This window comes from Schistocerca nitens, chromosome 5, assembly GCF_023898315.1.
Source record: "Schistocerca nitens isolate TAMUIC-IGC-003100 chromosome 5, iqSchNite1.1, whole genome shotgun sequence".
Taxonomy (NCBI): Eukaryota; Metazoa; Arthropoda; class Insecta; order Orthoptera; family Acrididae; genus Schistocerca; species Schistocerca nitens.
In genome coordinates this window covers 2,552-146,730 of record NC_064618.1, presented here as the reverse complement: position 1 = coordinate 146,730, position 144,179 = coordinate 2,552, and positions in this window count along the sequence as shown.

Here is a 144,179-nt window from a genome sequence, read left to right as displayed (position 1 = left end):
CTGCAGAGGTGCATCGGAATGTAAAACTGGTGACACACGAAACGCTCAAAGCATAGACAGTTGGATGACTTGGTCTTCCTGTACTTAAGACGACATTGTGTCTCTTATATTTAATTCCGATGCAATTTCTGTGTTTCACCGTCAATGGGAAGGTCCAAGGGATACAGTTACCCTGCAGAGGTGCATCCGAATGTAAAACTGGTGACACAGGAGACGCTCAAATCATAGACAGTAGGAAGACTCATTCTTCCTGTACTTAAGGCGGCATTGTGTCTCTTATATTTAATTCCGAAGCAATTTCTGTGTTTCATCGTCAATGGGAAAATCCAATGGATACAGTAAACCTGCAGAGGTGCATCGGAATGTAAAACTTGTGACACAGGAAACGCTCAAACATTGACAGTAGGAAGACTCATTCTTCCTGTACTTAAGTCGGCATTGTGTCTCTTATATTTAATTCCGATGCAATTTCTGTGTTTCATCGTTAATGGGAAGGTCCAAGGGATACAGTAAACCTGCAGATGTGCTTCGGAATGTAACACTGGTGACACAGGAAACGCTCAAAACATAGACAGTAGGAAGACTCAATGTTCCTGTACTTAAGTCGGCATTGTGTCTCTTATATTTAATTCCGATGCAATTTCTGTGGTTCATCGTTAATGGGAAGATCCAAGGGATACAGTAAACCTGCAGAGGTGCAACGGAATGTAAAACTGGTGACACAGGAGACGCTCAAAACATAGACAGTAGGAAGACACAGCCTTCCTGTACTTAAGTCGGCGTTGTGTCTCTTATATTTAATTCCGATGCTATTTCTGTGTTTCATCGTGAATGGGAAGGTCCAATGGATACAGTAAATCTGCAGAGGTGCATTGGAATGTAAAATTATTGACGCAGGAAACGCTCAGAACATACACAGTAGGAAGACTCAATCTTCCTGTACTTAAGTCGGCATTGTGTCTCTTATATTTAATTCCGATGCAATTTCTGTGTTTCATCGTCAATGGGAAGGTCCAAGGGATACAGTAACCCTGCACAGGTGCATCGGAATGTAAAACTGGTGACACAGGAACGCTCATAACATAGTCCCTAAGAAGACTCAGTTTTCTTGTCCTTAAGTCGGCATTGTGTCTTTTATATTTCATTCCGATGCAATTTCTGTGTTTCATCGTCACTGTGAAGGTCCAAGGGATACAGTAAACCTGCAGAGGTGCATCGGAATGTAAAACTGGTGACACAGGACACGCTCAAAACATAGACAGTAGGAAGACTCAATCTTCCTGTACCTAAGTCAGCATTGTGTCTCTTATATTTAATTCCGATGCAATTTCTGTGTTTCATCGCCCATGGGAAGGTCCAATGGATACAGTAAACCTGCAGAGGTGCATCGGAATGTAAAACTGGTGACACTATAAACGCTCAAAACATAGACCGTAAGAAGACTCAGTTTTCTTGTACTTAAGTCAACGTTGTGTCTCTTATATTTAATTCCAATGTAATTTCTGTGTTTCATCGTCAACAGGAATGTCCAGTGGATACAGTAAACCTGCAGAGGTGCATCGAAATGTAAAACTGGTGACGCAGGAAACGCTCAAAACATAGAGAGTAGGAAGACTCAGTTTTCCTGTACTTAAGTCGGCATTGTGTCTCTTATATTTAATTCCGATGCAATTTCTGTGATTCATCGTCAATGGGAAGGTCCAAGGGATACAGTAAACCTGCAGAGGTGCATCGGAATGTAAAACTGGTGACAGAGGAAACGCTCAAGCATAGACAGTAGGAAGACTCAGTCTTCCTGTACCTAAGTCGGCATTGTGTCTCTTATATTTAATTCCGATGCTATTTCTGTGATTCATCGTCAATGGGAAGATCCAAGAGATACAGTAAACCTGCAGAGGTGCATCGGAATGTAAAACTGGTGACACAGGAAACGCTCAAAACGTAGAAATTAGGAATACTCATTCCCCCTGTACTTAAGTCGGCATTGTGTCTCTTATATTTAAATCGGATGTAATTTCTGTGTTTCGTCGTCAATGGGAAGGTCAAAGGGATACAGTAAACCTGCAGAGGTGGATCGGAATGTAAAACTGGTGACACGGGAAACGCTCAAAACATAGACAGTAGGAACACTCATTCTTCCTGTACTTAAGTCGGCATTGTGTCTCATATATTTAATCCCTATGCATTTTCAGTGTTTCATCGTCAATGGGAAGGTCCATTGGATACAGTAAACCTGCAGAGGTGCATCGGAATGTAAAACTGGTGACACAGGAAACGCTCAAACATAGACAGTAGGAAGACTCAGTTTTCCTGTACTTAAGTCGGCATTGTGTCTCTTATATTTAATTCCGATGCAATTTCTGTGATTCATCGTCAATGGGAAGGTCCAAGGGATACAGTAAACCTGCAGAGGTGCATCGGAATGTAAAACTGGTGACAGAGGAAACGCTCAAGCATAGACAGTAGGAAGACTCAGTCTTCCTGTACCTAAGTCGGCATTGTGTCTCTTATATTTAATTCCGATGCTATTTCTGTGTTTTTTCATCAATGGGAAGGTCCAAGGGATACAGTAAACCTGCAGAGGTAAATTGGAATGTAAAACTGGTGACTCCGGAAACGCTCAAATCAAAGACCATAAGAAGACTCAGTTATCTTGTACTTAAGTCGTCGCTGTGTCTCTTATATTTAATTGCGATGCAATTTCTGTGTTTCCACGTCAATGGGAAGGTCCAATGGATACAGTAAACCCCCAGAGGTGCATCGGAATGTAAAACTGGTGACACAGGAAACGCTCAATACATAGACAATTGAATGACACACTCCTCCTGTACTTAAGTCGCATTGTGTCTCTTATATTTCATTCCGATGCAATTTCTGTGTCTCATCGTCACTGTGCAAGTCCAATGGATACAGTAAACATGCAGAGGTGCATCGGAATGTAAAACTGATGACACAGGGAACGCTCAAAACATATACAGTAGGAAGACTCAGTCTTTCTGTACTTAAGTCGGCATTGTGTCTCATATATTTAATTCCGATGCAATTTCTGTGTTTCATCGTCCGTGGGAAGGTCCAATGGATACAGTAAACCTGCAGAGGTGCATCGGAATGTAAAACTGGTGACACTGGAAACGCTCAAGACATAGACCGTAAGAAGACAGTTTTCTTGTACTTAAGTCAACGTTGTGTCTCTTATATTTAATTCCGATGTAATTTCTGTGTTTCATCGTCAATGGGAAGGTCCAAAGGATACAGTAAACCTGCAGAGGTGCATCGGAATGTAAAACTGGTGACACAGGAAACGCTCAAAACATAGACAGTAGGAAGACTCAGTCTTCCTGTACTTAAGTCGGCATTGTGTCTCTTATATTTAATTCCGATACAATTTCTGTGATTCATCGTCAATGGGAAGATCCAAGAGAAACAGTAAACCTGCAGAGGTGCATCGGAATGTAAAACTGGTGACACAGGAAACTTTCAAAGCATAGACATTAGGAATACTTAGTCTCCCTGCACTTAAATCGGCATTGTGTCTCTTATATTTAAATCCGATGCAATTTCTGTGTTTCGTCGTCAATGGGAAGGTCAAAGGGATACAGTAAACCTGCAGAGGTGTGTCGGTATGTGAAACTGGTGAAACAGGAAGCGTTCAAAACATAGACCCTACAAAGACTCAGTGTTCTTGTACTTAAGTCGGCGTGGTGTATCTTATATTTCATTCCGATGCAATTTCTGTGATTCATCGTCAATGGGAAGATCCAAGGGATACAGTAAACCTGCAGAGGTGCATCGCAATGTAAAACTGGAGACACAGGAAACGCTCAAAAAATAGATAGTAGGAATACTCAGTCTTCCTGTACTTAAGTCGGCATTGTGTCTCTTATATTTAAATCCGATGCAATTTCTGTGTTTCGTCGTCAATGGGAAGGTGAAAGGGATACAGCAAACCTGCAGAGGTGCATCGGAATGTAAAACTGGTGACACAGGAAACGCTCAAAACATAGACAGTTGGATGTCTTTGTCTTCCTGTACTTAAGACGACATTGTGTCTCTTATATTTAATTCCGATGCAATTTCTGTGTTTCATCGTCAATGGGAAGGTCCAAGGGATACAGTAACCCTGCAGAGGTGCATCCGAATGTAAAACTGGTGACACAGGAGACGCTCAAAACATAGACAGTAGGAAGACTCAATGTTCCTGTACTTAAGTCGGCATTGTGTCTCTTATATTTAATTCCGATGCAATTTCTGTGGTTCATCGTCAATGGGAAGATCCAAGGGATACAGTAAACCTGCAGAGGTGCATCAGAATGTAAAACTGGTGACACAAGGAGACGCTCAAAACATAGACAGTACGAAGACTCAGCCTTCCTGTTCTTAAGTCGGCGTTGTGTCTCTTATATTTAATTCCGAAGCAATTTCTGTGTTTCATCGTCAATGGGAAGGTCCAATGGATACAGTAAATCTGCAGAGGTGCATCGGATTGTAAAATTGGTGACGCAGGAAACGCTCAAAGCATACACAGTAGGAAGACTCAATCTTCCTGTACTTAAGTCGGCATTGTGTCTCTTATATTTAATTCCGATGCAATTTCTGTGTTTCTTCGTCAATGGGAAAATCCAAGGGATACAGTAAACCTGCAGAGGTGCATCGGAATGTAAACCTGGTGACTCAGGAAACGCTGGAAACATAACCAGTAGGCTGACTCAGTCATTCTTTACTTAAGTCGGCATTGTGTCTCTTATATGTAATTCCGATGCAATTTCTGTGTTTCATCGTCACTGTGAAGGTCCAAGGGATACAGTAAACCTGCAGAGGTGCATCGGAGTGTAAAACTGGTGACACAGGACACGCTCAAAACATAGACAGTAGGAAGATTCAGTCTTCCTGTACCTAAGTCAGCATTGTGTCTCTTATATTTAATTCCGATGCAATTTCTGTGTTTCATCGTCCATGGGAAGGTCCAATGGATACAGTAAACCTGCAGAGGTGCATCGGAATGTAAAACTGGTGACTCTGGAAGCGCTCAAAACATAGACCGTAAGAAGACTCATTTTTCTTGTACTTAAGTCAACGTTGTGTCTCATATATTTAATTCCGATGTAATTTATGTGCTTCATCGTCAATAGGAAGGTCCAATGGATACAGTAAACCTGCAGAGGTGCATCGGAATGTAAAACTGGTGACACAGGAAACGCTCAAAGCATAGACAGTAGGAAGACTCAGCCTTCCTGTACTTAAGTCGGCATTGTATCTCTTATATTTAATTCCGATGCAATTTCTGTGATTCATCGTCAATGGGAAGATCCAAGAGATACAGTCAACCTGCAGAGGTGCATCGGAATGTAAAACTGGTGACACAGGAAACGCTCAAATCATAGACATTAGGAATACCCAGTCTCCCTGTACTTAAATCGGCATTGTGTCTCTTATATTTAAATCCAATGCAATTTCTGTGTTTCGTTGTCAATGGGAAGGTCAAAGGGATACAGTAAACCTGCAGAGGTGCATCGGAATGTAAAATTGGTGACACAGGAAACGCTCAAAGCATAGACAGTAGGAATACTCAGTTTTCCTGTACTTAAGTCGGCATTCTGTCTCTTATATTTAAATCCGATGCATTTTCTGTGTTTAGTCGTTAATGGGAAGGTGAAAGGGATACAGCAAACCTGCAGAGGTGCATCGGAATGTAAAACTGGTGACACAGGAAACGCTCAAAACATAGACAGTAGGAAGACTCAGTCGTCCTGTACTTAAGTCGGCATTGTGTCTGTTATATTTCATTCCAATGCAATTTCTGTGTTTCAACGTCACTGTGAAGGTCCAATGGATATAGTAAACCTGCAGAGGTGCATCGGACTGTAAAACTGATGACACAGGAAACGCTCTAAACATTGACAGTAGGAAGACTCAGTCTTCCTGTACTTATGTCGGCATTGTGTCTCTTATATTTATTTCCGATGTAATTTCTGTGTTTCATCGTCAATGGGAAAGTCGAAGGGAAACAGTATGCCTGCAGAGGTGCATTGAAATGTAAAACTGGTGACTCGGGAAACGCTCAAATCAAAGACCATAAGAGGACTCAGTTCTCTTGTACTTAAGTCGTCGTTGTGTCTCTTATATTTAATTGCGATGCAATTTCTGTGTTTCCACGTCAATGGGAAGGTCCAATGGATACAGTAAACCCCCAGAGGTGTATTGGAATGTAAAACTGGTGACACAGGAAACGCTCAAAACATAGACAATTGAATGACACACTCCTCCTGTACTTAAGTCGCATTGTGTCTCTTATATTTCATTCCGATGCAATTTCTGTGTCTCATCGTCACTGTGCAAGTCCAATGGATACAGTAAACATGCAGAGGTGCATCGGAATGTAAAACTGATGACACAGGGAACGCTCAAAACATATACAGTAGGAAGACTCAGTCTTTCTGTACTTAAGTCGGCATTGTGTCTCTTATATTTAATTCCGATGCAATTTCTGTGTTTCATCGTCAATGGGAAGGTCCAAGGGATGCAGTAACCCTGCAGAGGTGCATCGGAATGTAAAACTGGTGACACAGGAAGCGCTCATAACATAGACCCTAAGAAGACTCAATTTTCTTGTACTTAAGTCGGCATTGTGTCTTTTATATTTAATTCCGATGCAATTTCTGTGTTTTGTGGTCCATGGGAAGGTCCAAGGGATACTGTAAACCTGCAGAGGTGCATCGGAATGTAAAACTGGTGACACAGGACACGCTCAAATCATAGACATTTGGATGACTTTGTCTTCCTGTACTTAAGACGACATTGTGTCTCTTATATTTAATTCCGATGCAATTTCTGTGTTTCATCGTCAATGGGAAGGTGCAAGGGATACAGTAACCCTGCAGAGGTGCATCCGAATGTAAAACTGGTGACACAGGAGACGCTCAAAACATAGACAGTAGGAAGACTCAATGTTCCTGTACTTAAGTCGGCATTGTGTCTCTTATATTTAATTCCGATGCAATTTCTGTGGTTCATCGTCAATGGGAAGATCCAAGGGATACAGTAAACCTCCAGAGGTGCATCGGAATGTAAAACTGGTGACACTAGGAGACGCTCAAAACATAGACAGTACGAAGACTCAGCCTTCCTGTTCTTAAGTCGGCGTTGTGTCTCTTATATTTAATTCCGAAGCAATTTCTGTGTTTCATGGTCAATGGGAAGGTCCAATGGATACAGTAAATCTGCAGAGGTGCATCGGATTGTAAAATTGGTGACGCAGGAAACGCTCAAAGCATACACAGTAGGAAGACTCAATCTTCCTGTACTTATCTCGGCATTGTGTCTCTTATATTTAATTCCGGTGCAATTTCTGTGTTTCATCGTCAATGGGAAGATCCAAGGGATACAGTAAACCTGCAGAGGTGCATCGGAGTGTAAAACTGGTGACACAGGACACGCTCAAAACATAGACAGTAGGAAGATTCAGTCTTCCTGTACCTAAGTCAGCATTGTGTCTCTTATATTTAATTCCGATGCAATTTCTGTGTTTCATCGTCCATGGGAAGGTCCAAAGGATACAGTAAACCTGCAGAGGTGCATCGGAATGTAAAACTGGTGACTCTGGAACGCTCAAAACATAGACCGTAAGAAGACTCAGTTTTCTTGTACTTAAGTCAACGTTGTGTCTCATATATTTAATTCCGATGTAATTTATGTGCTTCATCGTCAATAGGAAGGTCCAATGGATACAGTAAACCTGCAGAGGTGCATCGGAATGTAAAACTGGTGACACAGGAAGCGCTCATAACATAGACCCTAAGAAGACTCAATTTTCTTGTACTTAAGTCGGCATTGTGTCTTTTATATTTAATTCCGATGCAATTTCTGTGTTTCGTGGTCCATGGGAAGGTCCAAGGGATACTGTAAACCTGCAGAGGTGCATCGGAATGTAAAACTGGTGACACAGGACACGCTCAAATCATAGACAGTAGGAACACTCAGTCTTCCTGTACCTAAGTCAGCATTGTGTCTCTTATATTTAATTCCGATGCAATTTCTGTGTTTCATCGTCCATGGGAAGGGCTAATGGATACAGTAAACCTGCAGAGGTGCATCGGAATGTAAAACAGGTGACACTGGAAACGCTCAAAACATAGACCGTAAGAAGACTCACTTTTCTTGTACTTAAGTCAACGTTGTGTCTCTTATATTTAATTCCGATGTAATTTCTGTGTTTCATCGTCAATGGGAAGGTCCAAGGGATACAGTAAACCTGCAGAGGTACATCGGAATGTAAAACTGGTGACACAGGAAACGCTCAAAACATAGACAGTAGGAAGACTCAGTCTTCCTGTACTTAAGTCGGCATTGTGTCTCTTATATTTAATTTCGATACAATTTCTGTGATTCATCGTCAATGGGAAGATCCAAGAGAAACAGTAAACCTGCAGAGGTGCATCGGAATGTCAAACTGGTGACACAGGAAACTCTCAAAGCATAGACATTAGGAATACTTAGTCTCCCTGCACTTAAGTCGGCATTGTGTCTCTTATATTTAAATCCGATGCAATTTCTGTGTTTCGTCGTCAATGGGAGGGTCAAAGGGATACAGTAAACCTGCAGAGGTGCATCGGTATGTAAAACTGGTGTCACAGGAAGCGTTCAAAACATAGACCCTACAAAGACTCAGTGTTCTTGTACTTAAGTCGGCGTGGTGTCTCTTATATTTCATTCCGATGCAATTTCTGTGTTTCATCGTCACTGTGAAGGTCCAAGGGATACAGTAAACCTGCAGAGGTGCATCGGAGTGTAAAACTGGTGACACAGGACACGCTCAAAACATAGACAGTAGGAAGATTCAGTCTTCCTGTACCTAAGTCAGCATTGTGTCTCTTATATTTAATTCCGATGCAATTTCTGTGTTTCATCGTCCATGGGAAGGTCCAAAGGATACAGTAAACCTGCAGAGGTGCATCGGAATGTAAAACTGGTGATTCTGGAAACGCTCAAAACATAGACCGTAAGAAGACTCAGTTTTCTTGTACTTAAGTCAACGTTGTGTCTCATATATTTAATTCCGATGTAATTTATGTGCTTCATCGTCAATAGGAAGGTCCAATGGATACAGTAAACCTGCAGAGGTGCATCGGAATGTAAAACTGGTGACACAGGAAACGCTCAAAGCATAGACAGTAGGAAGACTCAGCCTTCCTGTACTTAAGTCGGCATTGTGTCTCTTATATTTAATTCCGATGCAAATTCTGTGATTCATCGTCAATGGGAAGATCCAAGAGATACAGCAAACCTGCAGAGGTGCAACGGAATGTAAAACTGGTGACACAGGAATCGCTCAAAACATAGACATTTGGATGACTTTGTCTTCCTGTACTTAAGACGACATTGTGTCTCTTATATTTAATTCCGATGCAATTTCTGTGTTTCATCGTCAATGGGAAGGTCCAAGGGATACAGTAACCCTGCAGAGGTGCATCCGAATGTAAAACTGGTGACACAGGAGACGCTCAAAACATAGACAGTAGGAAGACTCAATGTTCCTGAACTTAAGTCGGCATTGTGTCTCTTATATTTAATTCCGATGCAATTTCTGTGGTTCATCGTCAATGGGAAGATCCAAGGGATACAGTAAACCTGCAGAGGTGCATCGGAATGTAAAACTGGTGACTCTGGAACGCTCAAAACATAGACCGTAAGAAGACTCAATTTTCTTGTACTTAAGTCAACGTTGTGTCTCATATATTTAATTCCGATGTAATTTATGTGCTTCATTGTCAATAGGAAGGTCCAATGGATACAGTAAACCTGCAGAGGTGCATCGGAATGTAAAACTGGTGACACAGGAAACGCTCAAAGCATAGACAGTAGGAAGACTCAGCCTTCCTATACTTAAGTCGGCATTGTGTCTCTTATATTTAATTCCGATGCAATTTCTGTGATTCATCGTCAATGGGAAGATCCAAGAGATACAGTCAACCTGCAGAGGTGCATCGGAATGTAAAATTGGTGACACAGGAAACGCTCAAAGCATAGACAGTAGGAATACTCAGTTTTCCTGTACTTAAGTCGGCATTCTGTCTCTTATATTTAAATCCGATGCAATTTCTGTGTTTCATCGTCACTGTGAAGGTCCAAGGAATGCAGTAAACCTGCATAGGTGCATCAAAATGTAAAACTGATAACACAGGAAACGCTCAAGCATAGACAGTAGGAAGACTCAGTCTTCCTGTACCTAAGTCGGCATTGTGTCTCTTATATTTAATTCCGATGCTATTTCTGTGTTTTTTCATCAATGGGAAGGTCCAAGGGATACAGTAAACCTGCAGAGGTGAATTGGAATGTAAAACTGGTGACTCGGGAAACGCTCAAATCAAAGACCATAAGAAGACTCAGTTCTCTTGTACTTAAGTCAGCGTTGTGTCTCTTATATTTAACTGCGATGCAATTTCTGTGTTTCCACGTCAATGGGAAGGTCCAATGGATACAGTAAACCCCCAGAGGTGCATCGGAATGTAAAACTGGTGACACAGGAAACGCTCCAAACATAGACAATTGAAAGACACACTCCTCCTGTACTTTAGTGGCATTGTGTCTCTTATATTTCATTCCGATGCAATTTCTGCATCTCATCGTCACTGTGCAAGTCCAATGGATACAGTAAACATGCAGAGGTGCATCGGAATGTAAAACTGATGACACAGGGAACGCTCAAAACATATACAGTAGGAAGACTCAGTCTTTCTGTACTTAAGTCGGCATTGAGTCTCTTATATTTAAATCCGATGCAATTTCTGTGTTTCGTCGTCAATGGGAAGGTGAAAGGGATACAGCAAACCTGCAGAGGTGCATCGGAATGTAAAACTGGTGACACAGGAAACGCTCAAAACATAGACAGTTGGATGTCTTTGTCTTCCTGTACTTAAGACGACATTGTGTCACTTATATTTAATTCCGATGCAATTTCTGTGTTTCATCGTCAATGGGAAGGTCCAAGGGATACAGTAACCCTGCAGAGGTGCATCCGAATGTAAAACTGGTGACACAGGAGACGCTCAAAACATAGACAGTAGGAAGACTCATTCTTCCTGTACTTAAGTCGGCATTGTGTCTCTTATATTTAATTCCTATGCAATTTCTGTGGTTCATCGTCAATGGGAAGATCCAAGGGATACAGTAAACCTGCAGATGTGCATGAGAATGTAAAACTGGTGACACAAGGAGACGCTCAAAACATAGACAGTACGAAGACTCAGCCTTCCTGTTCTTAAGTCGGCGTTGTGTCTCTTATATTTAATTCCGAAGCAATTTCTGTGTTTCATCGTCAATGGGAAGGTCCAATGGATACAGTAAATCTGCAGAGGTGCATCGGATTGTAAAATTGGTGACGCAGGAAACGCTCAAAGCATACACAGTAGGAAGACTCAATCTTCCTGTACTTAAGTCGGCATTGTGTCTCTTATATTTAATTCCGATGCAATTTCTGTGTTTCTTCGTCAATGGGAAAATCCAAGGGATACAGTAAACCTGCAGAGGTGCATCGGAATGTAAACCTGGTGACTCAGGAAACGCTGGAAACATAACCAGTAGGCTGACTCAGTCATTCATTACTTAAGTCGGCATTGTGTCTCTTATATTTAATTCCGATGAAATTTCTGTATTTCATCGTCACTGTGAAGGTCCAAGGGATACAGTAAACCTGCAGAGGTGCATCGGAGTGTAAAACTGGTGACACAGGACACGCTCAAAACATAGACAGTAGGAAGATTCAGTCTTCCTGTACCTAAGTCAGCATTGTGTCTCTTATATTTAATTCCGATGCAATTTCTGTGTTTCATCGTCCATGGGAAGGTCCAATCGATACAGTAAACCTGCAGAGGTGCATCGGAATGTAAAACTGGTGACTCTGGAAGCGCTCAAAACATAGACCGTAAGAAGACTCAGTTTTCTTGTACTTAAGTCAACGTTGTGTCTCATATATTTAATTCCGATGTAATTTATATGCTTCATCGTCAATAGGAAGGTCCAATGGATACAGTAAACCTGCAGAGGTGCATCGGAATGTAAAACTGGTGACACAGGAAACGCTCAAAGCATAGACAGTAGGAAGACTCAGCCTTCCTGTACTTAAGTCGGCATTGTGTCTCTTATATTTAATTCCGATGCAATTTCTGTGATTCATCGTCAATGGGAAGATCCAAGAGATACAGTCAACCTGCAGAGGTGCATCGGAATGTAAAACTGGTGACACAGGAAACGCTCAAATCATAGACATTAGGAATACTCAGTCTCCCTGTACTAAAATCGGCATTGTGTCTCTTATATTTAAATCCAATGTAATTTCTGTGTTTCGTCGTCAATGGGAAGGTCAAAGGGATACAGTAAACCAGCAGAGGTGCATCGGAATGTAAAATTGGTGACACAGGAAACGCTCAAAGCATAGACAGTAGGCATACTCAGTTTTCCTGTACTTAAGTCGGCATTCTGTCTCTTATATTTAAATCCGATGCATTTTCTGTGTTTAGTCGTTAATGGGAAGGTGAAAGGGATACAGCAAACCTGCAGAGGTGCATCGGAATGTAAAACTGGTGACACAGGAAACGCTCAAAACATAGACAGTAGGAAGACTCAGTCGTCCTGTACTTAAGTCGGCTTTGTGTCTGTTATAGTTCATTAAAACGCAATTTCTGTGTCTCATCGTCACTGTGCAAGTCCAATGGATACAGTAAACATGCAGAGGTGCATCGGAATGTAAAACTGATGACACAGGGAACGCTCAAAACATATACAGTAGGAAGACTCAGTCTTTCTGTACTTAAGTCGGCATTGTGTCTCTTATATTTAATTCCGATGCAATTTCTGTGTTTCATCGTCAATGGGAAGGTCCAAGGGATACTGTAACCCTGCAGAGGTGCATCGGAATGTAAAACTGGTGACACAGGAAGCGCTCATAACATAGACCCTAAGAAGACTCAATTTTCTTGTACTTAAGTCGGCATTGTGTCTTTTATATTTAATTCCGATGCAATTTCTGTGTTTCATGGTCCATGGGAAGGTCCAAGGGATACTGTAAACCTGCAGAGGTGCATCGAAATGTAAAACTGGTGACACAGGACACGCTCAAGTCATAGACAGTAGGAACACTCAGTCTTCCTGTACCTAAGTCAGCATTGTGTCTCTTATATTTAATTCCGATGCAATTTCTGTGTTTCATCGTCCATGGGAAGGGCTAATGGATACAGTAAACCTGCAGAGGTGTATCGGAATGTAAAACAGGTGACACTGGAAACGCTCAAAACATAGACCGTAAGAAGACTCAGTTTTCTTGTACTTAAGTCAACGTTGTGTCTCTTATATTTAATTCCGATGTAATTTCTGTGTTTCATCGTCAATGGAAAGGTCCAAGGGATACAGTAAACCTGCAGAGGTGCATCGGAATGTAAAACTGGTGACACAGGAAACGCTCAAAACATAGACAGTAGGAACACTCAGTCGTCCTGTACTTAAGTCGGCATTGTGTCAGTTATATTTCATTCCAACGCAATTTCTGTGTTTCAACGTCACTGTGAAGGTCCAATGGATATAGTAAACCTGCAGAGGTGCATCGGACTGTAAAACTGATGACACAGGAAACGCTCTAAACATTGACAGTAGGAAGACTCAGTCTTCCTGTACTTATGTCGGCATTGTGTCTCTTATATTTATTTCCGATGCAATTTCTGTGTTTCATCGTCAATGGGAAAGTCGAAGGGAAACAGTATGCCTGCAGAGGTGCATTGAAATGTAAAACTGGTGACTCGGGAAACGCTCAAATCAAAGACCATAAGAAGACTCAGTTCTCTTGTACTTAAGTCGTCGTTGTGTCTCTTATATTTAATTGCGATGCAATTTCTGTGTTTCCACGTCAATGGGAAGGTCCAATGGATACAGTAATCCCCCTGAGGTGCATTGGAATGTAAAACTGGTGACACAGGAAACGCTCAAAACATAGACAATTGAATGACACACTCCTCCTGTACTTAAGTCGCATTGTGTCTCTTATATTTCATTCCGATGCAATTTCTGTGTCTCATCGTCACTGTGCAAGTCCAATGGATACAGTAAACATGCAGAGGTGCATCGGAATGTAAAACTGATGACACAGGGAACGCTCAAAACATATACAGTAGGAAGACTCAGTCTTTCTGTACTTAAGTCGGCATTGTGTCTCTTATATTTAATTCCGATGCAATTTCTGTGTTTCATCGTCAATGGGAAGGTCCAAGGGATACAGTAACCCTGCAGAGGTGCATCGGAATGTAAAACTGGTGACACAGGAAGCGCTCATAACATAGACCCTAAGAAGACTCAATTTTCTTGTACTTAAGTCGGCATTGTGTCTTTTATATTTAATTCCGATGCAATTTCTGTGTTTCATGGTCCATGGGAAGGTCCAAGGGATACTGTAAACCTGCAGAGGTGCATCGGAATGTAAAACTGGTGACACAGGACACGCTCAAGTCATAGACAGTAGGAACACTCAGTCTTCCTGTACCTAAGTCAGCATTGTGTCTCTTATATTTAATTCCGATGCAATTTCTGTGTTTCATCGTCCATGGGAAGGGCTAATGGATACAGTAAACCTGCAGAGGTGCATCGGAATGTAAAACAGGTGACACTGGAAACGCTCAAAACATAGACCGTAAGAAGACTCAGTTTTCTTGTACTTAAGTCAACGTTGTGTCTCTTATATTTAATTCCGATGTAATTTCTGTGTTTCATCGTCAATGGGAAGGTCCAAGGGATACAGTAAACCTGCAGAGGTGCATCGGAATGTAAAACTGGTGACACAGGAAACGCTCAAAACATAGACAGTAGGAAGACTCAGTCTTCCTGTACTTAAGTCGGCATTGTGTCACTTATATTTAATTTCGATACAATTTCTGTGATTCATCGTCAATGGGAAGATCCAAGAGAAACAGTAAACCTGCAGAGGTGCATCGGAATGTCAAACTGGTGACACAGGAAACTCTCAAAGCATAGACATTAGGAATACTTAGTCTCCCTGCACTTAAGTCGGCATTGTGTCTCTTATATTTAAATCCGATGCAATTTCTGTGTTTCGTCGTCAATGGGAAGGTCAAAGGGATACAGTAAACCTGCAGAGGTGCATCGGTATGTAAAACTGGTGTCACAGGAAGCGTTCAAAACATAGACCCTACAAAGACTCAGTGTTCTTGTACTTAAGTCGGCGTGGTGTCTCTTATATTTAATTTCGATACAATTTCTGTGATTCATCGTCAATGGGAAGATCCAAGAGAAACAGTAAACCTGCAGAGGTGCATCGGAATGTCAAACTGGTGACACAGGAAACTCTCAAAGCATAGACATTAGGAATACTTAGTCTCCCTGCACTTAAGTCGGCATTGTGTCTCGGAATGTAAAACAGGTGACACTGGAAACGCTCAAAACATAGACAGTAGGAAGACTCAGTCTTCCTGTACTTAAGTCGGCATTGTGTCACTTATATTTAATTTCGATGCAATTTCTGTGTTTCGTCGTCAATGGGAAGGTCAAAGGGATACAGTAAACCTGCAGAGGTGCATCGGAATGTAAAACTGGTGACACAGGAAACGCTCAAAACATAGACAGTAGGAAGACTCAGTCTTCCTGTACTTAACTCGGCATTGTGTCACTTATATTTAATTTCGATACAATTTCTGTGATTCATCGTCAATGGGAAGATCCAAGAGAAACAGTAAACCTGCAGAGGTGCATCGGAATGTCAAACTGGTGACACAGGAAACTCTCAAAGCATAGACATTAGGAATACTTAGTCTCCCTGCACTTAAGTCGGCATTGTGTCTCTTATATTTAATTCCGATGCAATTTCTGTGTTTCATCGTCAATGGGAAGGTCCAAGGGATACAGTAACCCTGCAGAGGTGCATCGGTATGTAAAACTGGTGACACAGGACACGCTCAAAACATAGACAGTAGGAAGATTCAGTCTTCCTGTACCTAAGTCAGCATTGTGTCTCTTATATTTAATTCCGATGCAATTTCTGTGTTTAATCGTCCATGGGAAGGTCCAAAGGATACAGTAAACCTGCAGAGGTGCATCAGAATGTAAAACTGGTGATTCTGGAAACGCTCAAAACATAGACCGTAAGAAGACTCAGTTTTCTTGTACTTAAGTCAACGTTGTGTCTCATATATTTAATTCCGATGTAATTTATGTGCTTCATCGTCAATAGGAAGGTCCAATGGATACAGTAAACCTGCAGAGGTGCATCGGAATGTAAAACTGGTGACACAGGAAACGCTCAAAGCATAGACAGCAGGAAGACTCAGCCTTCCTGTACTTAAGTCGGCATTGTGTCTCTTATATTTAATTCCGATGCAATTTCTGTGATTCATCGTCAATGGGAAGATCCAAGAGATACAGCAAACCTGCAGAGGTGCATCGGAATGTAAAACTGGTGACACAGGAATCGCTCAAAACATAGACATTTGGATGACTTTGTCTTCCTGTACTTAAGACGACATTGTGTCTCTTATATTTAATTCCGATGCAATTTCTGTGTTTCATCGTCAATGGGAACTTCCAAGGGATACAGTAACCCTGCAGAGGTGCATCCGAATGTAAAACTGGTGACACAGGAGACGCTCAAAACATAGACAGTAGGAAGACTCAATGTTCCTGTACTTAAGTCGGCATTGTGTCTCTTATATTTAATTCCGATGCAATTTCTGTGGTTCATCGTCAATGGGAAGATCCAAGGGATACAGTAAACCTCCAGAGGTGCATCGGAATGTAAAACTGGTGACACAAGGAGACGCTCAAAACATAGACAGTACGAAGACTCAGCCTTCCTGTTCTTAAGTCGGCGTTGTGTCTCTTATATTTAATTCCGAAGCAATTTCTGTGTTTCATCGTCAATGGGAAGGTCCAATGGATACAGTAAATCTGCAGAGGTGCATCGGATTGTAAAATTGGTGACGCAGGAAACGCTCAAAGCATACACAGTAGGAAGACTAAATCTTCCTGTACTTATCTCGGCATTGTGTCTCTTATATTTAATTCCGATGCAATTTCTGTGTTTCATCGTCAATGGGAAAATCCAAGGGATACAGTAAACCTGCAGAGGTGCATCGGAATGTAAACCTGGTGACTCAGGAAACGCTGGAAACATAGACAGTAGGAAGACTCAGTCATTCTTTACTTAAGTCGGCATTGTGTCTCTTATATTTAATTCCGATACAATTTCTGTGTTTCATCGTCACTGTGAAGGTCCAAGGGATACAGTAAACCTGCAGAGGTGCATCGGAGTGTAAAACTGGTGACACAGGACACGCTCAAAACATAGACAGTAGGAAGATTCAGTCTTCCTGTACCTAAGTCAGCATTGTGTCTCTTATATTTAATTCCGATGCAATTTCTGTGTTTCATCGTCCATGGGAAGGTCCAAAGGATACAGTAAACCTGCAGAGGTGCATCGGAATGTAAAACTGGTGACTCTGGAAACGCTCAAAACATAGACCGTAAGAAGACTCAGTTTTCTTGTACTTAAGTCAACGTTGTGTCTCATATATTTAATTCCGATGTAATTTATGTGCTTCATCGTCAATAGGAAGGTCCAATGGATACAGTAAACCTGCAGAGGTGCATCGGAATGTAAAACTGGTGACACAGGAAACGCTCAAAGCATAGACAGTAGGAAGACTCAGCCTTCCTGTACTTAAGTCGGCATTGTGTCTCTTATATTTAATTCCGATGCAATTTCTGTGATTCATCGTCAATGGGAAGATCCAAGAGATACAGTCAACCTGCAGAGGTGCATCGGAATGTAAAACTGGTGACACAGGAAACGCTCAAAGCATAAACAGTAGGAATACTCAGTTTTCCTGTACTTAAGTCGGCATTCTGTCTCTTATATTTAAATCCGATGCAATTTCTGTGTTTAGTCGTCAATGGGAAGGTGAAAGGGATACAGGAAACCTGCAGAGGTGCATCGGAATGTAAAACTGTTGACACAGGAAACGCTCAAAACATAGACATTTGGATGACTTTGTCTTCCTGTACTTAAGACGACATTGTGTCTTATATTTAATTCCGATGCAATTTCTGTGTTTCATCGTTAATGGGAAGATCCAAGGGATACAGTAAACCTGCAGAGGTGCATCGGAATGTAAAACTGGTGACACAGGAAACGCTCAAAACATAGACGGTAGGAAGACTCAGTCGTCCTGTACTTAAGTCGGCATTGTGTCTGTTATATTTAATTCCAATGCAATTTCTGTGTTTCATCGTCACCGTGAAGGTCCAATGGATATAGTAACCCTGCAGAGGTGCATCTGACTGTAAAACTGATGACACAGGAAACGCTCTAAACATAGACAGTAGGAAGACTCAGTCTTCCTGTACTTATGTCGGCATTGTGTCTCTTATATTTATTTCCGATGCAATTTCTGTGTTTCATCGTCAATGTGAAAGTCGAAGGGAAACAGTATGCAAGCAGAGGTGCATTGAAATGTAAAACTGGTGACACAGGAAACGCTCAAAACACAGACAGTAGGAAGACTCAGTCTTCCTTTTCTTAAGTCGGCATTGTGTCTCTTATATTTAATTCCGATGCAATTTCTGTGTTTCATCGTCACTGTGAAGGTCCAAGGAATACAGTAAACCTGCAGAGGTGCATCAAAATGTAAAACTGATGACACAGGAAACGCTCAGAACATAGACAGTAGTAAGACTCAGTCTTCCTGTACTTAAGTCGGCATTCTGTCTGTTACATTTAATTCCGATGTAATTTCTGTTTTTCATTGTCAATGGGATGGTGCAAGGGATACAGCAAACCTGCAGAGGTGCATCGGAATGTAAAACTGGTGACACAGGACACGCTCAAAACATAGAGAGTAGGAAGACTCAATCTTTCTGTACTTAAGTCGACATTGTGTCTCTTATATTTAATTCCGATGCAATTTCTGTGTTTCATCGTCACTATGAAGGTCCAAGGGATACTGTAGACCTGCGTAGGTGCACGGAATGTAAAACTGGTGACACAGGAAACGCTCAAAACATAGAAAGTAGGAAGACTCAGTCCTACTATACTTAAGTCGGCATTGTGTCTCTTATATTTAATTCCGATGCAATTTCTGTGTTTCATCGTCAATGGGAAGGTCCATGGGATACAGTAACCCTCCAGAGGTGCATCGGAATGTAAAACTGCTGACACAGGAGACGCTCAAAGCATAGACAGTAGGAAGACTCAGTCTTCCTGTACTTAAGTCGTCATTGTGACTCTTATATTTAATTCCGATGCAATTTCTGTGTTTCTTCGTCACTGTGAAGGTCCAAGGGATACAGTAAACCTGCAGAGGTGCATTGGAATGTAAAACTGGTGACAGAGGAAACGCTCAAAACACAGACAGTAGGAAGACTCAGTCTTCCTGTACTGAAGTCGGCATGATGTCTCTTATATTTAATTCCGATGCAATTTCTGTGTTTCATCGTCACTGTGAAGGTCCAAGGAATGCAGTAAACCTGCATAGGTGCATCAAAATGTAAAACTGATGACACAGGAAACGCTCAAGCATAGACAGTAGGAAGACTCAGTCTTCCTGTACCTAAGTCGGCATTGTGACTCTTATATTTAATTCCGATGCTATTTCTGTGTTTTTTCATCAATGGGAAGGTCCAAGGGATACAGTAAACCTGCAGAGGTGAATTGGAATGTAAAACTGGTGACTCGGGAAACGCTCAAATCAAAGACCATAAGAAGACTCAGTTCTCTTGTACTTAAGTCGGCGTTGTGTCTCTTATATTTAACTGCGATGCAATTTCTGTGTTTCCACGTCAATGGGAAGGTCCAATGGATACAGTAAACCCCCAGATGTGCATCGGAATGTAAAACTGGTGACACAGGAAGCGCTCATAACATAGACCCTAAGAAGACTCAATTTTCTTGTACTTAAGTCGGCATTGTGTCTTTTATATTTAATTCCGATGCAATTTCTGTGTTTCATCGTCCATGGGAAGGTCCAAGGGATACAGTAAACCTGCAGAGGTGCATCGGAATGTAAAACTGGTGACACAGGACACGCTCAAATCATAGACAGTAGGAACACTCAGTCTTCCTGTACTTAAGTCAGCATTGTGTCTCTTATATTTAATTCCGATGCAATTTCTGTGTTTCATCGTCAATGGGAAGGTCCAAAGGATACAGTAAACCTGCAGAGGTGCATCGGAATGTAAAACTGGTGACTCTGGAAACGCTCAAAACATAGACCGTAAGAAGACTCAGTTTTCTTGTACTTAAGTCAACGTTGTGTCTCATATATTTAATTCCGATGTAATTTATGTGCTTCATCGTCAATAGGAAGGTCCAATGGATACAGTAAACCTGCAGAGGTGCATCGGAATGTAAAACTGGTGACACAGGAAACGCTCAAAGCATAGACAGTAGGAAGACTCAGCCTTCCTGTACTTAAGTCGGCATTGTGTCTCTTATATTTAATTCCGATGCAATTTCTGTGATTCATCGTCAATGGGAAGATCCAAGAGATACAGTCAACCTGCAGAGGTGCATCGGAATGTAAAACTGGTGACACAGGAAACGCTCAAAGCATAAACAGTAGGAATACTCAGTTTTCCTGTACTTAAGTCGGCATTCTGTCTCTTATATTTAAATCCGATGCAATTTCTGTGTTTAGTCGTCAATGGGAAGGTGAAAGGGATACAGGAAACCTGCAGAGGTGCATCGGAATGTAAAACTGGTGACACAGGAAACGCTCAAAACATAGACATTTGGATGACTTTGTCTTCCTGTACTTAAGACGACATTGTGTCTTATATTTAATTCCGATGCAATTTCTGTGTTTCATCGTTAATGGGAAGATCCAAGGGATACAGTAAACCTGCAGAGGTGCATCGGAATGTAAAACTGGTGACACAGGAAACGCTCAAAACATAGACGGTAGGAAGACTCAGTCGTCCTGTACTTAAGTCGGCATTGTGTCTGTTATATTTCATTCCAATGCAATTTCTGTGTTTCATCGTCACCGTGAAGGTCCAATGGATATAGTAACCCTGCAGAGGTGCATCGGACTGTAAAACTGATGACACAGGAAACGCTCTAAACATAGACAGTAGGAAGACTCAGTCTTCCTGTACTTATGTCGGCATTGTGTCTCTTATATTTATTTCCGATGCAATTTCTGTGTTTCATCGTCAATGGGAAAGTCGAAGGGAAACAGTATGCAAGCAGAGGTGCATTGAAATGTAAAACTGGTGACACAGGAAACGCTCAAAACACAGACAGTAGGAAGACTCAGTCTTCCTTTTCTTAAGTCGGCATTGTGTCTCTTATATTTAATTCCGATGCAATTTCTGTGTTTCATCGTCACTGTGAAGGTCCAAGAAATACAGTAAACCTGCAGAGGTGCATCAAAATGTAAAACTGATGACACAGGAAACGCTCAGAACATAGACAGTAGTAAGACTCAGTCTTCCTGTACTTAAGTCGGCATTCTGTCTGTTACATTTAATTCCGATGTAATTTCTGTTTTTCATTGTCAATGGGATGGTGCAAGGGATACAGCAAACCTGCAGAGGTGCATCGGAATGTAAAACTGGTGACACAGGACACGCTCAAAACATAGAGAGTAGGAAGACTCAATCTTTCTGTACTTAAGTCGACATTGTGTCTCTTATATTTAATTCCGATGCAATTTCTGTGTTTCATCGTCACTATGAAGGTCCAAGGGATACTGTAGACCTGCGTAGGTGCACGGAATGTAAAACTGGTGACACAGGAAACGCTCAAAACATAGAAAGTAGGAAGACTCAGTCCTACTATACTTAAGTCGGCATTGTGTCTCTTATATTTAATTCCGATGCAATTTCTGTGTTTCATCGTCAATGGGAAGGTCCAAGGGATACAGTAACCCTCCAGAGGTGCATCGGAATGTAAAACTGCTGACACAGGAGACGCTCAAAGCATAGACAGTAGGAAGACTCAGTCTTCCTGTACTTAAGTCGTCATTGTGACTCTTATATTTAATTCCGATGCAATTTCTGTGTTTCTTCGTCACTGTGAAGGTCCAAGGGATACAGTAAACCTGCAGAGGTGCATCGGAATGTAAAACTGGTGACAGAGGAAACGCTCAAAACACAGACAGTAGGAAGACTCAGTCTTCCTGTACTGAAGTCGGCATGATGTCTCTTATATTTAATTCCGATGCAATTTCTGTGTTTCATCGTCACTGTGAAGGTCCAAGGAATGCAGTAAACCTGCATAGGTGCATCAAAATGTAAAACTGATGACACAGGAAACGCTCAAGCATAGACAGTAGGAAGACTCAGTCTTCCTGTACCTAAGTCGGCATTGTGACTCTTATATTTAATTCCGATGCTATTTCTGTGTTTTTTCATCAATGGGAAGGTCCAAGGGATACAGTAAACCTGCAGAGGTGAATTGGAATGTAAAACTGGTGACTCGGGAAACGCTCAAATCAAAGACCATAAGAAGACTCAGTTCTCTTGTACTTAAGTCGGCGTTGTGTCTCTTATTTTTAACTGCGATGCAATTTCTGTGTTTCCACGTCAATGGGAAGGTCCAATGGATACAGTAAACCCCCAGATGTGCATCGGAATGTAAAACTGGTGACACAGGAAGCGCTCATAACATAGACCCTAAGAAGACTCAATTTTCTTGTACTTAAGTCGGCATTGTGTCTTTTATATTTAATTCCGATGCAAATTCTGTGTTTCATCGTCCATGGGAAGGTCCAAGGGATACAGTAAACCTGCAGAGGTGCATCGGAATGTAGCACTGGTGACACAGGAAACGCTCAAAACATAGACAGTAGGAAGACTCAGTCTTCCTGTACTTAAGTCGGCATTGTGTCTCTTATATTTAATTCCGATACAATTTCTGTGATTCATCGTCAATGGGAAGATCCAAGAGAAACAGTAAACCTGCAGAGGTGCATCGGAATGTAAAACTGGTGACACAGGAAACTCTCAAAACATAGACATTAGGAATACTTAGTCTCCCTGCACTTTAGTCGGCATTGTGTCTCTTATATTTAAATCCGATGCAATTTCTGTGTTTCGTCGTCAATGGGAAGGTCAAAGGGATACAGTAAACCTGCAGAGGTGCATCGGTATGTAAAACTGGTGACACAGGAAGCGTTCAAACATAGACCCTTTAAAGACTCAGTGTTCTTGTACTTAAGTCGGCGTGGTGTCTCTTACATTTCATTCCGATGCAATTTCTGTGATTCATCGTCAATGGGAAGATCCAAGGGATACAGTAAACCTGCAGAGGTGCATCGCAATGTAAAACTGGAGACACAGGAAACGCTCAAAAAATAGATAGTAGGAATACTCTGTCTTCCTGTACTTAAGTCGGCATTGTGTCTCTTATATTTAAATCCGATGCAATTTCTGTGTTTCGTCGTCAATGGGAAGGTGAAAGGGATACAGCAAACCTGCAGGGGTGCATCGGAATGTAAAACTGGTGACACAGGAAACGCTCAAAACATAGACAGTTGGATGACTTTGTCTTCCTGTACTTAAGACGACATTGTGTCTCTTATATTTAATTCCGATGCAATTTCTGTGTTTCATCGTCAATGGGAAGGTCCGAGGGATACAGCAACGCTGCAGAGGTGCATCCGAATGTAAAACTGGTGACACAGGAGACGCTCAAAACATATACAGTATCAAGACTCAATGTTCCTGTACTTAAGTCGGCATTGTGTCTCTTATATTTAATTCCGATGCAATTTCTGTGGTTCATCGTCAATGGGAAGGTCCAAGGGATACAGTAACCCTCCAGAGGTGCATCGGAATGTAAAACTGCTGACACAGGAGACGCTCAAAGCATAGACAGTAGGAAGACTCAGTCTTCCTGTACTTAAGTCGGCATTGTGACTCTTATATTTAATTCCGATGCAATTTCTGTGTTTCTTCGTCACTGTGAAGGTCCAAGGGATACAGTAACCCTGCAGAGGTGAATTGGAATGTAAAACTGGTGACTCGGGAAACGCTCAAATCAAAGACCATAAGAAGAGTCAGTTCTCTTGTACTTAAGTCGGCGTTGTGTCTCTTATATTTAACTGCGATGCAATTTCTGTGTTTCCACGTCAATGGAAAGGTCCAATAGATACAGTAAACCCCCAGAGGTGCATCGGAATGTAAAACTGGTGACACAGGAAACGCTCAAAACATAGACAATTGAAAGACACACTCCTCCTGTACTTAAGTCACATTGTGTCTCTTATATTTCATTCCGATGCAATTTCTGTGTCTCATCGTCACTGTGCAAGTCCAATGGATACTGTAAACCTGCAGAGGTGCATCCGAATGTAAAACTGATGACACAGGGAACGCTCAAAACATATACAGTAGGAAGACTCAGTCTTTCTGTACTTAAGTCGGCATTGTGTCTCTTATATTTGATTCCGATGCAATTTCTGTGTTTCATCGTCAATGTGAAGGTCCAAGGGATACAGTAACCCTGCAGAGGTGCATCGAAATGTAAAACTGGTGACACAGCAAGCGCTCATAACATAGACCCTAAGAAGACTCAATTTTCTTGTACTTAAGTCGGCATTGTGTCTTTTATATTTAATTCCGATGCAATTTCTGTGTTTCATCGTCCATGGGAAGGTCCAAGGGATACAGTAAACCTGCAGGGGTGCATCGGAATGTAAAACTGGTGACACAGGACACGCTCAAATCATAGACAGTAGGAACACTCAGTCTTCCTGTACCTAAGTCAGCATTGTGTCTCTTATATTTAATTCCGATGCAATTTCTGTGTTTCATCGTCAATGGGAAGGTCCAAAGGATACAGTAAACCTGCAGAGGTGCATCGGAATGTAAAACTGGTGACACAGGAAACGCTCAAAACATAGACAGTAGGAAGACTCAGTCTTCCAGTACTTAAGTCGGCATTGTGTCTCTTATATTTAATTCCGATACAATTTCTGTGATTCATCGTCAATGGGAAGATCCAAGAGAAACAGTAAACCTGCAGAGGTGCATCGGAATGTAAAACTGGTGACACAGGAAACTCTCAAATCATAGACATTAGGAATACTTAGTCTCCCTGCACTTTAGTCGGCATTGTGTCTCTTATATTTAAATCCGATGCAATTTCTGTGTTTCGTCGTCAATGGGAAGGTCAAAGGGATACAGTAAACCTGCAGAGGTGCATCGGTATGTAAAACTGGTGACACAGGAAGCGTTCAAACATAGACCCTTTAAAGACTCAGTGTTCTTGTACTTAAGTCGGCGTGGTGTCTCTTACATTTCATTCCGATGCAATTTCTGTGATTCATCGTCAATGGGAAGATCCAAGGGATACAGTAAACCTGCAGAGGTGCATCGCAATGTAAAACTGGAGACACAGGAAACGCTCAAAAAATAGATAGTAGGAATACTCTGTCTTCCTGTACTCAAGTCGGCATTGTGTCTCTTATATTTAAATCCGATGCAATTTCTGTGTTTCGTCGTCAATGGGAAGGTGAAAGGGATACAGCAAACCTGCAGGGGTGCATCGGAATGTAAAACTGGTGACACAGGAAACGCTCAAAACATAGACAGTTGGATGACTTTGTCTTCCTGTACTTAAGACGACATTGTGTCTCTTATATTTAATTCCGATGCAATTTCTGGGTTTCATCGTCAATGGGAAGGTCCGAGGGATACAGCAACGCTGCAGAGGTGCATCCGAATGTAAAACTGGTGACACAGGAGACGCTCAAAACATATACAGTATCAAGACTCAATGTTCCTGTACTTAAGTCGGCATTGTGGCTCTTATATTTAATTCCGATGCAATTTCTGTGGTTCATCGTCAATGGGAAGGTCCAAGGGATACAGTAACCCTCCAGAGGTGCATCGGAATGTAAAACTGCTGACACAGGAGACGCTCAAAGCATAGACAGTAGGAAGACTCAGTCTTCCTGTACTTAAGTCGGCATTGTGACTCTTATATTTAATTCCGATGCAATTTCTGTGTTTCTTCGTCACTGTGAAGGTCCAAGGGATACAGTAACCCTGCAGAGGTGAATTGGAATGTAAAACTGGTGACTCGGGAAACGCTCAAATCAAAGACCATAAGAAGACTCAGTTCTCTTGTACTTCAGTCGGCGTTGTGTCTCTTATATTTAACTGCGATGCAATTTCTGTGTTTCCACGTCAATGGGAAGGTCCAATAGATACAGTAAACCCCCAGAGGTGCATCGGAATGTAAAACTGGTGACACAGGAAACGCTCAAAACATAGACAATTTAAAGACACACTCCTCCTGTACTTAAGTCACATTGTGTCTCTTATATTTCATTCCGATGCAATTTCTGTGTCTCATCGTCACTGTGCAAGTCCAATGGATACAGTAAACCTGCAGAGGTGCATCGGAATGTAAAACTGGTGACACAGGAAGCGCTCATAACATAGACCCTAAGAAGACTCAATTTTCTTGTACTTAAGTCGGCATTGTGTCTTTCATATTTAATTCCGATGCAATTTCTGTGTTTCATCGTCAATGGGAAGGTCCAAGGGATACAGTAAACCTGCAGAGGTGCATCGGAATGTAAAACTGGTGACACAGGACACGCTCAAATCATAGACAGTAGGAACACTCAGTCTTCCTGTACCTAAGTCAGCATTGTGTCTCTTATATTTAATTCCGATGCAATTTCTGTGTTTCATCGTCAATGGGAAGGTCCAAAGGATACAGTAAACCTGCAGAGGTGCATCGGAATGTAAAACTGGTGACACAGGAAACGCTCAAAACATAGACAGTAGGAACACTCAGTCTTCCTGTACCTATGTCAGCATTGTGTCTCTTATATTTAATTCCGATGCAATTTCTGTGTTTCATCGTCAATGGGAAGATCCAAGAGAAACAGTAAACCTGCAGAGGTGCATCGGAATGTAAAACTGGTGACACAGGAAACTCTCAAAACATAGACATTAGGAATACTTGGTCTCCCTGCACTTTAGTCGGCATTGTGTCTCTTATATTTAAATCCGATGCAATTTCTGTGTTTCGTCGTCAATGGGAAGGTCAAAGGGATACAGTAAACCTGCAGAGGTGCATCGGTATGTAAAACTGGTGACACCGGAAGCGTTCAAACATAGACCCTTTAAAGACTCAGTGTTCTTGTACTTAAGTCGGCGTGGTGTCTCTTATATTTCATTCCGATGCAATTTCTGTGATTCATCGTCAATGGGAAGATCCAAGGGATACAGTAAACCTGCAGAGGTGCATCGCAATGTAAAACTGGAGACACAGGAAACGCTCAAAAAATAGATAGTAGGAATACTCAGTCTTCCTGTACCTAAGTCGGCATTGTGACTCTTATATTTAATTCCGATGCTATTTCTGTGTTTTTTCATCAATGGGAAGGTCCAAGGGATACAGTAAACCTGCAGAGGTGAATTGGAATGTAAAACTGGTGACTCGGGAAACGCTCAAATCAAAGACCATAAGAAGACTCAGTTCTCTTGTACTTAAGTCGGCGTTGTGTCTCTTATATTTAACTGCGATGCAATTTCTGTGTTTCCACGTCAATGGGAAGGTCCAATGGATACAGTAAACCCCCAGATGTGCATCGGAATGTAAAACTGGTGACACAGGAAGCGCTCATAACATAGACCCTAAGAAGACTCAATTTTCTTGTACTTAAGTCGGCATTGTGTCTTTTATATTTAATTCCGATGCAAATTCTGTGTTTCATCGTCCATGGGAAGGTCCAAGGGATACAGTAAACCTGCAGAGGTGCATCGGAATGTAAAACTGGTGACACAGGAAACGCTCAAAACATAGACAGTAGGAAGACTCAGTCTTTCTGTACTTAAGTCGGCATTGTGTCTCTTATATTTAATTCCGATACAATTTCTGTGATTCATCGTCAATGGGAAGATCCAAGAGAAACAGTAAACCTGCAGAGGTGCATCGGAATGTAAAACTGGTGACACAGGAAACTCTCAAAACATAGACATTAGGAATACTTAGTCTCCCTGCACTTTAGTCGGCATTGTGTCTCTTATATTTAAATCCGATGCAATTTCTGTGTTTCGTCGTCAATGGGAAGGTCAAAGGGATACAGTAAACCTGCAGAGGTGCATCGGTATGTAAAACTGGTGACACAGGAAGCGTTCAAACATAGACCCTTTAAAGACTCAGTGTTCTTGTACTTAAGTCGGCGTGGTGTCTCTTACATTTCATTCCGATGCAATTTCTGTGATTCATCGTCAATGGGAGGATCCAAGGGATACAGTAAACCTGCAGAGGTGCATCGCAATGTAAAACTGGAGACACAGGAAACGCTCAAAAAATAGATAGTAGGAATACTCAGTCTTCCTGTACTTAAGTCGGCATTGTGTCTCTTATATTTAAATCCGATGCAATTTCTGTGTTTCGTCGTCAATGGGAAGGTGAAAGGGATACAGCAAACCTGCAGGGGTGCATCGGAATGTAAAACTGGTGACACAGGAAACGCTCAAAACATAGACAGTTGGATGACTTTGTCTTCCTGTACTTAAGACGACATTGTGTCTCTTATATTTAATTCCGATGCAATTTCTGTGTTTCATCGTCAATGGGAAGGTCCGAGGGATACAGCAACGCTGCAGAGGTGCATCCGAATGTAAAACTGGTGACACAGGAGACGCTCAAAACATATACAGTATCAAGACTCAATGTTCCTGTACTTAAGTCGGCATTGTGTCTCTTATATTTAATTCCGATGCAATTTCTGTGGTTCATCGTCAATGGGAAGGTCCAAGGGATACAGTAACCCTCCAGAGGTGCATCGGAATGTAAAACTGCTGACACAGGAGACGCTCAAAGCATAGACAGTAGGAAGACTCAGTCTTCCTGTACTTAAGTCGGCATTGTGACTCTTATATTTAATTCCGATGCAATTTCTGTGTTTCTTCGTCACTGTGAAGGTCCAAGGGATACAGTAACCCTGCAGAGGTGAATTGGAATGTAAAACTGGTGACTCGGGAAACGCTCAAATCAAAGACCATAAGAAGAGTCAGTTCTCTTGTACTTAAGTCGGCGTTGTGTCTCTTATATTTAACTGCGATGCAATTTCTGTGTTTCCACGTCAATGGAAAGGTCCAATAGATACAGTAAACCCCCAGAGGTGCATCGGAATGTAAAACTGGTGACACAGGAAACGCTCAAAACATAGACAATTGAAAGACACACTCCTCCTGTACTTAAGTCACATTGTGTCTCTTATATTTCATTCCGATGCAATTTCTGTGTCTCATCGTCACTGTGCAAGTCCAATGGATACTGTAAACCTGCAGAGGTGCATCCGAATGTAAAACTGATGACACAGGGAACGCTCAAAACATATACAGTAGGAAGACTCAGTCTTTCTGTACTTAAGTCGGCATTGTGTCTCTTATATTTGATTCCGATGCAATTTCTGTGTTTCATCGTCAATGTGAAGGTCCAAGGGATACAGTAACCCTGCAGAGGTGCATCGAAATGTAAAACTGGTGACACAGGAAACGCTCAAAACATAGACAGTAGGAAGACTCAGTCTTCCTGTACTTAAGTCGGCATTGTGTCTCTTATATTTAATTCCGATACAATTTCTGTGATTCATCGTCCATGGGAAGGTCCAAGGGATACAGTAAACCTGCAGGGGTGCATCGGAATGTAAAACTGGTGACACAGGACACGCTCAAATCATAGACAGTAGGAACACTCAGTCTTCCTGTACCTAAGTCAGCATTGTGTCTCTTATATTTAATTCCGATGCAATTTCTGTGTTTCATCGTCAATGGGAAGGTCCAAAGGATACAGTAAACCTGCAGAGGTGCATCGGAATGTAAAACTGGTGACACAGGAAACGCTCAAAACATAGACAGTAGGAAGACTCAGTCTTCCTGTACTTAAGTCGGCATTGTGTCTCTTATATTTAATTCCGATACAATTTCTGTGATTCATCGTCAATGGGAAGATCCAAGAGAAACAGTAAACCTGCAGAGGTGCATCGGAATGTAAAACTGGTGACACAGGAAACTCTCAAATCATAGACATTAGGAATACTTAGTCTCCCTGCACTTTAGTCGGCATTGTGTCTCTTATATTTAAATCCGATGCAATTTCTGTGTTTCGTCGTCAATGGGAAGGTCAAAGGGATACAGTAAACCTGCAGAGGTGCATCGGTATGTAAAACTGGTGACACAGGAAGCGTTCAAACATAGACCCTTTAAAGACTCAGTGTTCTTGTACTTAAGTCGGCGTGGTGTCTCTTACATTTCATTCCGATGCAATTTCTGTGATTCATCGTCAATGGGAAGATCCAAGGGATACAGTAAACCTGCAGAGGTGCATCGCAATGTAAAACTGGAGACACAGGAAACGCTCAAAAAATAGATAGTAGGAATACTCTGTCTTCCTGTACTTAAGTCGGCATTGTGTCTCTTATATTTAAATCCGATGCAATTTCTGTGTTTCGTCGTCAATGGGAAGGTGAAAGGGATACAGCAAACCTGCAGGGGTGCATCGGAATGTAGAACTGGTGACACAGGAAACGCTCAAAACATAGACAGTTGGATGACTTTGTCTTCCTGTACTTAAGACGACATTGTGTCTCTTATATTTAATTCCGATGCAATTTCTGGGTTTCATCGTCAATGGGAAGGTCCGAGGGATACAGCAACGCTGCAGAGGTGCATCCGAATGTAAAACTGGTGACACAGGAGACGCTCAAAACATATACAGTATCAAGACTCAATGTTCCTGTACTTAAGTCGGCATTGTGGCTCTTATATTTAATTCCGATGCAATTTCTGTGGTTCATCGTCAATGGGAAGGTCCAAGGGATACAGTAACCCTCCAGAGGTGCATCGGAATGTAAAACTGCTGACACAGGAGACGCTCAAAGCATAGACAGTAGGAAGACTCAGTCTTCCTGTACTTAAGTCGGCATTGTGACTCTTATATTTAATTCCGATGCAATTTCTGTGTTTCTTCGTCACTGTGAAGGTCCAAGGGATACAGTAACCCTGCAGAGGTGAATTGGAATGTAAAACTGGTGACTCGGGAAACGCTCAAATCAAAGACCATAAGAAGACTCAGTTCTCTTGTACTTAAGTCGGCGTTGTGTCTCTTATATTTAACTGCGATGCAATTTCTGTGTTTCCACGTCAATGGGAAGGTCCAATAGATACAGTAAACCCCCAGAGGTGCATCGGAATGTAAAACTGGTGACACAGGAAACGCTCAAAACATAGACAATTTAAAGACACACTCCTCCTGTACTTAAGTCACATTGTGTCTCTTATATTTCATTCCGATGCAATTTCTGTGTCTCATCGTCACTGTGCAAGTCCAATGGATACAGTAAACCTGCAGAGGTGCATCGGAATGTAAAACTGGTGACACAGGAAGCGCTCATAACATAGACCCTAAGAAGACTCAATTTTCTTGTACTTAAGTCGGCATTGTGTCTTTCATATTTAATTCCGATGCAATTTCTGTGTTTCATCGTCAATGGGAAGGTCCAAGGGATACAGTAAACCTGCAGAGGTGCATCGGAATGTAAAACTGGTGACACAGGACACGCTCAAATCATAGACAGTAGGAACACTCAGTCTTCCTGTACCTAAGTCAGCATTGTGTCTCTTATATTTAATTCCGATGCAATTTCTGTGTTTCATCGTCAATGGGAAGGTCCAAAGGATACAGTAAACCTGCAGAGGTGCATCGGAATGTAAAACTGGTGACACAGGAAACGCTCAAAACATAGACAGTAGGAACACTCAGTCTTCCTGTACCTATGTCAGCATTGTGTCTCTTATATTTAATTCCGATGCAATTTCTGTGTTTCATCGTCTATGGGAAGATCCAAGAGAAACAGTAAACCTGCAGAGGTGCATCGGAATGTAAAACTGGTGACACAGGAAACTCTCAAAACATAGACATTAGGAATACTTGGTCTCCCTGCACTTTAGTCGGCATTGTGTCTCTTATATTTAAATCAGATGCAATTTCTGTGTTTCGTCGTCAATGGGAAGGTCAAAGGGATACAGTAAACCTGCAGAGGTGCATCGGTATGTAAAACTGGTGACACAGGAAGCGTTCAAACATAGACCCTTTAAAGACTCAGTGTTCTTGTACTTAAGTCGGCGTGGTGTCTCTTATATTTCATTCCGATGCAATTTCTGTGATTCATCGTCAATGGGAAGATCCAAGGGATACAGTAAACCTGCAGAGGTGCATCGCAATGTAAAACTGGAGACACAGGAAACGCTCAAAAAATAGATAGTAGGAATACTCAGTCTTCCTGTACTTAAGTCGGCATTGTGTCTCTTATATTTAAATCCGATGCAATATCTGTGTTTCGTCGTCAATGGGAAGGTGAAAGGGATACAGCAAACCTGCAGGGGTGCATCGGAAAGTAAAACTGGTGACACAGGAAACGCTCAAAACATAGACAGGTGGATGACTTTGTCTTCCTGTACTTAAGACGACATTGTGTCTCTTATATTTAATTCCGATGCAATTTCTGTGTTTCATCGTCAATGGGAAGGTCCGAGGGATACAGCAACGCTGCAGAGGTGCATCCGAATGTAAAACTGGTGACACAGGAGACGCTCAAAACATATACAGTATCAAGACTCAATGTTCCTGTACTTAAGTCGGCATTGTGTCTCTTATATTTAATTCCGATGCAATTTCTGTGGTTCATCGTCAATGGGAAGATCCAAGGGATACAGTAAACCTGCAGAGGTGCATCGGAATGTAAAACTGGTGACACAAGGAGACGCTCAAAACATAGACAGTACGAAGACTCAGCCTTCCTGTTCTTAAGTCGGCGTTGTGTCTCTTATATTTAATTCCGAAGCAATTTCTGTGTTTCATCGCCAATGGGAAGGTCCAATGGATACAGTAAATCTGCAGAGGTGCATCGGATTGTAAAATTGGTGACGCAGGAAACGCTCAAAGCATAAACAGTAGGAAGACTCAATCTTCCAGTACTTAAGTCGGCATTGTGTCTCTTATATTTAATTCCGATGCAATTTCTGTGTTTCTTCGTCAATGGGAAAATCCAAGGGATACAGTAAACCTGCAGAGGTGCATCGGAATGTAAACCTAGTGACTCAGGAAACGCTGGAAACATAGACAGTAGGAAGACTCAGTCATTCTTTACTTAAGTCGGCATTGTGTCTCTTATATTTAATTCCGATGCAATTTCTGTGTTTCATCGTCACTGTGAAGGTCCAAGGGATACAGTAAACCTGCAGAGGTGTATCGGAGTGTAAAACTGGTGACACAGGACACGCTCAAAACATAGCCAGTAGGAAGATTCAGTCTTCCTGTACCTAAGTCAGCATTGTGTCTATTATATTTAATTCCGATGCAATTTCTGTGTTTCATCGTCCTTGGGAAGGTCCAATGGATACAGTAAACCTGCAGAGGTGCATCGGAATGTAAAACTGGTGACTCTGGAAACGCTCAAAACATAGACCGTAAGAAGACTCAGTTTTCTTGTACTTAAGTCAACGTTGTGTCTGATATATTTAATTCCGATGTAATTTATGTGCTTCATCGTCAATAGGAAGGTCCAATGGATACAGTAAACCTGCAGAGGTGCATCGGAATGTAAAACTGGTGACACAGGAAACGCTCAAAGCATAGACAGTAGGAAGACTCAGCCTTCCTGTACTTAAGTCGGCATTGTGTCTCTTATATTTAATTCCGATGCAATTTCTGTGATTCATCGTCAATGGGAAGATCCAAGAGATACAGTCAACCTGCAGAGGTGCATCGGAATGTAAAACTGGTGACACAGGAAACGCTCAAATCATAGACATTAGGAATACTCAGTCTCCCTGTACTTAAGTCGGCATTCTGTCTCTTATATTTAAATCCGATGCAATTTCTGTGTTTAGTCGTCAATGGGAAGGTGAAAGGGATACAGCAAACCTGCAGAGGTGCATCGGAATGTAAAACTGGTGACACAGGAAACGCTCAAAACATAGACAGTTGGATGACTTTGTCTTCCTGTACTTAAGACGACATTGTGTCTTATATTTAATTCCGATGCAATTTCTGTGTTTCATCGTCAATGGGAAAGTCCAAGGGATACAGTAACCCTGCACAGGTGCATCCGAATGTAAAACTGGTGACACAGGAGACGCTCAAAACATAGACAGTAGGAAGACTCATTCTTCCTGTACTTAAGTCGGCATTGTGTCTCTTATATTTAATTCCTATGCATTTTCTGTGTTTCATCGTCAATGGGAAAGTCCAATGGATACAGTAAACCTGCAGAGGTGCATCGGAATGTAAAACTGGTGACACAGGAAACGCTCAAACATTGACAGTAGAAAGACTCTTTCTTCCTGTACTTAAGTCGGCATTGTGTCTCTTATATTTAATTCCGATGCAATTTCTGTGTTTCATCGTTAATGGGAAGGTCCAAGGGATACAGTAAACCTGCAGAGGTGCATCGGAATGTAAAACTGGTGGCTCAGGAAACGCTCAAAGCATAGACAGTAGGAAGACTCAGTCGTCCTGTACTTAAGTCGGCATTGTGTCTGTTATATTTAATTCCAATGCAATTTCTGTGTTTCATCGTCACTGTGAAGGTCCAATGGATATAGTAAACCTGCAGAGGTGCTTCGGACTGTAAAACTGATGACACAGGAAACGCTCAAAACATAGACAGTAGGAAGACTCAGTCTTCCTGTACTTATGTCGGCATTGTGTCTCTTATATTTAATTCCGATGCAATTTCTGTGTTTCATCGTCAATGGGAAAGTCGAAGGGAAACAGTATGCCTGCAGAGGTGCATCGAAATGCAAAACTGGTGACACAGGAAACGCTCAAAACACAGACAGTAGGAAGACTCAGTCTTCCTCTTCTTAAGTTGGCATTGTGTCTCTTATATTTAGTTCCGATGCAATTTCTGTGTTTCATCGTCACTGTGAAGGTCCAAGGAATACAGTAAACCTGCAGAGGTGCATCAAAATGTAAAACTGATGAAACAGGAAACGCTCAAAACATAGACAGTAGTAAGACTCAGTCTTCCTGTACTTAAGTCGGCATTCTGTCTGTTACATTTAAATCCGATGTAATTTCTGTTTTTCATTGTCAATGGGAAGGTGCAAGGGATACAGCAAACCTGCAGAGGTGCATCGGAATGTAAAACTGGTGACACAGGACACGCTCAAAACATAGAGAGTAGGAACACTCAATCTTTCTGTACTTAAGTCGACATTGTGTCTCTTATATTTAATTCCGATGCAATTTCTGTGTTTCATCGTCACTATGAAGGTCCAAGGGATACTGTAGACCTGCGTAGGTGCACTAAATGTAAAACTGGTGACACAGGAAACGCTCAAAACATTGACAATTGAAAGACACACTCTTCCTTTACTTAAGTCGCATTGTGTCTCTTATATTTCATTCCGATGCAATTTCTGTGTCTCATCGTCACTGTGCAAGTCCAATGGATACAGTAAACCTGCGGAGGTGCATCGGAATGTAAAACTGATGACACAGGGAACGCTCAAAACATATACAGTAGGAAGACTCAGTCTTTCTGTACTTAAGTCGGCATTGTGTCTCTTATATTTAATTCCGATGCAATTTCTGTGATTCATCGTCAATGGGAAGATCCAAGAGAAACAGTAAACCTGCACAATTGCATCGGAATGTAAAACTGGTGACTCTGGAAACGCTCAAAACATAGACCGTAAGAAGACTCAGTTTTCTTGTACTTAAGTCAACGTTGTGTCTCATATATTTAATTCCGATGTAATTTCTGTGCTTCATCGTCAATAGGAAGGTCCAATGGATAAAGTAAATCTGCAGAGGTGCATCGGAATGTAAAATTGGTGACGCAGGAAACGCTCAAAACATACACAGTAGGAAGACTCAATCTTCCTGTACTTAAGTCGACATTGTGTCTCCTATATTTAATTCCGATGCAATTTCTGTGTTTCATCGTCAATGGGAAAATCCAAGGGATACAGTAAACCTGCAGAGGTGCATCGGAATGTAAACCTGGTGACTCAGGAAACGCTCGAAACATAGACAGTAGGAAGACTCAGTCATTCTTTACTTAAGTCGGCATTGTGTCTCTTATATTTAATTCCGATGCAATTTCTGTGTTTCATCGTCACTGTGAAGGTCCAATGGATACAGTAAACCTGCACAGGTGCATCGGAATGTAAAACTGGTGACTCTGGAAACGCTCAAAACATAGACTGTAAGAAGACTCGGTTTTCTTGTACTTAAGTCAACGTTGTGTCTCATATATTTAATTCCGATGTAATTTCTGTGCTTCATCGTCAATAGGAAGGTCCAATGGATTTAGTAAACCTGCAGAGGTGCATCGAAATGTAAAACTGATGACGCAGGAAACGCTCAAAACATAGACAGTAGGAAGACTCAATGTCCCTGTACTTAAGTCGGCATTGTGTCTCTTATATTTAATTCCGATGCAATTTCTGTGTTTCATCGTTAATGGGAAGATCCAAGGGATTCAGTAAACCTGCTGAGGTGCATCGGAATGTAAAACTGGTGACACAGGAAACGCTCAAAGCATAGACAGTAGGAAGACTCAGCCTTCCTGTACTTAAGTCGGCATTGTGTCTCTTATATTTAATTCCGATGCAATTTCTGTGATTCATCGTCAATGGGAAGATCCAAGAGATACAGTAAACCTGCAAAGGTGCATCGGAATGTAAAACTGGTGACACAGGAAACGCTCAAAACATAGACATTAGGTATACTCAGTCTCCCTGTACTTAAGTCGGCATTGTGTCTCTTATATTTAAATCCGATGCAATTTCTGTATTTCGTCGTTAATGGGAAGGTCAAAGGGATACAGTAAACCTGCAGAGGTGCATCGGAATGTAAAACTGGTGACACAGGAAGCGTTAAAAACATAGATCCTAAGAAGACTCAGTGTTCTTGTACTTAAGTCGGCGTTGTGTCTCTTATATTTAATTCCGATGCAATTTCTGTGTTTCTTCGTCAATGAGAAGGTCCAATGGATACAGTAATCCTGCAGCGGTGGATCGGAATGTAAAACTGGTGACACAGGAAACGCTCAAATCATAGACAGTAGGAACACTCATTCTTCCTGTACTTAAGTCGGCATTGTGTGTCTTATATTTAATTCCTATGCATTTTCTGTGTTTCATCGTCAATGGTAAATTCGAAGGGAAACAGTATGCCTGCAGAGGTGCATCGAAATGTAAAACTGGTGACACAGGAAACGCTCAAAACATAGAGAGTAGAAAGACTCAATCTTTCTGTACTTAAGTCGACATTGTGTCTCTTATATTTAATTCCGATGCAATTTCTGCGTTTCATCGTCACTGCGTAGGTCCAAAGGATACTGTAGACCTGCGTAGGTGCACGGAATGTAAAACTGTTGACACAGGAAACGCTCAAAACATAGACAATTGAAAGACACACTCTTCCTTTACTTAAGTAGCATTGTGTCTCTTATATTTCATTCCGATGGAATTTCTGTGTCTCATCGTCACTGTGCAAGTCCAATGGATACAGTAAACCTGCAGAGGTGCATCGGAATGTAAAACTGATGACACATGAACGCTCAAAACATATACAGTAGGAAGACTCAGTCTTTCTGTACTTAAGTCGGTATTGTGTCTCTTATATTTAATTCCGATGCAATTTCTGTGATTCATCGTCAATGGGAAGATCCAAGAGAAACAGTAAACCTGCAGAGGTGCATCGGAATGTAAAACTGGTGACACAGGAAACGCTCAAAACATAGACATTAGTAATACTCAGTCTCCCTGTACTTAAGTCGGCATTGTGTCTCTTATATTTAATTCCGATGCTATTTCCGTGTTTCATCGTCAATGGGAAAATCCAAGGGATACAGTAAACCTGCAGAGGTGCATCGGAATGTAAACCTGGTGACTCAGGCAACGCTCGAAACATAGACAGTAGGAAGACTCAGTCATTCTTTACTTAAGTCAGCATTGTGTCTCTTATATTTAATTCCGATGCAATTTCTGTGTTTCATCGTCACTGTGAAGGTCCAAGGGATACAGTAAACCTGCGGAGGTGCATCGGAATGTAAAACTGGTGACACAGGACACGCTCAAAACATAGACAGTAGGAAGACTCAGTCTTCCTGCACCTAAGTCAGCATTGTGTCTCTTATATTTAATTCCGATGCAATTTCTGTGTTTCATCGTCCATGGGAAGGTTCAATGGATACAGTAAACCTGCACAGGTGCATCGGAATGTAAAACTGGTGACTCTGGAAACGCTCAAAACATAAACAGTAGGAAGACTCAATGTTCCTGTACTTAAGTCGGCATTGTGTCTCTTATATTTAATTCCGATGCAATCTCTGTGTTTCCTCGTCAATGGGAAGATCCAAGGGATTCAGTAAACCTGCAGAGGTGCATCGGAATGTAAAACTGGTGACACAGGAAACGCTCAAAGCATAGACAGTAGGAAGACTCAGCCTTCCTGTACTTAAGTCGGCATTGTGTGTCTTATATTTAATTCCGATGCAATTTCTGTGATTCATCGTCAATGGGAAGATCCAAGAGATACAGTCAACCTGCAGAGGTGCATCGGAATGTAAAACTGGTGACACAGAAAACGCTCAAATCATAGACATTTAGAATACTCAGTCTCCCTGTACTTAAGTCGGCATTGTGTCTCTTATATTTAAATCCAATGCAATTTCTGTGTTTCATCGTCAATGGGAAGGTCAAAGGGATACAGTAAACCTGCAGAGGTGCATCGGAATGTAAAACTGGTGACACAGGAAGCGTTCAAAACATAGATCTTAAGAAGACTCAGTGTTCTTGTACTTAAGTCGGCGTTGTGTCTCATATATTTAATTCCGATGCAATTTCTGTGTTTCTTCGTCAATGAGAAGGTCCAATGGATACAGTAAACCAGCAGAGGTGGATCAGAATGTAAAACTGGTGACACAGGAAACGCTCAAATCATAGACAGTAGGAACACTCATTCTTCCTGTACTTAAGTCGGCATTGTGTCTCTTATATTTAATTCCTATGCATTTTCTGTGTTTAATCGTCAATGAAAAGGTCCAATGGATACAATAAACCTGCACAGGTGCATCGGAATATAAAACTGGTGACTCTGGAAACGCTCAAAACATAGACAGTAGGAAGACTCAATGTTCCTGTACTTAAGTCGGCATTGTGTCTCTTATATTTAATTCCGATGCAATCTCTGTGTTTCATCGTCAATGGGAAGATCCAAGGGATTCAGTAAACCTGCGGAGGTGCATCGGAATGTAAAACTGGTGACACAGGACACGCTCAAAACATAGACAGTAGGAAGACTCAGTCTTCCTGTACTTAAGTCGGCATTGTGTCTCTCATATTTAAATCCGATGCAATTTCTGTGTTTAGTCGTCAATGGGAAGGTGAAAGGGATACAGCAAACCTGCAGAGGTGCATCGGAATGTAAAACTGGTGACACAGGAAACGCTCAAAGCATAGACAGTAGGAAGACTCAGCCTTCCTGTACTTAAGTCGGCATTGTGTCTCTTATATTTAATTCCAATGCAATTTCTGTGATTCATCGTCAATGGGAAGATCCAAGAGATACAGTAAACCTGCAGAGGTGCATCGGAATGTAAAACTGGTGACACAGGAAACGCTCAAAACATAGACATTAGGTATACTCAGTCTCCCTGTACTTAAGTCGGCATTGTGTCTCTTATATTTAAATCCGATGCAATTTCTGTGTTTCGTCGTCAATGAGAAGGTCCAATGGATACAGTAATCCTGCAGAGGTGGATCGGAATGTAAAACTGGTGACGCAGGAAACGCTCAAATCATAGACAGTAGGAACACTCATTCTTCCTGTACTTAAGTCGGCATTGTGTCTCTTATATTTAATTCCTATGCATTTTCTGTGTTACATCGTCAATGGTAAAGTCGACGGGAAACAGTATGCCTGCAGAGGTGCATCGAAATGTAAAACTGGTGACACAGGAAACGCTCAAAACACAGACAGTAGGAAGACTCAGTCTTCCTCTACTTCAGTCGGCATTGTGTCTCTTATATTTAATTCCGATGCAACTTCTGTGCTTCATCGTCACTTTGAAGGTCCAAGGAATACAGTAAACCTGCAGAGGTGCATCAAAATGTAAAACTGATGACACAGGAAACGCTCAAAACATAGACAGTAGTAAGACTCAGTCTTCCTGTACTTATGTCGGCATTCTGTCTGTTACATTTAATTCCGATGTAATTTCTGTTTTTCATTGTCAATGGGAAGGTGCAAGGGATACAGTAAACCTGCAGAGGTGAATTGGAATGTAAAACTGGTGACTCAGGAAACGCTCAAATCAAAGACCGTAAGAAGACTCAGTTCTCTTGTACTTAAGTCGGCGTTGTGTCTTAATTGCGATGCACTTTTCTGTGTTTTATCGTCAATGGGATGTCCAATGGATACAGTAAACCTGCAGAGGTGCATGGGAATGTAAAACTGGTGACACAGGAAACGCTCAAAACATAGACAATTGAAAGACACACTCTTCCTGTACTTAAGTCGCATTGTGTCTCTTACATTTCATTCCGATGTAATTTCTGTGTCTCATCGTCACTGTGCAAGTCCAATGGATACAGTAAACCTGCAGAGGTGCATCGGAATGTAAAACTGGTGACACAGGAAACGCTCAAAACACAGACAGTAGGAAGACTCAGTCTTCCTGTACTGAAGTCGGCATTGTGTCTCTTATATTTAATTCCGATGCAATTTCTGTGTTTCATCGTCACTGTGAAGGTCCAAGGAATACAGTAAACCTGCAGAGGTGCATCGGAATATAAAACTGATGACACAGAAAACGCTCAAAACATAGAGAGTAGGAAGGCTCAGTCTTTCTGTACTTAAGTCGACATTGTGTCTCTTATATTTAATTCCGATGCAATTTCTGTGTTTCATCGTCACTGTGAAGGTGCAAGGGATACAGTAAACCTGCAGAGGTGCATCGGAATGTAAAACTGATGACACAGGAAACGCTCCAACATAGACAGTAAGAAGACTCACTCTTCCTGTACCTAAGTCGGCATCGTGTATCTTATATTTAATTCCGATGCAATTTCTGTGTTTCATCGTCAATGGGAAGATCCAATGGATACAGTAAACCTGCAGAGGTGCATCGGAATGTAAAACTGGTGACACATGAAACGCTCAAAACATATACAATAGAAAGACACACTTTTCCTGTACTTAAGTCGACATTGTGTCTCTTATATTTCATTCCGATGCAATTTCTGTGTTTCATCGTCACTGTGAAGGTCCAATGGATACAGTAAAGCTGCAGAGGTGCATCGGAATGTAAAACTGGTGACACAGGACACGCTCAAAACATAGACAGTAGAATGACTCAGTCTTCCTGTACTTAAGTCGGCATTGTGTCTTTTACATTTAATTCCAATGCAATTTCTGTGTTTCATCGTCAATGGGAAGGTCCAATGCATACAGTAAACCTGCAGAGGTGCATCGGAATGGAGAACTGATGACACAGGAAACGCTCAAAACATAGACAGTAGTAAGACTCAGTCTTCCTGTACTTAAGTCGGCATTCTGTCTGTTATATTTAATTCCGATGTAATTTCTGTGTTTCATTGTCAATGGGAAGGTACAAGGGATACAGCAAACCTGCAGAGGTGCATCGGAATGTAAAACTGGTGACACAGGAAACGCTCAAAACATAGAGTGTAGGAAGACTCAGTCTTTGTGTACTTAAGTCGACATTGTGTCTCTTATATTTAATTCCGATGGAATTTCTGTGTTTCATCGTCACTATGAAGGTCCAAGGGATACTGTAGACCTGCGTAGGTGCATCGGAGTGTAAAACTGGTGACACAGGAGACGCTCAAAACATAGACAGTAGGAAGACTCAGTCTTCCTGTACTTAAGTCGGCATTTTGTCTCTTATATTTAAATCCGATGCAATTTCTGTGTTTCTTCGTCACTGTGAAGGTCCAAGGGATACAGTAAACCTGCAGAGGTGCATCGGAATGTAAAACTGGTGACACAGGAAACGCTCAAAACATTCGCTGTAGGAAGACTCAGTTTTCCTGTACTGAAGTCGGCATTGTGTCTCTTATATTTAATTCCGATGCAATATCTGTGTTTCATCGTCACTGTGAAGGTCCAACGAATACAGTAAACCTGCAGAGGTGCATCAAAATGTAAAATAGATGACACAGGAAACGCTCAAAGCATAGACAGTAGGAAGACTCAGTCTTCCTGTACCTGAGTCGGCATTGTGTCTCTTATATTTCATTCCGATGCAATTTCTGTGTTTTTTCATCAATGGGAAGGTCCAAGGGATACAGTAAACCTGCAGAGGTGAATTGGAATGTAAAACTGGTGACTCAGGAAACGCTCAAATCAAAGACCGTAAGAAGACTCAGTTCTCTTGTACTTAAGTCGGCGTTGTGTCTCTTATATTTAATTGCGATGCAATTTCTGTGCTTCAACGTCAATGTGAAGGTCCAATGGATACAGTAAACCTGCAGAGGTGCATCGGAATGTAAAACTGGTAACACAGGAAACGCTCAAAACATAGACAATTGAAAGACACACTCTTCCTGTACTTAAGTCGCATTGTGTCTCTTATATTTCATTCCGATGCAATTTCTGTGTCTCATCGTCAGTGTGCAAGTCCAATGGATACAGTAAACCTGCAGAGGTGCATCGGAATAAAAAACTGATGACACAGGAAACGCTCAAAACATAGACAGTAGGAAGACTCAGTCATCCTGTACTTAAGGCGGCATTGTGTTTTTTTATTTAATTCCGATGCAATTGCTGTGTTTCATCGTCAATGGGAAGGTCCAATGGATACAATAAATCTGCAGAGGTGCATCGGAATATAAAACTGATGACACAGGAAACGCTCGAAACATAGACAGTAGGAAGACTCAGTCTTCCTGTACTTAAGTCGGCATTGTGTCTCTTATATTTAGATCCGATGCAATTTCTGTGTTTCATCGTCACTGTGAAGGTGCAAGGGATACAGTAAACCTGCAGAGGTGCATCAAAATGGAAAACTGATGACAGAGGAAACGCTCCAACATAGACAGTAAGAAGACTCAGTCTTCCTGTACCTAAGTCGGCATTGTGTATCTTATATTTAATTCCGATGCAATTTCTGTGTTTCATCGTCAATGGGAAGATCCAATGGATACAGTAAACCTGCAGAGGTGCATCGGAATGTAAAACTGGTGACACAGGAAACGCTCAAACATATACAATAGAAAGACACACTTTTCCTGTACTTAAGTCGACATTGTGTCTATTATATTTCATTCCGATGCAATTTCTGTGTTTCATCGTCACTGTGAAGGTCCAATGGATACAGTAAAGCTGCAACGGTGCATCGGAATGTAAAACTGGTGACACAGGAAACGCTCAAATCATAGACAGTAGAAAGACTCAGTCTTCCTGTACTTAAGTCGGCATTGTGTCTTTTATATGTAATTCCAATGCAATTTCTGTGATTCATCGTCAATGGGAAGATCCAAGAGATACAGTAAACCTGCAGAGGTGCATCGGAATGTAAAACTGGTGACACAGGAAACGCTCAAAACATAGACATTAGGTATACTCAGTCTCCCTGTACTTAAGTCGGCATTGTGTCTCTTATATTTAAATCCGATGCAATTTCTGTGTTTCGTCGTCAATGAGAAGGTCCAATGGATACAGTAATCCTGCAGAGGTGGATCGGAATGTGAAACTGGTGACGCAGGAAACGCTCAAATCATAGACAGTAGGAACACTCATTCTTCCTGTACTTAAGTCGGCATTGTGTCTCTTATATTTAATTCCTATGCATTTTCTGTGTTTCATCGTCAATGGTAAAGTCGACGGGAAACAGTATGCCTGCAGAGGTGCATCGAAATGTAAAACTGGTGACACAGGAAACGCTCAAAACACAGACAGTAGGAAGACTCAGTCTTCCTCTACTTCAGTCGGCATTGTGTCTCTTATATTTAATTCCGATGCAACTTCTGTGCTTCATCGTCACTTTGAAGGTCCAAGGAATACAGTAAACCTGCAGAGGTGCATCAAAATGTAAAACTGATGACACAGGAAACGCTCAAAACATAGACAGTAGTAAGACTCAGTCTTCCTGTACTTATGTCGGCATTCTGTCTGTTACATTTAATTCCGATGTAATTTCTGTTTTTCATTGTCAATGGGAAGGTGCAAGGGATACAGTAAACCTGCAGAGGTGAATTGGAATGTAAAACTGGTGACTCAGGAAACGCTCAAATCAAAGACCGTAAGAAGACTCAGTTCTCTTGTACTTAAGTCGGCGTTGTGTCTTAATTGCGATGCACTTTTCTGTGTTTTATCGTCAATGGGATGTCCAATGGATACAGTAAACCTGCAGAGGTGCATCGGAATGTAAAACTGGTGACACAGGAAACGCTCAAAACATAGACAATTGAAAGACACACTCTTCCTGTACTTAAGTCGCATTGTGTCTCTTAATTTCATTCCGATGCAATTTCTGTGTCTCATCGTCACTGTGCAAGTCCAATGGATACAGTAAACCTGCAGAGGTGCATCGGAATGTAAAACTGGTGACACAGGAAACGCTCAAAACACAGACAGTAGGAAGACTCAGTCTTCCTGTACTGAAGTCGGCATTGTGTCTCTTATATTTAATTCCGATGCAATTTCTGTGTTTCATCGTCACTGTGAAGGTCCAAGGAATACAGTAAACCTGCAGAGGTGCATCGGAATATAAAACTGATGACACAGGAAACGCTCAAAACATAGAGAGTAGGAAGGCTCAGTCTTTCTGTACTTAAGTCGACATTGTGTCTCTTATATTTAATTCCGATGCAATTTCTGTGTTTCATCGTCACTGTGAAGGTGCAAGGGATACAGTAAACCTGCAGAGGTGCATCAAAATGGAAAACTGATGACACAGGAAACGCTCCAACATAGACAGTAAGAAGACTCACTCTTCCTGTACCTAAGTCGGCATTGTGTATCTTATATTTAATTCCGATGCAATTTCTGTGTTTCATCGTCAATGGGAAGATCCAATGGATACAGTAAACCTGCAGAGGTGCATCGGAATGTAAAACTGGTGACACAGGAAACGCTCAAAACATATACAATAGAAAGACACACTTTTCCTGTACTTAAGTCGACATTGTGTCTCTTATATTTCATTCCGATGCAATTTCTGTGATTCATCGTCACTGTGAAGGTCCAATGGATACAGTAAAGCTGCAGAGGTGCATCGGAATGTAAAACTGGTGACACAGGAAACGCTCAAAACATAGACAGTAGAATGACTCAGTCTTCCTGTACTTAAGTCGGCATTGTGTCTTTTACATTTAATTCCAATGCAATTTCTGTGTTTCATCGTCAATGGGAAGGTCCAATGCATACAGTAAACCTGCAGAGGTGCATCGGAATGGAGAACTGATGACACAGGAAACGCTCAAAACATAGACAGTAGTAAGACTCAGTCTTCCTGTACTTAAGTCGGCATTCTGTCTGTTATATTTAATTCCGATGTAATTTCTGTGTTTCATTGTCAATGGGAAGGTACAAGGGATACAGCAAACCTGCAGAGGTGCATCGGAATGTAAAACTGGTGACACAGGAAACGCTCAAAACATAGAGTGTAGGAAGACTCAGTCTTTGTGTACTTAAGTCGACATTGTGTCTCTTATATTTAATTCCGATGGAATTTCTGTGTTTCATCGTCACTATGAAGGTCCAAGGGATACTGTAGACCTGCGTAGGTGCAGCGGAGTGTAAAACTGGTGACACAGGAGACGCTCAAAACATAGACAGTAGGAAGACTCAGTCTTCCTGTACTTAAGTCGGCATTTTGTCTCTTATATTTAAATCCGATGCAATTTCTGTGTTTCTTCGTCACTGTGAAGGTCCAAGGGATACAGTAAACCTGCAGAGGTGCATCGGAATGTAAAACTGGTGACACAGGAAACGCTCAAAACATTCGCTGTAGGAAGACTCAGTTTTCCTGTACTGAAGTCGGCATTGTGTCTCTTATATTTAATTCCGATGCAATATCTGTGTTTCATCGTCACTGTGAAGGTCCAACGAATACAGTAAACCTGCAGAGGTGCATCAAAATGTAAAATAGATGACACAGGAAACGCTCAAAGCATAGACAGTAGGAAGACTCAGTCTTCCTGTACCTGAGTCGGCATTGTGTCTCTTTATTTCATTCCGATGCAATTTCTGTGTTTTTTCATCAATGGGAAGGTCCAAGGGATACAGTAAACCTGCAGAGGTGAATTGGACTGTAAAACTGGTGACTCAGGAAACGCTCAAATCAGAGACCGTAAGAAGACTCAGTTCTCTTGTACTTAAGTCGGCGTTGTGTCTCTTATATTTAATTGCGATGCAATTTCTGTGCTTCAACGTCAATGTGAAGGTCCAATGGATACAGTAAACCTGCAGAGGTGCATCGGAATGTAAAACTGGTAACACAGGAAACGCTCAAAACATAGACAATTGAAAGACACACTCTTCCTGTACTTAAGTCGCATTGTGTCTCTTATATTTCATTCCGATGCAATTTCTGTGTCTCATCGTCAGTGTGCAAGTCCAATGGATACAGTAAACCTGCAGAGGTGCATCGGAATAAAAAACTGATGACACAGGAAACGCTCAAAACATAGACAGTAGGAAGACTCAGTCATCCTGTACTTAAGGCGGCATTGTGTTTTTTTATTTAATTCCGATGCAATTGCTGTGTTTCATCGTCAATGGGAAGGTCCAATGGATACAGTAAATCTGCAGAGGTGCATCGGAATATAAAACTGATGACACAGGAAACGCTCGAAACATAGACAGTAGGAAGACTCAGTCTTCCTGTACTTAAGTCGGCATTGTGTCTCTTATATTTAGATCCGATGCAATTTCTGTGTTTCATCGTCACTGTGAAGGTGCAAGGGATACAGTAAACCTGCAGAGGTGCATCAAAATGGAAAACTGATGACAGAGGAAACGCTCCAACATAGACAGTAAGAAGACTCAGTCTTCCTGTACCTAAGTCGGCATTGTGTATCTTATATTTAATTCCGATGCAATTTCTGTGTTTCATCGTCAATGGGAAGATCCTATGGATACAGTAAACCTGCAGAGGTGCATCGGAATGTAAAACTGGTGACACAGGAAACGCTCAAACATATACAATAGAAAGACACACTTTTCCTGTACTTAAGTCGACATTGTGTCTCTTATATTTCATTCCGATGCAATTTCTGTGTTTCATCGTCACTGTGAAGGTCCAATGGATACAGTAAAGCTGCAACGGTGCATCGGAATGTAAAACTGGTGACACAGGAAACGCTCAAAACATAGACAGTAGAAAGACTCAGTCTTCCTGTACTTAAGTCGGCATTGTGTCTTTTATATGTAATTCCAATGCAATTTCTGTGTTTCATCGTCAATGGGAAGGTCCAATGCATACAGTAAACCTGCAGAGGTGCATCGGAATGGAGAACTGATGACACAGGAAACGCTCAAAACATAGACAGTAGTAAGACTCAGTCTTCCTGTACTTAAGTCGGCATTCTGTCTGTTATATTTAATTCCGATGTAATTTCTGTGTTTCATTGTCAATGGGAAGGTGCAAGGGATACAGCAAACCTGCAGAGGTGCATCGGAATGTAAAACTGGTGACACAGGAAACGCTCAAAACATAGAGAGTAGGAAGACTCAGTCTTTCTGTACGTAAGTCGACATTGTGTCTCTTATATTTAATTCCGATGCAATTTCTGTGTTTCATCGTCACTATGAAGGTGCAAGGGATACTGTAGACCTGCGTGGGTGCATCGGGATGTAAAACTGGTGACACAGGAAACGCTCAAAACATAGACAGTCGGAAGACTCAGTCCTTCTGTACTTAAGTCGGCATTGTGTCTCTTATATTTAATTCCGATGCAATTTCTGTGTTTCTTCGTCACTGTGAAGGTCCAAGGGATACAGTAAACCTGCAGAGGTGCATCAGAATGTAAAACTGATGACACAGGAAACGCTCAAATCACAGACAGTAGGAAGACTCAGTCTTCCTGTACCTAAGTCGGCATTGTGTCTCTTATATTTAATTCCGATGCAATTTCTGTGTTTTTTCATCAATGGTAAGGTCCAAGGGAGACAGTAAACCTGCAGAGGTGGATTGGAATGTAAAACTGGGGACTCAGGAGACGCTCAAATCAAAGACCGTAAGAAGACTCAGTTCTCTTGAACTTAAGTCGGCGTTGTGTCTCTTATATTTAATTGAGATGCAATTTCTGTGTTTCAACGTCAATGGGAAGGTCCAATGGATACAGTAAACCTGCAGAGGTGCATCGGAATGTAAAACTGGTGACACAGGAGACGCTCTAAACATAGACATTTGAAAGACACACTCTTCCTGTACTTAAGTCGCATTGTGTCTCTTATATTTCATTCCGATGCAATTTCTGTGTCTCATCGTCACTGTGCAAGTCCAGTGGATACAGTAAACCTGCAGAGGTGCATCGGAATGTAAAACTGGTGACTCTGGAAACGCTCAAAACATAGCCCGTAAGAAGACTCAGTTTTCTTGTACTTAAGTCAACGTTGTGTCTCATATATTTTATTCCGATGTAATTTCTGTGCTTCATCGTCAATAGGAAGGTCCAATGGATACAGTAAAGCTGCAGAGGTGCATCGAAATGTAAAACTGATGACGCAGGAAACGCTCAAAACATAGACAGTAGGAAGACTCAATGTTCCTGTACTTAAGTCGGCATTGTGTCTCTTATATTTAATTCCGATGCAATTTCTGTGTTTCATCGTCAATGGGAAGATCCAAGGGATTCAGTAAACCTGCAGAGGTGCATCGGAATGTAAAACTGGTGACACAGGAAACGCTCAAAGCATAGAGAGTAGGAAGACTCAGCCTTCCTGTACTTAAGTCGGCATTGTGTCTCTTATATTCAAATCTGATGCAATTTCTGTGTTTCGTCGTCAATGGGAAGGTCAAAGGGATACAGTAAACCTGCAGAGGTGCATCGGAATGTAAAACTGGTGACACAGGAAACGCTCAAAACATAGACAAATGGCTCTGAGCACTATGGGACTCAACTGCTGAGGTCATTAGTCCCCTAGAACTTAGAACTAGTTAAACCTAACTAACCTAAGGACATCACAAACATCCATGCCCGCGGCAGGATTCGAACCTGCGACCGTAGCAGTCTTGCGGTTCCAGACTGCAACGCCTTTAACCGCATGGCCACTTCGGCCGGCAAAACATAGACAATTGAAAGACACACTCTTCCTGTACTTAAGTCGCATTGTGTCTCTTATATTTCATTCCGATGCAATTTCTGTGTCTCATCGTCATTGTGCAAGTCCAATGGATACAGTAAACCTGCAGAGGTGCATCGGATGTAAAACTGGTGACACAGGAAACGTTCAAAACACAGACATTATGAAGACTCAGTCTTCCTGTACTGAAGTCGGCATTGTGTCTCTTATATCTAATTCCGATGCAAGTTCTGTGTTTCATCGTCACTGTGAAGGTCCAAGGAATACAGTAAACCTGCAGACATGCATCAAAATGTAATACTGATGACACAGGAAACGCTCAAAGCATAGACAGTAGAAAGACTCAGTCTTCCGGTACCTAAGTCGGCATTGTGTCTCTTATATTTAATTCCGATGCAATTTCTGTGGTTTTTCATCAATGGGAAGGTCCAAGGGATACAGTAGACCTGCAGAGGTGAATTGGAATGTAAAACTGGTGACTCAGGAAACGCTCAAATCAAAGACCGTAAGAAGACTCGGTTCTCTTGTACTTAAGTCGGCGTTGTGTCTCTTATATTTAATTCCGATGCAATTTCTGTGTTTCATCGTCACTGTGAAGGTCCAAGGGATACAGTAAACCTGCAGAGGTGCATCGGAATGTAAAACTGATGACACAGGAAACGCTCAAAACATAGACAGTACTAAGACTCAGTCTTCCTGTACTTAAGTCGGCATTGTGTCTTTTTTATTTAATTCCGATGTAATTTCTGTGTTTTATCGTCAATGGGAAGGTCCAATGGATACAGTAAACCTGCAGAGGTGCATCGGAATATAAAACTGATGACACAGGAAACGCTCAAAACATAGACAGTAGGAAGACTCAGTCTTCCTGTACTTAAGTCGGCATTGTGTCTCTTATATTTAATTCCGATGCAATTTCTGTGTTTCATCGTCACTGTGAAGGTCCAAGGGATACAGTAAACCTGCAGAGGTGCATCAAAATGGAAAACTGATGACACAGGAAACGCTCAAAACATAGACAGTAGGAAGACTCAGTCTTCCTGTACCTAAGTCGGCATTGTGTCTCTTATATTTAATTCCGATGCAATTTCTGTGTTTCATCGTCAATGGGAAGATCCAATGGATACAGTAAACCTGCAGAGGCGCATCGGAATGTAAAACTGGTGACACAGGAAACGCTCAAAACATATACAATAGAAAGTCACACTCTTCCTGTACTTAAGTCGACATTGTGTCTCTTATATTTCATTCCGATGCAATTTCTGTGTTTCATCGTCACTGTGAAGGTCCAATGGATACAGTAAACCTGCAGAGGTGCATCGGAATGTAAAACTGGAGACGCTGGAAACGCTCAAAAATAGACAGTAGGAAGACTCAATCTTCCTGTGCTTGATTCGGCATTGTGTCTCTTATATTTAATTCCGATGCAATTTCTGTGATTCATCGTAAATGGGAAGGTCAAAGGGATACAGTAAACCTGCAGAGGTGCATCGGAATGTAGAACTGATGACACAGGAAACGCTCAAAACATAGACAGTAGTAAGACTCAGTCTTCCTGTACTTAAGTCGGCATTGTGTCTGTTATATTTAATTCCCATGTATTTTCTGTGTTTCATTGTCAATGGGAAGGTGCAAGGGATACAGCAAATCTGCAGAGGTGCATCGGAATGTAAAACTGGTGACACTGGAGACGCTCAAAACATAGACAGTAGGAAGACTCAGTCTTCCTGTACTTAAGTCGGCATTTTGTCTCTTATATTTAAATCCGATGCAATTTCTGTGTTTCTTCGTCACTGTGAAGGTCCAAGGGATACAGTAAACCTGCAGAGGTGCATCGGAATGTAAAACTGGTGACACAAGAAACGCTCAAAACATACACAGTAGGAAGATTCAGTCTTCCTGTACTGAAGTCGGCATTGTGTCTCTTATACTTAATTCCCATGCAATTTCTGTGTTTCATCGTCACTGTGAAGGTCCAACGAATACAGTAAACCTGCAGAGGTGCATCAAAACTGATGACACAGGAAACGCTCAAAGCATAGACAGTAGGAAGACTCAGTCTTCCTGTACCTGAGTCGGCATTGTGTCTCTTATATTTCATTCAGATGCAATTTTTGTGTTTTTTCATCAATGGGAAGGTCCAAGGGATACAGTAAACCTGCAGAGGTGAATTGGAATGTAAAACTGGTGTCTCAGGAAACGCTCAAATCGAAGACCGTAAGAAGACTCAGTTCTCTTGTACTTAAGTCGGCGTTGTGTCTCTTATATTTAATTGCGATGCAATTTCTGTGCTTCAACGTCAATGGGAAGGTCCAATGGGTACAGTAAACCTGCAGAGGTGCATCGGAATGTAAAACTGGTGACACAGGAAACGCTCAAAACATAGACAATTGAAAGACGCACTCTTCCTGTACTTAAGTCGCATTGTGTCTCTTATATTTGATTCCGATGCAATTTCTGTGTCTCATCGTCACTGTGCAAGTCCAATGGATACAGTATACCTCCAGAGGTGCATCGGAATGTAAAACTGATGACACAGGAAACGCTCAAAACATAGACAGTACGAAGATTCAGTCTTCCTGTACTTAAGTCGGCATTGTGTTTTTTTAATTAATTCCGATGCAATTTCTGTGTTTCATCGTCAATGGGAAGGTCCAATGGATACAGTAAACCTGCAGAGGTGCATCGGAATGTAAAACTGGTGACACAGGAAACGCTCAAAACATAGACAAATGGCTCTGAGCACTATGGGACTCAACTGCTGAGGTCATTAGTCCCCTAGAACTTAGAACTAGTTAAACCTAACTAACCTAAGGACATCACAAACATCCATGCCCGCGGCAGGATTCGAACCTGCGACCGTAGCGGTCTTGCGGTTCCAGACTGCAACGCCTTTAACCGCATTGCCACTTCGGCCGGCAAAACATAGACAATTGAAAGACACACTCTTGCTGTACTTAAGTCGCATTGTGTCTCTTATATTTCATTCCGATGCAATTTCTGTGTCTCATCGTCACTGTGCAAGTCCAATGGATACAGTAAACCTGCAGAGGTGCATCGGATGTAAAACTGGTGACACAGGAAACACTCAAAACACAGACATTAGGAAGACTCAGTCTTCCTGTACTGAAGTCGGCATTGTGTCTCTTATATCTAATTCCGATGCAAGTTCTGTGTTTCATCGTCACTGTGAAGGTCCAAGGAATACAGTAAACCTGCAGACATGCATCAAAATGTAATACTGATGACACAGGAAACGCTCAAAGCATAGACAGTAGAAAGACTCAGTCTTCCTGTACCTAAGTCGGCATTGTGTCTCTTATATTTAATTCCGATGCAATTTCTGTGGTTTTTCATCAATGGGAAGGTCCAAGGGATACAGTAGACCTGCAGAGGTGAATTAGAATGTAAAACTGGTGACTCAGGAAACGCTCAAATCAAAGACCGTAAGAAGACTCAGTTCTCTTGTACTTAAGTCGGCGTTGTGTCTCTTATATTTAATTCCGATGCAATTTCTGTGTTTCATCGTCAATGGGAAGATCCAATGGATACAGTAAACCTGCAGAGGTGCATCGGAATGTAAAACTGGTGACACAGGAAACGCTCAAAACATATACAATAGAAAGTCACACTCTTCCTGTACTTAAGTCGACATTGTGTCTCTTATATTTCATTCCGTTGCAATTTCTGTGTCTCATCGTCAGTGTGCAAGTCCAATGGATACAGTAAACCTGCAGAGGTGCATCGGAATGTAAAACTGATGACACAGGAAACGCTCAAAACATAGACAGTAGGAAGACTCAGTCTTCCTGTACTTAAGTCGGCATTGTGTCTTTTTTATTTAATTCCGATGCAATTTCTGTGTTTTATCGTCAATGGGAAGGTCCAATGGATACAGTAAACCTGCAGAGGTGCATCGGAATATAAAACTGATGACACAGGAAACGCTCAAAACATAGACAGTAGGAAGACTCAGACCTCCTGTACTTAAGTCGGCATTGTGTCTCTTATATTTAATTCCGATGCAATTTCTGTGTTTCATCGTCACTGTGAAGGTCCAAGGGATACAGTAAACCTGCAGAGGTGCATCAAAATGGAAAACTGATGACACAGGAAACGCTCAAAACATAGACAGTAGGAAGACTCAGTCTTCCTGTACCTAAGTCGGCATTGTGTCTCTTATATTTAATTCCGATGCAATTTCTGTGTTTCATCGTCAATGGGAAGATCCAATGGATACAGTAAACCTGCAGAGGTGCATCGGAATGTAAAACTGGTGACACAGGAAACGCTCAAAACATATACAATAGAAAGTCACACTCTTCCTGTACTTAAGTCGACATTGTGTCTCTTATATTTCATTCCGATGCAATTTCTGTGTTTCATCGTCACTGTGAAGGTCCAATGGATACAGTAAACCTGCAGAGGTGCATCGGAATGTAAAACTGGAGACGCTGGAAACGCTCAAAAATAGACAGTACGAAGACTCAATCTTCCTGTGCTTAATTCGGCATTGTGTCTCTTATATTTAATTCCGATGCAATTTCTGTGATTCATCGTCAATGGGAAGGTCAAAGGGATACAGTAAACCTGCAGAGGTGCATCGGAATGTAGAACTGATGACACAGGAAACGCTCAAAACATAGACAGTAGTAAGACTCAGTCTTCCTGTACTTAAGTCGGCATTGTGTCTGTTATATTTCATTCCAATGCAATTTCTGTGTTTCATCGTCACCGTGAAGGTCCAATGGATATAGTAACCCTGCAGAGGTGCATCGGACTGTAAAACTGATGACACAGGAAACGCTCTAAACATAGACAGTAGGAAGACTCAGTCTTCCTGTACTTATGTCGGCATTGTGTCTCTTATATTTATTTCCGATGCAATTTCTGTGTTTCATCGTCAATGGGAAAGTCGAAGGGAAACAGTATGCAAGCAGAGGTGCATTGAAATGTAAAACTGGTTACACAGGAAACGCTCAAAACATACACAGTAGGAAGATTCAGTCTTCCTGTACTGAAGTCGGCATTGTGTCTCTTATACTTAATTCCCATGCAATTTCTGTGTTTCATCGTCACTGTGAAGGTCCAACGAATACAGTAAACCTGCAGAGGTGCATCAAAACTGATGACACAGGAAACGCTCAAAGCATAGACAGTAGGAAGACTCAGTCTTCCTGTACCTGAGTCGGCATTGTGTCTCTTATATTTCATTCAGATGCAATTTTTGTGTTTTTTCATCAATGGGAAGGTCCAAGGGATACAGTAAACCTGCAGAGGTGAATTGGAATGTAAAACTGGTGTCTCAGGAAACGCTCAAATCGAAGACCGTAAGAAGACTCAGTTCTCTTGTACTTAAGTCGGCGTTGTGTCTCTTATATTTAATTGCGATGCAATTTCTGTGCTTCAACGTCAATGGGAAGGTCCAATGGATACAGTAAACCTGCAGAGGTGCATCGGAATGTAAAACTGATGACACAGGAAACGCTCAAAACATAGACAGTAGGAAGACTCAGTCTTCCTGTACTTAAGTCGGCATTGTGTCTTTTTTAATTAATTCCGATGCAATTTCTGTGTTTTATCGTCAATGGGAAGGTCCAATGGATACAGTAAACCTGCAGAGGTGCTTCAAAATGGAAAACTGATGACACAGGAAACGCTCAAAACATAGACAGTAGGAAGACTCAGTCTTCCTGTACCTAAGTCGGCATTGTGTCTCTTATATTTCATTCCGATGCAATTTCTGTGTTTCATCGTCAATGGGAAGATCCAATGGATACAGTAAACCTGCAGAGGTGCATCGGAATGTAAAACTGATGACACAGGAAACGCTCAAAACATATACAATAGAAAGTCACACTCTTCCTGTACTTAAGTCGACATTGTGTCTCTTATATTTCATTCCGATGCAATTTCTGTGTTTCATCGTCACTGTGAAGGTCCAATGGATACAGTAAATCTGCAGAGGTGCATCGGAATGTAAAACTGGAGACGCTGGAAACGCTCAAAACATAGACAGTAGGAAGACTCAATCTTCCTGTGCTTAATTCGGCATTGTGTCTCTTATATTTAATTCCGATGCAATTTCTGTGATTCATCGTCAATGGGAAGGTCAAAGGGATACAGTAAACCTGCAGAGGTGCATCGGAATGTAGAACTGATGACACAGGAAACGCTCAAAACATAGACAGTAGTAAGACTCAGTCTTCCTGTACTGAAGTCGGCATTGTGTCTGTTATATTTAATTCCGATGTAATTTCTGTGTTTCATTGTCAATGGGAAGGTGCAAGGGATACAGCAAACCTGCAGAGGTGCATCGGAATGTAAAACTGGTGACACAGGAGACGCTCAAAACATAGACAGTAGGAAGACTCGGTCTTCTTGTACTTAAGTCGGCATTTTGTCTCTTATATTTAAATCCGATGCAATTTCTGTGTTTCTTCGTCACTGTGAAGGTCCAAGGGATACAGTAAACCTGCAGAGGTGCATCGGAATGTAAAACTGGTGACACAGGAAGCGCTCAAAACATACACAGTAGGAAGATTCAGTCTTCCTGTACTGAAGTCGGCATTGTGTCTCTTATACTTAATTCCCATGCAATTTCTGTGTTTCATCGTCACTGTGAAGGTCCAACGAATACAGTAAACCTGCAGAGGTGCATCAAAACTGATGACACAGGAAACGCTCAAAGCATAGACAGTAGGAAGACTCAGTCTTCCTGTACCTGAGTCGGCATTGTGTCTCTTATATTTCATTCAGATGCAATTTTTGTGTTTTTTCATCAATGGGAAGGTCCAAGGGATACAGTAAACCTGCAGAGGTGAATTGGAATGTAAAACTGGTGTCTCAGGAAACGCTCAAATCGAAGACCGTAAGAAGACTCAGTTCTCTTGTACTTAAGTCGGCGTTGTGTCTCTTATATTTAATTGCGATGCAATTTCTGTGCTTCAACGTCAATGGGAAGGTCCAATGGATACAGTAAACCTGCAGAGGTGCATCGGAATGTAAAACTGGTGACACAGGAAACGCTCAAAACATAGACAATTGAAAGACGCACTCTTCCTGTACTTAAGTCGCATTGTGTCTCTTATATTTCATTCCGATGCAATTTCTGTGTCTCATCGTCACTGTGCAAGTCCAATGGATACAGTATACCTGCAGAGGTGCATCGGAATGTAAAACTGATGACACAGGAAACGCTCAAAACATAGACAGTACGAAGACTCAGTCTTCCTGTACTTAAGTCGTCATTGTGTTTTTTTAATTAATTCCGATGCAATTGCTGTGTTTCATCATCAATGGGAAGGTCCAATGGATACAGTAAACCTGCAGAGGTGCATCGGAATATAAAACTGATGACACAGGAAACGCTCAAAACATGGACAGTAGGAAGACTCAGTCTTCCTGTACTTAAGTCGGCATTGTGTCTCTTATATGTAATTCCGATGCAATTTCTGTGTTTCATCGTCACTGTGAAGGTCCAAGGGATACAGTAAACCTGCAGATGTGCATCAAAATGGAAAACTGATGACACAGGAAACGCTCAAAACATAGACAGTAGGAAGACTCAGTCTTCCTGTACCTAAGTCGGCATTGGGTCTCTTACATTTAATTCCGATGCAATTTCTGTGATTCATCGTCAATGGGAAGGTCAAAGGGATACAGTAAACCTACAGAGGTGCATCGGAATGTAGAACTGATGACACAGGAAACGCTCAAAACATAGACAGTAGTAAGACACAGTCTTCCTGTACTTAAGTCGGCATTCTGTCTGTTATATTTAATTGGGATGTAATTTCTGTGTTTCATTGTCATTCGGTAGGTGCAAGGGATACAGCAAACCTGCAGAGGTGCATCGGAATGTAAAACTGGTGACACAGGAAACGCTCAAAACATAGAGAGTAGGAAGACTCAGTCTTTCTCTAGTTAAGTCGACATTGTGTCTCTTATATTTAATTCCGATGCAATTTCTGTGTTTCATCGACACTGTGAAGCTGCAAGGGATACAGTAAACCTGCAGAGGTGCATCAAAATGGAAAACTGATGACACAGGAAACGCTCCAACATAGACAGTAAGAAGACTCAGTCTTCCTGTTCCTAAGTCGGCATTGTGTATCCTATATTTAATTCCGATGCAATTTCTGTGTTTCCTCGTCAATGGGAAGGTCAAAGGGATACAGTAAACCTGCAGAGGTGCATCGGAATGTAGAACTGATGACACAGGAAACGCTCAAAACATAGACAGTAGTAAGACTCAGTCTTCCTGTACTTAAGTCGGCATTCTGTCTGTTATATTTAATTGGGATGTAATTTCTGTGTTTCATTGTCAATGGGTAGGTGCAAGGGATACAGCAAACCCGCAGAGGTGCATCGGAATGTAAAACTGGTGACACAGGAAACGCTCAAAACATAGAGAGTAGGAAGACTCAGTCTTTCTCTAGTTAAGTCGACATTGTGTCTCTTATATTTAATTCCGATGCAATTTCTGTGTTTCATCGTCACTGTGAAGGTGCAAGGGATACAGTAAACCTGCAGAGGTGCATCAAAATGGAAAACTGATGACACAGGAAACGCTCCAACATAGACAGTAAGAAGACTCAGTCTTCCTGTACCTAAGTCGGCATTGTGTATCTTATATTTAATTCCGATGCAATTTCTGTGTTTCATCGTCAATGGGAAGATCCAATGGATACAGTAAACCTGCAGAGGTGCATCGGAATGTAAAACTGGTGACACAGGAAACGCTCAAAACATATACAATAGAAAGACACACATTTCCTGTACTTAAGTCGACATTGTGTCTCTTATATTTCATTCCGATGCAATTTCTGTGTTTCATCGTCACTGTGAAGGTCCAATGGATACAGTAAAGCTGCAGAGGTGCATCGGAATGTAAAACTGGTGACACAGGAAACGCTCAAAACATAGACAGTAGAAAGACTCAGTGTTCCTGTACTTAAGTCGGCATTGTGTCTTTTATATTTAATTCCAATGCAATTTCTGTGTTTCATCGTCAATGGGAAGGTCAAAGGGATACAGTAAACCTGCAGAGGTGCATCGGAATGTAGAACTGATGACACAGGAAACGCTCAAAACATAGACAGTAGTAAGACTCAGTCTTCGTGTACTTAAGTCGACATTCTGTCTGTTATATTTAATTCCGATGTAATTTCTGTGTTTCATTGTCAATGGGAAGGTGCAAGGGATACAGCAAACCTGCAGAGGTGCATCGGAATGTAAAACTGGTGACACAGGAAACGCTCAAAACATAGAGAGTAGGAAGACTCAGTCTTTCTGTACTTAAGTCGACATTGTGTCTCTTATATTTAATTCCGATGGAATTTCTGTGTTTCATCGTCACTATGAAGGTGCAAGGGATACTGTAGACCTGCCTGGGTGCATCGGGATGTAAAACTGGTGACACAGGGAACGCTCAAAACATAGACAGTAGGAAGACTCAGTCCTTCTGTACTTAAGTCGGCATTGTGTCTCTTATATTTAATTCCGATGCAATTTCTGTGTTTCATCGTCAATGGGAAGGTCCAAGGGATACAGTAACCCTGCAGAGGTGCATCGGAATGTAAAACTGGTGACACAGGAGACGCTCAAAACATAGAAAGTAGGAAGACTCGGTCTTCCTGTACTTAAGTCGGCATTGTGTCTCTTATATTTAATTCCGACGCAATTTCTGTTTTTCTTCGTCACTGTGATGGTCCAAGGGATACAGTAATTCTGCAGAGGTGCATCGGAATGTAAAACTGATGACACAGGAAACGCTCAAAACACAGACAGTAGGAAGACTCAGTCTTCCTGTCCTGAAGCCGGCATTGTGTCTCTTATATTTAATTCCGATGCAATTTCTGTGTTTCATCGTCACTGTGAAGGTCCAAGGAATACAGTAAACCTGCAGAGGTGCATCAAAATTTAAAACTGATGACACAGGAGACGCTCAAAGCATAGACAGTAGGAAGACTCAGTCTTCCTGTACCTAAGTCGGCATTGTGTCTCTTATATTTAATTCCGATGCAATTTCTGTGTTTTTTCATCAATGGGAAGGTCCAAGGGAGACAGTAAACCTGCAGAGGTGAATTGGAATGTAAAACTGGGGACTCAGGAAACGCTCAAATCAAAGACCGTAAGAAGACTCAGTTCACTTGTACTTAAGTCGGCGTTGTGTCTCTTATATTTAATTGAGATGCAATTTCTGTGTTTCAACGTCAATGGGAAGGTCCAATGGATACAGTAAACCTGCAGAGGTGCATCGGAATGTAAAACTGGTGACACAGGAGACGCTCAAAACATAGACAATTGAAAGACACACTCTTCCTGTACTTAAGTCGCATTGTGTCTCTTATATTTCATTCCGATGCAATTTCTGTGTCTCATCGTCACTGTGCAAGTCCAATGGATACAGCAAACCTGCAGAGGTGCATCGGAATGTAAAACTGGTGACACAGGAGACGCTCAAAACATAGACAATTGAAAGACACACTCTTCCTGTACTTAAGTGGCATTGTGTCTCTTATATTTCATTCCGATGCAATTTCTGTGTTTCATCGTCACTGTGAAGGTCCAATGGATACAGTAAAGCTGCAGAGGTGCATCGGAATGTAAAACTGGTGACACAGGAAACGCTCAAAACATAGACAGTAGAAAGACTCAGTCTTCCTGTACTTAAGTCGGCATTGTGTCTTTTATATTTAATTCCAATGCAATTTCTGTGTTTCATCGCCAATGGGAAGGTCAAAGGGATACAGTAATCCCGCAGAGGTGCATCGGAATGTAAAACTGATGACACAGGAAACGCTCAAAGCATAGACAGTAGGAAGACTCAGTCTTCCTGTACCTAAGTCGGCATTGTGTCTCTTATATTTAATTCCGAAGCAATTTCTGTGTTTCATCGTCACTGTGAAGGTCCAAGGAACACAGTAAACCTGCAGAGGTGCATCAAAATGGAAAACTGATGACACAGGAAATGCTCAAAACATAGACAGTAGGAAGACTCAGTCTTCCTGTACCTAAGTCGGCATTGTGTCTCTTATATTTAATTCCGATGCAATTTCTGTGTTTCATCGTCAATAGGAAGATCCAATGGATACAGTAAACCTGCAGAGGTGCATCGGAATGTAAAACTGGTGACGCAGGAAACGCTCAAAACATAGACAATAGAAAGACACACTCTTCCTGTACTTAAGTCGACATTGTGTCCCTTATATTTCATTCCGATGCAATTTCTGTGTTTCATCGTCACTGTGTAGGTCCAATGGATACAGTATACCTGCAGAGGTGCATCGGAATGTAAAACTGGTGACGCAGGAAGCGAAAAAAAAATAGACAGTAGGAAGACTCAATCTTCCTGTACTTAATTCGGCATTGTGTCTCTTATATTTAATTCCGATGCAATTTCTGTGATTCATGGTTAATGGGAAGGTCAAAGGGATACAGTAAAGCTGCAGAGGTGCATCGAAATGTAAAACTGGTGACACAGGAAACGCTCAAAACATAGACAGTAGGAATACTCAGTCTTCCTGTACTTAAGTCGGCATTGTGTCTCTTATATTTAAATCCGATGCAATTTCTGTGCTTCTTCGTCAATGGGAAAGTTCAAGGGATAGAGTAAACCTGCAGAGGTGCATTGGAATGTAAATCTGGTGACAGAGGAAGCGGTCAAAACATAGACCCTAAGAAGACTCAGTTTTCTTGTACTGAAGTCGGCATTGTGTCTCTTATATTTAATTTAGATGCAATTTCTGTGTTTCATCGTCACTGTGAAGGTCCAAGGGATGCAGTAAACCTGCAGAGGTGCAACAAAATGTAAAACTGATGACATAGGAAACGCTCAAAACTTAGACAGTAGGAAGACTCAGTCTTCCTGTACCTAAGTCGGCATTGTATCTCTTACATTTAGTTCCGATGCAAATTCTGTGTTTTTTCGTCAATGGGAAGGTCCAAGTTATATAGTAAACCTGCAGAGGTGCATTGAAATGTAAAAATGGTGACACAGGAAACGCTCAAATCATAGACCGTAAGAAGACTCAGTTATCTTGTACTTAAGTCGGCGTTGGGCCTCTTATATTTAATTCCGATCCAATTTCTTTGCTTCGTCGTCAAAGGGAAGGTCCAATGGATACAGTAAACCTGCAGAGGTGCATCGGAATGTAAAACTGGTGACGCAGGAAACGCTCAAAACATAGACAGTAGGAAGACTCAATGTTCCTGTACTTAAGTCGGCATTGTGTCTCTTCTGTTTAATTCCGATGCAATTTCTGTGTTTCATCGTCACTGTGAAGGTCCAAGGAATACAGTAAACCTGCAGACGTGCATAAAAATGTAAAACTGATGACACAGGAAACGCTCAAAGCATAGACAGTAGGAAGACTCAGTCTTCCTGTACCTAAGTCGGCATTGTGTCTCTTATATTTAATTCCGATGCAATTTCTGTGTTTCATCGTCACTATGAAGGTTCAACGGATACTGTAGACATGCATATGTGCATCGGAATGTAAAACTGGTGACACAGGAAACGCTCAAAACATAGACAGTAGGAAGACTCAGTCTTCCTGTACCTAAGTCGGCATTGTGTCTCTTATATTTAATTCCGATGCAATTTCTGTGTTTCATCGTCACTGTGATGGTCCAAGGGACACAGTAAACCTGCAGAGGTGCAACAAAATGTAAAACTGATGACATAGGAAACGCTCAAAACGTAGACAGTAGCAAGACTCAGTCTTCCTGTACCTAAGTCGGCATTGTATCACTTATATTTAATTCCGATGCAAATTCTGTGTTTTTTCGTCAATGGGAATGTCCAAGGGATAGAGTAAACCTGCAGAGGTGCATCGGAAAGTAAAATGGTGACGCAGGAAACGCTCAAAACATACAGTAGGAAGACTCACTCTTGCTGTACTCAAGTCGGCATTGTGTCTCTTATATTTAATTCCGATGCAATTTCTGTGTTCATCGTCCATGGGAAGATCCAAGTGATACAGTAAACCTGCAGAGGTGCATCGGAATGTAAAACTGGTGACACAAGAAACGTTCAAAACATAGACAGTAGGAAGACACAGCCTTCCTTTACTTAAGTCGGCATTGTGTCTCTTATATTTAATTCCGATGCAATTTCTGTGACTCATCGGCAATGGGAAGATCCAAGAGATACAGTAAACCTGCACAGGTGCATCGGAATGTAAAACTGGTGACACAGGAAACGCTCAAAACATAGACATTAGGAATACTCAGTCATCCTGTACTTAAGTCGGCATTGTGTCTCTTATATTTAAATCCTATGCTACTTCTGTGTTTCGTCGACAATGGGAAGGTCAAAGGGATACAGTAAACCTGCAGAGGTGCATCGGAATGTAAAACTGGTGACACAGGAAGCGTTCAAAACATAGAGCCTAAGAAGACTCAGTCTTCTTGTACTTAAGTCGGCGTTGTGTCTCTTATATTTAATTCCGATGCAATTTCAGTGTTTCTTCGTCAATGAGAAGGTCCAATGGATACAGTAAACCTGCAGAGGTGGATCGGAATGTAAAACCGGTGACACATGAAACGCTCAAAACATAGACAGTAGGAAGACTCATTCTTCCTGTACTTAATTCGGCATTGTGTCTCTTATATTTAATTCCTATGCATTTTCTGTGTTTCATCGTCAATGGGAAGGTCCAATGGATACAGTAAACCTGCGGAGGTGCATCGGAATGTAAAACTGGTGACACAGGAAATGCTCAAAACATAGACGGTAGGAAGACCCAGCATTCCTGTTCTTATGTCGGCATTGTGTCTCTTATATTTAATTCCGATGCAATTTCTGTGTTTCATCGTCAATGGGAAGGTCCCATGGATACAGTAAACGTGCAGAGGTGCATCGGAATGAAAAACTGGTGACACAGGAAACAATCAAAACATAGACAGTAGGAATACTCAGTCTTCCTGTACTTAAGTCGGCATTGTGTCTATTATATTTAAATATGATGCAATTTCTGTGTTTCGTCGTCAATGGGAATGTCCAAGGGATAGAGTAAACCTGCAGAGGTGCATTGGAATGTAAAACTGGTGACACAGGAAGCGGTCATAACATAGACTCTAAGAAGACTCAGTTTTCTTGTACTGAATTCGGCATTGTGTCTCATATTTGATTTAGATGCAATTTCTGCGTTTCATCTTCACTGTGAAGGTCCAAGGGATACAGTAAAACTGCAGAGGTGCAACAAAATGTAAGACTGATGACATAGGAAACGCTCAAAACATAGACAGTAGGAAGACTCAGTCTTCCTGTACCTATGTCGGCATTGTATCTCTTATATTTAATTCCGGTGCAAATTCCGTGTTTTTTCATCAATGGGAAGGTCCAAGGGTTACAGTAAACCTGCAGAGGTGAATTGGAATGTAAAACTGGGGACTCAGGAAACGCTCAAATGAAAGACCGTAAGAAGACTCAGTTCTCTTGTACTTAAGTCGGCGTTGTGTCTCTTATATTTAATTGCGACGCAATTTCTGTGTTTCAACGTCAATGGGAAGGTCCCATGGATACAGTAAACCTGCAGATGTGCATCGGAATGTAAAACTGGTGACACAGGAAACGCTCAAAACATGGACAATTGAAAGACACAATCTTCCTGTACTTAAGTCGCATTGTGTCTCTTATATTTCATTCCGCTGCAATTTCTGTGTCTCATCGTCACTGTGCAAGTCCAATGGATACAGTAAAAATGCAGAGGTGCATCGGAATGTAAAACTGATGACACAGGAAACGCTCAAAACATAGACAGTAGGAAGACTCAGTCTTCCTGTACTTAAGTCGGCATTGTGTCTTTTTTATTTAATTCCGATGCAATTTCTGTGTTTCATCGTCAATGGGAAGGTCCAAGGGATACAGTAAACCTGCAGAGGTGCATCAAAATGGAAAACTGATGACACAGGAAACGCTCAAAGCATAGACAGTAGGGAGACTCAGTCTTCCTGTACCTAAGTCGGCATTGTGTCTCTTATATTTAATTCCGATGCAATTTCTGTGTTTCATCGTCAATGGGAAGATCCAATGGATACAGTTAACCTGCAGAGGTGCATCGGAATGTAAAACTTGTGACACAGGAAAGGCTCAAAACATATACAATAGAAAGACACACTCTTCCTCTACTTAAGTCGACATTGTGTCTCTTATATTTCATTCCGATGCAAATTCTGTGTTTCATCGTCACTGTGAAGGTCCAATGGATACAGTAAACCTGCAGAGGTGCATCGGAATGTAAAACTGGTGACGCAGGAATCGCTCAAAAAATAGACAGTAGGAAGACTCAAAATTCCTGTACTTAAGTCGGCATTGTGTCTCTTATAATTAATTCCGATGCAATTTCTGTGATTCATGGTCAATGGGAAGGTCAAAGGGATACAGTAAACCTGCAGAGGTGCATCGGAATGTAAAACTGGTGACACAGGAAACGCTCAAAACACAGACAGTAGTAAGACTCAGTCTTCCTGTACTTAAGTCGGCATTGTGTCTGTTATATTTAATTCCGATGTAATTTCTGTGTTTCATTGTCAATGGGAAGGTGCAAGGGATACAGCAAACCTGCAGAGGTGCATCGGAATGTAAAACAGGTGCCACAGGTAACGCTCAAAACATAGAGAGTAGGAAGACTCAGTCTTTCTGTACTTAAGTCGACATTGTGTCTCTTATATTTAATTCCGATGCAATTTCTGTGTTTCATCGTCACTATGAAGGTCCAAGGGATACTGTAGACCTGCATAGGTGCATCGGAATGTAAAACTGCTGACACAGGAAACGCTCAAAACATAGACAGTAGAAAGACTCAGTCCTTCTGTACTTAAGTCGGTATTGTGTCTCTTATGTTTAATTCCGATGCAATTTCTGTGTTTCATCGTCAATGGGAAGGTCCGATGGATACAGTAAACCCTCAGAGGTGCAACAAAATGTAAAACTGATGACATAGGTAACGCTCAAAACATAGACAGTAGGAAGACTCAGTCTTCCTGTACCTAAGTCGGCATTGTGTCACTTATATTTAATTCCGGTGCAAATTCTGTGTTTTTTCATCAATGGGAAGGTCCAAGGGTTACAGTAAACCTGCAGAGGTGCATCGGAAAGTAAAATTGGTGACGCAGGAAACGCTCAAAACATAGACAGTGGGAAGACTCAATCTTGCTGTACTCAAGTCGGCATTGTGTCTCTTATATTTAATTCCGATGCAATTTCTGTGTTCATCGTCCATGGGAAGGTCCATTGGATACAGTAAACCTTCAGAGGTGCATCGGAATGTAAAACTGTTGACGCAGGAAACGCTCAAAACATAGACAGCAGGAAGACCTAATATTCGTGTACTTAAGTCGGCATTGTGTCTCTTATATTTAATTCCGATGCAATTTCTGTGTTTCATCGTCAATGGGAAGATCCAAGGGATACAGTAAACCTGCAGAGGTGCATCGGAATGTAAAACTGGTGACACAGGAAGCGTTCAAAACATAGAGCCTAAGAAGACTCAGTCTTCTTGTACTTAAGTCGGCGTTGTGTCTCTTATATTTAATTCCGATGCAATTTCAGTGTTTCTTCGTCAATGAGAAGGTCCAATGGATACAGTAAACCTGCAGAGGTGTATCGGAATGTAAAACCGGTGACACATGAAACGCTCAAAACATTGACAGTAGGAAGACTCATTCTTCCTGTACTTAATTCGGCATTGTGTCTCTTATGTTTAATTCCTATGCATTTTCTGTGTTTCATCGTCAATGGGAAGGTCCAATGGATACAGTAAACCTGCGGAGGTGCATCGGAATGTAAAACTGGTGACACAGGAAATGCTCAAAACATAGACAGTAGGAAGACTCAGCATTCCTGTTCTTATGTCGGCATTGTGTCTCTTATATTTAATTCCGATGCAATTTCTGTGTTTCATCGTCAATGGGAAGGTCCCATCGATACAGTAAACCTGCAGAGGTGCATCGGAATGTAAAATTGGTGACGCAGGAAACGCTCAAATCATACACAGTAGGAAGACTCAATATTCCTGTACTTAAGTCGGCATTGTGTCTCTTATATTTAATTCCGATGCAATTTCTGTGTTTCATCGTCAATGGGAAGATCCAATGGATACAGTAAACCTGCAGAGGTGCATCGGAATGTAAAACTGGTGACACAGGAAAGGCTCAAAACATATACAATAGAAAGACACACTCTTCCTGTACTTAAGTCGACATTGTGTCTCTTATATTTCATTCCGATGCAAATTCTGTGTTTCATCGTCACTGTGAAGGTCCAATGGATACAGTAAACCTGCAGAGGTGCATCGGAATGTAAAACTGGTGACGCAGGAAACGCTCAAAAAATAGACAGTAGGAAGACTCAAACTTCCTGTACTTAAGTCGGCATTGTGTCTCTTATAATTAATTCCGATGCAATTTCTGTGATTCATGGTCAATGGGAAGGTCAAAGGGATACAGTAAACCTGCAGAGGTGCATCGGAATGTAAAACTGGTGACACAGGAAACGCTCAAAACACAGACAGTAGTAAGACTCAGTCTTCCTGTACTTAAGTCGGCATTGTGTGTGTTATATTTAATTCCGATGTAATTTCTGTGTTTCATTGTCAATGGGAAGGTGGAAGGGATACAGCAAACCTGCAGAGGTGCATCGGAATGTAAAACAGGTGCCACAGGAAACGCTCAAAACATAGAGAGTAGGAAGACTCAGTCTTTCTGTACTTAAGTCGACATTGTGTCTCTTATATTTAATTCCGATGCAATTTCTGTGTTTCATCGTCACTATGAAGGTCCAAGGGATACTGTAGACCTGCATAGGTGCATCGGAATGTAAAACTGCTGACACAGGAAACGCTCAAAACATAGACAGTAGAAAGACTCAGTCCTTCTGTACTTAAGTCGGTATTGTGTCTCTTATGTTTAATTCCGATGCATTTTCTGTGTTTCATCGTCAATGGGAAGGTCCGATGGATACAGTAAACCTGCAGAGGTGCAACAAAATGTAAAACTGATGACATAGGTAACGCTAAAAACATAGACAGTAGGAAGACTCAGTCTTCCTGTACCTAAGTCGGCATTGTGTCACTTATATTTAATTCCGGTGCAAATTCTGTGTTTTTTCATCAATGGGAAGGTCCAAGGGTTACAGTAAACCTGCAGAGGTGCATCGGAAAGTAAAATTGGTGACGCAGGAAACGCTCAAAACATAGACAGTGGGAAGACTCAATCTTGCTGTACTCAAGTCGGCATTGTGTCTCTTATATTTAATTCCGATGCAATATCTGTGTTCATCGTCCATGGGAAGGTCCAATGGATACAGTAAACCTGCAGAGGTGCATCGGAATGTAAAACTGTTGACGCAGGAAACGCTCAAAACATAGACAGTAGGAAGACCTAATGTTCGTGTACTTAAGTCGGCATTGTGTCTCTTATATTTAATTCCGATGCAATTTCTGTGTTTCATCGTCAATGGGAAGATCCAAGGGATACAGTAAACCTGCAGAGGTGCATCGGAATGTAAAACTGGTGACACAGGAAGCGTTCAAAACATAGAGCCTAAGAAGACTCAGTCTTCTTGTACTTAAGTCGGCGTTGTGTCTCTTATATTTAATTCCGATGCAATTTCAGTGTTTCTTCGTCAATGAGAAGGTCCAATGGATACAGTAAACCTGCAGAGGTGGATCGGAATGTAAAACCGGTGACACATGAAACGTTCAAAACATTGACAGTAGGAAGACTCATTCTTCCTGTACTTAATTCGGCATTGTGTCTCTTATGTTTAATTCCTATGCATTTTCTGTGTTTCATCGTCAATGGGAAGGTCCAATGGATACAGTAAACCTGCGGAGGTGCATCGGAATGTAAAACTGGTGACACAGGAAATGCTCAAAACATAGACAGTAGGAAGACTCAGCATTCCTGTTCTTATGTCGGCATTGTGTCTCTTATATTTAATTCCGATGCAATTTCTGTGTTTCATCGTCAATGGGAAGGTCACATCGATACAGTAAACCTGCAGAGGTGCATCGGAATGTAAAATTGGTGACGCAGGAAACGCTCAAATCATACACAGTAGGAAGACTCAATATTCCTGTACTTAAGTCGGCATTGTGTCTCTTATATTTAATTCCGATGCAATTTCTGTGTTTCATCGTCAATGGGAAGATCCAATGGATACAGTAAACCTGCAGAGGTGCATCGGGATGTAAAACTGGTGACACAGGAAAGGCTCAAAACATATACAATAGAAAGACACACTCTTCCTGTACTTAAGTCGACATTGTGTCTCTTATATTTCATTCCGATGCAAATTCTGTGTTTCATCGTCACTGTGAAGGTCCAATGGATACAGTAAACCTGCAGAGGTGCATCGGAATGTAAAACTGGTGACGCAGGAAACGCTCAAAAAATAGACAGTAGGAAGACTCAAACTTCCTGTACTTAAGTCGGCATTGTGTCTCTTATAATTAATTCCGATGCAATTTCTGTGATTCATGGTCAATGGGAAGGTGCAAGGGATACAGCAAACCTGCAGAGGTGCATCGGAATGTAAAACAGGTGCCACAGGAAACGCTCAAAGCATAGAGAGTAGGAAGACTCAGTCTTTCTGTACTTAAGTCGACATTGTGTCTCTTATATTTAATTCCGATGCAATTTCTGTGTTTCATCGTCACTATGAAGGTCCAAGGGATACTGTAGACCTGCATAGGTGCATCGGAATGTAAAACTGCTGACACAGGAAACGCTCAAAACATAGTCAGTAGGAAGACTCAGTCCTTCTGTACTTAAGTCGGTATTGTGTCTCTTATGTTTAATTCCGATGCAATTTCTGCGTTTCATCGTCAATGGGAAGGTCCATGGATACAGTAAACCTGCAGAGGTGCATCGGAATGTAAAATTGGTGACGCAGGAAACGCTCAAATCATACACAGTAGGAAGACTCAATATTCCTATACTTAAGTCGGCATTGTGTATCTTATATTTAATTCCGATGCAATTTCTGTGTTTCATCATCAATGGGAAAATCCAAGGGATATTGTAAACCTGCAGAGGTGCATCGGAATGTAAACCTGATGACACAGGAAACGCTCAAATCATAGATAGTAGGAAGACTCAGTCTTTCTGTACCTAAGTCGGCATTGTGTCTCTTAAATTTAATTCCGATGCAATTTCTGTGTTTCATCGTCAATGGGAAGATCAAATGGATACAGTAAACCTGCAGAGGTGCATCGGAATGTAAAACTGGTGACACAGGAAACGCTCAAAACATATACAATAGAAAGACACACTTTTCCTGTACTTAAGTCGACATTGTGTCTCTTATATTTCATTCCAACTCAATTTCTGTGTTTCCTCGTCACTATGAAGGTCCAAGGGATACAGTAAACCTGCAGAGGTGCATCGGAATGTAAAACAGGAGACACAGGAAACGCTCAAAACATAGACAGTAGGAAGACTCAGTCTTCCTGTACTTAAGTCGGCATTGTGTCTCTTATATTTAATTCCGATGCAATTTCTATGTTTCATCGGCAATTGGAAGATCCAAGGGGTACAGTAAACCTGCAGAGGTGCATCGGAATGTAAAACTGGTGACACAGGAAATGCTCAAAACATAGACAGTAGGAAGACTCAGCATTCCTGTTCTTATGCCGGCATTGTGTCTCTTATATTTAATTCCGATGCAATTTCTGTGTTTCATCGTCAAAGGGGAGGTCCAATGGATAGAGTAAACGTGCAGAGGTGCATCGGAATGAAAAACTGGTGACACAGGAAACGATCAAAACATAGACAGTAGGAATACTCAGTCTTCCAGTACTTAAGTCGGCATTGTGTCTCTTATATTTAAATCCGATGAAATTCTGTGTTTCGTCTTCAATGGGAAGGTTCAAGGGATACAGTAAACCAGCAGAGGTGCATCAAAATGTAAAACTGATGACATAGGAAACGCTCAAAACATAGAGAGTAGGAAGACTCAGTCTTCCTGTACCTAAGTCGGCATTGTATCTCTTATATTTAATTCCGATGCAATTTCTGTGTTTTTTCGTCAATGGGAAGGTCCAAGGTATATAGTAAACCTGCAGAGGTGCATTGGAATGTAAAAATGGTCACATAGGAAACGCTCAAATCATAGACCGTAAGAAGACACAGTTTTCTTGTACTTAAGTCGGCGTTGTGTCTCTTATATTTAATTGCGGCGCAATTTCTGTGTTTCGTCGTCACTGTGAAGGTCCAAGGGATGCAGTAAACCTACAGAGGTGCATCGGAATGTAAAACTGGAGACACAGGAAACGCTCAAAACATAGACAGTAGGATGACTCAGTCTTCCTGTACTTAAGTCGGCATTGTGTCTCTTATATTTAATTCCGATGCAATTACTATGTTTCATCGACAATTCCAAGATCCAAGGGATACAGTAAACCTGCAGAGGTGCATCGGAATGTAAAACTGGTGACACACGAAATGCTCAAAACATAGACAGTTGGAAGGCTCAGCATTCCTGTTCTTATGTCGGCATTGTGTCTCTTATATTTAATTCCGATGCAATTTCTGTGTTTCATCGTCAATGGGAAGGTCCAATGGATACAGTAAACCTGCAGAGGTGCATCGGAATGTAAAACTGTTGACACAGGAAACGCTCAACCATTGACAGTAGGAAGACTCAGTCTTCCTGTACTTAAGTCTGCATTGTGTCTCTTATATTTAATTCCGATGCAATTTCTGTGTTTCATCGTCAATGGGAAGGTCCAATGGATACAGTAAACCTGCAGAGGTGCATCAGAATGTAAAACTGGTGACACAGGAAACCCGCAAAGCATAGACAATAGAAAGACACACACTTCCTGTACTTAAGTCGACAATGTGTCTCTTTTATTTCATTCCGATGCAATTTCTGTGTTCCATCGTCACTGTGAAGGTCCAATGGATACAGTAAACCTGCAGAGGTGCATCGGAATGTAAAACTGGTGACACAGGAAACGCTCAAAACATAGACAGTAGGAAGACTCAGCCTTCCTGTACTTAAGTCGGCATTGTGTCTCTTATATTTAATTCCGTTGCAATTTCTGTGTTTCATCGTCACTTTGAAGGTAGAAGGGATACAGGAAAACCTGCAGAGGTGCATGGGAACGTAAAACTCGTGACACAGGAAACGCTCAAGACATAGACAGAAGGAAGACCCAGTCTTCCTGTACTTAAGACGTCATTGTGTCTCTTATATTTAATACCGATGCAATTCCTGTGTTTCATCGCAAATGGGAAGGTCCAAGGGACACAGTAAACATGCAGAGGTGCATCGGAATGTAAAACTGGTGACACTGGAAACTCTCAAAACGTAAACCGTAAGAAGACTCAGTTTTTATGTACTTAAGTCGGCGTTGTCTCCCTTATATTTAATTCCGATGTAATTTCTGTGTTTCATCGTCAATGGGACGGTCCGATGGATACAGTAAACCTGCAGAGGTGCATCGGAATGTAAAACTGGTGACGCAGGAAACGCTCAAAAAATGGACAGTAGGAAGACTCAATCTTCCTGTACTTAAGTCGGCATTGTGTCTGTTACATTTATTTCCGATGTAATTTCTGTGTTTCATCGTCAATGGGAAAGTCGAAGGGAAACAGTATGCCTGCAGAGGTGCATCGAAATGTAAAACTGGTGACACAGGAAACGCTCAAAACACAGACAGTAGGAAGACTCAGACTTCCTGTACTTAAGTCGGCATTGTTTCTCTTATATTTAATTCCGATGCAATATCTGTGTTTCATCGTCACTGTGATGGTCGAAGGAATACAGTAAACCTGTAGAGGTGCATCAAAATGTAAAACTGATGACACAGGAAACGCTCAAAACATAGACAGTAGGAAGACTCAGTCTTCTGTACCTAAGTCGGCATTGTGTCTCTTATATTTAATTGCGATGCAATTTCTGTGTTTTTTCATCAATGGGAAGGTCCAAGGGATACAGTAAACCTGCAGAGGTGAATGGAATGTAAAACTGGTGACTCAAGAAACGCTCAAATCAAATACCGTAAGAAGACTCAGATCTCTTGTACTTAAGTCGGCGTTGTGTCTCTTATATTTAATTGCGATGCAATTTCTGTGTTTCAACGTCAATGGGAAGGTCAAATGGATACAGTAAACCTGCAGAGGTGCATCGGAATGTAAAACTGGTGACACAGGAAACGCTCAAAACATAGACAATTGAAAGACACACTCTTCCTGTACTTAAGTCTCATTGTGTCTCTTATATTTCATTCCGATGCAATTTCTGTGTCTCATCGTCACTGTGAAAGTGAAACGCTCAAAGCATAGACAGTAAGAAGACTCAGTCTTCCTGTACCTAAGTCGGCACTGTGTCTCTTATATTTAATTCCTGTGCAATTTATGTGTTTCATCGTCAATGGGAGCGTCCAATGGATACAGTAAACCTGCAGAGGTGCAGCGGAATGTAAAACTGGTGACACAGGAGACGCTCAAAACATAGACAGTACGAAGACTCAGTCTTCCTGTACTTAAGTCGGCATTGTGTCTGTTGTTTTTAATTCCGATGCAATTTCTGTGTTTCATCGTCACTGTGAAGGTCCAATGGATATAGTAAACCTGCAGAAGTGCATCGGAATGTAAAACTGATGACACAGGAAACGCTCAAAACATAGACAGTAGGAAGACTCAGTCTTCCTGTACTTATGTCAGCATTGTGTCTCTTATATTTAATTCCGATGCAATTTCTGTGTTTCATCGTCAATGGGAAAGTAGAAGGGAAACAGTATGCCTGCAGAGGTGCATCGAAATGTAAAACTGGTGACACAGGAAACGCTCAAATCACAGACAGTAGGAAGACTCAGTCTTCCTCTACTTAAGTCGGCATTGTGTCTGTTATTTTAAATTCCGATGCAATTTCTGTGTTTCATCGTCACTGTGAAGGTCCAACGAATATAGTAAACCTGCAGAGGTGCATCGGAATGTAAAACTGATGACACAGGAAACGCTCAAAACATAGACAGTAGGAAGACTCAGTCTTCCTGTACTTAAGTCGGCATTGTGTCTCTTATATTTAATTCCTGTGCATTTTATGTGTTTCATCGTCAATGGGAAAGTCCAATGGATACAGTAAACCTGCAGAGGTGCAGCGGAATGTAAAACTGGTGACACAGGAAACGCTCAAACATAGACAGAAGGAAGACTCATTCTTCCTGTACTGAAGTCGGCATTGTGTCTCTTATATTTAATTCCGATGCAATTTCTGTGTTTCATCGTCAATGGGAAGATCAAATGGATACAGTAAACCTGCAGAGGTGCATCGGAATGTAAAACTGGTGACACAGGAAACGCTCAAAACATATACAATAGAAAGACACACTTTTCCTGTACTTAAGTCGACATTGTGTCTCTTATATTTCATTCCGATGCAATTTCTGTGATTCTTCGGCACTGTGAAGGTCCAAGGGATACAGTAAAAATGCAGAGGTGCATCGGAATGTAAATCTGGAGACACAGGAAACGCTCAAAACATAGACAGTAGGAAGACTCAGTCTTCCTCTACTTAAGACGTCATTGTGTCTCTTATATTTTATTGCGGTGCAATTTCTGTGTTTCATCGCCAATGGGAAGGTCCAAGGGACACAGGAAACCTGCAGAGGTGCATCGGAATGTAACAGTGGTGACATTGGAAACGCTCAAAGCATTGATCGTAAGAAGACTCAGTTTTCTTGTACTTAAGTCGGCGTTGTGTCTCTTATATTTAATTCCGATGTAATTTCTGTGTTTCATCGTCAATGGAAAGGTCCAATGGATACAGTAAACCTGCAGAGGTGCATCGGAATGTAAAATTGGGGACGCAGGAAACGCTCAAAACATAGACGGTAGGAAGACTCAATCTTCCTGTACTTAAGTCGGCATTGTGTATCTTATATTTAATTCCGATGCAATTTCCTTGTTTCAACGTCAATTGGAAGATCCAAGGGATACAGTAAACCTGCAGAGGTGCATCGGAATGTAAAACTGGTGACACAGGAAACGCTCAAAACATATACAATAGGAAGACACACTTTTCCTGTACTTAAGTCGACATTGTGTTTCTTATATTTCATTCCGATGCAATTTCTAAGTTTCTTCGGCACTGTGAAGGTCCAAGGGATACAGTAAACCTGCAGAGGTGCTTCGGAATGTAAAACTGGTGACACAGGAAACGCTCAAAACATAGACAGTAGGAAGACTCAGTCTTCCTCTATTTAAGACGTCATTGTGTCTCTTATATTTAAATGCGGTGCAATTTCTGTGTTTCATCGCCAATGGGGAGGTCCAAGGGACCCAGGAAACCTGCAGAGTTGCATCGGAATGTAACACTGGTGACACTGAACGCTCAAAACATAGACAGTAAGAAGACTCAGTTTTCTTGTACTTAAGTCGGCATTGTGTCTCTTATATTTAATTCCGATGTAATTTCTGTGTTTCATCGTCAATGGGAAGGTCCAATGGATACAGTAAACCTGCAGAGGTGCATCGGAATGTAAAATTGGGGACGCAGGAAACGCTCAAAACATAGACAGTAGGAAGACTCAATCTTCCTGTACTTAAGTCGACATTGTGCCTCTTATATTTAATTCCGATGCAATTTCTTTGTTTCATCGTCAATTGGAAGACCCAAGGGATACAGTAAACCTGCAGAGTTGCATCGGAATGTAAAACTGGTGACACAGGAAATGCTCAAAACATAGACAGTAGGAAGACTCAGCATTCCTGTTCTTATGTCGGCATTGTGTCTCTTATATTTAATTCGTATGCAATTTCTGTGTTTCATCGTCAATGGGAAGGTCCAATGGATACAGTAATCCTACAGAGGTGCATCGGAATGTAAAACTGTTGACACAGGAAACGCTTAAACATTGACAGTAGGAAGACTCAGTCTTCCTGTACTTATGTCTGCATTGTGTCTCTTATACTTAATTCCTATGCAATTTCTGTGTTTCATCGTCAATGGGAAGGTCCAATGGATACAGTGAACCTGCAGAGGTGCATCGGAATGTAAAACTGGTGACACAGGAAACGCTCAAAACATTGACAGTAGAAAGACTAAGTCTTCCTGTACTTAAGTCGGCATTGTGTCTCTTATTTTTAATTCCGACGCAATTTCTGTGTTTCATCGTCAATAGAAAAGTCGAAATGAAAGAGTATACCTGCAGAGGTGCATCGGAATGTAAAACTGGTGACACAGGAAACGCTCAAAACATAGACAGTACGAAGACTCAGTCTTCCTGTACTTAAGTCGGCATTGTGTCTCTTATACTTAATTCCGATGCAATTTCTGTGTTTCATCGTCACTGTGAAGGTCTAAGGGATTCAGTAAACCTGCAGAGGTGCATCAAAATGGAAAACTGATGACACAGGAAACGCTCAAAACATAGACAGTAGGAAGACTCAGTCTTCCTGTACCTAAGTCAGCATTGTGTCTCTTATATTTAATTCCGATGTCATTTCTGTGTTTCATCGTCAATGGGAAGATCCAATGGATACAGTAAACCTGCTGAGGTGCATCTGAATGTAAAACTGTTGACACAGGAAACGCTCAAAACATATACAATAGAAAGACACACTCTTCCTGTACTTATGTCGACATTGTGTCTCTTATATTTCTTTCCGATGAAATTTCTGTGTTTCATCGTCACTCTGAAGGTCCAATGGATACAGTAAACCTGCAGAGGTGCATTGGAATGTAAAACTGTTGACACAGGAAACGCTCAAAACATAGACAGTAGGAAGACTCAGTCCTTCTGTACTTAAGTCGGCATTGTGACTCTTATATTTAATTCCGATGCAATTTCTGTGTTTCATCGTCAATGGGAAGGTCCCATGGATACAGTAAACCTGCAGAGGTGCAACATAATGTAAAACTGATGACATAGGAAACGCTCAAAGCATAGTAGGAAGACTCAGTCTTCCTGTACCTAGGTCGGCATTGAATCTCTTATATTTAATTCCGATGCAAATTCTGTGTTTTTTCGTCAATGGGAAGGTCCAAGGTATATAGTAAAAATGCAGAGGAGCATTGGAATGTAAAAATGGTGACACAGGAAACGCTCAAATCATAGACCGTAAGAAGACTCAGTTTTCTTGTACTTAAGTCGGCGTTGCGTCTCTTATATTTAATTCCGATCCAATTTCTGTGCTTCATCGTCAATGGGAAGGTCCAATGGATACTGTAAACCTGCAGAGGTGCATCGGAATGTAAAACTGGTATCGCAGGAAACGCTCAAAACATAGACAGTAGGAAGACTCAATGTTCCTGTTCTTAAGTCGGCATTGTGTCTCTTATATTTAATTCCGATAAAATTTCTGTGTTTCATCGTCAATGGGAAGATCCAAGGGATACAGTAAACCTGCAGAGGTGCATCGGAATGTAAAACTGGTGACACAGGAAACGCTCAAAACATAGACAGTAGGAAGACTCAGCCTTCCTCTACTTAAGTCGGCATTGTGTCTCTTATATCTAATTCCGATGCTATTTCTGTGTTTCATCGTCAATGGGAAAGTCGAAAGGAAACAGTATACCTGCAGAGGTGCATCGGAATGTAAAACTGGTGACAAAGGAAACGCTCAAATCATAGACAGTAGGAAGACTCAGTCTTCCTGTTCTTAAGTCGGCATTGTGTCTCTTATATTTAATTCCGATGTAATTTCTGTGTTTCATCGTCAATGGGAAGATAATATGGATACAGAACACCTGCAGAGGTGCATCGGAATGTAAAACTGGTGACACGGGAAACGCTCAAACATATACAATAGAAAGACACACTTTTCCTGTACTTAAGTCGACATTGTGTCTCTTATATTTCATTCCGATGCAATTTCTGTGTTTCGTCGTCACTGTGAAGGTCCAAGGGATACAGTAAACCTACAGAGGTGCATCGGAATGTAAAACTGGAGACACAGGAAACGCTCAAAACATAGACAGTAGGAAGACTCAGTCTTCCTGTACTTAAGTCGGCATTGTGTCTCTTATATTTAATTCCGATGCAATTTCTATGTTTCATCGTCAATTCGAAGATCCAAGGGATACAGTAAACCTGCAGAGGTGCATCGGAATGTAAAACTGGTGACACAGGAAATGCTCAAAACATAGACAGTAGGAAGGCTCAGCATTCCTGTTCTTATTTCGGCATTGTGTCTCTTATATTTAATTCCGATGCAATTTATGTGTTTCATCGTCAATGGGAAGGTCCAATGGATACAGTAAACGTGCAGAGGTGCATCGGAACCAAAAACTGGTGACACAGGAAACGATCAAACATAGACAGTAGGAATACTCATTCTTCCAGTACTTAAGTCGGCATTGTGTCTCTTATATTTAAATCCGATGCAATTTCTGTGTTTCGTCGTCAATGGGAAGGTTCAAGGGATACAGTAAACCAGCAGAGGTGCATCAAAATGTAAAACTGATGACATAGGAATCGCTCAAAACATAGACAGTAGGAAGACTCAATGTTCCTGTTCTTAAGTCGGCATTGTGTCTCTTATTTTTAATTCCGATGCAATTTCTGTGTTTTTTCGTCAATGGGAAGGTCCAATGGATACAGTAAACCTGCAGAGGTGCATCGGAATGTAAAACTGTTGACACAGGAAACGCTCAAACATTGACAGTAGGAAGACTCAGTCTTCCTGTACTTAAGTCTGCATTGTGTCTCTTATATTTAATTCCGATGCAATTTCTGTGTTTCATCGTCAATGGGAAGGTCCAATGAATACAGTAAACCTGCAGAGGTGCATCGGAATGTAAAACTGGTGACGCAGGAAACGCTCAAAAAATAGACAGTAGGAAGACTGAATCTTCCTGTACTTAAGTCGGCATTGTGTCTGTTACATTTATTTCCGATGTAATTTCTGTATTTCATCGTCAATGGGAAAGTCGAAGGGAAACAGTATGCCTGCAGAGGTGCATCGAAATGTAAAACTGGTGACACAGGAAACGCTCAAAACACAGACAGTAGGAAGACTCAGACTTCCTGTACTTAAGTCGGCATTGTTTCTCTTATATTTAATTCCGATGCAATATCTGTGTTTCATCGTCACTGTGATGGTCGAAGGAATACAGTAAACCTGCAGAGGTGCATCAAAATTTAAAACTGATGACACAGGAAACGCTCAAAACATAGACAGTAGGAAGACTCAGTCTTCTGTACCTAACTCGGCATTGTGTCTCTTATATTTAATTCCGATGCAATTTCTGTGTTTTTTCATCAATGGGAAGGTCCAAGGGATACAGTAAGCCTGCAGAGGTGAATTGGAATGTAAAACTGGTGACTCAAGAAACGCTCAAATCAAATACCGTAAGAAGACTCAGATCTCTTGTACTTAAGTCGGCGTTGTGTCTCTTATATTTAATTGCGATGCAATTTCTGTGTTTCAACGTCAATGGGAAGGTCAAATGGCTACAGTAAACCTGCAGAGGTGCATCGGAATGTAAAACTGGTGACACAGGAAACGCTCAAAACATAGACAATTGAAAGACACACTCTTCCTGTACTTAAGTCTCATTGTGTCTCTTATATTTCATTCCGATGCAATTTCTGTGTCTCATCGTCACTGTGAAAGTGAAACGCTCAAAGCATAGACAGTAAGAAGACTCAGTCTTCCTGTACCTAAGTCGGCATTGTGTCTCTTATATTTAATTCCTGTGCAATTTATGTGTTTCATCGTCAATGGGAGAGTCCAATGGATACAGTAAACCTGCAGAGGTGCAGCGGAATGTAAAACTGGTGACACAGGAATCGCTCAAACATAGACAGTAGGAAGACTCATTCTTCCTGTACTTAAGTCGGCATTGTGTCTCTTATATTTAATTACGATGCAATTTCTGTGTTTCATCGTTAATGGGAAGGTCCAAGGGATACAGTAAACCTGGAGAGTTGCATCGGAATGTAAAACTGGTGACACAGGAAACGCTCAAAACATAGACAGTACGAAGACTAAGTCTTCCTGTACTTAAGTCGGCATTGTGTCTGTTGTTTTTAATTCCGATGCAATTTCTGTGTTTCATCGACACTGTGAAGGTCCAATGGATATAGTAAACCTGCAGAGGTGCATCGGAATGTTAAAGTGATGACACAGGAAACGCTCAAAACATAGACAGTAGGAAGACTCAGTCTTCCTGTACTTATGTCAGCATTGTGTCTCTTATATTTAATTCCGATGCAATTTCTGTGTTGCATCGTCAATGGGAAAGTCGAAGGGAAACAGTATGCCTGCAGAGGTGCATCGAAATGTAAAACTGGTGACACAGGAAACGCTCAAATCACAGACAGTAGGAAGACTCAGTCTTCCTCTACTTAAGTCGGCATTGTGTCTGTTATTTTTAATTCCGATGCAATCTCTGTCTTTCATCGTCACTGTGAAGGTCCAACGAATATAGTAAACCTGCAGAGGTGCATCGGAATGTAAAACTGATGACACAGGAAACGCTCAAAACATAGACAGTAGGAAGACTCAGTCTTCCTGTACCTAAGTCGGCATTGTGTCTCTTATATTTAATTCCTGTGCATTTTATGTGTTTCATCGTCAATGGGAAAGTCCAATGGATACAGTAAACCTGCAGAGGTGCAGCGGAATGTAAAACTGGTGACACAGGAAACGCTCAAACATAGACAGTAGGAAGACTCATTCTTCCTGTACTGAAGTCGGCATTGTGTCTCTTATATTTAAATCCGATGCATTTTCTGTGTTTCATCGTCAATGGGAAGATCAAATGGATACAGTAAACCTGCAGAGGTGCATCGGAATGTAAAACTGGTGACACAGGAAACGCTCAAAACATATACAATAGAAAGACACACTTTTCCTGTACTTAAGTCGACATTGTGTCTCTTATATTTCATTCCGATGCAATTTCTGTGATTCTTCGGCACTGTGAAGGTCCAAGGGATACAGTAAAAATGCAGAGGTGCATCGGAATGTAAAACTGGAGATACAGGAAACGCTCAAAACATAGACAGTAGGAAGACTCAGTCTTCCTCTACTTAAGACGTCATTGTGTCTCTTATATTTAATTGCGGTGCAATTTCTGTGTTTCATCGCCAATGGGAAGGTCCAAGGGACACAGGAAACCTGCAGAGGTGCATCGGAATGTAACAGTGGTGACACTGGAAACGCTCAAAGCATAGACCGTAAGAAGACTCAGTTTTCTTGTACTTAAGTCGGCGTTGTGTCTCTTATATTTAATTCCGATGTAATTTCTGTGTTTCATCGTCAATGGAAAGGTCCAATGGATACAGTAAACCTGCAGAGGTGCATCGGAATGTAAAATTGGGGACGCAGGAAACGCTCAAAACATAGACGGTAGGAAGACTCAATCTTCCTGTACTTAAGTCGGCATTGTGTCTCTTATATTTAATTCCGATGCAATTTGTTTGTTTCAACGTCAATTGGAAGATCCAAGGGATACAGTAAACCTGCAGAGGTGCATCGGAATGTAAACCTGGTGATACAGGACACGCTCAAATCATAGACAGTAGGAAGACTCAGTCTACCTTTACTTAAGTCGCATTGTGTCTCATATATTTCTTTCCGATGCAATTTCTGTGTCTCATCGTCACTGAGAAAGTCCAATGGATACAGTAAACCTGCAGAGGTGCATCGGAATGTAAAACTGATGACACAGGAAACGCTCAAAACATAGACAGTAGGAAAACTCAGTCTTCCTCTACTTAAGTCGGCAATGTGTCTCTTATATTTAATTCCGATGCAATTTCTGTGTTTCATCGTCAATGTGAAAGTCGAAAGGAAACAGTATACCTGCAGAGGTGCATCAGAATGTTAAACTGGTGACAAAGGAAACGCTCAAATCATAGACAGTAGGAAGACTCAGTCTTCCTGTACTTAAGTCGGCATTGTGTCTCTTATATTTAATTCCGATGCAATTTCTGTGTTTCATCGTCACTGTGAAGGTGCAAGGGATACAGTAAACCTGCAGAGGTGCATCAAAATGGAAAACTGATGATACAGGAAACGATCAAAACATAGACAGTAAGAAGACTCAGTCTTCCTGTACCTAAGTCGGCATTGTGTCTCTTATATTTAATTCCGATGCAATTTCTGTGTTTCATCGTCAATGGGAAGATCAAATGGATACAGTAAACCTGCAGAGGTGCATCGGAATGTAAAACTGGTGACACAGGAAACGCTCAAAACATATACAATAGGAAGACACACTTTTCCTGTACTTAAGTCGACATTGTGTTTCTTATATTTCATTCCGATGCAATTTCTAAGTTTCTTCGGCACTGTGAAGGTCCAAGGGATACAGTAAACCTGCAGAGGTGCTTCGGAATGTAAAACTGGTGACAGAGGAAACGCTCAAAACATAGACAGTAGGAAGACTCAGTCTTCCTCTATTTAAGACGTCATTGTGTCTCTTATATTTAAATGAGGTGCAATTTCTGTGTTTCATCGCCAATGGGAAGGTCCAAGGGACACAGGAAACCTGCAGAGTTGCATCGGAATGTAACACTGGTGACACTGAACGCTCAAAACATAGACAGTAAGAAGACTCAGTTTTCTTGTACTTAAGTCGGCGTTGTGTCTCTTATATTTAATTCCGATGTAATTTCTGTGTTTCATCGTCAATGGGAAGGTCCAATGGATACAGTAGACCTGCAGAGGTGCATCGGAATGTAAAATTGGGGACGCAGGAAACGCTCAAAGCATAGACAGTAGGAAGACTCAATCTTCCTGTACTTAAGTCGGCATTGTGCCTCTTATATTTAATTCCGAAGCAATTTCTTTGTTTCATCGTCAATTGGAAGACCCAAGGGATACAGTAAACCTGCAGAGGTGCATCGGAATGTAAAACTGGTGACACAGGAAATGCTCAAAACATAGACAGTAGGAAGGCTCAGCATTCCTGTTCTTATGTCGGCATTGTGTCTCTTATATTTCATTCCTATGCAATTTCTGTGTTTCATCGTCAATGGGAAGGTCCAATGGATTCGGTAATCCTACAGAGGTGCATCGGAATGTAAAACTGTTGACACAGGAAACGCTCAAACATTGACAGTAGGAAGACTCAGTCTTCCTGTACTTATGTCTGCATTGTGTCTCTTATACTTAATTCCTATGCAATTTCTGTGTTTCATCGTCAATGGGAAGGTCCAATGCATACAGTGAACCTGCAGAGGTGCATCGGAATGTAAAACTGGTGACACAGGAAACGCTCAAAACATAGACAGTAGAAAGACTCAGTCTTCCTGTACTTAAGTCGGCATTGTGTCTTTTATATTTTATTCCGATGCAATTTCTGTGTTTCATCGTCAATGGGAAAGTCGAAGGGAAACAGTATACCTGCAGAGGTGCATCGGAATGTAAAACTGGTGACACAGGAAACGCTCAAAACATAGACAGTAGTTAGACTCAGTCTTCCTGTACTTAAGTCGGCATTGTGTCTCTTATATTTAATTCCGATGCAATTTCTGTGTTTCATCGTCACTTTGAAGGTCCAAGGGATACAGGAAAACCTGCAGAGGTGCATGAGAATGTAAAACTGGTCACACAGGAAACGCTCAAAACATAGACAGTAGGAAAACTCAGTCTTCCTGTACTTAAGACGTCATTGTGTCTCTTATATTTAATTCCGATGCAATTCCTGTGTTTCATCGCAAATGGGAAGGTCTAAGGGGCACAGTAAACCTGCAGAGGTGCATCGGAATGTAAAACTGGTGACACTGGAAACTCTCAAAACGTAAACCGTAAGAAGACTCAGTTTTCATGTACTTAAGTCGGCGTTGTGTCTCTTATATTTAATTCCGATGTAATTTCTGTGTTTCATCGTCAATGGGACGGTCCGATGGATACAGTAATCCTGCAGAGGTGCATCGGAATGTAAAACAGGTGACGCAGGAAACGCTCAAAAAATAGACAGTAGGAAGACTCAATCTTCCTGTACGTAAGTCGGCATTGTGTCTGTTATATTTAATTCCGACGCAATTTCTGTGATTCATCGTCAATGGGAAGGTCAAAGGGATACAGTAAACCTGCAGAGGTGCATCGGAATGTAAAACTGGTGACACAGGAAACGCTTAAATCATAGACAGTTGTAAGACTCAGTCTTCCTGTACTTAAGTCGGCATTGTGTCTGTTATATTTATTTCCGATATAATTTCTGTGTTTCATCGTCAATGGGAAAGTCGAAGGGAAACAGTATGCCTGCAGAGGTGCATCGAAATGTAAAACTGGTGACACAGGAAACGCTCAAAACACAGACAGTAGGAAGACTCAGTCTTCCTGTACTTAAGTCGGCATTGTGTCTCTTATATTTAATTCCGATGCAATTTCTGTGTTTCATTGTCAATGGGAAGGTCCAATGGATACAGTAAACCTGCAGAGGTGCATCGGAATGTAAAACTGGTGACACAGGAAACGCTCAAAACATAGACAGTAGGAAGACTCAGTCTTCCTGTACTTAAGTCGGCATTGTGTCTCTTATATTTAATTCCGATGCAATTTCTGTGTTTCATCGTCACTGTGAAGGTCTAAGGGATTCAGTAAACCTGCAGAGGTGCATCAAAATGGAAAACTGATGACACAGGAAACGCTCAAAACATAGACAGTAGGAAGACTCAGTCTTCCTGTACCTAAGTCAGCATTGTGTCTCTTCTATTTAATTCCGATGTAATTTCTGTGTTTCATCGTCAATGGGAAGATCCAATGGATACAGTAAACCTGCTGAGGTGCATCGGAATGTAAAACTGTTGACACAGGAAACGCTCAAAACATATACAATAGAAAGACACACTCTTCCTGTACTTATGTCGACATTGTGTCTCTTATATTTCTTTCCGATGAAATTTCTGTGTTTCATCGTCACTCTGAAGGTCCAATGGATACAGTAAACCTGCAGAGGTGCATTGGAATGTAAAACTGTTGACACAGGAAACGCTCAAAACATAGACAGTAGGAAGACTCAGTCCTTCTGTACTTATGTCGGCATTGTGTCTCTTATATTTAATTCCGATGCAATTTCTGTGTTTCATCGTCAATGGGAAGGTCCCATGGATACAGTAAACGTGCAAAGGTGCATCGGAATGAAAAACTGGTGACACAGGAAGCGGTCAAACATAGACCCTAAGAAGACTCAGTTTTCTTGTACTGAAGTCAGCATTGTGTCTCTTATATTTAAATTATATGCAATTTCTGTGTTTCATCGTCACTGTGAAGGTCCAAGGGATACAGTAAACCTGCAGAGGTGCAAAATAATGTAAAACTGATGACATTGGAAACGCTCAAAACATAGACAGTAGGAAGACTCAGTCCTTCTGTACTTAAGTCGGCATTGAATCTCTTATATTTAATTCCGATGCAAATTCTGTGTTTTTTCGTCAATGGGAAGGTCCAAGGTATATAGTAAAAATGCAGAGGAGCATTGGAATGTAAAAATGGTGACACAGGAAACGCTCAAATCATAGACCGTAAGAAGACTCAGTTTTCTTGTACTTAAGTCGGCGTTGCATCTCTTATATTTAATTCCGATCCAATTTCTGTGCTTCATCGTCAATGGGAAGGTCCAATGGATACTGTAAACCTGCAGAGGTGCATCGGAATGTAAAACTGGTATCGCAGGAAACGCTCAAAACATAGACAGTAGGAAGACTCAATGTTCCTGTTCTTAAGTCGGCATTGTGTCTCTTATATTTAATTCCGATAAAATTTCTGTGTTTCATCGTCAATGGGAAGATCCAAGGGACACAGTAAACTTGCAGAGGTGCATCGGAATGTAAAACTGGTGACACAGGAAACGCTCAAAACATAGACAGTAGGAAGACTCAGCCTTCCTGTTCTTAAGTCGGCATTGTGTCTCTTATATCTAATTCCGATGCTATTTCTGTGTTTCATCGTCAATGGGAAGGTCCAATGGATACAGTAAAGCTGCAGAGTTGCATCGGAATGTAAAACTGGTGACGCAGCTAACGCTCAAAACATAGACAGTAGCAAGACTCAATCTTCCTGTACTTAAGTCGGCATTGTGTATCTTATATTTAATTTATATGCAATTTCTGTGTTTCATCGTCACTGTGAAGGTCCAAGGGATACAGTAAACCTGCAGAGGTGCAACATAATGTAAAACTGATGACATAAGGAACGCTCAAAACATAGTAGGAAGACTCAGTCTTCCTGTACCTAGGTCGGCATTGAATCTCTTATATTTAATTCCGATGCAAATTCTGTGTTTTTTCGTCAATGGGAAGGTCCAAGGTATATAGTAAAAATGCAGAGGCGCATTGGAATGTAAAAATGGTGACACAGGAAACGCTCAAATCATAGACCGTAAGAAGACTCAGTTTTCTTGTACTTAAGCCGGCGTTGTGTCTCTTATATTTAATTCCGATCCAATTTCTGTGCTTCATCGTCAATGGGAAGGTCCAATGGATACTGTAAACCTGCAGAGGTGCATCGGAATGTAAAACTGGTAACGCAGGAAACGCTCAAAACATAGACAGTAGGAAGACTCAATGTTCCTGTTCTTAAGTTGGCATTGCTTCTCTTATATTTAATTCCGATAAAATTTCTGTGTTTAATCGTCAATGGGAAGATCCAAGGGATACAGTAAACCTGCAGAGGTGCATCGGAATGTAAAACTGGTGACACAGGAAACGCTCAAAACATAGACAGTAGGAAGACTCAGCCTTCCTGTTCTTAAGTCGGCATTGTGTCTCTTATATTTAATTCCGATGCTATTTCTGTGTTTCATCGTCAATAGGAAGGTCCAATGGATACAGTAAAGCTGCAGAGGTGCATCGGAATGTAAAACTGGTAACGCTGGAAACGCTCAAATCATAGACAGTAGTAAGACTCAATGTTCCTGTTCTTAAGTCGGCATTGTGTCTCTTATATTTAATTCCGATGCAATTTCTGTGTTTCATCGTCAATGGGAAGATCCAAGGGATACAGTAAACCTGCAGAGGTGCATCGGAATGTAAAACTGGTGACACAGGAAACGCTCAAAACATAGACAGTAGGAAGACTCAGCCTTCCTGTTCTTAAGTCGGCATTGTGTCTCTTATATTTAATTCCGATGCTATTTCTGTGTTTCATCGTCAATGGGAAGGTCCAATGGATACAGTAATGCTGCAGAGGTGCATCGGAATGTAAAATTGGTGACGCAGGAAACGCTCAAAACATAGACGTTAGCAAGACTCAATCTTCCTGTACTTAAGTCGCCATTGTGTCTCTTATATTTAATTCCGATGCAATTTCTGTGTTTCATCGTCAATTGTAAAATCCAAGGGATACAGTAAACCTGCAGAGGTGCATCGGAATGTAAAACTGGTGATACAGGAAATGCTCAAAGCATAGACAGTAGGAAGACTCAGCATTCCTGTTCTTATGTCGGCATTGAGTCTCTTATATTTAATTCCGATGCAATTTCTGTGTTTCATCGTCGATGGGAAGGTCCCATGGATACTGTAAACCTGCAGAGGTGCATCGGAATGTAAAACTGGTAACGCAGGAAACGCTCAAACATAGACAGTAGGAAGACTCAATGTTCCTGTTCTTAAGTCGGCATTGTGTCTCTTATATTTAATTCCGATAAAATTTCTGTGTTTCATCGTCAATGGGAAGATCCAAGGGATACAGTAAACCTGCAGAGGTGCATCGGAATATAAAACTGGTAACGCAGGAAACGCTCAAAACATAGACATTAGGAAGACTCAATGTTCCTGTTCTTAAGTTGGCATTGTGTCTCTTATATTTAATTCCGATAAAATTTCTGTGTTTAATCGTCAATGGGAAGATCCAAGGGATACAGTAAACCTGCAGAGGTGCATCGGAATGTAAAACTGGTGACACAGGAAACGCTCAAAACATAGACAGTAGGAAGACTCAATGTTCCTGTTCTTAAGTCGGCTTTGTGTCTCTTATATTTAAATCCGATCCAATTTCTGTGCTTCATCGTCAATGGGAAGGTCCAAGGGATAGTGTAATCCTGCAGAGGTGCATTGGAATGTAAAACTGGTGACACAGGAAACGTTCAAAACATAGACAGTAGGAAGACTCAGTCCTTCTGTACTTAAGTCGGCATTGTGTCTCTTATATTTAATTTCGATGTAATTTCTGTGTTTCATTGTCAATGGGAAGGTGCAAGGGATACAGCAAACCTCCAGAGGTGCATCGGAATGTAAAACTGGTGACACAGGAAACGCTCAAAACATAGAGAGTAGGAAGACTCAGTCTTTCTGTACCTAAGTCGACATTGTGTCTCTTTTATGTAATTCCGATGCAATTTCTGTGTTTCATCGTCACTATGAAGGTCGAAGGGATACTGTAGACCTGCATAGGTGCATCGGAATGTAAAACTGGTGACACAGGAAACGCTCAAAGCATAGACAGTTGATAGACACACTCTTCCTGTACTTAAGTCGACATTGTGTCTCTTTTATTTCATTCCGATGCAATTTCTGTGTTTCATCGTCACTGTGAAGGTCCAATGGATACAGTAAATATGCAGAGGTGCATCGGAATGTAAAACTGGTGACACAGGAAACGCTCAAAGCATAGACAGTAGGAAGACTCAGGCTTCCTGTACTTAAGACGGCATTGTATCTCTTATATTTAATTCCGATGTGATTTCTGTGTTTCATCGTCAATGGGATGGTCCGATGGATACAGTAAAGCTGCAGAGGTGCATCGGAATGTAAAACTGGTGACGCAGGAAACGCTCAAAAAATAGACAGTGGGAAGACTCAATCTTCCTGTACTTAAGTCGGCATTGTGTCTCTTATATTGAATTCCGACGCATATCTGTGATTCATCGTCAATGGGAAGGTCCGATGGATACAGTAAAGCTGCAGAGGTGCATCGGAATGTAAAACTGGTGACGCAGGAAACGCTCAAAAAATAGACAGTAGGAAGACTCAATCTTCCTGTACTTAAGTCGGCATTGTGTCTCTTATATTGAATTCCGACGCATATCTGTGATTCATCGTCAATGGGAAGGTCCGATGGATACAGCAAACCTGCAGAGGTGCATCGGAATGTAAAACTGGTGACACAGGAAACGCTCAAAACATACACAGTAGGAAGACTCAGTCCATCTGTACTTAAGTCGGCATTGTGCCTCTTATATTTAATTCCGATGCAATTTCTGTGTTTCTTCGTCACTGGAAGGTCCAAGGGATACAGTAAACCTGCAGAGGTGCATCGGAATGTAAAACTGGTTACGCAGGAAACGCTCAAAAAATATACTCTAGGAAGACTCAATCTTCCTGTACTTAAGTCGGCATTGTGTCTCTTATATTTAATTCCGATGCTATTTCTGTGATTCGTCGTCAATGGGAAGGTCCAATGGATACAGTAAAAATGCAGAGGTGCATCGGAATGTAAAACTGGTGACGCAGGAAACGTCCAAAGTATAGACAGTAGGAAGACTCAATGTTCCTGTACCTAAGTCGACATTGTGTCTCTTATATTTAATTCCGATGCAATTTCTGTGTTACATCGTCACTCTGAAGGTCCAAGGGATACAGTAAACCTGCAGAGGTGCATCGGAATGTAAAACTGGTGACACAGGAAACGCTCAAAACATTGACAGTAGAAAGACTCAGTCTTCCTGTACTTAAGTCGGCATTGTGTCTTTTATATTTCATTCTGATGCAATTTCTGTGTTTCATCGGCAATGGGAAAGTCGAAGGGAAACAGTATACCTGCCGAGGTGCATCGGAATGTAAAACTGGTGACACAAGAAACGCTCAAAAAATAGAGAGTAGGAAGACTCAGTCTTTCTGTAATTAAGTCGACATTGTGTGTCTTATATTTAATTCCGATGCAATTTCTGTGTTTCATCGTCACTATGAAGGTCCAAGGGATACTGTAGACCTGCAGAGGTGCATCGGAATGTAAAACTGGTGACACAGGAAACGCTCAAAACATAGACAGTAGGAAGACTCAGTCTTCCTGTACTTAAGTCGGCATTGTGTCTCTTATATTTAATTCCGATGCAATTTCTGTGTTTCATCGTCACTTTGAAGGTCCAAGGGATACTGGACAACCTGCAGAGGTGCATCGGAATGTAAAACTGGTGACACAGGAAACGATCAAAACATAGGCAGTTGGAAGACTCTGTCTTCCTGTACTTAAGACGTCATTGTGTCTCTTATATGTAATTCCGATGCAATTTCTGTGTTTCATCGCAAATGGGAAGGTCCAAGGGACACAGTAAACCTGCAGAGGTGCATCGGAATGTAAAACTGGTGACACTAGAAACTCTCAAAACGTAGACCGTGAGAAGACTCAGTTTTCATGTACTTAAGTCATCGTTGTGTCTCATATATTTAATTCCGATGTAATTTCAGTGTTTCATCGCAAATGGGATGGTCCGGTGGATACGGTAAACCTGCAGAGGTGCATCGGAATGTAAAACTGGTGACGCAGGAAACGCTCAAAAAATAGACAGTAGGAAGACTCAATCTTCCTGTACTTAAGTCGGCATTGTGTCTCTTATATTTAATTCCGACGCAATTTCTGTGATTCATCGTCAATGGGAAGGCCCTATGGATACAGTAAACCTGCAGAGGTGCATCGGAATGTAAAACTGGTGACACAGGAAACGTTCAAAACATAGACAGTAGGAAGACTCAGTCCTTCTGTACTTAAGTCGGCATTGTGTCTCTTATATTTAATTTCGATGTAATTTCTGTGTTTCATTGTCAATGGGAAGGTGCAAGGGATACAGCAAACCTCCAGAGGTGCATCGGAATGTAAAACTGGTGACACAGGAAACGCTCAAAACATAGAGAGTAGGAAGACTCAGTCTTTCTGTACCTAAGTCGACATTGTGTCTCTTTTATGTAATTCCGATGCAATTTCTGTGTTTCATCGTCACTATGAAGGTCGAAGGGATACTGTAGACCTGCATAGGTGCATCGGAATGTAAAACTGGTGACACAGGAAACGTTCAAAACATAGACAGTAGGAAGACTCAGTCCTTCTGTACTTAAGTCGGCATTGTGTCTCTTATATTTAATTCCGATGCAATTTCTGTGTTTCGTTTTCAATGGGAAGGTCCAAGGGATACAGCAACCCTGCAGAGGTGCATCGGAATGTAAAACTGGTGATACAGGAAACGCTCAAAACATAGACAGTAGGAAGACTCAGTCTTCCTGTACTTAAGTCGGCATTGTGTATCTTATATTTATCCCCGATGCAATATCTGTGTTTCTTCGTCACTGTGAAGGTCCAAGGGATACAGTAAACCTGCAGAGGTGCATCGGAATGTAAAACTGGTGACGCAGGAAACGCTCAAGAAATAGACTGTAGGAAGACTCAATCTTCCTGTACTTAAGTCGGCATTGTGTCTCTTATATTTAATTCCGATGCAATTTCTGTGATTCATCGTCAATGGGAAGGTCCAATGGATACAGTAAACCTGCAGAGGTGCATCGGAATGTAAAACTGGTGACGCAGGAAACGTCCAAAGTATAGACAGTAGGAAGACTCAATGTTCCTGTACTTAAGTCGGCATTGTGTCTCTTATATTTAATTCCGATGCAATTTCTGTGTTTCATCGTCAATTGGAAGATCCAAGGGAGACAGTATACCTGCAGAGGTGCATCGGAATGTAAAACTGGTGACACAGGAAACGCTCAAAACATAGACAGTAGGAAGACTCAGGCTTCCTGTACTTAAGACGGCATTGTATCTCTTATACTTAATTCCGATGTAATTTCTGTGTTTCATCGTTAATGGGATGGTCCGATGGATACAGTAAACCTGCAGAGGTGCATCGGAATGTAAAACTGGTGACGCAGGAAACGCTCAAAAAATAGACAGTAGGAAGACTCAGTCTTTCTGTTTTTAAGTCGACATTGTGTCTCTTATATTTAATTCCGACGCATATCTGTGATTCATCGTCAATGGGAAGGTCCGATGGATACAGTAAACCTGGAGAGGTGCATCGGAATGTAAAACTGGTGACACAGGAAACGTTCAAAGCATGGACAGTAGTAAGACTCAGTCTTCCTGTACTTAAGTCGGCATTGTGTCTGTAATGTTTATTTCCGATGTAATTTCTGTGTTTCATTGTCAATGGGAAGGTGCAAGGTATACAGCAAACCTGCAGAAGTGCTTCGGAATGTAAAACTGGTGACACAGGAAACGCTCAAAACATAGACAGTAGGAAGACTCAGTCCTTCTGTACTTAAGTCGGCATTGTGTCTCTTATATTTAATTCCGATGCAATTTCTGTGTTTCGTCGTCAATGGGAAGGTCCAAGGGATACAGTAACCCTGCAGAGGTGCATCGGAATGTAAAACTGGTGACACAGGAGACGCTCAAAATATAGACAGTAGGAAGACTCAGTCTTCCTGTACTTAAGTCGGCATTGTGTCTCTTATATTTAATTCCGATGCAATTTCTGTGTTTCTTCGTCACTGTGAAGGTCCAAGGGATACAGTAAACCTGCAGAGGTGCATCGGAATGTAAAACTGGTTACGCAGGAAACGCTCAAAAAATATACTGCTGGAAGACTCAATCTTCCTGTACTTAAGTCGGCATTGTGTCTCGTATATTTAATTCCGATGCTATTTCTGTGATTCATCGTCAATGGGAAGGTCCAATGGATACAGTAAAGCTGCAGAGGTGCATCGGAATGTAAAACTGGTGACGCAGGAAACGTCCAAAGTATAGACAGTGGGAAGACTCAATGTTCCGGTACCTAAGTCGGCATTGTGTCTCTTATATTTAATTCCGATGCATTTCCTGTGTTTCATCGTCAATGGGAAGATCCAAGGGTACAGTAAACCTGCAGAGGTGCATCGGAATGTAAAACTGGTGACACAGGAAACGCTCAAAACATTGACAGTAGAAAGACTCAGTCTTCCTGTACTTAAGTCGGCTTTGTGTCTTTTATATTTCATTCCGATGTAATTTCTGTGTTTCATCGGCAATGGGAAAGTCGAAGGGAAACAGTATACCTGCAGAGGTGCATCGGAATGTAAAACTGGTGACACAGGAAACGCTCAAAACATAGACAGTAGGAAGACTCAGTCTTCCTGTACTTAAGTCGGCATTGTGTCTCTTATATTTAATTCCGACGCAATTTCTGTGTTTCATCGTCACTTTGAAGGTCCAAGGGATACTGGACAACCTGCAGAGGTGCATGGGAATGTAAAACTGGTGACACAGGAAACGCTCAAAATATAGGCAGTTGGAAGACTCTGTCTTCCTGTACTTAAGACGTCATTGTGTCTCTTGTATTTAATTCCGATGCAATTTCTGTGTTTCATCGCAAATGGGAAGGTCCAAGGGACACAGTAAACCTGCAGAGGTGCATCGGAATGTAAAACTGGTGACACTGGAAACTCTCAAAACGTAGACCGTAAGAAGACTCAGTTTTCATGTACTTAAGTCGGCGTTGTGTCTCTTATATTTAATTCCGATGTAATTTCTGTGTTTCATCGTCAACGGGATGGTCCGGTGGATACAGTAAACCTGCAGAGGTGCATCGGAATGTAAAACTGGTGACGCAGGAAACGCTCAAAAAATAGACAGTAGGAAGACTCAATCTTCCTGTACTTAAGTCGGCATTGTGTCTCTTATATTTAATTCCGACGCAATTTCTGTGATTCATCGTCAATGGGAAGGTCCTATGGATACAGTAAACCTGCAGAGGTGCATCGGAATGTAAAACTGGTGACAGAGGAAACGCTCAAAACATAGACAGTAGTAAGACTCAGTCTTCCTGTACTTAAGTCGGCATTGTGTCTGTTATATTTATTCCGATGTAATTTCTGTGTTTCATTGTCAATGGGAAGGTGCAAGGGATACAGCAAACCTGCAGAGGTGCATCGGAATGTAAAACTGGTGACACAGGAAACGCTCAAAACATAGAGAGTAGGAAGACTCAGTCTTCCTGTACTTAAGTCGGCATTGTGTATCTTATATTTAATTCCGATGCAATTTCTGTGTTTCTTCGTGACTGTGAAGGTCCAAGGGATACAGTAAACCTGCAGAGGTGCATCGGAATGTAAAACTGGTGACGCAGGAAACGCTCAAAAAATAGACAGTAGGAAGACTCAATCTTCCTGTACTTAAGTCGGCATTGTGTCTCTTATATTTAATTCCGATGCAATTTCTGTGATTCATCGTCAATGGGAAGGTCCAATGGATACAGTAAACCTGCAGAGGTGCATCGGAATGTAAAACTGGTGACGCAGGAAACGTCCAAAGTATAGACAGTAGGAAGACTCAATGTTCCTGTACTTAAGTCGGCATTGTGTCTCTTATATTTAATTCCGATGCAATTTCTGTGTTTCATCATCAATTGGAAGATCCAAGGGATACAGTAAACCTGCAGAGGTGCATCGAAATGTAAAACTGGTGACACAGGAAACGCTCAAAACATAGACAGTAGGAAGACTCAGTCTTCCTGTATTTATGTCGGCATTGTGTCTCTTAAATTTAATTCCGATGCAATTTCTGTGTTTCATCGCAACTTTGAAGGTCCAAGGGATACAGGAAAACCTGCAGAGGTGCATGGGAATGTAAAAGTGGTGACACAGGAAACGCTTAAAACATAGACAGTTGGAAGAATCTGTCTTCCTGTACTTAAGACGTCATTGTGTCTCTTATATTTAATTCCGATGCAATTTCTGTGTTTCATCGCCAATGGGAAGGTCCAAGGGACACAGTAAACCTGCAGAGGTGCATCGGAATGTAAAACTGGTGACACTGGAATTTCCCAAAACGTAGACCGTAAGAAGACTCAGTTTTCATGTACTTAAGTCGGCGTTGTGTCTCTTATATTTAATTCCGATGCAATTTCTGTGTTTCATCGTCAATGGGAAGGTCCAATGGATACAGTAAACCTGCAGAAGTGCATCGGAATGTAAAACTGGTGACACAGGAAACGCTCAGAACATATACAATAGAAAGACGCACTCTTCCTGTACTTAAGTCGACATTGTGTCTCTAATATTTCATTCCGATGCAATTTCTGAATTTCATCGTCGCTGTGAAGGTCCAATGGATACAGTAAACCTACAGAGGTGCTTCGGAATGTAAAACTGGTGACACAGGAAACGCTCAAATCATAGACAGTAGAAAGTCTCAGTCTTCCTGTACTTAAGTCGGCATTGTGTCTTTTATATTTAATTCCGATGCTATTTCTGTGTTTCGTCGTCACTTTGTAGGTCCAAGGGATAGAGGAAGACCTGCAGAGGTGCATGGGAATGTAAAACTTGTGACACAGGAAACGCTCAAAACATAGACAGTTGGAAGACTTTGTCTTCCTGTACTTAAGGCGTCATTGTGTCTCTTATATTTAATTCCAATGCAATTTCTGTGATTCATCGCCAATGGGAAGGTCCAAGGGACACAGTAAACCTGCAGAGGTGCATCGGTATGTAAAACTGGTGACACTGGAAACGCTCAAAACGTAGACCGTAAGAAGACTCAGTTTTCTTGTACTTAAGTCGGCGTTGTGTCTCTTATATTTAATTCCGATGTAATTTCGGTGTTTCATCGTCAATGGGAAGGTCCGATGGATACAGTAAACCTGCAGAGGTGCATCGGAATGTAAAACTGGTGACACAGGAAACGCTCAAAACGTAGACAGTAGGAAGACTCAGTCTTCCTGTGCTTAAGTCGGCATTGTGTCTCTTATATTTAATTCCGATGCAAATTCTGTGTTTCTTCGTCACTGTGAAGGTCCACAGGATATAGTAAACCTACAGAGGTGCATCGGAATATGAAACTGGAGACACAGGAAACGCACAAAAGATAGACAGTAGGAAGACTCAGTCTTCCTCTACTTAAGACGTCATTGTGTCTCTTATATTTAATTGCGGTGCAATTTCTGTGTTTCATCGCCAATGGGAAGGTCCAAGGGACATAGTAAACCTGCAGAGGTGCATCGGAATGTAACACTGGTGACACTGGAAACGCTCAAAACATAGACCGTAAGAAGACTCAGTTTTCTTGTACTTAAGTCGGCGTTGTGTCTCTTATATTTAATTCCGATGCAATTTCTGTGTTTCATCGTCAATGGGAAAGTCGAAGGGAAACAGTATACCTGCAGAGGTGCATGGGAATGTAAAACTGGTGACACAGGAAACGCTCAAAACATAGGCAGTTGGAAGACTCTGTCTTTCTGTACTTAAGACGTCATTGTGTCTCTTATATTTAATTCCGATGCAATTTCTGTGTTTCATCGCAAATGGGAAGGTGCAAGGGATACAGCAAACCTGCAGAGATACATCGGAATGTAAAACTGGTGACATAGGAAACGCTCAAAACATAGAGAGTAGGAAGACTCAGTCTTTCTGTACTTAAGTCGACATTGTGTCTCTTATATTTAATTCCGATGCAATTTCTGTGTTTCATCGTCACAATGAAGGTCCAAGGGATACTGTAGACCTGCATAGGTGCATCGGAATGTAAAACTGGTGACATAGGATACGCTCAAGACATAGACAGTAGGAAGACTCAGTCCTTGTGTAATTAAGTCGGCATTGTGTCTCTTATATTTGATTCCGATGCAATTTCTGTGTTTCGTCGTCAATGGGAAGGTCCAAGGGATACAGTAACCCTGCAGAGGTGCATCGGAATGTAAAACTGGTGACACAGGGGACGCTCAAAACATAGACAGTAGGAAGACTCAGTCTTCCTGTACTTAAGTCGGCATTGTGTCTCTTATATTTAATTCCGATGCAATTTCTGTGTTTCTTCGTCACTGTGAAGGTCCAAGGGATACAGAAACCTGCAGAGGTGCATCGGAATGTAAAACTGGTGACGCAGGAAACGCTCAAAAAATAGACTGTAGGAAGACTCAATCTTCCTGTACTTAAGTCGGCATTGTGTCTCTTATATTTAATTCCGATGCAATTTCTGTGTTTCATCGTCAATGGGAAGATCCAAGGGATACAGTAAACCTGCAGAGGTGCATCGAAATGTAAAACTGGTGACACAGGGAACGCTCAAAACATAGACAGTAGGAAAGCTCGGTCTTCCTGTACTTATGTCAGCATTGTGTCTCTTATATTTAATTCCGAAGCAATTTCTGTGTTTCATCGCCACTTTGAAGGTCCAAGGGATACAGGAGAACCTACAAGGTGCATAGGAATGTAAAACTTGTGACACAGGAAACGCTCAAAACATAGACAGTTGGAAGACTTTGTCTTCCTGTACTTAAGACGTCATTGTGTCTCTTATATTTAATTCCGATGCAATTTCTGTGTTTCATCGCCAATGGGAAGGTCCAAGGGACACAGTAAACCTGCAGAGGTGCATCGGAATGTAAAACTGGTGACACTGGAAACGCTCAAACCGTAGACCGTAAGAAGACTCAGTTTTCATGTACTTAAGTCGGCGTTGTGTCTCTTATATTTAATTCCGATGTAATTTCTGTGTTTCATCGTCAACGGGATGGTCCGGTGGATACAGTAAACCTGCAGAGGTGCATCGGAATGTAAAACTGGTGACGCAGGAAACGCTCAAAAAATAGACAGTAGGAAGACTCAATCTTCCTGTACTTAAGTCGGCATTGTGTCTCTTATATTTAATTCCGACGCAATTTCTGTGATTCATCGTCAATGGGAAGGTCCTATGGATACAGTAAACCTGCAGAGGTGCATCGGAATGTAAAACTGGTGACAGAGGAAACGCTCAAAACATAGACAGTAGTAAGACTCAGTCTTCCTGTACTTAAGTCGGCATTGTGTCTGTTATATTTATTCCGATGTAATTTCTGTGTTTCATTGTCAATGGGAAGGTGCAAGGGATACAGCAAACCTGCAGAGGTGCATCGGAATGTAAAACTGGTGACACAGGAAACGCTCAAAGCATAGAGAGTAGGAAGACTCAGTCTTCCTGTACTTAAGTCGGCATTGTGTATCTTATATTTAATTCCGATGCAATTTCTGTGTTTCTTCGTGACTGTGAAGGTCCAAGGGATACAGTAAACCTGCAGAGGTGCATCGGAATGTAAAACTGGTGACGCAGGAAACGCTCAAAAAATAGACAGTAGGAAGACTCAATCTTCCTGTACTTAAGTCGGCATTGTGTCTCTTATATTTAATTCCGATGCAATTTCTGTGATTCATCGTCAATGGGAAGGTCCAATGGATACAGTAAACCTGCAGAGGTGCATCGGAATGTAAAACTGGTGACGCAGGAAACGTCCAAAGTATAGACAGTAGGAAGACTCAATGTTCCTGTACTTAAGTCGGCATTGTGTCTCTTATATTTAATTCCGATGCAATTTCTGTGTTTCATCATCAATTGGAAGATCCAAGGGATACAGTAAACCTGCAGAGGTGCATCGAAATGTAAAACTGGTGACACAGGAAACGCTCAAAACATAGACAGTAGGAAGACTCAGTCTTCCTGTATTTATGTCGGCATTGTGTCTCTTAAATTTAATTCCGATGCAATTTCTGTGTTTCATCGCAACTTTGAAGGTCCAAGGGATACAGGAAAACCTGCAGAGGTGCATGGGAATGTAAAAGTGGTGACACAGGAAACGCTTAAAACATAGACAGTTGGAAGAATCTGTCTTCCTGTACTTAAGACGTCATTGTGTCTCTTATATTTAATTCCGATGCAATTTCTGTGTTTCATCGCCAATGGGAAGGTCCAAGGGACACAGTAAACCTGCAGAGGTGCATCGGAATGTAAAACTGGTGACACTGGAATTTCCCAAAACGTAGACCGTAAGAAGACTCAGTTTTCATGTACTTAAGTCGGCGTTGTGTCTCTTATATTTAATTCCGATGCAATTTCTGTGTTTCATCGTCAATGGGAAGGTCCAATGGATACAGTAAACCTGCAGAAGTGCATCGGAATGTAAAACTGGTGACACAGGAAACGCTCAGAACATATACAATAGAAAGACGCACTCTTCCTGTACTTAAGTCGACATTGTGTCTCTAATATTTCATTCCGATGCAATTTCTGAATTTCATCGTCGCTGTGAAGGTCCAATGGATACAGTAAACCTACAGAGGTGCTTCGGAATGTAAAACTGGTGACACAGGAAACGCTCAAATCATAGACAGTAGAAAGTCTCAGTCTTCCTGTACTTAAGTCGGCATTGTGTCTTTTATATTTAATTCCGATGCTATTTCTGTGTTTCGTCGTCACTTTGTAGGTCCAAGGGATAGAGGAAGACCTGCAGAGGTGCATGGGAATGTAAAACTTGTGACACAGGAAACGCTCAAAACATAGACAGTTGGAAGACTTTGTCTTCCTGTACTTAAGGCGTCATTGTGTCTCTTATATTTAATTCCAATGCAATTTCTGTGATTCATCGCCAATGGGAAGGTCCAAGGGACACAGTAAACCTGCAGAGGTGCATCGGTATGTAAAACTGGTGACACTGGAAACGCTCAAAACGTAGACCGTAAGAAGACTCAGTTTTCTTGTACTTAAGTCGGCGTTGTGTCTCTTATATTTAATTCCGATGTAATTTCGGTGTTTCATCGTCAATGGGAAGGTCCGATGGATACAGTAAACCTGCAGAGGTGCATCGGAATGTAAAACTGGTGACACAGGAAACGCTCAAAACGTAGACAGTAGGAAGACTCAGTCTTCCTGTGCTTAAGTCGGCATTGTGTCTCTTATATTTAATTCCGATGCAAATTCTGTGTTTCTTCGTCACTGTGAAGGTCCACAGGATATAGTAAACCTACAGAGGTGCATCGGAATATGAAACTGGAGACACAGGAAACGCACAAAAGATAGACAGTAGGAAGACTCAGTCTTCCTCTACTTAAGACGTCATTGTGTCTCTTATATTTAATTGCGGTGCAATTTCTGTGTTTCATCGCCAATGGGAAGGTCCAAGGGACATAGTAAACCTGCAGAGGTGCATCGGAATGTAACACTGGTGACACTGGAAACGCTCAAAACATAGACCGTAAGAAGACTCAGTTTTCTTGTACTTAAGTCGGCGTTGTGTCTCTTATATTTAATTCCGATGCAATTTCTGTGTTTCATCGTCAATGGGAAAGTCGAAGGGAAACAGTATACCTGCAGAGGTGCATGGGAATGTAAAACTGGTGACACAGGAAACGCTCAAAACATAGGCAGTTGGAAGACTCTGTCTTTCTGTACTTAAGACGTCATTGTGTCTCTTATATTTAATTCCGATGCAATTTCTGTGTTTCATCGCAAATGGGAAGGTGCAAGGGATACAGCAAACCTGCAGAGATACATCGGAATGTAAAACTGGTGACATAGGAAACGCTCAAAACATAGAGAGTAGGAAGACTCAGTCTTTCTGTACTTAAGTCGACATTGTGTCTCTTATATTTAATTCCGATGCAATTTCTGTGTTTCATCGTCACAATGAAGGTCCAAGGGATACTGTAGACCTGCATAGGTGCATCGGAATGTAAAACTAGTGACATAGGATACGCTCAAGACATAGACAGTAGGAAGACTCAGTCCTTGTGTAATTAAGTCGGCATTGTGTCTCTTATATTTGATTCCGATGCAATTTCTGTGTTTCGTCGTCAATGGGAAGGTCCAAGGGATACAGTAACCCTGCAGAGGTGCATCGGAATGTAAAACTGGTGACACAGGGGACGCTCAAAACATAGACAGTAGGAAGACTCAGTCTTCCTGTACTTAAGTCGGCATTGTGTCTCTTATATTTAATTCCGATGCAATTTCTGTGTTTCTTCGTCACTGTGAAGGTCCAAGGGATACAGAAACCTGCAGAGGTGCATCGGAATGTAAAACTGGTGACGCAGGAAACGCTCAAAAAATAGACTGTAGGAAGACTCAATCTTCCTGTACTTAAGTCGGCATTGTGTCTCTTATATTTAATTCCGATGCAATTTCTGTGTTTCATCGTCAATGGGAAGATCCAAGGGATACAGTAAACCTGCAGAGGTGCATCGAAATGTAAAACTGGTGACACAGGGAACGCTCAAAACATAGACAGTAGGAAAGCTCGGTCTTCCTGTACTTATGTCAGCATTGTGTCTCTTATATTTAATTCCGAAGCAATTTCTGTGTTTCATCGCCACTTTGAAGGTCCAAGGGATACAGGAGAACCTACAAGGTGCATAGGAATGTAAAACTTGTGACACAGGAAACGCTCAAAACATAGACAGTTGGAAGACTTTGTCTTCCTGTACTTAAGACGTCATTGTGTCTCTTATATTTAATTCCGATGCAATTTCTGTGTTTCATCGCCAATGGGAAGGTCCAAGGGACACAGTAAACCTGCAGAGGTGCATCGGAATGTAAAACTGGTGACACTGGAAACGCTCAAACCGTAGACCGTAAGAAGACTCAGTTTTCTTGTACTTAAGTCGGCGTTGTGTCTCTTATATTTAATTCCGATGCAATTTCTGTGTTTCTTCGTCACTGTGAAGGTCCAAGGGATACAGTAAACCTGCAGAGGTGCATCGGAATGTAAAACTGGTTACGCAGGAAACGCTCAAAAAATATACTGCTGGAAGACTCAATCTTCCTGTACTTAAGTCGGCATTGTGTCTCGTATATTTAATTCCGATGCTATTTCTGTGATTCATCGTCAATGGGAAGGTCCAATGGATACAGTAAAGCTGCAGAGGTGCATCGGAATGTAAAACTGGTGACGCAGGAAACGTCCAAAGTATAGACAGTGGGAAGACTCAATGTTCCGGTACCTAAGTCGGCATTGTGTCTCTTATATTTAATTCCGATGCATTTCCTGTGTTTCATCGTCAATGGGAAGATCCAAGGGTACAGTAAACCTGCAGAGGTGCATCGGAATGTAAAACTGATGACACAGGAAACGCTCAAAACATTGACAGTAGAAAGACTCAGTCTTCCTGTACTTAAGTCGGCATTGTGTCTTTTATATTTCATTCCGATGCAATTTCTGTGTTTCATCGGCAATGGGAAAGTCGAAGGGAAACAGTATACCTGCAGAGGTGCATCGGAATGTAAAACTGGTGACACAGGAAACGCTCAAAACATAGACAGTAGGAAGACTCAGTCTTCCTGTACTTAAGTCGGCATTGTGTCTCTTATATTTAATTCCGACGCAATTTCTGTGTTTCATCGTCACTTTGAAGGTCCAAGGGATAGTGGACAACCTGCAGAGGTGCATGGGAATGTAAAACTGGTGACACAGGAAACGCTCAAAATATAGGCAGTTGGAAGACTCTGTCTTCCTGTACTTAAGACGTCATTGTGTCTCTTGTATTTAATTCCGATGCAATTTCTGTGTTTCATCGCAAATGGGAAGGTCCAAGGGACACAGTAAACCTGCAGAGGTGCATCGGAATGTAAAACTGGTGACACTGGAAACTCTCAAAACGTAGACCGTAAGAAGACTCAGTTTTCATGTACTTAAGTCGGCGTTGTGTCTCTTATATTTAATTCCGATGTAATTTCTGTGTTTCATCGTCAATGGGATGGTCCGGTGGATACAGTAAACCTGCAGAGGTGCATCGGAATGTAAAACTGGTGACGCAGGAAACGCTCAAAAAATAGATAGTAGGAAGACTCAATCTTCCTGTACTTAAGTCGGCATTGTGTCTCTTATATTTAATTCCGACGCAATTTCTGTGATTCATCGTCAATGGGAAGGTCCTATGGATACAGTAAACCTGCAGAGGTGCATCGGAATGTAAAACTGGTGACACAGGAAACGCTCAAAACATAGACAGTAGTAAGACTCAGTCTTCCTGTACTTAAGTCGGCATTGTGTCTGTTATATTTATTCCGATGTAATTTCTGTGTTTCATTGTCAATGGGAAGGTGCAAGGGATACAGCAAACCTGCAGAGGTGCATCAGAATGTAAAACTGGTGACACAGGAAACGCTCAAAACATAGAGAGTAGGAAGACTCAGTCTTCCTGTACTTAAGTCGGCATTGTGTATCTTATATTTAATTCCGATGCAATTTCTGTGTTTCTTCGTGACTGTGAAGGTCCAAGGGATACAGTAAACCTGCAGAGGTGCATCGGAATGTGAAACTGGTGACGCAGGAAACGCTCAAAAAATAGACAGTAGGAAGACTCAATCTTCCTGTACTTAAGTCGGCATTGTGTCTCTTATATTTAATTCCGATACAATTTCTGTGATTCATCGTCAATGGGAAGGTCCAATGGATACAGTAAACCTGCAGAGGTGCATCGGAATGTAAAACTGGTGACGCAGGAAACGTCCAAAGTATAGACAGTAGGAAGACTCAATGTTCCTGTACTTAAGTCGGCATTGTGTCTCTTATATTTAATTCCGATGCAATTTCTGTGTTTCATCATCAATTGGAAGATCCAAGGGATACAGTAAACCTGCAGAGGTGCATCGAAATGTAAAACTGGTGACACAGGAAACGCTCAAAACATAGACAGTAGGAAGACTCAGTCTTCCTGTATTTATGTCGGCATTGTGTCTCTTAAATTTAATTCCGAAGCAATTTCTGTGTTTCATCGCAACTTTGAAGGTCCAAGGGATACAGGAAAACCTGCAGAGGTGCATGGGAATGTAAAAGTGGTGACACAGGAAACGCTTAAAACATAGACAGTTGGAAGAATCTGTCTTCCTGTACTTAAGACGTCATTGTGTCTCTTATATTTAATTCCGATGCAATTTCTGTGTTTCATCGCCAATGGGAAGGTCCAAGGGACACAGTAAACCTGCAGAGGTGCATCGGAATGTAAAACTGGTGACACTGGAATTTCCCAAAACGTAGACCGTAAGAAGACTCAGTTTTCATGTACTTAAGTCGGCGTTGTGTCTCTTATATTTAATTCCGATGCAATTTCTGTGTTTCATCGTCAATGGGAAGGTCCAATGGATACAGTAAACCTGCAGAAGTGCATCGGAATGTAAAACTGGTGACACAGGAAACGCTCAGAACATATACAATAGAAAGACGCACTCTTCCTGTACTTAAATCGACATTGTGTCTCTAATATTTCATTCCGATGCAATTTCTGAATTTCATCGTCGCTGTGAAGGTCCAATGGATACAGTAAACCTACAGAGGTGCTTCGGAATGTAAAACTGGTGACACAGGAAACGCTCAAATCATAGACAGTAGAAAGTCTCAGTCTTCCTGTACTTAAGTCGGCATTGTGTCTTTTATATTTAATTCCGATGCTATTTCTGTGTTTCGTCGTCACTTTGTAGGTCCAAGGGATAGAGGAAGACCTGCAGAGGTGCATGGCAATGTAAAACTTGTGACACAGGAAACGCTCAAAACATAGACAGTTGGAAGACTTTGTCTTCCTGTACTTAAGGCGTCATTGTGTCTCTTATATTTAATTCCAATGCAATTTCTGTGATTCATCGCCAATGGGAAGGTCCAAGGGACACAGTAAACCTGCAGAGGTGCATCGGTATGTAAAACTGGTGACACTGGAAACGCTCAAAACGTAGACCGTAAGAAGACTCAGTTTTCTTGTACTTAAGTCGGCGTTGTGTCTCTTATATTTAATTCCGATGTAATTTCGGTGTTTCATCGTCAATGGGAAGGTCCGATGGATACAGTAAACCTGCAGAGGTGCATCGGAATGTAAAACTGGTGACACAGGAAACGCTCAAAACGTAGACAGTAGGAAGACTCAGTCTTCCTGTGCTTAAGTCGGCATTGTGTCTCTTATATTTAATTCCGATGCAAATTCTGTGTTTCTTCGTCACTGTGAAGGTCCACAGGATATAGTAAACCTACAGAGGTGCATCGGAATATGAAACTGGAGACACAGGAAACGCACAAAAGATAGACAGTAGGAAGACTCAGTCTTCCTCTACTTAAGACGTCATTGTGTCTCTTATATTTAATTGCGGTGCAATTTCTGTGTTTCATCGCCAATGGGAAGGTCCAAGGGACATAGTAAACCTGCAGAGGTGCATCGGAATGTAACACTGGTGACACTGGAAACGCTCAAAACATAGACCGTAAGAAGACTCAGTTTTCTTGTACTTAAGTCGGCGTTGTGTCTCTTATATTTAATTCCGATGCAATTTCTGTGTTTCATCGTCAATGGGAAAGTCGAAGGGAAACAGTATACCTGCAGAGGTGCATGGGAATGTAAAACTGGTGACACAGGAAACGCTCAAAACATAGGCAGTTGGAAGACTCTGTCTTTCTGTACTTAAGACGTCATTGTGTCTCTTATATTTAATTCCGATGCAATTTCTGTGTTTCATCGCAAATGGGAAGGTGCAAGGGATACAGCAAACCTGCAGAGATACATCGGAATGTAAAACTGGTGACATAGGAAACGCTCAAAACATAGATAGTAGGAAGACTCAGTCTTTCTGTACTTAAGTCGACATTGTGTCTCTTATATTTAATTCCGATGCAATTTCTGTGTTTCATCGTCACAATGAAGGTCCAAGGGATACTGTAGACCTGCATAGGTGCATCGGAATGTAAAACTGGTGACATAGGATACGCTCAAGACATAGACAGTAGGAAGACTCAGTCCTTGTGTAATTAAGTCGGCATTGTGTCTCTTATATTTGATTCCGATGCAATTTCTGTGTTTCGTCGTCAATGGGAAGGTCCAAGGGATACAGTAACCCTGCAGAGGTGCATCGGAATGTAAAACTGGTGACACAGGGGACGCTCAAAACATAGACAGTAGGAAGACTCAGTCTTCCTGTACTTAAGTCGGCATTGTGTCTCTTATATTTAATTCCGATGCAATTTCTGTGTTTCTTCGTCACTGTGAAGGTCCAAGGGATACAGAAACCTGCAGAGGTGCATCGGAATGTAAAACTGGTGACGCAGGAAACGCTCAAAAAATAGACTGTAGGAAGACTCAATCTTCCTGTACTTAAGTCGGCATTGTGTCTCTTATATTTAATTCCGATGCAATTTCTGTGTTTCATCGTCAATGGGAAGATCCAAGGGATACAGTAAACCTGCAGAGGTGCATCGAAATGTAAAACTGGTGACACAGGGAACGCTCAAAACATAGACAGTAGGAAAGCTCGGTCTTCCTGTACTTATGTCAGCATTGTGTCTCTTATATTTAATTCCGAAGCAATTTCTGTGTTTCATCGCCACTTTGAAGGTCCAAGGGATACAGGAGAACCTACAAGGTGCATAGGAATGTAAAACTTGTGACACAGGAAACGCTCAAAACATAGACAGTTGGAAGACTTTGTCTTCCTGTACTTAAGACGTCATTGTGTCTCTTATATTTAATTCCGATGCAATTTCTGTGTTTCATCGCCAATGGGAAGGTCCAAGGGACACAGTAAACCTGCAGAGGTGCATCGGAATGTAAAACTGGTGACACTGGAAACGCTCAAACCGTAGACCGTAAGAAGACTCAGTTTTCTTGTACTTAAGTCGGCGTTGTGTCTCTTATATTTAATTCCGATGCAATTTCTGTGTTTCTTCGTCACTGTGAAGGTCCAAGGGATACAGTAAACCTGCAGAGGTGCATCGGAATGTAAAACTGGTTACGCAGGAAACGCTCAAAAAATATACTGCTGGAAGACTCAATCTTCCTGTACTTAAGTCGGCATTGTGTCTCGTATATTTAATTCCGATGCTATTTCTGTGATTCATCGTCAATGGGAAGGTCCAATGGATACAGTAAAGCTGCAGAGGTGCATCGGAATGTAAAACTGGTGACGCAGGAAACGTCCAAAGTATAGACAGTGGGAAGACTCAATGTTCCGGTACCTAAGTCGGCATTGTGTCTCTTATATTTAATTCCGATGCATTTCCTGTGTTTCATCGTCAATGGGAAGATCCAAGGGTACAGTAAACCTGCAGAGGTGCATCGGAATGTAAAACTGATGACACAGGAAACGCTCAAAACATTGACAGTAGAAAGACTCAGTCTTCCTGTACTTAAGTCGGCATTGTGTCTTTTATATTTCATTCCGATGCAATTTCTGTGTTTCATCGGCAATGGGAAAGTCGAAGGGAAACAGTATACCTGCAGAGGTGCATCGGAATGTAAAACTGGTGACACAGGAAACGCTCAAAACATAGACAGTAGGAAGACTCAGTCTTCCTGTACTTAAGTCGGCATTGTGTCTCTTATATTTAATTCCGACGCAATTTCTGTGTTTCATCGTCACTTTGAAGGTCCAAGGGATACTGGACAACCTGCAGAGGTGCATGGGAATGTAAAACTGGTGACACAGGAAACGCTCAAAATATAGGCAGTTGGAAGACTCTGTCTTCCTGTACTTAAGACGTCATTGTGTCTCTTGTATTTTATTCCGATGCAATTTCTGTGTTTCATCGCAAATGGGAAGGTCCAAGGGACACAGTAAACCTGCAGAGGTGCATCGGAATGTAAAACTGGTGACACTGGAAACTCTCAAAACGTAGACCGTAAGAAGACTCAGTTTTCATGTACTTAAGTCGGCGTTGTGTCTCTTATATTTAATTCCGATGTAATTTCTGTGTTTCATCGTCAATGGGATGGTCCGGTGGATACAGTAAACCTGCAGAGGTGCATCGGAATGTAAAACTGGTGACGCAGGAAACGCTCAAAAAATAGACAGTAGGAAGACTCAATCTTCCTGTACTTAAGTCGGCATTGTGTCTCTTATATTTAATTCCGACGCAATTTCTGTGATTCATCGTCAATGGGAAGGTCCTATGGATACAGTAAACCTGCAGAGGTGCATCGGAATGTAAAACTGGTGACAGAGGAAACGCTCAAAACATAGACAGTAGTAAGACTCAGTCTTCCTGTACTTAAGTCGGCATTGTGTCTGTTATATTTATTCCGATGTAATTTCTGTGTTTCATTGTCAATGGGAAGGTGCAAGGGATACAGCAAACCTGCAGAGGTGCATCGGAATGTAAAACTGGTGACACAGGAAACGCTCAAAACATAGAGAGTAGGAAGACTCAGTCTTCCTGTACTTAAGTCGGCATTGTGTATCTTATATTTAATTCCGATGCAATTTCTGTGTTTCTTCGTGACTGTGAAGGTCCAAGGGATACAGTAAACCTGCAGAGGTGCATCGGAATGTGAAACTGGTGACGCAGGAAACGCTCAAAAAATAGACAGTAGGAAGACTCAATCTTCCTGTACTTAAGTCGGCATTGTGTCTCTTATATTTAATTCCGATGCAATTTCTGTGATTCATCGTCAATGGGAAGGTCCAATGGATACAGTAAACCTGCAGAGGTGCATCGGAATGTAAAACTGGTGACGCAGGAAACGTCCAAAGTATAGACAGTAGGAAGACTCAATGTTCCTGTACTTAAGTCGGCATTGTGTCTCTTATATTTAATTCCGATGCAATTTCTGTGTTTCATCATCAATTGGAAGATCCAAGGGATACAGTAAACCTGCAGAGGTGCATCGAAATGTAAAACTGGTGACACAGGAAACGCTCAAAACATAGACAGTAGGAAGACTCAGTCTTCCTGTATTTATGTCGGCATTGTGTCTCTTAAATTTAATTCCGAAGCAATTTCTGTGTTTCATCGCAACTTTGAAGGTCCAAGGGATACAGGAAAACCTGCAGAGGTGCATGGGAATGTAAAAGTGGTGACACAGGAAACGCTTAAAACATAGACAGTTGGAAGAATCTGTCTTCCTGTACTTAAGACGTCATTGTGTCTCTTATATTTAATTCCGATGCAATTTCTGTGTTTCATCGCCAATGGGAAGGTCCAAGGGACACAGTAAACCTGCAGAGGTGCATCGGAATGTAAAACTGGTGACACTGGAATTTCCCAAAACGTAGACCGTAAGAAGACTCAGTTTTCATGTACTTAAGTCGGCGTTGTGTCTCTTATATTTAATTCCGATGCAATTTCTGTGTTTCATCGTCAATGGGAAGGTCCAATGGATACAGTAAACCTGCAGAAGTGCATCGGAATGTAAAACTGGTGACACAGGAAACGCTCAGAACATATACAATAGAAAGACGCACTCTTCCTGTATTTAAGTCGACATTGTGTCTCTAATATTTCATTCCGATGCAATTTCTGAATTTCATCGTCGCTGTGAAGGTCCAATGGATACAGTAAACCTACAGAGGTGCTTCGGAATGTAAAACTGGTGACACAGGAAACGCTCAAATCATAGACAGTAGAAAGTCTCAGTCTTCCTGTACTTAAGTCGGCATTGTGTCTTTTATATTTAATTCCGATGCTATTTCTGTGTTTCATCGTCACTTTGTAGGTCCAAGGGATAGAGGAAGACCTGCAGAGGTGCATGGGAATGTAAAACTTGTGACACAAGAACGCTCAAAACATAGACAGTTGGAAGACTTTGTCTTCCTGTACTTAGGGCGTCATTGTGTCTCTTATATTTAATTCCAATGCAATTTCTGTGATTCATCGCCAATGGGAAGGTCCAAGGGACACAGTAAACCTGCAGAGGTGCATCGGTATGTAAAACTGGTGACACAGGAAACGCTCAAAACGTAGACCGTAAGAAGACTCAGTCTTCTTGTACTTAAGTCGGCGTTGTGTCTCTTATATTTAATTCCGATGTAATTTCGGTGTTTCATCGTCAATGGGAAGGTCCGATGGATACAGTAAACCTGCAGAGGTGCATCGGAATGTAAAACTGGTGACACAGGAAACGCTCAAAACGTAGACAGTAGGAAGACTCAGTCTTCCTGTACTTAAGTCGGCATTGTGTCTCTTATATTTAATTCCGATGCAAATTCTGTGTTTCTTCGTCACTGTGAAGGTCCACAGGATATAGTAAACCTACAGAGGTGCATCGGAATATGAAACTGGAGACACAGGAAACGCACAAATGATAGACAGTAGGAAGACTCAGTCTTCCTCTACTTAAGACGTCATTGTGTCTCTTATATTTAATTGCGGTGCAATTTCTGTGTTTCATCGCCAATGGGAAGGTCCAAGGGACATAGTAAACCTGCAGAGGTGCATCGGAATGTAACACTGGTGACACTGGAAACGCTCAAAACATAGACCGTAAGAAGACTCAGTTTTCTTGTACTTAAGTCGGCGTTGTGTCTCTTATATTTAATTCCGATGCAATTCCTGTGTTTCATCGTCAATGGGAAAGTCGAAGGGAAACAGTATACCTGCAGAGGTGCATGGGAATGTAAAACTGGTGACACAGGAAACGCTCAAAACATAGGCAGTTGGAAGACTCTGTCTTTCTGTACTTAAGACGTCATTGTGTCTCTTATATTTAATTCCGATGCAATTTCTGTGTTTCATCGCAAATGGGAAGGTGCAAGGGATACAGCAAACCTGCAGAGATACATCGGAATGTAAAACTGGTGACATAGGAAACGCTCAAAACATAGAGAGTAGGAAGACTCAGTCTTTCTGTACTTAAGTCGACATTGTGTCTCTTATATTTAATTCCGATGCAATTTCTGTGTTTCATCGTCACTATGAAGGTCCAAGGGATACTGTAGACCTGCATAGGTGCATCGGAATGTAAAACTGGTGACATAGGAAACGCTCAAGACATAGACAGTAGGAAGACTCAGTCCTTGTGTAATTAAGTCGGCATTGTGTCTCTTATATTTGATTCCGATGCAATTTCTGTGTTTCGTCGTCAATGGGAAGGTCCAAGGGATACAGTAACCTTGCAGAGGTGCATCGGAATGTAAAACTGGTGACACAGGGGACGCTCAAAACATAGACAGTAGGAAGACTCAGTCTTCCTGTACTTAAGTCGGCATTGTGTCTCTTATATTTAATTCCGATGCAATTTCTGTGTTTCTTCGTCACTGTGAAGGTCCAAGGGATACAGAAACCTGCAGAGGTGCATCGGAATGTAAAACTGGTGACGCAGGAAACGCTCAAAAAATAGACTGTAGGAAGACTCAATCTTCCTGTACTTAAGTCGGCATTGTGTCTCTTATATTTAATTCCGATGCAATTTCTGTGTTTCATCGTCAATGGGAAGATCCAAGTGATACAGTAAACCTGCAGAGGTGCATCGAAATGTAAAACTGGTGACACAGGGAACGCTCAAAACATAGACAGTAGGAAAGCTCGGTCTTCCTGTACTTATGTCAGCATTGTGTCTCTTATATTTAATTCCGAAGCAATTTCTGTGTTTCATCGCCACTTTGAAGGTCCAAGGGATACAGGAGAACCTACAAGGTGCATAGGAATGTAAAACTTGTGACACTGGAAACGCTCAAACCGTAGACCGTAAGAAGACTCAGTTTTCTTGTACTTAAGTCGGCGTTGTGTCTCTTATATTTAATTCCGATGTAATTTCTGTGTTTCATCGTCAATGGGAAGGTCCGATGGATACAGTAAACCTGCAGAGGTGCATCGGAATGTAAAACTGGTGACGCAGGAAACGCTCAAAAAATAGACAGTGGGAACACTCAATCTTCCTGTACTGAAGTCGGCATTGTGTCTCTTATATTTAATTCCGATGCAATTTCTGTGATTCATCGTCAATGGGAAGGTCAAAGGGATACAGAACACCTGCAGAAGTGCATCGGAATGTAAAACTGGTGATACAGGAAACGCTCAAAACATAGACAGTAGTAAGACTCAGACTTCCTGTACTTAAGTCGGCATTTTGTCAGTTATATTTAATTCCGATGTAATTTCTGTGTTTCATTGTCAATGGGAAGGTGCAAGGGATACAGCAAACCTGCAGAGGTGCATCGGAATGTAAAACTGGTGACACAGGAAACGCTCAAAACATAGACAGTAGGAAGGCTCAGTCTTCCTGTACTTAAGTCGGCATTGTGTCTGTTATATGTAATTCCGATGCAATTTCTGTGGTTCATCGTCACTTTGAAGGTCCAAGGGATACCCAAAAACCTGCAGAGGTGCATGGGAATATAAAAGTGGTGACACAGGAAACGCTCAAAACATAGACAGTTGGAAGAATATGTCTTCCTGTACTTAAGACGCCATTGTGTCTCTTACATTTAATTCCGATGCAATTTCTGTGTTTCACCGCCAATGGGAAGGTCCAAGGGACACAGTAAACCTGCAGAGGTGAATCGGAATATAAAACTGGTGACAGTGGAAACTCCCAAAACGTAGACCGTAAGAAGACTCAGTTTTCATGTACTTAAGTCGGCGTTGTGTCTCTTATATTTAATTCCGATGCAATTTCTGTGTTTCATCGTCAATGGGTAGGTCCAATGGATACAGTAAACCTGCAGAGGTGCATCGGAATGTAAAACTGGAGACACAGGAAACACTCAAAACATATACAATAGAAAGACGCACTCTTCCTGTACTTAAGTCGACATTGTGTCTCTTATATTTCATTCCGATGCAATTACTGTGTTTCATCGCCGCTGTGAAGGTCCAATGGATACAGAAAACCTGGAGAGGTGCAACGGAGTGTAAAACTGCTGACACAGGAAACGCTCAAAACATAGACAGTAGGAAGACTCAGTCTTCCTGTACTTAAGTCGGCATTGTGTCTCTTGTATTTAATTCCGATGCAATTTCTGTGTTTCATCGTCAATGGGAAAGTCGAAGAGAAACAGCATACCTGCAGAGGTGCATCGGAATGTAAAACTGGTGACACAGGAAACGCTCAAATCATAGACAGTAGGAAGGCTCAGTCTTCCTGTACTTAAGTCGGCATTGTGTCTCTTATATTTAATTCCGATGCAATTTCTGTGTTTCATCGTCACTTTGTAGATCCAAGGGAAACAGCATTCCTGCAGAGGTGCATCGGAATGTAAAACTGGTGACACAGGAAACGCTCAAAACATAGAGAGTAGGAAGACTCAGTCTTTCTGTACTGAAGTCGACATTGTGTCTCTTATATTTAATTCAGATGCAATTTCTGTGTTTCATCATCACTATGAAGGTTCAAGGGATACTGTAGACCTGCATAGGTGCATCGGAATGTAAAACTGGTCACACAGGAAACGCTCAAAACATAGACAGTAGGAAGACTCAGTCCTTCTGTACTTAAGTCGGCATTGTCTCTCTTATATTTAATTCCGATGCAATTTCTGTGTTTCATCGTCAATGGGAAGGTCCAAGGGATACAGTAACCCTGCTGAGGTGCATCGGAATGTCAAACTGGTGACACAGGAGACGCTCAAAACATAGACAGTAGGAGGACTCAGTCTTCCTAGACTTAAGTCGGCATTGTGTCTCTTATATTTAATTCCGATGCAATTTCTGTGTTTCTTCGTCACTGTGAAGGTCCAAGGGATACAGTAAACCTGCAGAGGTGCATCGGAATATAAAACTGGAGACACAGGAAACGCTCAAAACATAGACAGTAGGAAGACTCAGTCTTCCTCTACTTAAGACGTCATTGTGTCTCTTATATTTCATTGCGGTGCAATTTCTGTGTTTCAACGCCAATGGGAAGGTCCAAGGGACACAATAAACCTGCAGAGGTGCCTCGGAATGTAACACTGGTGACACTGGCAACGCTCAAATCATAGACCGTAAGAAGACTCAGTGTTCTTGTACTTAAGTCGGCGTTGTGTCTCTTATATTTAATTCCGGTGTAATTTCTGTGTTTCATCGCCAATGGGAAGATCCAAGGGATACAGTAAACCTGCAGAGGTGCATCGGAATGTAAAACTGGTGACACAGGAAACGCTCAAACCATAGACAGTAAGAAGACTCAGCCTTAATGTCCTTAAGTCGGCATTGTGTCTCTTATATTTAATTCCGATGCTATTTCTGTGTTTCATCGTCAATGGGAAGGTCCAATGGATGCAGTAAACCTGCAGAGGTGCATTGGAATGTAAAACTGGTGACACAGGAGACGCTCAAAACATAGACAGTAGGAAGACTCAGTCTCCCTGTACTTAAGTCGCCATTGTGTCTCTTATATTTAATTCCGATGCAATTTCTGTCACTCATCGTCAATGGGAAGGTCAAAGGGATACAGTAAACCTGCAGAGGTGCATCGGAATGTAAAACTGGTGACACAGGAAACGCTCAAAACATAGACAGTAGTAAGCCTCAGACTTCCTGTACTTAAGTCGGCATTGTGTCTGTTATATTTAATTCCGATGTAATTTCTGTGTTTCATTGTCAATGGGTAGGTGCAAGGGATACAGCAAACCTGCAGAGGTGCATTGGAATGTAAAACTGGTGACGCAGGAAACGCTCAAAACATAGACAGTAGGAAGACTCAGTCTTCCTGTACTTAAGTCGGCATTGTGTCTCTTATATTTAATTCCGATGCAATTTCTGTGTTTCATCGTCACTTTGAATGTCCAAGGGATACACGAAAACCTGCAGAGGTGCATGGGAATGTAAAAGTGGTGACACAGGAAACGCTCAAAACATAGACAGTTGGAAGAATCTGTCTTCCTGTACTTAAGACGTCTTTGTGTATCATATATTTAATTCCGATGCAATTTCTGTGTTTCATCGCCAATGGGAAGGTCCAAGGGACCCAGTAAACCTGCAGAGGTGCATCGGAATGTAAAACTGGTGACACTGGAAACTCCCAAAACGTAGACCGTAAGAAGACTCAGTTTTCATGTACTTAAGTCGGCGTTGTGTCTCTTATATTTAATTCCGATGCAATTTCTGTGTTTCATCGTCAATGGGAAGGTCCAATGGATACAGTAAACCTGCAGAGGTGCATCGGAATGTAAAACTGGTAACACAGGAAACGCTCAAAACATAGACAGTAGGAAGACTCAGCCTTCCAGACCTTAAGTCGGCATTGTGTCTCTTATATTTAATTCCGATGCTATTTCTGTGTTTCATCGTCACTATGAAGGTCCAAGGGATACTGTAGACCTGCATAGGTGCATCGGAATGTAAAACTGGTGACATAGGAAACGCTCAAGACATAGACAGTAGGAAGACTCAGTCCTTGTGTAATTAAGTCGGCATTGTGTCTCTTATATTTGATTCCGATGCAATTTCTGTGTTTCGTCGTCAATGGGAAGGTCCAAGGGATACAGTAACCCTGCAGAGGTGCATCGGAATGTAAAACTGGTGACACAGGGGACGCTCAAAACATAGACAGTAGGAAGACTCAGTCTTCCTGTACTTAAGTCGGCATTGTGTCTCTTATATTTAATTCCGATGCAATTTCTGTGTTTCTTCGTCACTGTGAAGGTCCAAGGGATACAGAAACCTGCAGAGGTGCATCGGAATGTAAAACTGGTGACGCAGGAAACGCTCAAAAAATAGACTGTAGGAAGACTCAATCTTCCTGTACTTAAGTCGGCATTGTGTCTCTTATATTTAATTCCGATGCAATTTCTGTGTTTCATCGTCAATGGGAAGATCCAAGGGATACAGTAAACCTGCAGAGGTGCATCGAAATGTAAAACTGGTGACACAGGGAACGCTCAAAACATAGACAGTAGGAAAGCTCGGTCTTCCTGTACTTATGTCAGCATTGTGTCTCTTATATTTAATTCCGAAGCAATTTCTGTGTTTCATCGCCACTTTGAAGGTCCAAGGGATACAGGAGAACCTACAAGGTGCATAGGAATGTAAAACTTGTGACACAGGAAACGCTCAAAACATAGACAGTTGGAAGACTTTGTCTTCCTGTACTTAAGACGTCATTGTGTCTCTTATATTTAATTCCGATGCAATTTCTGTTTTTCATCGCCAATGGGAAGGTGCAAGGGACACAGTAAACCTGCAGAGGTGCATCGGAATGTAAAACTGGTGACACTGGAAACGCTCAAACCGTAGACCGTAAGAAGACTCAGTTTTCTTGTACTTAAGTCGGCGTTGTGTCTCTTATATTTAATTCCGATGTAATTTCTGTGTTTCATCGTCAATGGGAAGGTCCGATGGATACAGTAAACCTGCAGAGGTGCATCGGAATGTAAAACTGGTGACGCAGGAAACGCTCAAAAAATAGACAGTGGGAACACTCAATCTTCCTGTACTGAAGTCGGCATTGTGTCTCTTATATTTAATTCCGATGCAATTTCTGTGATTCATCGTCAATGGGAAGGTCAAAGGGATACAGAACACCTGCAGAAGTGCATCGGAATGTAAAACTGGTGATACAGGAAACGCTCAAAACATAGACAGTAGTAAGACTCAGACTTCCTGTACTTAAGTCGGCATTGTGTCAGTTATATTTAATTCCGATGTAATTTCTGTGTTTCATTGTCAATGGGAAGGTGCAAGGGATACAGCAAACCTGCAGAGGTGCATCGGAATGTAAAACTGGTGACACAGGAAACGCTCAAAACATAGACAGTAGGAAGGCTCAGTCTTCCTGTACTTAAGTCGGCATTGTGTCTGTTATATGTAATTCCGATGCAATTTCTGTGGTTCATCGTCACTTTGAAGGTCCAAGGGATACCCAAAAACCTGCAGAGGTGCATGGGAATATAAAAGTGGTGACACAGGAAACGCTCAAAACATAGACAGTTGGAAGAATATGTCTTCCTGTACTTAAGACGCCATTGTGTCTCTTACATTTAATTCCGATGCAATTTCTGTGTTTCACCGCCAATGGGAAGGTCCAAGGGACACAGTAAACCTGCAGAGGTGAATCGGAATATAAAACTGGTGACAGTGGAAACTCCCAAAACGTAGACCGTAAGAAGACTCAGTTTTCATGTACTTAAGTCGGCGTTGTGTCTCTTATATTTAATTCCGATGCAATTTCTGTGTTTCATCGTCAATGGGTAGGTCCAATGGATACAGTAAACCTGCAGAGGTGCATCGGAATGTAAAACTGGAGACACAGGAAACACTCAAAACATATACAATAGAAAGACGCACTCTTCCTGTACTTAAGTCGACATTGTGTCTCTTATATTTCATTCCGATGCAATTACTGTGTTTCATCGCCGCTGTGAAGGTCCAATGGATACAGAAAACCTGGAGAGGTGCATCGGAGTGTAAAACTGCTGACACAGGAAACGCTCAAAACATAGACAGTAGGAAGACTCAGTCTTCCTGTACTTAAGTCGGCATTGTGTCTCTTGTATTTAATTCCGATGCAATTTCTGTGTTTCATCGTCAATGGGAAAGTCGAAGAGAAACAGCATACCTGCAGAGGTGCATCGGAATGTAAAACTGGTGACACAGGAAACGCTCAAATCATAGACAGTAGGAAGGCTCAGTCTTCCTGTACTTAAGTCGGCATTGTGTCTCTTATATTTAATTCTGATGCAATTTCTGTGTTTCATCGTCACTTTGTAGATCCAAGGGAAACAGCATTCCTGCAGAGGTGCATCGGAATGTAAAACTGGTGACACAGGAAACGCTCAAAACATAGAGAGTAGGAAGACTCAGTCTTTCTGTACTGAAGTCGACATTGTGTCTCTTATATTTAATTCAGATGCAATTTCTGTGTTTCATCGTCACTATGAAGGTTCAAGGGATACTGTAGACCTGCATAGGTGCATCGGAATGTAAAACTGGTCACACAGGAAACGCTCAAAACATAGACAGTAGGAAGACTCAGTCCTTCTGTACTTAAGTCGGCATTGTCTCTCTTATATTTAATTCCGATGCAATTTCTGTGTTTCATCGTCAATGGGAAGGTCCAAGGGATACAGTAACCCTGCTGAGGTGCATCGGAATGTCAAACTGGTGACACAGGAGACGCTCAAAACATAGACAGTAGGAGGACTCAGTCTTCCTAGACTTAAGTCGGCATTGTGTCTCTTATATTTAATTCCGATGCAATTTCTGTGTTTCTTCGTCACTGTGAAGGTCCAAGGGATACAGTAAACCTGCAGAGGTGCATCGGAATATAAAACTGGAGACACAGGAAACGCTCAAAACATAGACAGTAGGAAGACTCAGTCTTCCTCTACTTAAGACGTCATTGTGTCTCTTATATTTCATTGCGGTGCAATTTCTGTGTTTCAACGCCAATGGGAAGGTCCAAGGGACACAATAAACCTGCAGAGGTGCCTCGGAATGTAACACTGGTGACACTGGAAACGCTCAAATCATAGACCGTAAGAAGACTCAGTGTTCTTGTACTTAAGTCGGCGTTGTGTCTCTTATATTTAATTCCGGTGTAATTTCTGTGTTTCATCGCCAATGGGAAGATCCAAGGGATACAGTAAACCTGCAGAGGTGCATCGGAATGTAAAACTGGTGACACAGGAAACGCTCAAACCATAGACAGTAAGAAGACTCAGCCTTAATGTCCTTAAGTCGGCATTGTGTCTCTTATATTTAATTCCGATGCTATTTCTGTGTTTCATCGTCAATGGGAAGGTCCAATGGATGCAGTAAACCTGCAGAGGTGCATTGGAATGTAAAACTGGTGACACAGGAGACGCTCAAAACATAGACAGTAGGAAGACTCAGTCTCCCTGTACTTAAGTCGCCATTGTGTCTCTTATATTTAATTCCGATGCAATTTCTGTCATTCATCGTCAATGGGAAGGTCAAAGGGATACAGTAAACCTGCAGAGGTGCATCGGAATGTAAAACTGGTGACACAGGAAACGCTCAAAACATAGACAGTAGTAAGACTCAGACTTCCTGTACTTAAGTCGGCATTGTGTCTGTTATATTTAATTCCGATGTAATTTCTGTGTTTCATTGTCAATGGGAAGGTGCAAGGGATACAGCAAACCTGCAGAGGTGCATTGGAATGTAAAACTGGTGACGCAGGAAACGCTCAAAACATAGACAGTAGGAAGACTCAGTCTTCCTGTACTTAAGTCGGCATTGTGTCTCTTATATTTAATTCCGATGCAATTTCTGTGTTTCATCGTCACTTTGAATGTCCAAGGGATACACGAAAACCTGCAGAGGTGCATGGGAATGTAAAAGTGGTGACACAGGAAACGCTCAAAACATAGACAGTTGGAAGAATCTGTCTTCCTGTACTTAAGACGTCTTTGTGTATCATATATTTAATTCCGATGCAATTTCTGTGTTTCATCGCCAATGGGAAGGTCCAAGGGACCCAGTAAACCTGCAGAGGTGCATCGGAATGTAAAACTGGTGACACTGGAAACTCCCAAAACGTAGACCGTAAGAAGACTCAGTTTTCATGTACTTAAGTCGGCGTTGTGTCTCTTATATTTAATTCCGATGCAATTTCTGTGTTTCATCGTCAATGGGAAGGTCCAATGGATACAGTAAACCTGCAGAGGTGCATCGGAATGTAAAACTGGTAACACAGGAAACGCTCAAATCATAGACAGTAGGAAGACTCAGCCTTCCAGACCTTAAGTCGGCATTGTGTCTCTTATATTTAATTCCGATGCTATTTCTGTGTTTCATCGTCAATGGGAAGGTCCAATGGATACAGTAAACCTGCAGAGGTGCATCGGAATGAAAACTGGTGACACAGGAAACGCTCAAAACATAGACAGAAGAAAGACTCAGTCTTCCTGTACTTAAGTCGGCATTGTGTCTTTTATATTTAATTCCGATGCAATTTCTGTGTTTCATCGTCAATGGGGCGGTCCAATGGATACAGTAAACCTGCAGAGGTGCATGGGAATGTAGAACTAATGACACAGGAGACGCTCAAAACATAGACAGTAAGAAGACTCAGTCTTCCTCTACTTAAGACTCATCGTGTCTCTTATATTTAATTGCGGTGCAATTTCTGTGTTTCATCGCCAATGGGAAGGTCCAAGGGACACAGTAAACCTTCAGAGGTGCATCGGAATGTAACACTGGTGACACTAAAAACGATCAAAACATAGAAAGTAAGAAGACTCAGTTTTCTTGTTCTTAAGTCGGCGTTGTGTCTCTTTATATTTAATTCCGGTGTAATTTCTGTGTTTCATCGCTAGTGGGAAGATCCAAGGGATACAGTAAACCTCCAGAGGTGCATCGGAATGTAAAACTGGTGACACAGGAAACGCTCAAAACATAGACAGTAGGAAGACTCAGCCTTGCTGTTCTTAAGTCGGCACTGTGTCTCTTATATTTAATTCCGATGCTATTTCTGTGTTTCATCGTCAATGGGAAGGTCCAATGGATGCAGTAAACCTGCAGAGGTGCATTGGAATGTAAAACTGGTGACACAGGAGACGCTTAAAACATAGACAGTAGGAAGGCTCAGTCTTCCTGCACTTAGGTCGCCATTGTGTCTCTTATATTTAATTCCGATGCAATTTCTGTGTTTCTTCGTCAATGTGAAGGTCCAAGGGATACAGTAAACCTGCAGAGATGCATCGGAATATAAAACTGGAGACACAGGAAACGCTCAAAACATAGACAGTAGGAAGACTCAGTCTTCCTCTACTTAAGACGTCATTGTGTCTCTTATATTTAATTGCGGTGCAATTCCTGTCTTTCATCGCCAATTGGAAGGTCCAAGGGACACAGTAAACCTGCAGAGGTGCGTCGCAATGTAAAACTGGTGACGCAGGAAACGCTCAAAACATAGACAGTAGGAAGACTCAGCCTTCCTGTTCTTAAGTCGGCATTGTGTCTCTTATATTTAATTCCGATGCTATTTCTGTGTTTCATCGTCAATGGGAAGATCCAATAGATGCAGTAAACCTGCAGAGGTGCATCGGAATGTAAAATTGGTGACGCAGGAAACGCTCAAAACATACACAGCAGGAAGACTAAATCTTCCTGTACTTAAGTCGGCATTGTGTCTCTTATATTTCATTCCGATGCAATTTCTGTGTTTCATCGTCAATTGGAAGATCCAAGGGATACAGTAAACTTGCAGAGGTGCATCGGAATGTAAAACTGGTGACACAGGAAATGCTCAAAACATAGACAGTAGGAAGACTCAGCATTCCTGTTCTTATGTCGGCATTTGTCTCTTATATTTAATTCCGATAGAATCTCTGTGTTTCATCGTCAATGGGAAGGTCCAATGTATACAGTAAACGTCCGGAGGTGCATTGGAATGAAAAACTGGTGACACAGGAAACGATCAAAACATAGACAGTAGGATTACAAAGTCTTCCTGTACTTAAGACGGCATTGTGTCTCTTATATTTAAATCCGATGCAATTTCTGTGTTTCGTCGTCAATGGGAAGGTCCAAGGGATAGAGTAAACCTGCAGAGGTGCATCGGAATGTAAAACCGGTGACACAGGAAGCGGTCAAACATAGAACCTAAGAAGACTCAGTTTTCTTTTACTGAAGTCGGCATTGTGTCTCTTATATTTAATTTAGATGCAATTTCTGTGTTTCATCGTCACTGTGAAGGTCCAAGTGATACAGTAAACCTGCAGAGGTGCATCAAAATGTAAAACTGATGACACAGGTAACGCTCAAAGCATAGACAGTAGGAAGACTCAGTCTTCCTGTACCTAAGTCGGCATTGTGTCTCTTATATTTAATTCCGATGCAATTTCTGTGTTTTTTCGTCAATGGGAAGGTCCAAGGTATATAGTAAACCTGCAAAGGTGCATTGGAATGTAAAAATGGTGACACAGGAAACGCTCAAATCATAGACCGTAAGAAGACTCAGTTTTCTTGAACTTAAGTCGGCGTTGTGTCTCTTATATTTAATTCCGATGTAATTTCTGTGCTTCGTCGCCAAAGGGAAGGTCCAATGGATACAGAAAAATAGCAGAGGTTGATCGGAATGTATAACTGGTGACACAGGAAACGCTCAAAACATAGACAGTAGGAAGACTCAGTCTTCCTGTACTTAAGTCGGCATTGTGTCTCTTATATTTCATTCCGACGCAATTTCTGTGTTTCTTCGTCACTGTGAAGGTCCAAGGGATACAGTAAACCTGTAGAGGTGCATCGGAATATAAAACTGGAGACACAGGCAACGCTCAAAACATAGACAGTAAGAAGACTCAGTCTTCCTCTACTTAAGACTCATCGTGTCTCTTATATTTAATTGCGGTGCAATTTCTGTGTTTCATCGCCAATGGGAAGGTCCAAGGGACACAGTAAACCTTCAGAGGTGCATCGGAATGTAACACTGGTGACACTAAAAACGCTCAAAACATAGAACGTAAGAAGACTCAGTTTTCTTGTTCTTAAGTCGGCGTTGTGTCTCTTTATATTTAATTCCGGTGTAATTTCTGTGTTTCAACCCCAATGGGAAGATCCAAGGGATACAGTAAACCTCCAGAGGTGCATCGGAATGTAAAACTGGTGACACAGGAAACGCTCAAAACATAGACAGTAGGAAGACTCAGCCTTGCTGTTCTTAAGTCGGCACTGTGTCTCTTATATTTAATTCCGATGCTATTTCTGTGTTTCATCGTCAATGGGAAGGTCCAATGGATGCAGTAAACCTGCAGAGGTGCATTGGAATGTAAAACTGGTGACACAGGAGACGCTTAAACCATAGACAGTAGGAAGGCTCAGTCTTCCTGCACTTAAGTCGCCATTGTGTCTCTTATATTTAATTCCGATGCAATTTCTGTGTTTCTTCGTCAATGTGAAGGTCCAAGGGATACAGTAAACATGCAGAGATGCATCGGAATATAAAACTGGAGACACAGGAAACGCTCAAAACATAGACAGTAGGAAGACTCAGTCTTCCTCTACTTAAGACGTCATTGTGTCTCTTATATTTAATTGCGGTGCAATTTCTGTGTTTCATCGCCAATGGGAAGGTCCAAGGGACACAGTAAACCTGCAGAGGTGCGTCGCAATGTAAAACTGGTGACGCAGGAAACGCTCAAAACATAGACAGTAGGAAGACTCAATGTTCCTGTACTTAAGTCGGCATTGTGTCTCTTATATTTAATTCCGATGCAATTTCTGTGTTTGATCGTCAATGGGAAGATTCAAGGGATACAGTATACCTGCAGAGGTGCATCGGAATGTAAAACTGGTGACACAGGAAACGCTCAAAACATAGACAGTAGGAAGACTCAGCCTTCGTGTTCTTAAGTCGGCATTGTGTCTCTTATATTTAATTCCGATGCTATTTATGTGTTTCATCGTCAATGGGAAGATCCAATAGATGCAGTAAACCTGCAGAGGTGCATCGGAATGTAAAATTGGTGACGCAGGAAACGCTCAAAACATACACAGCAGGAAGACTAAATCTTCCTGTACTTAAGTCGGCATTGTGTCTCTTATATTTCATTCCGATGCAATTTCTGTGTTTCATCGTCAATTGGAAGATCCAAGGGATACAGTAAACTTGCAGAGGTGCATCGGAATGTAAAACTGGTGACACAGGAAATGCTCAAAACATAGACAGTAGGAAGACTCAGCATTCCTGTTCTTATGTCGGCATTTGTCTCTTATATTTAATTCCGATAGAATCTCTGTGTTTCATCGTCAATGGGAAGGTCCAATGTATACGGTAAACGTCCGGTGGTGCATTGGAATGAAAAACTGGTGACACAGGAAACGATCAAAACATAGACAGTAGGATTACAAAGTCTTCCTGTACTTAAGACGGCATTGTGTCTCTTATATTTAAATCCGATGCAATTTCTGTGTTCCGTCGTCAATGGGAAGGTCCAAGGGATAGAGTAAACCTGCAGAGGTGCATCGGAATGTAAAACCGGTGACACAGGAAGCGGTCAAACATAGACCCTAAGAAGACTCAGTTTTCTTTTACTGAAGTCGGCATTGTGTCTCTTATATTTAATTTAGATGCAATTTCTGTGTTTCATCGTCACTGTGAAGGTCCAAGTGATACAGTAAACCTGCAGAGGTGCATCAAAATGTAAAACTGATGACACAGGTAACGCTCAAAACATAGACAGTAGGAAGACTCAGTCTTCCTGTACCTAAGTCGGCATTGTGTCTCTTATATTTAATTCCGATGCAATTTCTGTGTTTTTTCGTCAATGGGAAGGTCCAAGGTATATAGTAAACCTGCAAAGGTGCATTGGAATGTAAAAATGGTGACACAGGAAACGCTCAAATCATAGACCGTAAGAAGACTCAGTTTTCTTGAACTTAAGTCGGCGTTGTGTCTCTTATATTTAATTCCGATGTAATTTCTGTGCTTCGTCGCCAAAGGGAAGGTCCAATGGATACAGTAAAATAGCAGAGGTTGATCGGAATGTATAACTGGTGACACAGGAAACGCTCAAAACATAGACAGTAGGAAGACTCAGTCTTCCTGTACTTAAGTCGGCATTGTGCCTCTTACATTTAATTCCGATGCATTTTCTGTGTTTCATCGCCTATAGGAAGGTCCAATGGATACAGTAAACCTGCAGAAGTGCTTCGGAATCTAAAACTGTTGACACAGGAAACGCTCAAACATTGACAGTAGGAAGACTCAGTCTTCCTGTACTTAAGTCGGCATTGTGTCTCTTATATTTAATTCCGATGCAATTTCTGTGTTTCATCGCAAATGGGAAGGTCCAAGGGACACAGTAAACCTGCAGAGGTGCATCGGAATGTAAAACTGGTGACACTGGAAACGCTCAAAACGTAGACCGTAAGGAGACTCAGTTTTCTTGTAGTTAAGTCGGCGTTGTGTCTCTTATATTTAATTCTAATGTAATTTCTGTGTTTCATCGTCAATGGGAAGGTCCGATGGGTACAGTAAACCTGCAGAGGTGCATCGGAATGTAAAATTGGCGACACAGGACACGCTCAAAACATAGACAGTAGGAAGGCTCAGTCTTCCTGTACTTATGTCGGCATTGTGTGTCTTATATTTAATTCCGATGCAATTTCTGTGTTTCATCGCAAATGGGAAGGTCCAAGGGACACAGTAAACCTGCAGAGGTGCATCGGAATGTAAAACTGGTGACACTGGAAACGCTCGTAACGTAGACCGTAAGAAGACTCAGTTTTCTTGTAGTTAAGTCGGCGTTGTGTCTCTTATATTTAATTCCGATGCAATTTCTGTGATTCATCGTCAATGGGAAGCTCAACGGGATACAGTAAACCTTCAGAGGTGCATCGGAATGTAAAACTGGTGACCCAGAAAACGCTCAAAACATAGACAGTAGTAAGACTCAATCTTCCTGTACTTAAGTCGGCATTGTGTCTGTTATATTTAATTCCGATGCTATTTCAGTGTTTCATCGTCACTATGAAGGTCCAAGGGATACTGTAGACCTGCATTGGTGCATCGGAATGTAAAACTGGTGACATAGGAAACGCTCAAGACATAGACAGTAGGAAGACTCAGTCCTTGTGTAATTAAGTCGGCATTGTGTCTCTTATATTTGATTCCGATGCAATTTCTGTGTTTCGTCGTCAATGGGAAGGTCCAAGGGATACAGTAACCCTGCAGAGGTGCATCGGAATGTAAAACTGGTGACAAAGGGGACGCTCAAAACATAGACAGTAGGAAGACTCAGTCTTCCTGTACTTAAGTCGGCATTGTGTCTCTTATATTTAATTCCGATGCAATTTCTGTGTTTCTTCGTCACTGTGAAGGTCCAAGGGATACAGAAACCTGCAGAGGTGCATCGGAATGTAAAACTGGTGACGCAGGAAACGCTCAAAAAATAGACTGTAGGAAGACTCAATAATCCTGTACTTAAGTCGGCATTGTGTCTCTTATATTTAATTCCGATGCAATTTCTGTGTTTCATCGTCAATGGGAAGATCCAAGGGATACAGTAAACCTGCAGAGGTGCATCGAAATGTAAAACTGGTGACACAGGGAACGCTCAAAACATAGACAGTAGGAAAGCTCGGTCTTCCTGTACTTATGTCAGCATTGTGTCTCTTATATTTAATTCCGAAGCAATTTCTGTGTTTCATCGCCACTTTGAAGGTCCAAGGGATACAGGAGAACCTACAAGGTGCATAGGAATGTAAAACTTGTGACACAGGAAACGCTCAAAACATAGACAGTTGGAAGACTTTGTCTTCCTGTACTTAAGACGTCATTGTGTCTCTTATATTTAATTCCGATGCAATTTCTGTGTTTCATCGCCAATGGGAAGGTGCAAGGGACACAGTAAACCTGCAGAGGTGCATCGGAATGTAAAACTGGTGACACTGGAAACGCTCAAACCGTAGACCGTAAGAAGACTCAGTTTTCTTGTACTTAAGTCGGCGTTGTGTCTCTTATATTTAATTCCGATGTAATTTCTGTGTTTCATCGTCAATGGGAAGGTCCGATGGATACAGTAAACCTGCAGAGGTGCATCGGAATGTAAAACTGGTGACGCAGGAAACGCTCAAAAAATAGACAGTGGGAACACTCAATCTTCCTGTACTGAAGTCGGCATTGTGTCTCTTATATTTAATTCCGATGCAATTTCTGTGATTCATCGTCAATGGGAAGGTCAAAGGGATACAGAACACCTGCAGAAGTGCATCGGAATGTAAAACTGGTGATACAGGAAACGCTCAAAACATAGACAGTAGTAAGACTCAGACTTCCTGTACTTAAGTCGGCATTGTGTCAGTTATATTTAATTCCGATGTAATTTCTGTGTTTCATTGTCAATGGGAAGGTGCAAGGGATACAGCAAACCTGCAGATGTGCATCGGAATGTAAAACTGGTGACACAGGAAACGCTCAAAACATAGACAGTAGGAAGGCTCAGTCTTCCTGTACTTAAGTCGGCATTGTGTCTGTTATATGTAATTCCGATGCAATTTCTGTGGTTCATCGTCACTTTGAAGGTCCAAGGGATACCCAAAAACCTGCAGAGGTGCATGGGAATATAAAAGTGGTGACACAGGAAACGCTCAAAACATAGACAGTTGGAAGAATATGTCTTCCTGTACTTAAGACGCCATTGTGTCTCTTACATTTAATTCCGATGCAATTTCTGTGTTTCACCGCCAATGGGAAGGTCCAAGGGACACAGTAAACCTGCAGAGGTGAATCGGAATATAAAACTGGTGACAGTGGAAACTCCCAAAACGTAGACCGTAAGAAGACTCAGTTTTCATGTACTTAAGTCGGCGTTGTGTCTCTTATATTTAATTCCGATGCAATTTCTGTGTTTCATCGTCAATGGGTAGGTCCAATGGATACAGTAAACCTGCAGAGGTGCATCGGAATGTAAAACTGGAGACACAGGAAACACTCAAAACATATACAATAGAAAGACGCACTCTTCCTGTACTTAAGTCGACATTGTGTCTCTTATATTTCATTCCGATGCAATTACTGTGTTTCATCGCCGCTGTGAAGGTCCAATGGATACAGAAAACCTGGAGAGGTGCATCGGAGTGTAAAACTGCTGACACAGGAAACGCTCAAAACATAGACAGTAGGAAGACTCAGTCTTCCTGTACTTAAGTCGGCATTGTGTCTCTTGTATTTAATTCCGATGCAATTTCTGTGTTTCATCGTCAATGGGAAAGTCGAAGAGAAACAGCATACCTGCAGAGGTGCATCGGAATGTAAAACTGGTGACACAGGAAACGCTCAAATCATAGACAGTAGGAAGGCTCAGTCTTCCTGTACTTAAGTCGGCATTGTGTCTCTTATATTTAATTCCGATGCAATTTCTGTGTTTCATCGTCACTTTGTAGATCCAAGGGAAACAGCATTCCTGCAGAGGTGCAACGGAATGTAAAACTGGTGACACAGGAAACGCTCAAAACATAGAGAGTAGGAAGACTCAGTCTTTCTGTACTGAAGTCGACATTGTGTCTCTTATATTTAATTCAGATGCAATTTCTGTGTTTCATCGTCACTATGAAGGTTCAAGGGATACTGTAGACCTGCATAGGTGCATCGGAATGTAAAACTGGTCACACAGGAAACGCTCAAAACATAGACAGTAGGAAGACTCAGTCCTTCTGTACTTAAGTCGGCATTGTCTCCCTTATATTTAATTCCGATGCAATTTCTGTGTTTCATCGTCAATGGGAAGGTCCAAGGGATACAGTAACCCTGCTGAGGTGCATCGGAATGTCAAACTGGTGACACAGGAGACGCTCAAAACATAGACAGTAGGAGGACTCAGTCTTCCTTGACTTAAGTCGGCATTGTGTCTCTTATATTTAATTCCGATGCAATTTCTGTGTTTCTTCGTCACTGTGAAGGTCCAAGGGATACAGTAAACCTGCAGAGGTGCATCGGAATATAAAACTGGAGACACAGGAAACGCTCAAAACATAGACAGTAGGAAGACTCAGTCTTCCTCTACTTAAGACGTCATTGTGTCTCTTATATTTCATTGCGGTGCAATTTCTGTGTTTCAACGCCAATGGGAAGGTCCAAGGGACACAATAAACCTGCAGAGGTGCCTCGGAATGTAACACTGGTGACACTGGAAACGCTCAAATCATAGACCGTAAGAAGACTCAGTGTTCTTGTACTTAAATCGCGTGGTGTCTCTTATATTTAATTCCGGTGTAATTTCTGTGTTTCATCGCCAATGGGAAGATCCAAGGGATACAGTAAACCTGCAGAGGTGCATCGGAATGTAAAACTGGTGACACAGGAAACGCTCAAACCATAGACAGTAAGAAGACTCAGCCTTAATGTCCTTAAGTCGGCATTGTGTCTCTTATATTTAATTCCGATGCTATTTCTGTGTTTCATCGTCAATGGGAAGGTCCAATGGATGCAGTAAACCTGCAGAGGTGCATTGGAATGTAAAACTGGTGACACAGGAGACGCTCAAAACATAGACAGTAGGAAGACTCAGTCTCCCTGTACTTAAGTCGCCATTGTGTCTCTTATATTTAATTCCGATGCAATTTCTGTCATTCATCGTCAATGGGAAGGTCAAAGGGATACAGTAAACCTGCAGAGGTGCATCGGAATGTAAAACTGGTGACACAGGAAACGCTCAAAACATAGACAGTAGTAAGACTCAGACTTCCTGTACTTAAGTCGGCATTGTGTCTGTTATATTTAATTCCGATGTAATTTCTGTGTTTCATTGTCAATGGGAAGGTGCAAGGGATACAGCAAACCTGCAGAGGTGCATTGGAATGTAAAACTGGTGACGCAGGAAACGCTCAAAACATAGACAGTAGGAAGACTCAGTCTTCCTGTACTTAAGTCGGCATTGTGTCTCTTATATTTAATTCCGATGCAATTTCTGTGTTTCATCGTCACTTTGAATGTCCAAGGGATACACGAAAACCTGCAGAGGTGCATGGGAATGTAAAAGTGGTGACACAGGAAACGCTCAAAACATAGACAGTTGGAAGAATCTGTCTTCCTGTACTTAAGACGTCTTTGTGTATCATATATTTAATTCCGATGCAATTTCTGTGTTTCATCGCCAATGGGAAGGTCCAAGGGACCCAGTAAACCTGCAGAGGTGCATCGGAATGTAAAACTGGTGACACTGGAAACTCCCAAAACGTAGACCGTAAGAAGACTCAGTTTTCATGTACTTAAGTCGGCGTTGTGTCTCTTATATTTAATTCCGATGCAATTTCTGTGTTTCATCGTCAATGGGAAGGTCCAATGGATACAGTAAACCTGCAGAGGTGCATCGGAATGTAAAACTGGTAACACAGGAAACGCCCAAAACATAGACAGTAGGAAGACTCAGCCTTCCAGACCTTAAGTCGGCATTGTGTCTCTTATATTTAATTCCGATGCTATTTCTGTGTTTCATCGTCAATGGGAAGGTCCAATGGATACAGTAAACCTGCAGAGGTGCATCGGAATGAAAACTGGTGACACAGGAAACGCTCAAAACATAGACAGAAGAAAGACTCAGTCTTCCTGTACTTAAGTCGGCATTGTGTCTTTTATATTTAATTCCGATGCAATTTCTGTGTTTCATCGTCAATGGGGGGGTCCAATGGATACAGTAAACCTGCAGAGGTGCATGGGAATGTAGAACTAATGACACAGGAGACGCTCAAAACATAGACAGTAAAAAGACTCAGTCTTCCTGTACTTAAGTCGGCATTGTGTCTCTTGTATTTAATTCCGATGCAATTTCTGTGTTTCATCGTCAATGGGAAAGTCGAAGGGAAACAGCATACCTGCAGAGGTGCATCGGAATGTAAAACTGGTGACACAAGAAACGCTCAAAACATAGACAGTAGGAAGGCTCAGTCTTCCTGTACTTAAGTCGGCATTGTGTCTGTTATATTTAATTCCGATGCAATTTCTGTGTTTCATCGTTACTGTGAAGGTACAAGGGATACAGTAAACCTGCAGAGGTGCATCGGAATGTAAAACTGGTGACACAGGAGACGCTCAAAACATAGACAGTAGGAAGACTCAGTCTTCCTGTACTTAAGTCGGCATTGTGTCTCTTATATTTCATTCCGGCGCAATTTCTGTGTTTCTTCGTCACTGTGAAGGTCCAAGGGATACAGGAAACCTGTAGAGGTGCATCGGAATATAAAACTGGAGACACAGGCAACGCTCAAAACATAGACAGTAAGAAGACTCAGTCTTCCTCTACTTAAGACTCATCGTGTCTCTTATATTTAATTGCGGTGCATTTTCTGTGTTTCATCGCCAATGGGAAGGTCCAAGGGACACAGTAAACCTTCAGAGGTGCATCGGAATGTAACACTGGTGACACTAAAAACGCTCAAAACATAGAACGTAAGAAGACTCAGTTTTCTTGTTCTTAAGTCGGCGTTGTGTCTCTTTATATTTAATTCCGGTGTAATTTCTGTGTTTCATCGCTAGTGGGAAGATCCAAGGGATACAGTAAACCTCCAGAGGTGCATCGGAATGTAAAACTGGTGACACAGGAAACGCTCAAAACATAGACAGTAGGAAGACTCAGCCTTGCTGTTCTTAAGTCGGCACTGTGTCTCTTATATTTAATTCCGATGCTATTTCTGTGTTTCATCGTCAATGGGAAGGTCCAATGGATGCAGTAAACCTGCAGAGGTGCATTGGAATGTAAAACTGGTGACACAGGAGACGCTTAAAACATAGACAGTAGGAAGGCTCAGTCTTCCTGCACTTAAGTCGCCATTGTGTCTCTTATATTTAATTCCGATGCAATTTCTGTGTTTCTTCGTCAATGTGAAGGTCCAAGGGATACAGTAAACCTGCAGAGATGCATCGGAATATAAAACTGGAGACACAGGAAACGCTCAAAACATAGACAGTAGGAAGACTCAGTCTTCCTCTACTTAAGACGTCATTGTGTCTCTTATATTTAATTGCGGTGCAATTCCTGTCTTTCATCGCCAATGGGAAGGTCCAAGGGACACAGTAAACCTGCAGAGGTGCGTCGCAATGTAAAACTGGTGACGCAGGAAACGCTCAAAACATAGACAGTAGGAAGACTCAATGTTCCTGTACATAAGTCGGCATTGTGTCTCTTATATTTAATTCCGATGCAATTTCTGTGTTTGATCGTCAATGGGAAGATTCAAGGGATACAGTATACCTGCAGAGGTGCATCGGAATGTAAAACTGGTGACACAGGAAACGCTCAAAACATAGACAGTAGGAAGACTCAGCCTTCCTGTTCTTAAGTCGGCATTGTGTCTCTTATATTTAATTCCGATGCTATTTCTGTGTTTCATCGTCAATGGGAAGATCCAATAGATGCAGTAAACCTGCAGAGGTGCATCGGAATGTAAAATTGGTGACGCAGGAAACGCTCAAAACATACACAGCAGGAAGACTAAATCTTCCTGTACTTAAGTCGGCATTGTGTCTCTTATATTTCATTCCGATGCAATTTCTGTGTTTCATCGTCAATTGGAAGATCCAAGGGATACAGTAAACTTGCAGAGGTGCATCGGAATGTAAAACTGGTGACACAGGAAATGCTCAAAACATAGACAGTAGGAAGACTCAGCATTCCTGTTCTTATGTCGGCATTTGTCTCTTATATTTAATTCCGATAGAATCTCTGTGTTTCATCGTCAATGGGAAGGTCCAATGTATACAGTAAACGTCCGGAGGTGCATTGGAATGAAAAACTGGTGACACAGGAAACGATCAAAACATAGACAGTAGGATTACAAAGTCTTCCTGTACTTAAGACGGCATTGTGTCTCTTATATTTAAATCCGATGCAATTTCTGTGTTTCGTCGTCAATGGGAAGGTCCAAGGGATAGAGTAAACCTGCAGAGGTGCATCGGAATGTAAAACCGGTGACACAGGAAGCGGTCAAACATAGACCCTAAGAAGACTCAGTTTTCTTTTACTGAAGTCGGCATTGTGTCTCTTATATTTAATTTAGATGCAATTTCTGTGTTTCATCGTCACTGTGAAGGTCCAAGTGATACAGTAAACCTGCAGAGGTGCATCAAAATGTAAAACTGATGACACAGGTAACGCTCAAAACATAGACAGTAGGAAGACTCAGTCTTCCTGTACCTAAGTCGGCATTGTGTCTCTTATATTTAATTCCGATGCAATTTCTGTGTTTTTTCGTCAATGGGAAGGTCCAAGGTATATAGTAAACCTGCAAAGGTGCATTGGAATGTAAAAATGGTGACACAGGAAACGCTCAAATCATAGACCGTAAGAAGACTCAGTTTTCTTGAACTTAAGTCGGCGTTGTGTCTCTTATATTTAATTCCGATGTAATTTCTGTGCTTCGTCGCCAAAGGGAAGGTCCAATGGATACAGTAAAATAGCAGAGGTTGATCGGAATGTATAACTGGTGACACAGGAAACGCTCAAAACATAGACAGTAGGAAGACTCAGTCTTCCTGTACTTAAGTCGGCATTGTGTCTCTTATATTTCATTCCGACGCAATTTCTGTGTTTCTTCGTCACTGTGAAGGTCCAAGGGATACAGTAAACCTGTAGAGGTGCATCGGAATATAAAACTGGAGACACAGGCAACGCTCAAAACATAGACAGTAAGAAGACTCAGTCTTCCTCTACTTAAGACTCATCGTGTCTCTTATATTTAATTGCGGTGCAATTTCTGTGTTTCATCGCCAATGGGAAGGTCCAAGGGACACAGTAAACCTTCAGAGGTGCATCGGAATGTAACACTGGTGACACTAAAAACGCTCAAAACATAGAACGTAAGAAGACTCAGTTTTCTTGTTCTTAAGTCGACGTTGTGTCTCTTTATATTTAATTCCGGTGTAATTTCTGTGTTTCAACCCCAATGGGAAGATCCAAGGGATACAGTAAACCTCCAGAGGTGCATCGGAATGTAAAACTGGTGACACAGGAAACGCTCAAAACATAGACAGTAGGAAGACTCAGCCTTGCTGTTCTTAAGTCGGCACTGTGTCTCTTATATTTAATTCCGATGCTATTTCTGTGTTTCATCGTCAATGGGAAGGTCCAATGGATGCAGTAAACCTGCAGAGGTGCATTGGAATGTAAAACTGGTGACACAGGAGACGCTTAAAACATAGACAGTAGGAAGGCTCAGTCTTCCTGCACTTAAGTCGCCATTGTGTCTCTTATATTTAATTCCGATGCAATTTCTGTGTTTCTTCGTCAATGTGAAGGTCCAAGGGATACAGTAAACCTGCAGAGATGCATCGGAATATAAAACTGGAGACACAGGAAACGCTCAAAACATAGACAGTAGGAAGACTCAGTCTTCCTCTACTTAAGACGTCATTGTGTCTCTTATATTTAATTGCGGTGCAATTTCTGTGTTTCATCGCCAATGGGAAGGTCCAAGGGACACAGTAAACCTGCAGAGGTGCGTCGCAATGTAAAACTGGTGACGCAGGAAACGCTCAAAACATAGACAGTAGGAAGACTCAATGTTCCTGTACTTAAGTCGGCATTGTGTCTCTTATATTTAATTCCGATGCAATTTCTGTGTTTGATCGTCAATGGGAAGATTCAAGGGATACAGTATACCTGCAGAGGTGCATCGGAATGTAAAACTGGTGACACAGGAAACGCTCAAAACATAGACAGTAGGACGACTCAGCCTTCGTGTTCTTAAGTCGGCATTGTGTCTCTTATATTTAATTCCGATGCTATTTTTGTGTTTCATCGTCAATGGGAAGATCCAATAGATGCAGTAAACCTGCAGAGGTGCATCGGAATGTAAAATTGGTGACGCAGGAAACGCTCAAAACATACACAGCAGGAAGACTAAATCTTCCTGTACTTAAGTCGGCATTGTGTCTCTTATATTTCATTCCGATGCAATTTCTGTGTTTCATCGTCAATTGGAAGATCCAAGGGATACAGTAAACTTGCAGAGGTGCATCGGAATGTAAAACTGGTGACACAGGAAATGCTCAAAACATAGACAGTAGGAAGACTCAGCATTCCTGTTCTTATGTCGGCATTTGTCTCTTATATTTAATTCCGATAGAATCTCTGTGTTTCATCGTCAATGGGAAGGTCCAATGTATACAGTAAACGTCCGGAGGTGCATTGGAATGAAAAACTGGTGACACAGGAAACGATCAAAACATAGACAGTAGGATTACAAAGTCTTCCTGTACTTAAGACGGCATTGTGTCTCTTATATTTAAATCCGATGCAATTTCTGTGTTCCGTCGTCAATGGGAAGGTCCAAGGGATAGAGTAAACCTGCAGAGGTGCATCGGAATGTAAAACCGGTGACACAGGAAGCGGTCAAACATAGACCCTAAGAAGACTCAGTTTTCTTTTACTGAAGTCGGCATTGTGTCTCTTATATTTAATTTAGATGCAATTTCTGTGTTTCATCGTCACTGTGAAGGTCCAAGTGATACAGTAAACCTGCAGAGGTGCATCAAAATGTAAAACTGATGACACAGGTAACGCTCAAAACATAGACAGTAGGAAGACTCAGTCTTCCTGTACCTAAGTCGGCATTGTGTCTCTTATATTTAATTCCGATGCAATTTCTGTGTTTTTTCGTCAATGGGAAGGTCCAAGGTATATAGTAAACCTGCAAAGGTGCATTGGAATGTAAAAATGGTGACACAGGAAACGCTCAAATCATAGACCGTAAGAAGACTCAGTTTTCTTGAACTTAAGTCGGCGTTGTGTCTCTTATATTTAATTCCGATGTAATTTCTGTGCTTCGTCGCCAAAGGGAAGGTCCAATGGATACAGTAAAATAGCAGAGGTTGATCGGAATGTATAACTGGTGACACAGGAAACGCTCAAAACATAGACAGTAGGAAGACTCAGTCTTCCTGTACTTAAGTCGGCATTGTGCCTCTTACATTTAATTCCGATGCATTTTCTGTGTTTCATCGCCTATAGGAAGGTCCAATGGATACAGTAAACCTGCAGAAGTGCTTCGGAATCTAAAACTGTTGACACAGGAAACGCTCAAACATTGACAGTAGGAAGACTCAGTCTTCCTGTACTTAAGTCGGCATTGTGTCTCTTATATTTAATTCCGATGCAATTTCTGTGTTTCATCGCAAATGGGAAGGTCCAAGGGACACAGTAAACCTGCAGAGGTGCATCGGAATGTAAAACTGGTGACACTGGAAACGCTCAAAACGTAGACCGTAAGAAGACTCAGTTTTCTTGTAGTTAAGTCGGCGTTGTGTCTCTTATATTTAATTCTAATGTAATTTCTGTGTTTCATCGTCAATGGGAAGGTCCGATGGGTACAGTAAACCTGCAGAGGTGCATCGGAATGTAAAATTGGCGACACAGGACACGCTCAAAACATAGACAGTAGGAAGGCTCAGTCTTCCTGTACTTATGTCGGCATTGTGTGTCTTATATTTAATTCCGATGCAATTTCTGTGTTTCATCGCAAATGGGAAGGTCCAAGGGACACAGTAAACCTGCAGAGGTGCATCGGAATGTAAAACTGGTGACACTGGAAACGCTCGTAACGTAGACCGTAAGAAGACTCAGTTTTCTTGTAGTTAAGTCGGCGTTGTGTCTCTTATATTTAATTCCGATGCAATTTCTGTGATTCATCGTCAATGGGAAGCTCAACGGGATACAGTAAACCTTCAGAGGTGCATCGGAATGTAAAACTGGTGACCCAGGAAACGCTCAAAACATAGACAGTAGTAAGACTCAATCTTCCTGTACTTAAGTCGGCATTGTGTCTGTTATATTTAATTCCGATGTAATTTCTGTGTTTCATTGTCAGTGGGAAGGTGCAAGGGATACAGCAAACTTGCAGAGGAGCATCGGAATGTAAAACTGGTGACACAGGAAACGCTCAAAACATAGACAGTAGGATGACTCAGTCTTTCTGTTCTGAAGTCGACATTGTGTCTCTTATATTTAATTCCGATGCAATTTCTGTGTTTCATCGCCAATGGGAAGTTCCAAGGGACACAGTAAACCTGCAGAGGTGCTTCGGAATGTAAAACTGGTGACACAGGAGACGCTCAAAACACAGACAGTAGGACGACTCAGTCATCCTGTACTTAAGTCGGCATTGTGTCTTTTATATTTAATTCCGATGCAATACTGTGTTTCTTCGTCACTGTTAAGGTCCAAGGGATACAGTAAACCTGCAGAGGTGCATCGGAATATAAAACTGGTGACACAGGAAACGCTCAAATCATAGACAGTAGGAAGACTCAGACTTCCGCTACTTAAGACGTCATTGTGTCTCTTACATTTAACTGCGGTGCAATTTCTGTGTTTCATCGCCAATGGGAAGGTCCAAGGGACACAGTAAACCTGCAGAGGTGCATCGGAATGTAAAACTGGTGACACAGGAAAAGCTCAAAACATAGATAGTAGGAAGACTCAGCCTTCCTGTTCTTAAGTCGGCATTGTGTCTCTTATATTTAATTCCGATGCTAGTTCTGTGATTTATCGTCAATGGGAAGGTCCAATGGATGCAGTAAACCTGCAGAGGTGCATTGGAATGTAAAACTGGTGACACAGGAGACGCTCAAAACATAGACAGTAGGAAGACTCAGTCTTCCTGTACTTAAGTCGGCATTGTGTCTCTTATATTTAATTCCGATGCAATTTCTGTGTTTCTTCGTCACTGTGAAGGTCCAAGGGATACAGTAAACCTGCAGAGGTGCATCGGAATATAAAACTGGAGACACAGGAAACGCTCAAAACATAGACAGTAGGAAGACTCAGTCTTCCTCTACTTAAGACGTCATTGTGTCTCTAATAATTAATTGCGGTGCAATTTCTGTGTTTCATCGCCAATGGGAAGGTCCAAGGGACACAGTAAACCTGCAGAGGTGCATCGGAATGTAAAACTGGTGACGCAGGAAACGCTCAAAACATAGACAGTAGAAGGACTCAATGTTCCTGTACTTCAGTCGGCATTGTGTCTCTTATATTTAATGCCGATGCAATTTCTGTGTTTCATCGTCAATGGGAAGATCCAAGGGATACAGTAAACCTGCAGAGGTGCATCGGAATGTAAAACTGGTGACACAGGAAACGCTCAAAACATAGACAGTAGGAAGACTCAGCCTTCCTGTTCTTAAGTCGGCATTGTGTCTCTTATATTTAATTCCGATGCTATTTCTGTGTTTCATCGTCAATGGGAAGGTGCAATGGATGCAGTAAACCTGCAGAGGTGCATCGGAATGTAAAATTGGTGACGCAGGAAACGCTCAAAAGATAGACAGCAGGAAGACTCAATCTTTCTGTACTTAAGTCCGCATTGTGTCTCATATATTTAATTCCGATGCAGTTTCTGTGTTTCATCGTCAATTGGAAGATCCAAGGGATACAGTAAACTTGCAGAGGTGCATCGGAATGTAAAACTGGTGACACAGGAAATGCTCAAAACATAGACAGTAGGAAGACTCAGCATTCCTGTTCTTATGTCGGCATTTTGTCTCTTATATTTAATTCCGATTCAATTTCTGTGTTTAATCGTCAATGGGAAGGTCCAATGGATACAGTAAACGTGCAGAGGTGCATCGGAATGTAAAAGTGGTGACACAGGAAGCGGTCAAACATAGACTCTACGAAGATTCAGTTTTCTTGTACTGAAGTCGGCATTGTGTCTCTTATATTTAATTTAGATGCAATTGCTGTGTTTTTTCGTCAATGGGAAGGTCCAAGGTATATAGTAAACCTGCAAAGGTGCATTGGAATGTAAAAATGGTGTCACAGGAAATGCTCAAATCATAGACCGTAAGAAGACTCAGTTTTATTGTACTTAAGTCGCCGTTGTGTCTCTTATATTTAATTCCGGTGTAATTTCTGTGCTTCGTCGCCAAAGGGAAGGTCCAATTAATACAGTAAACCTGCAGAGGTGGATCGGAATGTATAACTGGTGACACAGGAAACGCTCAAAACATAGACAGTAGGAAGACTCAGTCTTCCAGTACTTAAGTCGGCATTGTGTCTCTTACATTTAATTCCGATGCATTTTCTGTGTTTCATCGTCAATGGGAAGGTCCAATGGATACAGTAAACCTGCAGAGGTGCATCGGAATGTAAAACTGTTGACACAGGAAACGCTCAAACATTGACAGTAGGAAGACTCAGGCTTCCTGTACTTAAGTCGGCATTGTGTCTCTTATATTTAATTCCGATGCAATTTCTGTGTTTCATCGTCAATGGGAAGGTCCAATGGATACAGTAAACCTGCAGAGGTGCATCGGAATGTAAAACTGGTGACACAGGACACGCTCAAAACATAGACAGTAGGAAGGCTCAGTCTTCCTGTACTTAAGTCGGCATTGTGTCTCTTATATTTAATTCCGATGCAATTTCTGTGTTTCATCGTCACTTTGTAGGTCCAAGGGATACAGGAGAACTTCCAGAGGTGAATGGAAATGTAAAACTGGTGACACAGGAAACGCGCAAAACATAGACAGCTGGAAGACTTTGTCTTCCTGTACTTAAGCCGTCATTGTGTCTCTTATATTTAATTCCGATGGAATTTCTGTGTTTCATCGCCAATGGGAAGGTCAAAGGGACACAGTAAACCTGCAGAGGTGCATCGGTATGTTAAACTGGTGACACTGGAAACGCTCAAAACGTAGACTGTAAGAAGACTCAGTTTTCTTTTACTTAAGTTGGCGTTGTGTCTCTTATATTTAATTCCGATGTAATTTCTGCGTTTCATCGTCAATGGCAAGGTCCGATGGATACAGTAAACCTGCAGAGGTGCATCGGAATGTAAAACTGGTGACACAGGAAACGCTCAAAACATAGACAGTAGTAAGACACACTCTTCCTGTAGTTAAGTCAGCATTGTGTCTCTTACATTTAATTCCGATGTAATTTCTCTGTTTCATTGTCAATGGGAAGGTGCAATGGATACAGCAAACCTGCAGAGGTGCGTCGGAATGTAAAACTGGTGACACAGGAAACGCTCAAACATAGAGAGTAGGAAGACGCAGTCTTTCTGTACTTAAGTCGACATTGTGTCTCTTATATTTAATTCCGATGCAATTTCTGTGTTTCATCGTCACTATGAAGGTCCAAGGGATACTGTAGACCTGCATAGGTGCATCGGAATGTAAAACTGGTGACACAGGAAACGCTCAAGACATAGACAGTAGGAAGACTCAGTTCTTCTGTACTTAAGTCGGCATTATGTCTCTTATATTTAATTCCGATGCAATTTCTGTGTTTCATCGTCAATGGGAAGGTCCAAGGGAAACAGTAACCCTGCAGAGGTGCATCGGAATGTAAAACTGGTGACACAGGAGACGCTCAAAACATAGACAGTAGGAAGACTCAGTCTTCCTCTACTTAAGACGTCATTGTGTCTCTTATATTTAATTGCGGGGCAATTTCTGTGTTTCATCGCCAATGGGAAGGTCAAAGGGACACAGTAAACCTGCAGAGGTGCATCGGTATGTTAAACTGGTGACACTGGAAACGCTCAAAACGTAGACTGTAAGAAGACTCAGTTTTCTTTTACTTAAGTTGGCGTTGTGTCTCTTATATTTAATTCCGATGTAATTTCTGTGTTTCATCGTCAATGGCAAGGTCCGATGGATACAGTAAACCTGCAGAGGTGCATCGGAATGTAAAACTGGTGACACAGGAAACGCTCAAAACATAGACAGTAGGAAGACTCAATGTTCCTGTACTTAAGTCGGCATTGTGTCTCTTATATTTAATTCCGATAAAATTTCTGTGTTCCATCGTCAATGGGAAGATCCAAGGAATACAGTAAACCTGCAGAGGTGCATCGGAATGTAAAACTGGTGACACAGGAAACGCTCAAAACATAGACAGTAGGGAGACTGAGCCTTCCTGTTCTTAAGTCGACATTGTCTCTCTTATATTTAATTCCGATGCTATTTCTGTGATTTATCGTCAATGGGAAGGTCCAATGGATGCAGTAAACCTGCAGAGGTGCATCGGAATGTAAAACTGGTGACGCAGGAAACGCTCAAAACATAGACAGTAGGAGGACTCAATGTTCCTGTACTTAAGTCGGCATTGTGTCTCTTATATTTAATTCCGATGCTATTTCTGTGTTTCATCGTCAATGGGAAGGTGCGATGGATGCAGTAAACCTGCAGAGGTGCATCGGAATGTAAAATTGGTGACGCAGGAAACGCTCAAAAGATAGACAGCAGGAAGACTCAATCTTCCTGTACTTAAGTCCGCATTGTGTCTCATATATTTAATTCCGATGCAGTTTCTGTGTTTCATCGTCAATTGGAAGATCCAAGGGATACAGTAAACTTGCAGAGGTGCATCGGAATGTAAAACTGGTGACACAGGAAATGCTCAAAACATAGACAGTAGGAAGACTCAGCATTCCTGTTCTTATGTCGGCATTTTGTCTCTTATATTTAATTCCGATTCAATTTCTGTGTTTCATCGTCAATGGGAAGGTCCAATGGATACAGTAAACGTGCAGAGGTGCATCGGAATGTAAAAGTGGTGACACAGGAAGCGGTCAAACATAGACTCTACGAAGACTCAGTTTTCTTGTACTGAAGTCGGCATTGTGTCTCTTATATTTAATTTAGATGCAATTGCTGTGTTTCATCGTCACTGTGAAGGTCCAAGGGATACAGTAAACCTGCAGAGGTGCATCAAAATGTAAAACTGATGACACAGGAAACGCTCAAAACATAGACAGTAGGAAGACCTAGTCTTCCTGTACCTAAGTCGGCATTGTATCTCTCATATTTAATTCCGATGCAATTTCTGTGTTTTTTCGTCAATGGGAAGGTCCAAGGTATATAGTAAACCTGCAAAGGTGCATTGGAATGTAAAAATGGTGACACAGGAAACGCTCAAACATAGAGAGTAGTAAGACACAGTCTTCCTGTACTTAAGTCAGCATTGTGTCTCTTACATTTAATTCCGATGTAATTTCTGTATTTCATTGTCAATGGGAAGGTGCAAGGGATACAGTAAACCTGCAGAGGTGCATCGGAATGTAAAACTGGTGACACAGGAAACGCTCAAACATAGAGAGTGGGAAGACTCAGTCTTTCTGTACTTAAGTCGACATTGTGTCTCTTATATTTAATTCCGATGCAATTTCTGTGTTTCATCGTCACTATGATGGTCCAAGGGATACTGTAGACCTGCATAGGTGCATCGGAATGTAAAACTGGTGACACAGGAAACGCTCAAAACATAGACAGTAGGAAGACTCAGTCCTTCTGTACTTAAGTCGGCATTATGCCTCTTATATTTAATTCCGATGCAATTTCTGTGTTTCATCATCAATGGGAACGTCCAAGGGAAACAGTAACCCTGCAGAGGTGCATCGGAATGTAAAACTGGTGACACAGGAGACGCTCAAAACATAGACAGTAGGAAGACTCAGTCTTCCTCTACTTAAGACGTCATTGTGTCTCTTATATTTAATTGCGGGGGTCAATTTCTGTGTTTCATCGCCAATGGGAAGGTCAAAGGGACACAGTAAACCCGCAGAGGTGCATCGGAATGTAACAATTGTGACACTGGAAACGCTCAAAACATAGACCGTAAGAAGACTCAGTTTTCTTGTACTTAAGTCGGCGTTGTGTCTCTTATATTTAATTCCGATGTAATTTCTGTGTTTCATCGTCAATGGGAAGGTCCAATGGATAGAGTAAACCTGCAGAGGAGCATCGGAAAGTAAAATTGGTGACGCAGGAAACGCTCAAAACATAGACGGTATTAAGACTCAATCTTCCTGTACTTAAGTCGGCATTGTGTCTCTTATATTTAATTCCGATGCAATTTCTGTGTTTCATCGTCAATTTGAAGATCCAAGGGATACAGTAAACTTGCAGAGGTGCATCGGAATGTAAAACTGGTGACACAGGAAATGCTCAAAACATAGACAGTAAGAAGACTCAGCATTCCTGTTCTTATGTCGGCATTGTGTCTCTTATATTTAATTCCGATGCAATTTCTGTGTTTCATCGTCACTTTGTAGGTCCAAGGGATACAGGAAAACCTGCAGAGGTGCATGGGAATGTAAAACTGGTGACACAGGAAACGCTCAAAACATAGACAGTTGGAAGACTTTGTCTTCCTATACTTAAGCCGTCATTGTGTCCCTTATATTTAATTCCGATGGAATTTGTGTATTTCATCGCCAATGGGAAGGTCCAAGGGACACAGTAAACCTGCAGAGGTGCATCGGAATGTAAAACTGGTGACACTGGAAACGCTCAAAACGTAGACCGTAGGAAGACTCAGTTTTCTTGTACTTAAGTCGGCGTTGTGTCTCTTATATTTAATTCCGATGTAATTACTGTGTTTCATCGTCAATGGGAAGGTCCGATGGATACAGTAATCCTGCAGAGGTGCATCGGAATGTAAAACTGGTGACACAGGAAACGCTCAAAACACTGACAGTAGGAAGACTCAGCCTTCCTGTTCTTAAGTCGGCATTGTGCCTCTTATATTAAATTCCGACTCTATATCTGTGTTTCATCGTCAATGGGAAGGTCCAATGGATGCACGAAACCTGCAGAGGTGCATTGGAATGTAAAACTGGTGACACAGGAGACGCTCAAAATATAGACTGTAGGAAGACTCAGTCTTCCTGTACTTAAGTCGGCATTGTGTCTCTTATATTTAATTCAGATGCAATTTCTGTGTTTCTTCGTCACTGTGAAGGTCCAAGGGATACAGGAAACATGCAGAGGTGCATCGGAATATAAAACTGGAGACACAGGAAACGCTCAAAACATAGACAGTAGGAAGACTCAGTCTTCCTCTACTTAAGACGTCATTGCGTCTCTTATATTTCTTTGCGGTGCATTTTCTGTGTTTCATCACCAATGGGAAGGTCCAAGGGACCCAGTAAACCTGCAGAGGTGCATCGGAATGTAAAACTGGTGACGCCGGAAACGCTTAAAACATAGACAGTAGGAAGACTCAATGTTCCTGTACTTAAATCGGCAGTGTGTCTCTTATATTTAATTCCGATGCAATTTCTGTGTTTCATCGTCAATGGGAAGATCCAAGGGATAAAGTAAACCTGCAGAGGTGCATCGGAATGTAAAACTGATGACACAGGAAACGCTCAAATCATAGACAGTAGGAAGACTCAGCCTTCCTGTTCTTAAGTCGGCATTGTGTCTCTTATATTTAATTCCGATGCTACTTCTGTGTTTCATCGTCAATGGGAAGCTCCAATGGATGCAGTAAACCTGCAGAGGTGCATCGGAATGTAAAATTGGTGACGCAGGAAACGCTCAAAACATAGACAGCAGGAAGACTCAATCTTCCTGTACTTAAGTCGGCATTGTGTCTCTTATATTTAATTCCGATGCAATTTCTGTGTTTCATCATCAATTATAAGATCCAAGGGATACAGTAAACTTGCAGAGGTGCATCGGAATGTAAAACTGGTGACACAGGAAATGCTCAAAACATAGACAGTAGGAAGACTCAGCATTCCTGTTCTTATGTCGGCATTGTGTGTCATATATTTAATTCAGATGCAATTTCTGTGTTTCAATGTCAATGGGGAGGTCCAATGGATACAGTAAACGTGCGGAGGTGCATTGGAATGAAAAACTGGTGACACAGGAAACGATCAAAACATAGACAGTCGGAAGACTCAGTCTTCCTACACTTAAGACGGCATTGTGTCTCTTATATTTAAATCCGATGCAATATCTGTGTTTCGTCGTCAATGGGAAGGTCCACGGGATACAGTTACCCTGCTGAGGTGCATCGGAATGTAAAACTGCTGACACAGGAGACGCTTAAAACATAGACAGTAGGAAGACTCAGTCTTCCTGTACCTAAGTCGGCATTGTATCTCTTATATTTAATTCCGATGCAATTTCTGTGTTTTTTCGTCAATGGGAAGGTCCAAGGTATATAGTGATCCTGCAAAAGTGCATTGGAATGTAAAAATGGTGACACAGGAAACGCTCAAATCATAGACCGTAAGAAGACTCAGTTTTCTTGTACTTAAGTCGGCGTTGTGTCTCTTATATTTAATTCCGATGTAATTTCTGTGTTTCGTCGCCAAAGGGAAGATCCAATCGATACAGTAAACCTGCAGAGGTGGGTCGGAATGTATAACTGGTGACACAGGAAACGCTCAAAACATAGACAGTAGGAAGACTCAGTCTTCCTGTACTTAAGTCGGCATTGTGTCTCTTACATTTAATTCCGATGCATTTTCTGTGTTTCATCGTCAATGGGATGGTCCAATGGATACAGTAAACCTGCAGAGGTGCATCGGAATGTAAAACTGTTGACACAGGAAACGCTCAAACATTGACAGTAGGAAGAATCAGTCTTCCTGTACTTAAGTCGGAATTGTGTCTCTTATATTTAACTCCAATGCAATTTCTGTGTTTCATCGTCAATGGGAAGGTCCAATGGATACAGTAAACCTGCAGAGGTGCATCGGAATGTGAAACCGGTGACACAGGAAACGCTCAAAGCATAGACAATAGATAGACACACTCTTCCTGTACTTAAGTGACATTGTGTCTCTTATATTTAAATGCGGTGCAATTTCTGTGTTTCATCGCCAATGGGAAGGTCCAAGGGACACAGTAAACCTGCAGATGTGCATCGGAATGTAAAACTGGTGACGCAGGAGACGCTCAAAACATAGACAGTAGGAAGACTCAATGTTCCTGTACTTAAGTCGGCATTGTGTCTCTTATATTTAATTCCGATGCAATTTCTGTGTTTCATCGTCAATTTGAAAATCCAAGGGATACAGTAAACCTGCAGAGGTGCATCGGAATATAAAACTGGTGACACAGGAAACGCTCAAAACATAGACAGTAGGAAGACTCAGCCTTCCTGTTCTTAAGTCGGCATTGTGTCTCTTATATTTAATTCCGATGCTATTTCTGTGTTTCATCGTCAATGGGAAGGTCCAATGGATGCAGTAAACCTGCAGAGGTGCATCGGAATGTAAAATTGGTGACGCAGGAAACGCTCAAAACATAGACAGCAGGAAGACTCAATCTTCCTGTACTTAAGTCGGCATTGTGTCTCTTATATTTAATTCCGATGTAATTTCTGTGCTTCGTCGCCAAACGGAAGGTCCAATGGATAG